The 144179-nt window shown below is 36.1% G+C and overlaps 5 protein-coding genes across 13 annotated transcripts in view; 2 read left to right on the top strand and 3 right to left on the bottom strand.

The window, feature by feature from the left end:
- The first annotated feature begins 27083 nt into the window (after positions 1-27083).
- Positions 27084-70218, top strand: LOC121418551 (SPARC-related modular calcium-binding protein 1-like). Of its 7 annotated transcripts, none has more exons than XM_041612474.1 (13): positions 27085-27687; positions 38491-38674; positions 42257-42466; positions 46966-47022; positions 47407-47754; positions 51011-51061; positions 51850-51948; positions 52745-52810; positions 56423-56689; positions 61917-62016; positions 63714-63955; positions 64531-64575; positions 66207-70218. In XM_041612474.1, exons 1-13 carry the CDS (start codon positions 27565-27567, stop codon positions 66221-66223), a joined length of 1809 nt encoding a protein of 602 aa, XP_041468408.1. In that variant the 5' UTR covers positions 27085-27564; the 3' UTR covers positions 66224-70218. The 7 variants fall into 7 exon arrangements, with proteins under 7 accessions (XP_041468409.1, XP_041468412.1, XP_041468408.1 ...); XM_041612476.1 differs by having other exon boundaries at positions 51850-51906; XM_041612477.1 differs by having other exon boundaries at positions 51850-51897.
- Positions 70219-109527: 39309 nt separating this feature from the next.
- LOC121418552 (dnaJ homolog subfamily C member 4-like) lies at positions 109528-121062 on the bottom strand. 2 transcript variants are annotated; one of them, XM_041612481.1, is made up of 7 exons: positions 120955-121062; positions 116780-116908; positions 116223-116325; positions 114904-115106; positions 113606-113764; positions 111529-111615; positions 109528-109710 (listed from the first exon to the last, which is right to left on the bottom strand). In XM_041612481.1, exons 2-7 carry the CDS (start codon positions 116875-116877, stop codon positions 109617-109619), a joined length of 744 nt encoding a protein of 247 aa, XP_041468415.1. In that variant the 5' UTR covers positions 116878-116908; positions 120955-121062; the 3' UTR covers positions 109528-109616. The 2 variants fall into 2 exon arrangements, with proteins under 2 accessions (XP_041468415.1, XP_041468416.1); XM_041612482.1 differs by having other exon boundaries at positions 116780-116910; positions 120950-121042.
- Positions 121063-124803: 3741 nt separating this feature from the next.
- Positions 124804-129465, bottom strand: LOC121418554 (cartilage acidic protein 1-like). Its single transcript, XM_041612483.1, has 7 exons — positions 129069-129465; positions 128275-128573; positions 127563-127760; positions 126928-127065; positions 126324-126469; positions 125656-125878; positions 124804-125385 (listed from the first exon to the last, which is right to left on the bottom strand). Exons 1-7 carry the CDS (start codon positions 129443-129445, stop codon positions 124952-124954), a joined length of 1815 nt encoding a protein of 604 aa, XP_041468417.1. The 5' UTR covers positions 129446-129465; the 3' UTR covers positions 124804-124951.
- Positions 129466-133420: 3955 nt separating this feature from the next.
- On the top strand, positions 133421-135817 carry LOC121417971. The gene has a single exon (XM_041611677.1). The coding sequence runs from the start codon at positions 133425-133427 to the stop codon at positions 135306-135308; it is 1884 nt and encodes a 627-aa protein (XP_041467611.1). The 5' UTR covers positions 133421-133424; the 3' UTR covers positions 135309-135817.
- A 2753-nt stretch (positions 135818-138570) lies between these two features.
- Positions 138571-144179, bottom strand: part of LOC121418555 (C-1-tetrahydrofolate synthase, cytoplasmic-like) — a 34646-nt gene continuing 29037 nt past the window's right edge. For both annotated transcript variants that reach the window (XM_041612486.1, XM_041612484.1), the window contains 7 exons: positions 143544-143830; positions 142959-143070; positions 141939-142078; positions 141095-141237; positions 140519-140696; positions 139805-140065; positions 138571-139284 (listed from right to left, as the gene is read on the bottom strand). In XM_041612486.1, the coding sequence (XP_041468420.1) occupies positions 139195-139284; positions 139805-140065; positions 140519-140696; positions 141095-141237; positions 141939-142078; positions 142959-143070; positions 143544-143830 (1211 nt within the window). In that variant the 3' untranslated portion in view covers positions 138571-139194. The remainder of the gene's footprint in view (positions 139285-139804; positions 140066-140518; positions 140697-141094; positions 141238-141938; positions 142079-142958; positions 143071-143543; positions 143831-144179) is intronic.

The following is a 144179-nucleotide window of genomic DNA, read 5'->3' on the forward strand; positions in this document are numbered from 1 at the left end:
GTTTTATATTCTCTATCTGTTATTTTTCCTCTATTGTTCTCTCCTATCCATCGAATGAGCCAGGACTTTTTGATGTAGGATTGGGGGGGGGGGGACTAACAAAAAGTGATGTAATTTTTTTTCTTAATATTAATAAGAGGGGGGGTGTAATATAGAGTATCACGGTCCATATCTCTCTTTCTGACATTCTTCTTTCTCCCTCTTTTCCTCCAATTTTCTCACTTTCCCACTTTGTTCAGGAAAGTCATAGGGACCGTCTTCCCTGTTCATCCCACAGTGTGTTTACAGTGTGCCCCTTGTTACGTCACATTTTGTTAATAAATTTCTGTTACCAAAATGTGCCGTAACACCCCCTCAGTGTGTTCACAGTCTCAGTGTGTCCCAAAGTGGGTTCACATTGTGCCCATCAGTGTCTTCAGAGTGTGTTTACACTGCGTCCATAGTGTGTTCACAGTGTTCCCCTTGTTGTGTTCACAGGGTGTTCAGAGTGTGTTTACAGTGTGTTCACAGTATATTCACAGTATATGCCCCTGGTTGTGTTCACGGTGTGTTCAGTGTCCCCTCCATTGTTCACGGTGTGTTCATGGTGTGTTTACGGGGTGTCTATAGTGTGTTCACAGTGTGCCCCTGGTTGTATTCACAGTGTGTTTAGTGTTCCCCTCAATGTGTTCACAGTGTGCCCATGTTGTATTCTCAGTGTGTTCTGTGTTCATAGTGTGATTACGGTGTGTCTATAGTGTGTTCACAGTGTGTCCCTGGTTGTGTTCACAGTGTTTTCGATGTTCAAAGTGTATTCAGTGTTCCCCTTAGTGTGTTCACAGTATGCCCCTGGTTGTATTCACAGTGTGTTCAGTGTTCAAAGTGTATTCATAGTGTGTTTACAATGTGTCCATGGTGTGTTCTAATTGTGCCCCTGGTTGTATTCACAGTGTGTTCATAGTGTGTATACAGTGTGTCCATAGTGTGTTCACAGTGTGCCCCTGGTTGTATTCACAGTGTATTCATAGTGTTTGTACAGTTTGTCTATAGTGTATTCTCAGAGTGTTCATTATGCCCCTCAGTGTGCAACAGTGTGAAATCATGTTCACACTGTTTAATTTTGTATTTTAACAGTGTGGATTACATCATCACATAATCCACTATGTGAGCACACTGTGCGACACTTCTTTGAAATTTTCAACTCTTGTTTTATTGACAAAAGATCAATAATTAAACAGATAAGGAATGTTTAAATAATTATCACCATAAAAAAATATAGCTGAAAAAATAATTTGTTGATCTGTTTCTGGTATGGTATTCTCCCGCAGGAACTCGACAGGGCAGCTTTCTGCTGCTTACTTTAAAAGGAAAAAAATCATATGGATTTCGTGAATGAAAAAGAAGTAACGGGAATTGATAGAACACCAGGTCTCCGTGCTAGACCCCCTCCCCTCCGACACATACCCTCTTTACTTTTTACTCGTGTCCGAGTCCTTTTCTTTCATGGTTAGGTTTAATTGATCACGCTTTAATGGTTCCGTACCATACACATGCATCCCAAACTAGGATGCTTTCGCTTGAGAAATAATGATGGATATCTCCCCATGATAGATGGTTTTCTTTTGTTTCCTTTCTTTTTTAGTCTCCCCTGGTGAAATCATGACGGACATGTTGGTGAAATAGAATATTATAACGACTCCCTTGGTGTATTGTCAGGGAATACAACCTTTATACTTACCTGCTTTTTACTTGAAATAGTCTCCGTCAATTCGGACTCGATTTTCACTGTTGTCCGTTAGAAATGATAGATGCTATGGTACAAAATTCTAAGTATGATCAAATGTGTGGGGAATTATAGTCTGGAGCCAAGGAAATCGAATCCGTTTAATAATAATGATAGAATTAGAAGTTATTGAACTTTTGGTTCAATGACTCTGAAATATTCAATGAAATGTATAATGAAAGGAAAATGAATGCGAACCACTTTCTCTCCATCTTGATTCCCTTCTATAGAATGCACTTCCTAATTTCATTTCTTAGTTCGTTACTTGTTTCTGTTGTTAATAGGGACATATGTGTTATACGCTGTAAAAGAACGGATTTCAAATGTTATTATTACTATCTTTATTAGTAATTATTATTACTATTATTATTATAATTATCATTATCATCATCATCATCATTATTGTTATTATCATTATTATTGTTAAGTTTGGGTTAAACCAAAACCGAATTCTCCAGGATAAATTCGTACCGATTCTGCCTGAATATGGCCTGATTATTATTATTATTATTTGTTTTGGCGTCACCTGTGCCTGGGAGGCGAAAAGCGAACTGAATCACTGTGACCCGCAAGTCGGAGGTTTCGGAACTTATTCGTCTCTGATTCGGGGAGCTTCCCGAAGAGAGACGAATGGGTCCCGAATAGGTCCCGATTAAGCACAGAATCGCCAAGAATCGACCCGAATCAATTTTGACCATCCCGAATAAAGCCGAACAGTGGCAAGAATCGAGCCGAATGTGGCCTGGTTGCTCCGATTACAGCCGAATGACAACCCAAAGGGCCAAAATGTTGACCCGAATCAGAAGATAGTGCCGAATGCACCGAGCTCGAACCATTACGCCCCGAATGATGCGAATAGGTCCGAATCTGCCCAGAATACTCCGAATGCTTCCCTGATCCGACCGAATGTCATCCGAATACATCCCAAATTCGGCCCTAATGAAATTTGTTGTAACCACATCTTGGAGTATTTTGGAGGGTATTCGGCTGGTTTTGAACATTTTAAAACCAGCCGAATTTCTCTACGAATGTTCCCAAATCCCTCCCGAATTTTCTCGCATTCGTGGAGGGAGAACAGAATACTCAAGAAACCAACGGATATACGTGTATTCGGATGGATTCGCAGCTGATTCGGTTCCAGTGTAATCATGGCTTTACCAGCATTACTATAATTATCATTATCATCATCGTCATTATCATCATTAAAACTAATATCATTTATGTTTTATTGCTATTATTCACCAACGGCAAAAGGAATATTCATCATGTTCATGACAGAGTAGTTATATCGTCTGCTAAAATGAATAAAATTAAACGATGATAATGATATAGAAACAAAAGCAATAGTTAAGTATGATGATGATGATTCAACTCGTACTGCATATTTTACATTGCTTACATCTGCGTACACGTCTTCATCTCTCCAAATGATTTTAAAAGACCTCTATATCAAATCTCATGTGAAATTGAATATATTTTAAAATAGATAGATTCTTGAAAATGGTCTGTAGATCTACTTAAATTGGCAACAAGTATATGAGGAGTATAGAAGTCCTTTACTTATATGAACATATATCATGTACATAGTATAGACTAAAAAAACTCAACGGTCATGGCAATTAATTTGTTGTGGATGATATTTTTCCTATAATTTTTTATTACTTAGATGTTTATTACAAACATAACTAATAATGTTGTTGGGAAAACACATTGCTATTAAAATGTCACTGGTTTACCATTCAATTGTATCATAATGTTAGTAAACAATAATTAATCAACGTCACCCCTGCGTTTGCGTTTGTTTTAATACAAAAGTGTATTTTTCCACCAAGGTAACCTATCTATAATTGAAGGCTGTGCTTTCTGAGGTGTAAAAATAACTCATAAAAAGATTAATTAAAATCCTTGACACTCTGTCGGCATACTCCAGAGTGCAGGATTATTTCACACTTGACTGGTTTCCAACAGTGGTGGCTGAATTGAATTAGATATGGTGACTAATAACGCAGTTCTATTTTTTCAGTTTTCATTCAGTAAATTGAAAATATTATGTCGTGGTTCTGGGTTAGACTCTATAATAAACGTGTGCGAATATGCATGATATACATCATACGTGATTCTTTCAGAATACAGTGAAATGATCTTGCCTTAACCCTAAAAAGACTGGGGGGCTGATTCAAAATTACTCAAAAACGTGAATTTGTGTACAAATCCAATGCAAATAGTGTTCTTAGTCAAAATTCATAAATGTATCATTATTTTTTCCTTTTACTGCTTAAAATCAATTACTTTTATATTTTTTATGGTCAAAATAAAGTCCCCGACAATTTCTATTGAAAAAACAATAAAAAACAAAAGTCGAAAAACAAGGAAATACATAAGAAATTCAAAAAACAAAACAATAGAATACATAAGAAAATAAATGTGATTTTGATTTTTTTTTTAAATCAATTTGATCAGATGCCTATCTAGAGTATGTGAAACAAAAATTAGCATTTCAGGGGCATTATTTTATTATTTAGAGCAAAATTATTATTTTACGCATAAATTAGCATAATTAATGAGACATGAGATTTTTTGCAGAATTTGATGTTATAGTTTTGTAGATAATGCCATGGGTAACGCGTTTGCCAATTTTCGTCGCGATCGACAGCCGAGATCATAAGGGGGGGCTGAATCAGCCCCCCCCCCCCTAGTCTTCTTAGGCGTCGAAATAGCCCAGTCTATTTAGGGTTAATGGCCTTTTTATTGTCTGCAATTTACAATAATCTACAAATGTCATTCAATTTACATCAATGCTATGTTATTTTGATAACATGCATTCATCTTCTGTATATAATTAGTCAAATATAGAAATTACATGTTTCTAAGAGCCCATTCATAGAAAAAACAAAGATGTCAATAGAAATTCAGAAACGGTATTACGAGTTTAATCTTAAAAATACAAATTTCATTATCAATATTTGAAAGTAGGACTGTTGCATTTCGTGTGACTCTTCAAGCTATCACATCTCTAGAATGTAATGCTAGGTGCTTATAGGATGTTAACTAGGTGCTTATGAATGTTATGTCATCAAAGTTGCGATATTAATTCATTGTTATGAGAATGAAATTTACGCTTTAAACTTTAAAGCCAATATTGTTATTTTGAACAAAATGTAAGAACGTTACTATACTTTTTTTTTTTACAAACAAAATGTTATATGGTGCCTTTAATTGTTTGATATCGAAAAAAAAATCATTCTGCTAACTTGATACGGCTGATATTTAGTATGCCCTGTTGCTATGATACCGTCTGTACCCACGCAAAAAGCTATTTGACTTCTAATTAAGTTGATCAATGCAGATTAAATGTACCAGGAATGTAATCGCCCAAAACTCACCAAACGTTGTTTCATCGGTTGCACATTTTGAAGCAATAGCTGGCGCTAACATGTATTTGAAAGCGTAATTTCGTTTAGTAAGCCGAAAGTATGGGATGGAAACGTAACGAACAGAATAATTTCCAATATTTTTATTTTTAATATTTAAATTGGAAAATGGTCATGTAATTCAAATGTTTGTTGGATAGAAATCCTACACAATGACATATAGGGATGGGGCAAGGGCATACAGCTCGCACTATACGTGTATAGTGCGCCTGCGCCTTCAAAAAAAGGCACTCCGTATTTGCACCCATTCGCAATATTTAGCTCACTCTGATCCCATTTTTCGGAAACTCAAAACGTTGAAATATAAACGATATCCATACTTTACAATCTGCCATTTTTATGTACAAATTCTCAATCAATGCTATACCTACATCCAGTCTTTCAAAACATTTTTACTTACAATAGGGACATTCATTCATATCCTACACGTCACTCATCAGACTTTCATTTGACAAACCCGAAAATAATTCTAGCACAGAAAACAATTAGACACAGCGGCCCAGATATATGGAACAACATACCTAATCATATTAAACTCACTGCATCTGTCTTTTCTTTTAAAGCTTCATTAAAAAAATACCTTTTATCCAGATATTCATAAATCTCCCAACTGCACTTGCACCCACTAGCACACACTTCATTTTTCAATTTCTACTTTTTTCCCGTTGTTTGGTGATTTGTGACATTATTTTTTTTCTTACAGACACAATTAATTTTTTAGGTTTCCATGTAGCCCTTCCCTTTTTTGGCTGCTATGCTTCAAGCATATATTTGCTTATATAGTTTGCCTCTGCATTTTACTCAATATATATATATTTTCAATGTATTCATGTCTTTCTACAGTCACTACATATAAGATTGTCACTTGGTTATGTACTTTATGCTATATTATGACTCAAGCATTGTTAATTTGTTTTGTATATTATTTCAATAAATGCAGAAAATCCTGCAAAAAAAATATATACTTTCAGCGGATGCGGAAGAAAAAAATGATAAGAGTAAACATAATACATACAAAGGAGAACTCACAATTTTTCGCTACATAATGCATGTAATTATGCATAAATAAGTAAAATGCATAAATAAAAAAAAATATATAATTAGAGTTAAAATAAGTATGTCAGTCTCAGTAGTGTCGCTGGTCAATTTTTGTTTGGTCTTGAGATTCGCCAACAAAACATGGCCTTGAGATAATCAAAATGTAGATATAGCCATTCGTATTATTCAGAGTAGTCCATGGATTGTGATTATAACACAATATAATGGCCATTGCGTTTTTATGGAACTTTTTAAAATAATCGAGTGGAGTTCTCACAGGGAGCGAATAAAATTTACGGGAGGAAGAGTGACTTTCACTTGATGTTGAGTGGATTTCACCCTGAGTGAATTTCAAATGAGATGCAAGTGAAAAGTTCGTTATTGCAAGATGTTCATTTCTAAGTTCACTCCAAATTACTCCAAATTGAGTTGATCCTTAAACTTCTTTGAAACGTCTCTTCCAAGGGGAGTAAGCCATCAGTGAACGTTGAGAGCAGTATTTATCCAACAACAATGAGACGATGATTCGCCTCGAATACAGGCGATGGTGGGTGTTCAAAAGAGTGAAATATCTCTATGGACATTACATATGCCGTGACATTCGCTCCGGTCACGATATCTCATGTGGCATGCGTTCTAATATATTTTTGTACAGAATAATATAAAGATAAGGATTGATTTAATTTCGTTTTAGAAGTTAGGTTTTATGTCTAGCTCCGGGGTCTGGCAGATTTTCAATCGGAGCAGTTGTCGCTGGAGCAAATGTCATGGGTCCGTTTTTTGTTAAAGAGGAAGCTTACCCCCAACACATAGCTGATTTGTGTGAGTAGATAGAATCATAACATTGACAATTTCATCGAAATCGGAGGTAAAATAAGAAAAATTATGACATTTTGAAATATTCATTCATTCGTTTATTTCCATTTTCAACAATTACAGTTTCTTCTGTACATGTTGACATATAAAAATAACAAAACATATTTCAAATATTCCTGTACAGAAAATTGTATTCAAGATTATTACAAATCAGGTTGGAAATGGAGGAGGCTGCTAAAAAGCGGAGCTTGTAGAGTGCAGCCTCCTAATAAATAATTGATAAGATTAGAAATATTGATAAAAGATAAATTGATGATGTCACATACTCAACTATTTTTTATTATAATTTTTATAATGATTTTGCAGATTTGACATTTGACAATAATACAGTGCGTATCAAAAAAAAGTTTACACTTAGAAAAAATCCTGTAAAATTATACATTTGGAATATCCTGAAGAATTTTCCACATTTTAACATTAGTACAGATCCATTTAATCAAATGACGATATAACTGTCGAAAAATATTTCCGCTTGACTGAGCACCACTTACTTTTGAAAAGCTGGTGAAAAATGATTTGCGCAGAACTTTGAAATAGTTATGCAAATAAAAGTAGACCTTAATCATGAAGAACACGTGGAATTTAGCTAGTAAAATTGATTTGAAGATCTCTTTAACCTTTTTAAACTTGTGTCCTTTCCCAAAACCCTCCAAAGAGTGCATTGCGCCCCACCCCACTCTCCACACACCGAGGACATCGTGACGATATTTGCTTTACACTGAGCTGTGAATTACATGAAATAACTTAGGCTTGATTTTCATGATTTTAAAGATTGGGAAAAGTGTGGAGAAACAAGTATTAAATGAAAAATGAAATGTAAACCCACTTTAAATAATAAAAACTTAGTAAAAAATGGTAGAGATGTCTGATTTTAACTTTTCTTCAGATTCAGTTATGTCCTCAGATCCAGCTGGCACAAAAATGGTAAAGGTTGTGCTTACTAAGTGTTGAAATTTCAATTTGGGTGGAAAATTGTTAGAAAATGGTTGACTGTATCCGTTTTATTTCAATTGACTGAAAGTGCAAGGGAATTGTATGAGAAATATTCCGCAAGGTAAGTTTGATTTCGCCCTTTCCCCTTGACACGGCGTGAAAACGAGCATTTCTGCGCAAACAGATTTCTGCCAGCTTTACAAAAATGGACAGTGCTCACTCCAGTGTAACATTCTGTCAAAAATTTTACTTTCATGTGATAGATGAGACCCTAACCCAAGATTATATGTCAAAAAATTACCCACATGTTTTATATTTTTTAATTCCCATAGCTTTTTCAAAGTGTAAACTTTTTTTTGATACGCACTGTAGAGCTCTTCATGGAATCACAATATGCTGCAACTATATATTCCACATGTTTTATAGGAATCAAAACTTATCTTTAAATCTTTACGAGGAAAAACAAAGATACATCTGAAACACAATACAATAGAGTGTGGGCGACGTAATTAGTTCCCTCATTTGACATATATATGTTAACACGGATCAGGGGGGGGGGGTAACACAAAGCTTAGCAATGATCGTAGGACATTTTTCTACTATTGATTGCATTGACTACAATGTACAATCAATCGTGAAAATCAAGCGTACTATATTGATCGCTAACCTTTGTGTTATTTACGTGTGTGTTTTTTTTTTTTGGGGGGGGGGGGTTGCGCGTGTGTGTATGGAATAGGAATACGAATATTTCTTAAAGTTGTTTTCCTTTAAAATTAATGTAATGCCTGACCTCGGGCTGTCTTCTATATCATGAGGTATTGGATATTGCATGTGCATGCGTGAACGTATCGGTTGCTTCTCTTTATTCTTCATCCCTATGCAATTATTTTACGAAAGCTCAATAAAATTCAATTAAAATGAAGTTCCTATTGTATTTAGAATAATGATCTTGTGTACATTTCCAATTTTCTCGCTTCTAACAGACTGCTATTGCGTTAATATCGTCACATGGCCATATATATGTTTTTAAAGTGAATAAACTTATGCATAGAAGTAAACCTGAAATTCTCTTTTTTTCATGATTACGTAAACGGTGAACGGCGAATGAAAATAAAAATTATTTACTAATTCATCAATAGCATATTTTGTTATAACATTTAAGTCAATGGGAGTATAAGGTTTATTTTAGAAAAAAAATTATGCAAATTTATCAAGCAATACTCGGAAAGAGTTATATTCTTGTTTCATTGCTATGGCAACCAGCAACTCAATGTTCAATTCTTAAAAAAAGTATAGAAACATGGTCACATGAATAAATAGTGTTTGGATACCACGCACAAACCTAATACCATAATCCGGCATGACGTGCAAGGGGAATTGACGTGAACTCATATATGACATTAAAGGCCATTGGTAGATTGCAGTTGTCATTATTTCCTTGGAATTTTCCACTTTTTATCTCTCATCAGAGTGTACAAGATGAGAAAGAACGATGTAGAAGAGTTGTCATATTTTCATTGAACTTTGCATGAGACGTGAATTTCTGTTAATATTCTGAAATTAATGAAATTATCGGAGTTTTATACAGTAACTGTATAGCCATGTATACACGTGTCCACCATTGATTTAAAATTAAGAATTAATGTGATTTGTAAAAGTAATAGTAGCCCAGGGATTCTCAAACATTACTATACGACTATATAATTTCTAATCAATATTCGATCTTTACATACAAAAACCATGAAAGGGGGGCGAACTGTGTGTGACCTGTCGTTGACTGTGTACATAAATAACCAGTCTTGTACCTTTCAGAAAACTATTGATAATTTAGAAAACAATTTAGCCTATAATTTCAATTGTATAAAACTAAAATGTGTGTATATATAGGGAGAGTAATTGTTTATGGCTACCTCGTAACATAATTATTGCGGTATGAATATAATGAGTAGTGAATTACTGCTGAGAGTGATGTATCATGGCGGGGGTTCGGAACCTGGCCAGAAATGAGTAGATGGTGACTCGAGGTGGCTCCTGGTTCGTATTTGCTTTAAAAGATCTTTCAGTCACACCTCAGTGTCTATGCCGACATACGCCATTGGCAAACCGTTGTCTCATGACTGTAATTCTATTATTTTCTTGATATCACGAGTTGCCTATTTCATCATAACACAAGCTCATCTCTTGATAGAAATAATTTATTTTCTTAAAATAAAAATTGACTGTTTGATATCAATAAAATATGATTTTTTATAAAATATTCACTGAATATGTAAACGAGAGAAGGGATTAGCATACCATACACCGGCATATATATATTATATATTATATATATATATATATATATATATATATATATATAATCGCCAAACCATGTCATTGTTTGACTATTTTGTTCGTTCATTTTATTTCCGAACAGATTACAGAGTAATAACATAATAAAACAAAAGATAGCCAAATTCAGCAATGCTTCCAATACTGCTGTTCTTCTTTGGCAGTCCCTTTAAGAGTGCAATTCGAGGTAACATCAATATGTTCCATACTGAATGTCTTTGGGCAGAAGATCATGTTTTCTTCCAAAATGAGAGATTTGAAGTTCACCCGGGTCACGTGGTAATATCCCATCTGCCTGACAACAGTCACGAAAACGAACCCCGCTGCAGTCATCTGGGGCCCGTAACTCAAATCTTAGCAATGATCGTAGAACATTTTTCTACGATTGATCCCATAGACTACAATGTACAATCAATCGTAAAAATCAAGCGTAATATTAGTCGCTAACCTTTGTGTAACGGGACATCTGATCTTCAGCTGAATGGATTGCTTGGGTGTGAGGCGGGGTGGGAATAGGGCAAAATTATACAGACAGCCAAAAGGTTGGCAGGTAAAAATGGCAGAGGTAATAATGGCAGAGGTAAAAATGGCAGAGGTAAAAATGGCAGAGGTAATAATGGCAGAGGTAAAAATGGCAGAGGTAAAAATGGCAGAGGTAATAATGGCAGAGGTAAAAATGGCAGAGGTAATAATGGCAGAGGTAAAAATGGCAGTGGTAAAAATGGCAGAGGTAATAATGGCACAGGTAAAAATGGCAGAGGTAATAATGGCAGAGGTAATAATGGCAGAGGTAAAAATGGCAGAGGTAAAAATGGCAGAGGTAATAATGGCAGAGGTAAAAATGAGGCAGAGTTATCATTCTATCGACCTGTTTTGAAGGAGAAGTTCACCCTTACAAATGGTTTACTATAAAAATAGCAGAAAAAGTATTTCGGTGAACATTTTAGGAAAACCCATCAAAGATTAAAAAAGTTATTATGAATCTTAGTTTTTTTTATTATCAGTGACGTCATATTCTAGCAGCTGCCCCGTATTTTATGCACCATAATGTATATTTTTTAATCAGTGGGTCAAGATTGCTAAAAATTCTTTCAGGAGCGGATGTGAAATGATTTGTATGTTGATACACTTGTACAATAAAAACCATTTTCATTTTTAAAATAACATTTCATTTGTATTTTTATTACACCATATATGGGGAAGAACTGTTCGCAAATGACGTCATCATTAAAATATAAAATTCGAATAGCTTTTTTTTTCTTTGATGGATTACCTAAAACCCTCACCAATATTGTTTTAATTTTTTTCTGTTATTTTTACAATAAACTTAAGGTTATGTCAGGGTGAATTTCCCAGTAATGAATTAATCATAATACTTGGGATCCATAGTGTGCTTCAAATGTGCTTCATTATTTTGATCCATTTTAGTCTTTTTTTTTCCTTGTCTACATATACCTTTGATATTTTCATCTACCACATATTTTTGAAACTCATTTTTATTGTAATCTACCCTCCTATTTTATTACGGTCACTCTATAACTTGTTTCTTCAAAATGACATGTAATCTTACAAATCACCTACAGCAGTATACATGTATGCAAGAAGCTATCTTTTGCTATGATAATGTCAGATAGATTACCTTTTGAATCTCCCTATGTAACCCCTAGTGAATTAAATGCTAGTAAACGTATGAATAAGGAAAACCTGTCGATAATTCACATGAATTGTCGGAGCCTTAAGAAACATTTTGATTCCCTAAATGTATATCTGGACTGTTTTGATAAGAAATTCTCATTGATAGGTTTGACTGAAACCTGGTTGAAAGATGATGATTGTTCTTTTTTAAATACATGTATGTATGATTATGCCTTTCTTGCCAAAAATCGCTTATGTAAACGCGGAGGTGGCGTTGGTATTTATATTAGAAATGACATTAGATTTATAAGACGTACTGATTTTGAGATAATGGATGATGCTTTAGAATACATCTGTATTGAAATCATTAATTATCATATGGATCAAAATGTGTTAATATGTGTCTTCTATAGACCTCCAGATAAATCACTTCCAACCTTCTTTGAAATATTAGAGAAAATATTACAAAATATTTTATCAGAAAAGAAGAAATGTTTTTTTCTTGGAGACTTTAATATCAATTTAATGAATAATTCAGTAACATCTGATACTTTTTTAGATTTATTATCGTCATTTTCATTTTGCCCTTTAATTTCAAAGCCTACCCGGGTTACTACTGAGAGTGCTACGCTAATAGATAATGTTTTTACCAATGTTTCTAACAATGTCTGTCTTTCAGGAGTACTTACCTGTGATTTTAGTGATCATTGTGCAATATTTTCTATTTCAAAATTCCAAGAGTGTAATATACCCAATTCTTCTTACCAGAAACGCAATATTAATTCTGATTCAATTTCGCACTTCTGTACAGAATTAGCCCAACAAGATTGGACATACATTGAGGAGTTAAGTGATGTAAATGACAGATTTAACCAATTTTATAATAAATATAAGGAATTGTACAATGAATGCTTCCCTCTTAAAGAAATTAAACGTAAGGAAAAAAAAGAATAAACCATGGTTTAATAGCGTACTGCGCAAAATGTGTAATAAGAAGCATAATCTATACCGGAAATATATTAAAAACCCAACGTTATATAAGAAAAAAAAAGGTACAAGGAGTGTCGAAACGCTTTTAATACTGAATTAAGAAAGTGTAAAAGGCAATATTATGTAAATAAATTTAATCAATTAAATGGTGACATGAAAAAACGTGGCAAACAATTAATGAAATCATAAACAAGTGTAAAACCAAGGTGCAATGTACAATGATTAAAGATAATAATGATGTAGAAATAGAAGATGCAGAAGAAATTGTAAACCGATTTAATAGTTATTTTAGTACAATAGGATCAAAGCTTAATAATGATATGCTTTCAAGTGACACAGATTTTTTATTTTATATGGAAAATAGAGTAAGCAATTCATTGTTCATGTCTCCAGTGAGTATTGCTGATATTATTGATGTTGTCAAAACTTTTAAAATCAACAAGAGCCCAGGGTTTGATGATATTAATATTGACGTTTTTAAAAAATCTATTTGTTTTATTTTACAACCACTGTGCAATATTTTTAATTATTCGCTTGATTCAGGAATATTTCCTGATCACTTGAAAGTAGCAAAGGTAATTCCGGTTTTCAAAAAGGGTGAAAAGGCAAGAATATCAAATTATAGACCAATATCTCTTTTATCTATTTTTGCTAAGACATTCGAAAAAGTTGTCTACAATAAATTGATTAATTATATAGAAAAAATAACATTTTGTATAAAAGACAATTTGGTTTCAGACAGGGTCATTCAACAAGTTCTGCTCTTTTAGAATTTACCACTAATCTTGCCAATTTTTTGAACAGAGAAAATTTTTAATGGGAATTTTTTTAGATCTGTCGAAGGCATTCGATTGTATTGATCATGCAATATTACTGAAAAAAATGGAATATTATGGCATAAGAGGAAGTGTTCACAAATGGTTTGAAAGCTATCTTTTTAATAGGAAACAATATAGGAAATGTATCATCTAATGAATTCATTTTAAACACTGGAGTTCCGCAAGGATCGATACTCGGCCCGCTGTTGTTTTTATTATATATTAATGATTTTAATTATGTAAGTGACCATTTCCACTCAATTATGTTTGCAGATGATACTAATTTATTTATTTCAGGTACAGATTTAAATGAAACAGTCAACATTGCAAATTCTGAACTACTAAAAGTTCATGGGTGGTTTTTAGCTAATCGTTTAACTATTAATTTGGAGAAAACATCCTTTATGGTCTTTAAGTAAAAAAATTCTACAATAAATGACTCAGTACTAAAAATTCATATTGGCAATTGTTTTGTTAAAAAGGTAGAGCAAACTAAATTCCTAGGAATAATAATAGATGAAAAACTCACCTGGAAAAATCATGTAAATAACATCTCATCAAAGATTGCCAAGGCTGTCGGTATGATCAACCGCTTAAAGTTCATTGTTCCTAGGAAAGTACTATTAATGTTATATAATACAATGATATTACCCCATCTATCGTACTGTAATATTGTATGGGGAAATTGCGGAATAACCATTTTAAATAGATTGTATATACTTCAAAAGCGTGCAATCAGGGTAATGTGCAATGTTCCACCTCTCAGCCATAGCTCTCCTCTTTTTAAAAAAATGAATGTTTTAACAGTTTTACAATTAAATCAAATGCAAGTTGCAATATTCATGTACTCTTATTTTAAAGGTTTATTACCGTCAATTTTTAACAATTTATTTACTAAGAATAGCACAATTCATTCATACAGTACTAGGGCCAAGGGGATATACGTTTACCCTTATTGAAATTGAATTTTTCAAGAACTACCATTATATTCATAGGTACTAAATGCTGGAATAGCATCCCATCTGAGTTGCAATCATGTTCTACATTGTCATCATTCAAAAGAAAATATAAATTTTACTTACTGCATAATGACCTGTAATATGCTGCATGTCTATCTATCTTTTCTCTTTCTCTCTTTCTAGCTTGTCTTTCACATCTTTCTTTTTCCCATACTTCCTATCTGTCCCTTTTTAAATTCTATATTTTGGGGAATACCCTCGATAAGCCCTTGTGGCTTTTGGTATTCCCTCCATATTCAATTTGTAATGTATTTTTTTGCATGTATTTTCCCCCCTTTTTTCTCTTAAATTTGTAACCATATTTATCTTTGTAATATTTTTATGTGAAATGTGTTCTTTTTTGTGATTTGCTGATTATGTATGTTTTTATATTTGAATATGGAAATAAATGAAATGAAATTTGAATATCAGAGGAGCGATTTGACGTTAGAAGGCCGTGCATGAAAGTCGATGAAAAAAATCAATCAATTTGGTGCAGAAGATATACAGTATGATTTTAAAATGTTACCCTTTCCATTAGTTCAACATTATAATTCAAATTTTCTTCTCAGAACATTTCTTATCTAATCTACTGTACATGGAGAGGGTTTTTGATTTTTTTGGCATTGGGGTTTGAGACTGGTCATTTAAACCTCTGTCATTTTACCGCTTTCATTTATACCTCTACAATTTTCACCTCTGCCATTTTTTCCTCCGCCATTTTTACCTCTGTCATTTTTACACCGAGCCTGTAAAAGTGAAGGCCCTGGAAGCCAGGGGTGCTACTCCTTCTAAAGACACCCTTACCTCCACCCCCCCCAAAAAAAGAGAAAAATCTGGTGGTGCACAGCAATATCTGGGGATTTGCTTGATATGATAAATGTATCTCATTATAGACTTGTTGCAAAAAACCACAAGTCACATTCCTTTTTGTGAGAGATTTGGGAAAATTCATCTTCATTCGGGAGTGAAAACTTTGTTCTTTTTTTTGGGGGGGGTTGTTATTCACATAGTACTAGTTCGGGATATTACGTGTTTTACGAGAAGTCTGAAATGCGGGCTGCGGTAGGCTGGGCAAGGCGACCAACATTTTGTCTCAATGGAGTAATATACAGGGGTGTTTACACGCCCAAAATCTCTTTTTGGAACACTCTCCCGTTTAGCTTTATTCCACCTTTCCAAATTATCCTTTTTCTATTTCATCTTTTCTCCCGTTTTCTTTCATAATTTGACAAATTTATTGACAGGGACGGTCGCCCCTATCCCTCTCCGGATCATCACCAGTGGGAATGACAGTACACTGACACTCGAAAAGTTTCTCTTGTGGATGGGCAAAGTTGCTTAACATTGGACACAACATGCACTCTAAATTCCACGGATTTAAAATAAATTCAGATCAGTTTTGAAGAGTGACCAGCCGAATTTTGAATTTATTTCAAATCTGAAGGATTAACTTTTAAATCTCAAAAGATTTAATTTCAAATCTTTTAGATTTGTATTTGAATCAACAAGGTTTAAATCTAAGTCTGATATTCGGCTGGTCACTATTCACAACCGATCTGGATTTATTTTAAAATCCTTCGAATGTAGAGTGTAGTTTTAATGTCAATGCCATTGTGTTCAAGTTACGTGGAATTCGCCGGTTGCTGCTTCTTACTACACTAATGAACAGCGCCATCTCAAACTTGGGTCACGTTTGTTAAGGCCCTAAACCGCAAATTGCACCTAAACCGCAAATCGCCGCCTAAGCTTGTAGAAAAAAATTATTTTTGAAACGAAGGACCTTGGATGAGTGGTTTCACTCCCCTGGTAACATTTAGTATTAAAGTTTGAAATTTTTTGAAAATAAGCTACTATTACTACTACAACTACTACTACTACTCCTATACTACTACTACTACTACTACTACTACTACTACTACTACTACTACTACTACTACTACTACTACTACTACTACTACTACTAAAACTACTACTACTACTACTCCTACTACTACTCCTACTACTACTACTACTACTACTACTCTTACTGCTACTACTACTTCTACTACTGCTACTCCTACTACTACTACTACTACTACTACTACTACTCCTACTCCTATACTCCTACTACTACTACTACTACTACTAAAACTACTACTCCTACTACTCTTACTGCTACTACTACTTCTACTACTGCTACTCCTACTACTACTACTACTACTAAAACTACTACTACTCTTACTGCTACTACTACTTCTACTACTGCTACTGCTACTCCTACTACTACTACTACTACTCCTACTCCTACTACTACTCCTACTACTACTACTACTACTACTACTACTACTACTACTACTACTACTCTTACTGCTACTACTACTACTACTACTACTAAAACTACTACTACTCTTACTGCTACTTCTACTTCTACTATACTGCTACTCCTACTACTACTACTACTACTACTACTACTACTACTCCTACTCCTACTATACTACTACTAAAACTACTACTACTACTACTACTACTACTACTACTACTACTACTACTACTACTACTACTACTCCTACTCCTACTCCTACTCCTACTCCTACTACTACTAAAACTACTACTACTACTACTACTCCTACTCCTACTCCTACTACTACTCCTCCTCCTACTACTACTACTACTACTCTTACTGCTACTACTACTTCTACTACTGCTACTCCTACTCCTACTACTACTCCTACTTCTACTACTGCTACTCCTCCTCCTACTACTACTACTACTATTTCGTACTGATTATGACTATAATAATATGAGTAAATGGCTTCATTACTCTCGTAACATTTTGTTTTAAAGTTTTAAAAAGATTATAATAAATATTTAAAAAATTATTTATAGCGATTCTTTCTTTATTTTCCGCCTTTCATTTCTTCCCTTTTCCTTTTCCTTTGCTTAAACCTACAGGCGTTAGATTATACTAGGGGAGAATTAGGGATACACAAAAAAAACACAAAAAAAAACACAAAAAAAACGGCACTATGTACAGCCCAAGTTGCCCAACTCCCGCCATAACCAAGAGTCCAAAACCAACAAACAAGAAGAACAATAATGATAGCCTTTTAGGGCCCCATGGGAGACCAACTTTATGTTGAATGAGCACCCTGGTAAAATATTTAAATAAATAAACAAATAATTATCATTATAGTCATAATCAGTACGAAATAGTAGTAGTAGTAGTAGTAGGAGTAGCAGTAGTAGAAGTAGTAGTAGCAGTAAGAGTAGTAGTAGTAGTAGTTTTAGTAGTAGTAGTAGTAGTAGTAGTAGTAGTAGTAGTAGTAGTAGTAGTAGTAGTAGTAGGAGTAGTAGTAGGAGTAGGAGTAGTAGTAGTAGTAGTAGTAGGAGTAGCAGTAGTAGTAGCAGTAATAGTAGTAGTAGTAGTAGTAGTAGTAGTAGTAGTAGTAGTAGTTTTAGTAGTAGTAGTAGTAGGAGTAGTATAGTAGGAGTAGGAGTAGTAGTAGGAGTAGCAGTAGTAGAAGTAGTAGTAGCAGTAAGAGTAGTAGTAGTTTTAGTAGTAGTAGTAGTAGTAGTAGTAGCAGTAAGAGTAGTAGTAGTAGTTTTAGTAGTAGTAGTAGTAGTAGTAGTAGCAGTAAGAGTAGTAGTAGTAGTAGTTTTAGTAGTAGTAGTAGTAGTAGTAGTAGTAGTAGGAGGAGGAGTAGTAGTAGGAGTAGGAGTAGTAGTAGTAGTAGTAGTAGTAGGAGTAGCAGTAGTAGAAGTAGTAGTAGCAGTAAGAGTAGTAGTAGTAGTAGTAGTTTTAGTAGTAGTAGTAGTAGGAGTAGTAGTAGGAGTAGTAGTAGGAGTAGGAGTAGTAGTAGTAGTAGGAGTAGCAGTAGTAGAAGTAGCAGTAAGAGTAGTAGTAGTTTTAGTAGTAGTAGTAGTAGTAGTAGTAGTAGTAGCAGTAATAGTAGTAGTAGTTTTAGTAGTAGTAGTAGTAGTAGTAGTAGTAGTAGTAGTAGTAGTAGGAGTAGTAGTAGGAGTAGGAGTAGTAGTAGTAGTAGTAGTAGTAGTAGTAGTAGTAGTAGTAGTAGTAGTAGTAGAGTAGCAGTAGTAGTAGTAGTAGTAGCAGTAAGAGTAGTAGTAGTAGTAGTTTTAGTAGTAGTAGTAGTAGTAGTAGTAGTAGGAGTAGTAGTAGGAGTAGGAGTAGTAGTAGTAGTAGTAGTAGTAGTAGGAGTAGCAGTAGTAGAAGTAGTAGTAGCAGTAAGAGTAGTAGTAGTAGTAGTTTTAGTAGTAGTAGTAGTAGTAGTAGTAGTTTTAGTAGAAGTAGTAGGAGTAGTAGTAGGAGTAGTAGTAGTAGTAGTAGTAGTAGTAGTAGTAGTAGTAGTAGTAGTAGTAGTAGTATAGGAGTAGGAGTAGTAGTAGCAGTGGTAGTAGTAGTAGTAATAGTAACTTATTTTCAAAAATTTTCAAACTTTAATACTAAATGTTACCAGGGGAGTGAAACCACTCATCCAAGGTCCTTCGTTTCAAAAATACTTTTTTTCTACAAGCTTAGGCGGCGATTTGCGGTTTAGGTGCAATTTGCGGTTTAGGGCCTTAACACACGTTTCTTACTCCTATGGTCAAATAGAGAGGGCTTGGTTCAATACTCACTGCACTGAAAATACATTATTTACTCAGATGCGGTTGCGTCCTAATCAAATGCGACTAGAAATCAATCAGAAATTACTAATATAGGTACAACTGATATGATAATGGTAATAACTGATTTCATAAGGTCATTTCAACTACAACGATTAAAAATTGTTGATCCTTTATTATCAGCTTCAGGCATTTTCGCTATTAAGACCCATGCATATTGTAAATGTCAATGTTGCTGCCGAAAATTGTTTGAGAAGGTTGTAAATTAGGGAGTCCACATCTTCGCACCTTATTCTAAAATCTTACTGTAAGGTGGCGCTGTTTATTTGTCTCAGGATGATTTTAGTGTACAATGTCATTATCGAATTATCTCAATTTTCATATGAATAGCAAGTTTAGCAACTATCATAATCCATTGTAAAAATGGGTCGAGCCCTCTTATTTATGTGGGTTTAGCCGTCTGGGAGTAATAAAGATATTCAACCTGCCCGTACACTCTTAAAGGGGAAGTTCACCCTGAAGAAAACTTTGTTGTAAAAATAGCAGAAAAAATAGTAAAAAATATTGGTGAAGGTTTGAGGAAAATCCGTTAAAGAGTAAGAAAGTTATTAGAGTTCAAAGTTTTGGATTTGTGACGTCATAAACGAGCAGCTGCCCCATTTGTTATGTAATATAAAATGCATGAATTTCAAATTTTGTATGGTTCCAGATGACTTAATTTTGTTTTCTATTCATGATTGGGTGTGAAATGATTTGTCTATTGGTATACAAAAGGTACAGTGAAATCCATTTTCAATTTTCTGAGAAAATGACATTTCCTTGATTTTTTACCATTCACTATGTAGGAATGCTGCTCGCATATGACGTCACAAATCAAATCATTGAAATTCTAATAACTTTTTAATTATTTGATGAATTTTTCTCAAACCTTCGGCAATATTTTTCATTATTTTTTCTGCTATTTTTACAATAAACTTTTTGTCAGGGTGAACTTCCCCTTTAAAACAAATCAGTCAGATAGACTCGACCAGTAGTCAGCTGGGTGCAATTGATATGACAATCACTGATAGTCACATTTCTGATATTGTAGTCAGAAATAACTTTGTTCTCGTAAAATACGTCTAGACAATAGTCAAATGTGACTAGATTAACCGTTGCACCCAGCTGACCCTACTAACTAGTCATTTTTAACCGCTTTGTTTTTAAATTGTAATGTCAAGTCTTCTTTCCTGCTCCTGCTATGCAACTCCAATCGCCGACTCAAGCCAGCCTTTTCTAATCCCTCAACTGAAGCCTCTCAACTATTCTGGTTCACAGTCCTTCACTAATTTTCAGAAACATAATAGACTACTTTTCAAGTTTCCACTTTCTTGCCTAGGATTCATCACATTATGTACCGTTAACCACTCCCGCCATTTTCCATGCCACTACGCAAACTTTCAACCATCGTCTGATGTTCGGATCAAGCTGGTTTGTGAACTTAAGTGGCGCAAACAGGGGGATACCACTAGTTCTTATTCCTTAAATGGCGTCAACCGTGAAAATCGACTAATTTTACATCCTTAATTCCTCATCTAAATTGTAAAAAATGTAATAAAACAAGACGCAACCAAAGAGCCGTTCACGGAAGACCCAAAATTGATATAAATTTTTTCTAATGAACAAACGCTAAAAATATTTATAATTCATTTAACCAAATTTCCAACCTTACATTGCGTGACAGTTGAAAAAATGCTACCCTAAGTTAGTGGCGATTACCACTGAATCATGGAATGGTGCTGGTGAGGCAACCATTTTCCCCCGAAAGACGACGACGACACCTTGGTGTCTGAAACAGAACCAGCTATATTTAATGTGATCTCAGAGAATCCTAACAACTTATAGAAACGAGGGCATCAACTATCAAACGGTTTCATATATGGGTTGCCGTGATTTATCAGGAATGGTGAAGGTTAATGTGAGAGTCAAAGTTGAATAAAAATAAAGAAAAATAGAATGAAAACAAAAACAAGAACGGACAAGATAGTTAGCCGAGGACACGCGAGTCGCATACCCCTGGCCATTGTGTCGGGGTTCAAGCGTTTAAAAAAAAAGAAGAGACAAGAAACGGGACACAAATGGGAAACAAAACAATTCAACCGCCGGAAAGTCACGTTCGCTCCTCATAAAACACGTTTTACAACCTGCTTTTTCAGCCTCCTCCAGCGTTCAAGCAGCGCTCATCATTCAAAAGTTTGATGGTTAGGAACTATCATCGTGGAGTGGTTTTGGAGTGGTTATAAAGGATGTCCGAAGTTTAGAGGATATGTCTCTAAGAAGAAACGAGTTCAAGTGAACAAAGTCTCTGATAGCCTAGCTGGACTTTGTGTATGTACGATATGTAGTATATTATCGAATGCATTCCTTACAATACATGGGCGGGGGGGGGGTGTTAACATAATTACACACGATACTACAAAAATTGCGGATTTTGACGACAGTTACGCAATAGATTGTACTTACAGGTATAGTGTTGAGCCAATCATTGCATGCTGCTCATGTATCAACCGTCTGTGACAACCACGAAATGTTTAATTTTGCGGCAAACCGTTATCAGAATGTAAAACTCCAAAGGTAAGAATGAGTTCTCCCCTGGATTTTGATGTCGATGGTAACCAACCAAATCTATCTCCACCATTTCTAATATCGTCACCATCATGGACCCTAGCACCATGATCATCACCACCAAGTACCACCTCCGCCGTCTTGATAATCATCAGAAGAATCAACAAAACATTATTGCCAGTATCAGCACCGCCAACACCACCAACCTCGACACCTCCACCTCTATCAGCAGCACCATCATCGCCACAAGTACCACCAACACCATAACTATCACCATCGTCATTACATTACCGACATCAACACAACACCAACAGCACTATAGCATCGCCTCAGCAGTCACCATCAGCACAACCAACAATAAAGTTATTATCATGGGCAACAGCATCGTCATCATCATCATCATCACCATCCTTTCCCTTCCACCACCATCGTTATCATTTCCATCATCATCATCATCAGTAGCAGCATCATAATTATCATCATTATCCTCATCATCATTATCATCGACATCATAATCAACAACATTATCATCATCATCATCATCATCATCATCATTATCCTCACCATCATCATCATCATAATCATCATCATCATCACAATCATCATCATCAACATCATCACCATCATCATCATCATCATCACCATCATCACCATCATTTCATCATCAACATCATCATCACCCTCATCATTTTCACCCTCACCATCGTCACCCGGATCACCACTACTGACATAAAGACTATACTACACCTTGCCATTACAAACATAACGATACTATCATCAGTATCATTGAACCGTATTTTTATTCAGCGTTTTCTTTGTGTTTGTGGAACAAAAATACATTCGTTTTCGATAAAACTTGCGAAGCCAGTTAATCTTTAGTGTAACCAGTATGTTTTCATAACACATGCAAGTCTTATACCTGTATGTAATTATTATTAACTGGTTTTAATAACTACCTACTTGACAAATTACCCATTTATGTCTAAGTATCTTTATTAGGCTATATTACCAGCGTTGGCAAATACTTCCACACTTCTGTATACTATCAACAGAGATGGTTTACTTTTGAGACGCTATCTTCGTATTATCTCTCTGTATGCAACAATTCACAATGTATTACAGACTAATTAATTGTTTTGAAGCTCTAAATATTCCTGAAATTCATTCATGCTAGCTGCCTGCCGATGCAGACTAGTTAACAGAGGGGTCAAAATACATTCCTTTGGGCATGGCAGATCGCATTAGGGTGCCATTTGTCACACCTGCAAATTCCCATCTCGCGTCGCACCTGCGGTCTCCGTTCGGTTCCTGTGAAGTGAGAGGTAGACTGAAAACGGGCGCGGAATTGTACTTGTTTTTTATGGCTCAGTGCCCCGCTCTCTACCTTACCTCACCTGACTGACTGGCTGGCTGGCTGGCCCGGTGACAGGTTCTTGTAATAATAGGAATTAAAGGAAATCGATCAACCCCTACGCTGTACCTGCCGTCGTAAAAGGACTGACTGAATACAGATGTAGAATCAACCAAAATTCGCTTAACATATCGCATATTGAAATCTATATATATATAGGAAACGAACTGTAAAATATGTAATAGAATTATTATTAGAATATATATGATATGATCGTAAAGCCAGAATCGGTGAATGATACACTATAACATCCAAACAACCAAAAACAGATAAGCTACTTTTTTGTAATTTTAAAGGGTAGACTTAAGAATATTCATGGTCGACTGATCATTATATTGTAAATAGACAATAATTCGTAATACAGATTTCAAATTGTGATCTGTAATTAAATATCGGGGGAAATGGGAGATCCACTAAAAATCATAGCTTATTATCACGTGAACCCCCTCCCGAAATGAGGTATTAGAACAAGAACAAAAAAGAAGAGAAAACAAAGACCACCCCCCCCCCAAAAAAAAAGATGGAAATAAAGCAAAACAGGACACAGGAATGCTGCTGCGTCAATGAAATTTTACTTTTAAAACTTTTTTTTTAATTTAAGTTTACTTTTAAAACTATGCAAATAGAACACACGAAAGTAATGCAGAGACACACAAATCATGATATGAACTAATTTTATGAACGCTTTTATTATTTCATATATTAGCTACCCCCCCCCATTCTTCACATAGATGGAAAATTAATTCACCATTCACTGATGCTCTTGTCTTCGGTACGACAGTGGTGTATGGACGAATGGAAGGGGGTCGGATCGGGTTTGATCTAAGAACCGCCTTTATCCGACGTGCATGCCAGCGTGCACATAGCTCATGAATGTTTAACGAGATCGTTATCCTCTCCAAATAAATCAATTTCAGAAGAATGTATTGAATGATGGACCTATAAGCATTGGGATTATGTTGGGAGTTGGACTGTGAAGAAAGAAGTTCCGTTCAACTGGATGAAAACCATACCTTGACTTCACGAGCAGCAACCCAATGTACATCCAATATCCTTCATTCTAAACCAAATCTGACTTTTTTATGTTCTGAGATTTGTTTTCAATATGCCTAATCGCAAATATAGTGGATTTGTGTTGTTTGTGATTTATATTTCATTAATTAATCACACACTTATCACCCTAAACAGCCACAGAGAGTTAATCTGGGATAATTTCGTGATGCACAACTTCATCTTTGCGATCGATATCTTTTCAATTTTTCAAAATTACTGCAACGTCTATTTGACATTTTCCTGGATGTTTTAAGGAACAAAACTGTTTATTTCCATTTTACACCCCTCTATAGTTCCCACATTCATTATACCTTGTGAAGTCAGGGGATGCAATATTTCATCACGTTGTGAGCCTCGGGCGATTATTGCACCTCCCAAAATCATATTATGAACGTTATTGTGAGCAATTAGTTTTGGATTTGATTGAAAGCCACCTATACAGTTACCACAAAACCACCGAATTGCATTGTCGACTGCGGTATTATTGCAATAGAATTTAATTGCATTGAGAGATAATAGTATTGTGGACTCCATCCTTAACCAGTCCTCTTGATTTGTTATGAAATTGTCTTTGTAAAGTTCATTTTTATTTGATATTAAAATAAATTGAATGTAATAATCTTTTATTTGGTTAGCTTGTTATATAATGTAGTCTGAAATTGCCTATGTCACCCACAGATGGGTGTATTGAACCCCACCCATACTTTAATTGTATCATAACATCCCTATCTGGCACCTGTCATCACCTTTGTCATCAACAACAACAACAAGACGCAAATGAGTTGAATGAAGATTTACTCATTCTTGAAATCATCATATCTGTTTAGATATATCTTCGGTATCTGGAGATTTGGGGATTGAGTTTGAAAGATATTAAGCAGATTCAATGCAAATTTCTTGAAAGTTTTTTCTTCTAAATCTAAATGAGTGAAAAGACACTCGAAAAGGAGTGGTATCCATGACTCTGCATGATTTAATCATGGAAGTAGTTATTTTATGATGAGGGACAATACTGCCTGGGTGAACAGGAGTGAGACATTTCGCTATAAATTTTAAACGACCTGGGGCCGGTTGAGTAAATGCTTTGATTGAGCAAATCTAACTCAATTAGGCAAAAATGATTATTACTTATAAATTCTTGTTGAATGTACTTATATTTTTCAATTAACGCCTTATTTAAACAGTGCATGAATATTCATTAGACATGCATGTTAGAGCAATTAAATCTTTGTTCTTTTTTTTAAATAACTGTCATATCTATTTGTGCCTGAATTTTTTTCGGATAAGGGTGTGCTAACTATTATATTCTTTTTGTTGAATCAAAGAAAGAGCAACATTAAATAGTCATTTAGTAGAAAATTTCAGATGTCTTTTTAGGTTTTCGGAAAATGCTTATATTATTCTCACTGATTTATTTGTAAGAATGAAACGATCGCGTATAAATATCAATGTAAGTACCTATATAGGTAACAGGTAAGTGAAAATGCACAAAGTCTATTATTTGGATAAAATAATAATGATAATAATAATATGATGTCTAAGATGAAAATGATGCCACTAAAAGTGGGACGATTGGGAGCAGGCTTTCGAATGACGAAAGTCCCCCAATTTGATTTTTTCAAACATTTTAGTGATTGTTTTATTAACTTGAATTAAGTTATTGTAACTTAATTTTCTTGAGTGAAATGGATGCAAAGAAACTAAGTAAATTTTACTTAAAACTGCCAAACTCATAAATACTTGAAAAAATTCAGGCAATTTGTTGAAACAATTTTATTGAGTAATTTCAATTATTTTTTTACAGTGTAGTAGTAGTAGTCGTCGTCGTCATCATCGTAGTAGTAAAAGTAGACGTGGTGGTAAAAGTCGTCGTCGTAGAACTAGTAGTAGTAGTAGCAGTAGAAGTAGTAGTAGTTATGTAGTAGTAGCAGTAGTGGTAGTAGTGTGGTAGTATATAGTAGTTTGGAGTGATGAGTTATTACTGAGGGGGAATCTATATAGATACAAGCATCAAAATAAGAGCTGACATCCAGAATAAGAGGATTGTAAGAATTCTACAGGCAGCGTGCCGAATGGCTCTCTAAATAATTTCAGTATAATATGACTCGAACTTGAACTTGAAATGGCCTGTATTTTCCATGTTTCTGGTTGTGGTTTTTCATGACACCAATTAAGTGCGTGAGAATGGGTCTGTTTATGTTTAAGCGAGTGAACGTCCAACTGAGAGAGGTTTCTCTGCCAGCGAAGAGAACATACATGTTATATGAACAAGGGGAATTAATGTTTGCATGAAAGTGGTACGTAATGGTGCTTGAATATATCATATAAAAGGGAAGAAATTGATTAGAGAGAAGGATATCACGGCCAAACTACCAAAAAGTGATTAACTTGTTCAACTCATATATCATTTATGTATTTGAAGGATTTTAAAGAAGAACAGTGTTTTGTACAATTTCATTTAAGACGAGTTCTCAGTTCTAAGGAAATGTGATTTCTAAAGACAAGTGTTTAGCCAATCAGCTAATAGCAGAAAGAAATCCGCAGTGCCTTTCGCCGCGTACGTACGTCAACACGCACGCATCAGAATGCTGCAGCTAGCTGCAGAGAACGAAGAAGAACATCAGCAGACGACAGCTCGTTCACGGTGAAACCACAGCGCCCTGCACGCTCTTCTTGATCATAAACACTCTCAAAAACCTACTCGATCAGATCAGAAGGCGAGACTAAACGTTAATGTTCTGGGATTTTCAGTTTGTCAACATGATCTTTTTGTGAGGAAATATACTCGGAAACATTCATTTAAGCGGGACGGAAAGAGTCGTCATCGCCCAAATTTCTGAACTCTTCGAAGGGCGAAAGTATTGGAACACTTGGAACAGGCATTAATGAAGCGGGCGAGCGAAAGAGCTCGACGGCCCCTGGTGCTCATCGGAGAACTCTGACGGAGGGAGCCCGGCATACCTTGATCGCTGCGGCCGCTGTATTTTCCTCTCATCACATATTTTTTGTGTTTCAACTTAAATATCAAGCGATTTTAAGGATACTTTTCGTTCCGCATTAAAAACAGCAAGAAACAGAGATGGCAGCAATAGATTCTTACTTCTTGGAACATAAACTGAGGCAAAATTCACGTGCCATTGCTGTCGCCCTTCTCGCCATATTATTAATGCTTTCAGATGCCAGTCTCTCATTAGCCACAAGGGTAAGTATACAATCGTCAGATAATCGTTTTATAATTTTTGTTAACATTTTTTTGTTGTTGTAAATATGTCTTTCGAAATTTGTTTCTTAGTTGCTGTCAATTAACCTTACCTATTTTATTTAATTCAGATTTTAAAAAATATCCATTTTAATAATTGACTCCTTGGATATTTAAGGATAACGAAAGAAAGATTAAAACTTTGACGACTTACACTTTGAAAAACACACACTATAAATTAGAGAATACTCTGCGTTGTTTGTTTATTCTTCCTTTTTTTCAATAATCGAAGTGAATGCTTAGGCAATGTACAGCTTGGTTCGGAGCTTCAAAAATTGAGACTCGTTAATTGGTGTGATTAAGCTCACCCTAATCAGTAAGCCTGAACAAAAGAGATGGTATTATCCTCATTATTAACTCTTCAAACACGGATCAATATAAGCCCATCACTTAGGTCGATATCCTCATCACAAACTATTGTCCATCAACAATGACTTCAAGCCTCTCTCTCCTTCATGGTTTCTTCTTTGAGAAAAGAACAAGGAATGGGAGTGAGGAAAAAGCTAGGATCTTCAGAAAGCGGGAATCCAGCTTGCTTATACTTTCAGCGAGTAGCCAAATAACAGGTGTGTTGTTGGAGAGAGGATAAGCTGAGATGTGCCAATACATTCGATAAACTGCATTTTGGTTTTATTTGAATTACCATTGAAAATAGAATGAATGGTCATTTCGCAGATCTCGGATGGTTGAGCAATGATATAGGACAATGGAAGGACACTCGAAGGAAGAATGCACTATGTCTTCTTTCTCATCGTCTACGTGTTATACATGTCTCCATTCAGAATTCAAACCGACTTCTTGAATCGTGTAATGCTTTCTTGTTTGTGGAAAATGTGAAGTTTTCCTGCCATACCAGCCTGAAGACTTTTCATACAATCCAAAATATGATGAAATTATCCACAGTCAGAAGCGTATACACATAGAGGATGAGAGTTCTACTGTATTTCGATTGCGTGCTAAAAACCAAGAATGTGGTTTGCGCAAATCAAAGCCATTTGATAGCCCGAGACAAAAGTCCCCTAAACCCCATTTTCTGAAAAAGAAAAAGTGATCACCCCGATAATTATAATCCTGTTAAAACTTGAAAAAGGTTTTCCAGGTTGAACTAATCATCGAATATAATGTAATCTGTTTTATCATAAAGGGCCTAACGAAGCAACAAAAGATATTTGAAGGCTGAGATTATCGCTAGTCTTCTATTTGGCGTTGATTACAGATTAATTTCTTTAGGCTTTGTCTAATGTTAATCTGCTGTAAACAGACCATTCTAATAGACTCCACACAACGTGAGTCATCTTCCATGAATCGAGGCTACTTGGTGTGAGATTAATGAGATGATGGATTAAATATTATGTGGGAGGGTGTAGTTAATTAGGAATTAACTTTCAAACATTGTCATTGATCAGCGAAATGTTTAGGTTTAATCTATCATTATGTCAGATACCATCCCTTCATACCTTTTTAACGCGACGCCGATTTGAACCATGCGGGATCCCTTGCATCATTCCTACCAGAAATACAATATTCAGTGATATTATCTTAATTTTATGCTTATATGATAGGAAAATTGCCATGAAGGTTCATTATGTCATTTTTAAATGTCGTTTTGATTGGATACCACATTATGATCCTAGTGTCGGGTAATTACATTCAATCTAGAACATTCTGCGTTAAATCTTTAATGGCCACATTTTGGCAAAAATTAGGTGGCTTCACATTAACTGAGGATTACTTTGTACCAGCGACCCACCTGTTAATAAAGGATACGTTAAGTATTGCTACTTAAAATGCTCCAAAGAAGAGATAAAGATAATATAGATGTTCTCAAATGTTAATCTGAAAATTGTTCAGCATTTGAAGGACACGGTATAGGAAGTACACTTCTTTCCTTGTTCCACCATGTGAGCAATAATCTGATGAAATGATGTAATGACGTAAGAAACGTTTCTTCTCAGATAACCAGTGGCAACCAAAAATACTTTCATTATTATCTTCTTCTTGACTATCAGGTGCGGGGACAATGGCTCGGCATTACTCTCAATTTCCATAAGCCTCTCATTCTTCTTTTTTTATAGACCGGTTCTTCATTTTCCCATCCTACCTCCTTTTCATTCATAAAGCATGGATATATCTCTTTTGCCGTGGTAAGGCTTCCTTATGTGTTAAAGAGGCGTGTTTTAACACTCACTTAACCTACAGTGTTAACTTAACACATGGATTGGATGGTAATCTGGCTTGAATGGCTTCGCTATGAAGCGAGTCTTTTCAGTAAATTCAAGGAGGTATTACACGCCAGTGTTCTCAAAGTGTAACAGTTGTTTCGGGGCTTTTTGTTAGCGCAGCCAACTGTTCTGAACGATTTAATATAAGTTATTTCAGTGGCGCTAATCACGCCCTCGGGCGTTTTAAGAGTATTTATCTGAATGTATCAAAAGAAAAGGTTAACAATTACGATTTAGGCTGGATCTGAGCAGCTAGAGAAATCAGTTTGTAGGTCTCCACGTCATACACCAGACCCGGCAGACCACTCCAATATCAAACCGCCAGACAGATAAGAAAGTATGAAGAGTTTTGTTGTTAGAAGATCACAATATTTTATCTGATTAAATTATCTGACCTATCCTTTAATTTACTGAGAACGATACGAAAAAAAAATTGTTAATTCTCTCTCTCTACTGAGACATCAGCTATAATTCCATAACGATGGTTGTTTTTAATCTTGTAAATCACGTTTCTATCGTTTATGATTTAGTCTAAATATTAATAATGTTATGAGTTTTTTATTCTGTACATTATGTTTCATTCAGTCACTATAACACGCCTTTAAATTGATGCCTGAAATAGGTTGGAAAATGGGTGTAAAATCATTCTTGTTTTTCAGAGAAAAATGATCTTTTATCTATACTAGAGATGAATTTGGCTTTCCAGCTTTTCCCTTCACTTGAATGGATATTTTGAAGTTAATATTCGTGATATTTTCTGAGGCTCAAGAAGTAAACAGTGATATTGGGTCTTAATCCCAGACTAATCTTTTGAGAACAGGTGAAATGTGAAAACTTTTGGGTTGATTTTTACGGGGGAACATACTTCAACCTGTAACTGCACTTTTTTATACCTTTTATTTCATATACTCTTATTTAGCGGCATGATCGGTGAACTGTGAAATTGAAAGGTATTGTTCAAAATGGTTTTGATTGTCCCCCTAATGACAGTTTAAGGTATGTTCCTGAGGGAAACTTGTCCATTCTAATCCCGTAGCATCTATGCCCCCAAGGTAAAAGCACTGGTAATGGAAATCATTAACACAATACCAATTCAGACTTGCGCATCAACTGGAAATGATGCACGCCTCCCAGAAAGATTACACTCATTTTTTGTTGAAAAGAATACAAAGTTATCTGAGATATCAGTAACGATTAGCATCTGATCATATCCAATCTTAGAGATGTTATCTCACAAGTATAATAAATCCACACACCCAGGTTTACATACAAATTGATAAAGAACCCCCAAAACGACACCAATTTGTATAAATCACTATGAACTTGAAGTGAACGGCGGCGAAGCAATGTTGCAAAAGAATACAAAAAATACAATTTTCTATGCAAATCATTTCAAGTAATAATAAAGGGGGTGACAGAGTAATTCCGAACAATGAAAACTGGTGTTAATATGTTAGAATGAGGATAAAAAACCTGTCCGCTTTCGAATTTCATGTCAGTTATAGGGGCCTACATGTGGCTTTAAAGGGACCTTCCAATCTATGAACGAAATAATATTTTGTGTTTGCATTACCAGTGCTTAATAATCATACTTGAAGCCCCCTAATTAAAATTAACATAGATAATAGTACCCAATCTACCCACGGATCTATAGGCTTACTTCTGGTTGGTTATGTGTACTCAAAGCTTCTCTATATTAGGTCGAATGAAGGCTGGATTGATGTCATTATTCGTAATTGGTAAATAATTGTGTGAGTTTCGATATTAATACCCCAAACAAACACCGCTATCGAACGTCTTAATTAATATGTCTAGATTTTCATCTATAGTTAAACGTTGTTTGATCAGAGGGTGATAATAACTTATTACAACGATACCCGACTTCTAGAGGGGAAAGAATAAGTACCAGACAACAATGGGTTTATCGTCGTCTCCAGAGGACCAGCGAGTGATGTCCTCTCGGAACCTGGTTCAAATTGCACCCATGGATCGACTTGGATTTGAACCTAGGCTAATCCGAAAGTGCGACTACTGATCTACTAATTGAGCCATTACGCATCTCAGCTGCTCGCATAATGGCGTCACAAATCAAAAACTTAAAATTCTGATAACTTTTTTTAAACTTTGATGGATTTTTCGCATCCTCATCTGGAATTTATACGATAAACCCTTTTGCCAAGGCGAACTTCCCAATAGGAACATGGATTTTTCTCTTTAGAGAGAAGACATATATGCTGTATGCAGTGGTTAGAACAATTTGGAGTTTCAACAGATCCTTAGTTGAACCTATATTCGCTGTTTAGCTCCTCCGCTGACTCTCCGAGGGAATCTCATGGTTCTGCCTCTCTCGCTCACCTGTGACCAAAGGTTGACATGGAAATCATTCATCACCACCACGAACATTATTAGAAAGGAATCATACGAGGAGCTGGGTGGAGTCAGACACGGGGACCGTCATAACCCATTCGAAGGGAGTCAGGGGTAACAAACCTCTAGAGAGGGGGAGAGGGGTGACGTAGAAAGAAGCGATGAGTCATATTCGGGAGTTAGACATATCTTTTACTAAACAGACAAATGACTTTAATAGTGGTTTTACACTTCTGTATACACATAATAACAGAATACGGAGATGGAGGAAGAGAAGAGAATCGAGAGAGAGCAGGGGACAATAAAATTGTGAGAGGCAGACACAGACAGGAGCAGACAGAAGGTGTGAGGGATAGGGAAGAGAGGTTGTGGGGGGGGGGGCACGAAATTCGAAGAGGGCGGTCTATGTGAAACAAAATACTGATCAACAATTTCTCTAGACAAAATACAGACTTGCGATTCTTCAGTGTACTGTTGAGCTCAAAACGCAGTTTAAAATTCCACGTAATTCCATGCCAGTCTAACTAATAAATGATTGAGGATACGGCATCTCGTTAGGAGCATGATCGTAAGGAAAATTGACGTTTGGTTATCTGAACTATCTCGCCAGCTTAATACCGGAAATATTCCATCGCATTTTTCTAGGTCAAAGACAAAGACGGATGCCCTTCATTTTACCCCTCTCCCGTCGCCACTTTGACAATGAAATGTAAATAATATAAATGCCTGGGATAGCCTTGTCTCGTAGTCTGTAAGATAATGACAACATTACATTCGAATGTCATCAATGAATATCACCATCGATTGGACTGTTGGTGAGATCTCGTAGCCGCAACGCAAGACTGCCGCATCCTGCCGGCATCCTGCTTGTTCACGTACAATGTATGCCCGGGATATGTGATGGACGAAAACATATTGATGATTTCAATTGATTGAACTTCGCTTGTTTTTAAAAAATACAGTTTAGACTGTTAGAAATGTTTTCTTTCTGGGAAAAACTTTATCTTATATCCATGAACCGCATTTGACTACAATTAGGCCAATTAATCATTAAGGTCATTCCACAAATATACTAATTGGGCATATTTGCTATCGAATCGATCGTACATTAAGTAATTGTTTGTAATTTAATAAGTTTGATATAATTAGGATGAGAATGAAAACGAAGACAGTCGCCAAATGACTGGCCTGAATAACAGTCTTACCATTCATATTTTATGAACGAGTTCTCGACGAGAGAGCTGTCTCCTCCTCTGTCGGACTCTCGGGCTCGTCGGAACAGACGTCCAGGCAAGGATGTTTGAAGAACAATTCGCAGAACACAAGGCCATATACATGCATACGATTCAACTTTGTAATGTATGCATTCAAACGTCTCATTATTTATGAGGGTGAATGTCGTTTTCAGATGGAATGGAATTAAATTTTGATACAGAACACTTTGATAGGTTGGGGGTGATCGAATAAAATATTAACTTTACCAACCTTAACAATATTTATTGCGAGCTTTCATCCACTCCTGTGGACTTCCTGAAGCTAAGTTACTAGTCCACATCAAGGACCTACTACAACATGGTCACACACAATGCTGCCTGAGGTCTGTAGCTATCTCAATTAAATTTCAATCGTCGAAAGTAATGACATTCAATTTTTAGGTTTTTCAAGAAGAGCGAACTGAACAAACCACAATCAAACCAGGAATAAACTTGTCAAATTTTGATTATCGTACTAACACCCGAAACTGTCAAAAACATTCTTACCCTGCCACCATGGAGCTAACACAGGAGCTTCATGCTGCCACGCAGAGAAATGAGTTACACCCCTTTCTCAGACAAACGTCAGGCAATGTGAAGGAAGCAGCTAGTGATGAACTTGAGCCTTCGTCATGGGTGGTATGTCTTCATAGAAACATTTCTGAGGCAAATTTCCGACTCCCATTCTCAATGTCGTCACGACATTTAATGAACTTTCGAAGCGCCGACACAAGCCCAAACCCGTATAACATTTGCGAAAATTCCACAGATTTCTTATTATACAGATTCGAAACGCGGTAGTTCCTTATGTTTTGCTTAACTAGCAAGAGCCGTCACATTTCGATGCCCCCAAAAGTTACCTCGCCCCTACCCCCCCCTTCCTATGCCAGATGACATTATGTTTACGCCATGTCATCTTTCTCTGCTACCCCATAAATTTTATGTGTTAGTAGACTAAATTTACGCCTTATAAGTTATCTGAAAAAATAAGCTTTCTAAAGAAGAAATTTTGAAGCATTTGAGTGTCCTTTTGCAGTGATACCAACCAAACCTATTTCTGTACATCTATCTGGGCTCCATCTTACAAAGAGTTATGATTGATCTCATCAACCCCAACTATGAGGAAATCCATCAAGTCATAGTTTTTCTACAGGAAGTTGGTACAATGTCCCTTGCGAACAAAAATAAGCTCACTGAATTAAAAAAAAATGGTAATGAATTTATGAATATACATCATACCTAGAAAATATTTAGAACAAAACATACATTTTAGATGTTGACGTTACTGGCTTTCCATAACTGTGGTTGATCTGATCATTCGCAACTCTTTGTAAGACGGGGCCCTGGGCTTGGTTAAGTTATGGGATACAATTGGTCATTTGACGTCTACACGGTCAATGTGACTCAACGAGACTCCATAATCATAATGATGTCATCTTGTGTTAGATCTAAATTTATATAGTATAATTTTTCTCGGAACCTACTGAGCCTATACCCCTCATGCATTACCATACCCCCTTCCCAACACATATAGTAACAACCGTTCCATCAATAATATTTTAACCATTCATGTCCTAGACAGGTCGGAACAATGTCACAATTTTCTGCCTGGCTGCTCAAGAAAGAGAGCCGCCTTGATTTGAGCGCAATAATGAACCATAAATGAAACGTCTCAATAGAGAGGGTGGGCGATAATGAGAAGGGCATAAAAACACAATAGAAGCCGTCATTTCAACTGCAATTGTCATAGTAAATTGCAATTATGATGTGCACGCGGGGAAAGGCGATGTCTAAAAATGTATATATTATTACTGACAGTGATGGAATGTCATCTCAGAACATGTCTTTGGAATATGAAAGACAATATACGAAAGCGTTATTTCTTTAACATTCAAGATTCTTCGATTGTTCGTGTCCCTGAGTGAAAGGGTTGTCAGCCTATCACATCCGTACGTATGGCAAGCCGTACATATATTTCTTGATTTGAAGATATCGAATTCTTTATATCAAGCAATATGATGAACTGTTGAAATGGCTCGCCATACCAAAATACGTCGGGCATAATTATGTTGGCTAAATCGTGAAAGAGGTTGTCACACCTATCCAATCGTTGTTTATTCTCTTTACTTGTATGCCTATATTTAGATGTGAATATTTACGCCTAAATTTATGCCACGAGTCTTTTTCTCAATCCCATTTCTTCGTATAATATCAATAATCGCCTTTTGTGAGTGAAACAAGATATTATTTTTATAGATTAAGAAGTTGAATTCTTCACGGTGAAGCAAAAAGTGTGAACTTGTATTTGACAGTATCCATGATATCGTTAGAAGCTGTAGGCCTATGCCACATGGCCTAAGGTAAGAAGCTAGAATGGTCTGCATCGTTGATCAGTTGACATCATAATATTTTTAATGATATTTTTTGTAAATGGCAATGATCATGGTCATTACATGAAACAGGCTTTTTAAATCATTTATAGGTTTGCCCAACAATTCCCCGTCGTTTCGTCAGGGTGGCCGCGTGTCCTACCATCTCGCTGATGCCGAGTGACATATATAGCACAATGAGGGCATTTTCTCAGTCCCATATGTAGAAAGCCACGTTGTGACCTTCGTGGTCTCACCACCAAGAATAACCGAATCGGTCAAAATACGTCCCGAAACATGAAATTAATGTAGTAGTGTTATCCACTATGAATTAATGGCTTGTACTTCTTGGTAAGATACACCAATCAATGTCGTTTTCCAGAGAAAGGCGACCCCTTTACCATCCAATACCCACCAGACCTTGGAAGCACTTGTTGTTGACATGCCATTTGTCTTTCGGCTACTGATTGCGGTTACACACGTGCGTTATGAGAAATAATGGTGATGAAAATATGGAATAAAAAGGAAGTAAACTTTGAATATGACCCAGTCCATTCCTTGCATTTTGGTGACGGAGTAGCATGAGATGGAAAAAATGGGAGAAAGTGTATGTTAACACCTTCAAAACTGGCAGTGGCATCACTGCTTGGTTATGTGGTATGTTGTCAACTTCCAGCATGACTGTGCATGGTCATAACTGAAAACGCATTGGTAATATAGGCCTACATTATATAAATACTACATAAATTTTCATTATGTGATGTGATTAATACTTCCTCACTCTTTTTGTGATAAGTTATCTTCATGGTTTGTCGATACATTTCGTTAGTCGACATAAGGAAGTGTTTGTTTTACAGACGATGGCACTTCTTTGCAAATCTTTCATGATGGTGTTTTTTCTATGTCTTAATTGTAAGGATATTTCCTGCGGTTGTATTGTTGATATGCATTTTAATTTTGGAATAAGATCATCCTGGATATCTTTATATGTCCACACCAGAGAAGTGTTAAACAACACCGATTTGGGTATTAGTCGAACAGCAGATAGGTGTTTATACAACACCAATTAGTTTTAAAACAGCATCGGTTTGATTCCAAAATGGTGTTGTTTCAATACTTCTCTGGTGTGGACATAAATATAGATTCCGGGCTGGTGTTAAATCAACACCAGAGTTTTTGCAGTGCATGGTCAATCATTCCAATGGATTCAACATTCTCCATAGACAATTCAGTGTGTTGACGAGTTGAGATAGTGCAGTATATGTTATTTTGAAACCTAACTTCTATGGTCTTGAGAGTGACTGCTAGCCCTTGAATGCCAAGTTCAAGAAAGTACAGTTACACTATATCAATTATCATATTCTAGCAGTAATTGGGTCCGGGTAGTGGGGATGGCCTGTGTCTGCCCCTGTGTCGAGCCGCTGCACTGCGGGGGCCCCCAATATCAGCCGACTGGCCTAGTCAGTCGCGAGTCTAGAAAAGAATGGGGACTGGAGCTCCGACCCCTTTCTTATTCTATCAAATGATTAATGTTCATATATATTTTATATAAAAACGACATTTTGGACGTACCTTGATGATACCTAATTCTCACTGTAACGATTTGCGCCACGATCCAAACGTCGTACTTGATCGTGGAGTAATCGTAGTGATCTTATCAGATCGTAGCATATCAGTCGTGGCAACCGTATTGATCGTAGAAAAATAATCGAATGGTTCGAGAACAAAAAATGCGATCAGATACGAAAGGCCAGTCGTGGCTTTGGGAACGAGTCGAGGTATTATCTTGTTCTAGTTTGAAAACCCGAATCAGCTCTTTCTAGCCCCTATGCTTTACTATGCCCATCCGTCCATTTCCTAACGACCATGCTTTCTACGCCTTGGTATATATCCCATGGCCACCGCGACGCAGATCTCTACTCATAATCAATGTTTGGTGACTTATTAAAATATTTTCCTATGAGGATGTATGTCAGGATTGATATGTACACACATTAATGTTTCTAGTGATTCGTCTGAAGATGTATGATTTGTTTATATTGCAAAAACAGTTTTCTTTCATTGGGGATTATAACTGCAATCTCAGATTATATGACCTTGGATAAATGAGAAAGGAAAAGCACTGAAGAGAGGCTAACCCGAATGCCAACATGAACCTTCATACTTCGTCGTCGTCATCCCTTACCAAAATATGGTTTGAAATTTGCAGATCACGACATAGTGTTGATTGAGTGGTACGTGGTGGAATTGTCGTCGAAACGGTCTTAACGTTCGTTAAAATGATGGATTAAAATATGATTATAGGGCTACCCCTTTCATGAAAGCTATTTTTTAAACCACGATATTCGTTATTTCTTGCAAAATCAATATCTACACCTTGTCTATATGATATAGCACTACATATTCATTAAGTTTAATAATATCCAACAAAATTGAGCACTGTGGTATGGGGGTGACGATTCATTCCAAACCCAATCGCGTGATGCCATTTTTAACTCAATTCTGTATCCCGGTTTGTCTCTCTTGGTCTTTCAGTTTCAACTCAACCCGGAAGCCACCCAAACGCAGAACCCAGAATGCAATGTGGATTGCTCGAATCAGAGACCGAAGCCGTTCTGTGGTACCGATGGGAGAACTTATTTATCAAAATGTGAAGTGAAAAAAGCGAGGTGTCAGGGCTGGAATGTGAGAAAAGAACATAACGGCCCATGTGCAGTAGGTAAGTGAATATTTGAACTGGATACTATATTGTAACAAGTTGCCATTCATCGACCGGTCGTTCCGCGACTCACGACGAATTCAAGAACATAGAAAATGTATTGTCAACTGCCTTCCATGACAATGAACAACCAAGAGGCTTTGTCGACGTATTATGTGACCTACCACCCCCAAACCACCAATAAGTCGCCAGGTAAGGCTCTCCGTCAATAGCCAAAATAGTAATTTAGTCTCCAAAATCCAAAACTTGAAAATATAGCTTACCTAAAAGAACAATTCTTCTTCATACTGTGAAAATGTGAAGTCATGAAGTTGAATAAAAGAAAAGATACAAGAATTTCTTGGACACTACTTTTTCAAACTGCTTGGAAGTTTCACTGAGATTACACAGTATGCACATCTCATGCTTGAGTGAAACCCAAACTTCAAACCTTGTTTTCTCGTTATTTTTTTTTAAAGCTCTTGCTGAATTTCCTCTGCATTCAATCAAGTACTTGTAATGGCGATTGTTGGTTAATTTCAACTTATCATATATCATTTTAAAGCTTAGGAAATGAATATTCAAGCTCAATAAAAATCTTCATATTCGTTTTGGTCGACTTATTGTTGGTTTGGGGGAGGCAGGTCACATTATGTGCATTTTCCGTCAACTGAGAACTTAGGACGTAACTGCTGTTTCGGTTCACCGATGATTTTCGACAAAGCCCTGGACTCAGCTGTTCATTGTCATTTGACCGTCATTTTCAATAGACTTACATTGTTCTTGAATCCGTCCTGCATCGCGAAGCGAAACTGGGTCTGATCAACAGAGTCACAAAGTTTCAACTTCTCGGTTTGATTGTCTGAGAAGTAATGTTACTCGATATGCGATTATTGTAACTCATTGAATGGCAACTTATACCATGGTCACATTTGTTCTACGGCGGCCGTACGGCGAGTCGAAAACAGTCGTTTTATTAATTTTTATTCAAACCACCTATATGTAGCTGGTACAAAAAGTGTTAAAACGGCTGTTTTCGACTCGCCGTACGGCCGCCGTAGAACAAATGTGACCATGGTATTAATGACGACTTACATTGAAAGGTGATTTTATGAAGTAAATCGATTATCAATGGTTGTTTAACTTCAGTACCAAGTGAGAAATAAACGTTTATGACGGCATTGTTGATGGACAGTTGTCTCCTGCGCAGACGGGGGGGGGGTACTTTAAAAGATCATTCAAGTGATCTAACTCTTTGGGGCCCTATATCAATAAACCATTTTCAATACGGCTGCACTTATATCACTCGTCATGGTCGTAAGTCGAAAGTTATTCCATTGAATACATTTTCAGCATGAAACGGCGCAAATGGTCCAATTATTCACAATACATGTATATATGGTTCTGATTTCCCTATAGGAATCACAGAGGTTAGCCTTGAGCAGGATTATTCCATTGACATTTTATTTTTATCCTTTTTTATGAATTTTTAGATTTTTTTTCACCTTTGGAGGAGCTACCCCTTCCCCGCTGTATACATGCTGGGCTGTTCTATGATTTTTGTGTCTAAATAAGGGTGCATAATAAAGTTAATCAAAAGAGGGGTCAGTGGATCGTCCTACAGAGGGGGGGGGGGGGGGTTCTTCAGCTGACACCAGTAGTATTGTGTCTCATTGGTTGTGTACTTTTAATAACAGCCTTTGCCTTCTTAACTCATGTGAAATAAACGATTGGTCAAACATTCGTGAGCAAGAAGAAAGGCGAAGGTCTATTTTTCTTTTCTTTTCATAACATCGGAATGCCAAACCGACAACCTTTGTATAAAAATGTAGACTTTCGGGTTGAAATGGGAAAATAAAAACAGTTTTTACTAAATTGTTGCATCCTCTGTGTCATTAACCTAAACTACCGCTTGATAGATATTTGAATTTCTATACTTTTCAATTATAGCTATTTCTACCCATCGAACAACGCCAACTTGTATCATATTTCATGTTCACACACCTCGAAAAGTTTAGTTTAGTTACATATATATATATATATATATATATATATATACATGTATATATATTTTATTGTTTGAAATAGAAATCTGATATAAGAATCGTCCGAAATTTCATCTTGCCCAATTGATTATGGGCCCGACAACCACTGTGCAGCGCCAGATCGACGTTACTCTATTAAATCGTTGAACGCCAAACAGGGTATCAGCAACATGAATAATCTTTTCATTTTTAGGGATCTACTTAGCAAAAAAAGAGTATCTGTTTCATTTATTTTTTATAGAAGAGAATGAATAGGTTGAGAAGATGTACGTATGTATACCAGGTGTGCAAATGATTCCAAAATACACCAGCCACCGCACAAATATCCTATGAAAATAATTATGGAGTAACAAAATAGACAGCTTGGCGACAAGTCATCGCAGAGCATATATCTATTTCACTATTTTCCACTCACATTGTTGGCTAATTTACAATGTGAAGAAATTGTAAGCAAACCAAATAAATGGTACTGCTAGCTCGAGACCAACATAAGCTTTTATTTGTGTGTTTACTTGAGTGATACCACCGTTCACATTCTCTTGGCAGTCTTTTGTCCAAAACACAATGTATTTGAAGAGATCTCAAGGTATTTTCTTCCTTGATACTTTGTTTGTCCCTTTGCAAACACAGCTGATCCCAAGTTTCCCCGTCATGTGTGCCATGCTCAGAATGTGAAAATATATTTCACATTTTTTTTTCTGCAAAGTAATGGACAGAATATCATCACGAATTGATTTATTTATAAAAAAATATCTTTTATGATATTTGCAAATTTATTCTTAGACTGCGTGTTCAAAATGAAGGTCACTTTGTTCTAGTTTCTACATTTTGAGTAGAGATATTCTTTTGCGAGACAAAACTTCCTGACGGACGCCGAACTTTGACTATGAATAAATAAATGAATAAAATGCATTTTTATTTTTTTTTAGTTTGATAATGGATTAGTATGATCCTTGCTGACATTCAATTATCTTATTAAATATGACTACAGGATGATATGACTAATCTAGTGGATGATTACCAATATAATTTCAATTATTGAGATAATATCATCTATTACACACGGTTTCATGTTCTCTAAAGTATACCACCAGTCTACACAACCCACATTATCAATCACGTCTTTATTTATTTTCGCTGCTTTAAATTTATTAGTTGTTTTTATCTTCCTATTCATGTTCTACCAATATTACAGACCAATTCTGGGTACATGTAGCTTGGTCGGGGAGGGAGACCCTCGGGTCACAGTTATCAAGTTAGCTTTTCCCATACCCAGGCAGCTTTACCCATCTACGGCTCTGCTTAATATTTATATTTTGTTGAAATTTATTGTATATTGTAATTGCCGAATTGATAATAAATAAATAAAATTCCTAATATCTTTCACATATTGAAATCTGGTATTGTGTCGTGTGAGGTATCTTTATCATGGCGCTTCCGTTTATTTCATCCTAAAACAAAAACCTTCGTTTGTGAGTAACATTATTGTTAATTATCTAAAATAGGGCATCGCCTAATAATTTTATTTTCATATCTTCTTCTTGGTTTTTCTTTTCAGAATTAACAAAATGTCAGTTAGAGCGGGCCCAGAATCTCCAGCAACCGGACAGTTCATCCGTGTTTGTACCACAATGTAACGACGATGGTAGTTATGCTATGATACAATGCCATAAGTCCTTTGGTTATTGTTGGTGTGTTACTGAAGAAGGAAAACCGATTGCCGGTTCCTCGGTTAGGGATGGAAACCCGACGTGTAACAGACAAGCCGGTGAGTCATATCTCTTTTACCATCAGGAATGTAGAATTAGAAAACTTTTAAAAAAAAAAAGTTGTCATATACTAAACGGACTTAGGGTTGATTAAAAAAATGTTAAGTTACAAACGAATTTACACATGATTTGACGATTCTTGGGGGCTTATTCATATTTCAGCTAAAGTTGAAATTAATTTTATTTAATTTAAATTCTTATTATTAAACAATATCTGTATACATATTTAACACTTGACGTTACACCACTTATCAAAATACCCCGATGCCGCCCCTGAATGAGAATAAATTGATATTTTAATATGTCAGATAATAAAGCAATGGATAAGAAGAGTTATAATATCCTTGATAATTACTTAGATGAAAAACATATGCAAATGGTTCAAACAATACCTTTAAGATATAAATAGAAACCATACTCACCATGCCCAGCATGCGAGGTACACATATTTTGTCTGGATGATAAGTTAGCATCTGCCGGGTGTCGTCACGTATTTTCATGAACATAAATTTTGAAATAATGGGGAGGAGTTTAGTAGGTCACTGTCAAATTCTAAAATAGAGTATCTGTAACGTCTACTTTACCAAACCGTAAATTTTGCATGTCGCCAGTGGTATGTGATGATGGGGAGCTGGTGTGCTGCGCCAGTAGGTCCGTGGTTAATGCAAGTTGATTTCCGAAAACAATGCCTATTTTTGCTGGAATGATACACTGCAACTCAATCGCAGTGTTTCATCCTTCCAAATGACAATTTTTTTTAGTAGTATGATTAATTGTCAAACATTCAATGCAGTGGCTGAATAGGCCAAAAACTTTGAGGGGGTTGATATGGCGTGTCGTGTAAAATTAATAAGACTTGACTTTGCGAGCGGGCGAAGCGACCGAACAAAAATTTCGATATATTTTTTTTACAAAAATCCAAGTTTGTGATAGATTTTGACATAATATTCATATTTCACCCATATCCCTTTCCTTTTCTCGTTTTTTCTTGGTCGTCAAAATTGCGGGGGGGGGGAGCAATTTTCAATTTAAACATGGTTTATTTATAAATTCTTAATGAGAGATTTACAAACAATGAAATGATCTTCTGGGTTTTCAACATTTTTTTTTACTTATTGAGAATTTATGGAACATATAATATATATAATTATAATAATTCGTTCCTCCTCATATAAACGGTGACCCTCCTCGACCTCTGTTTTATGTGTCAAGATGTTTTGGGGGAGAATCTTAAGGTTGGGGGATTTCATTTCAAGATTGATCATACTGCCGTTGTATAGGGTCATTTAAATATGATTGATGCAGTCCGAAGATGATAAATGGTCCACTTACGCGTGTCGCAATGTCAGTATACACAACTGTAATTCAAAAACCCTAGGAGATATCTGTTTCTTATCAACACACTTTCATCACCATCATTGTTATTTAAGTGTAACTTCTTGTTTCAAATCGGATCCAAACCCAAGTCTTTTCTTTTTCGATTCATCTGTGGTAATTCATGTATGGTTTTATGGAACGCGATGTGTTCCAAAATACCCCCAAACCCCTGACAAGGGGTTTATAACCCTTGATAATGGGTTATTTTGATGCTTGCGCGGAGTAAAAACCCCTCATCAGCGGATTGGGGGGGGGGATTTTGGAACACATCGTCTTCGTTACCATGGTTACGGTGTTGTCCCTCTTTCAGGTCAGCAATGGAGAAAAAAATCCCCAAACTGCGATTTTTAAAAAGTAATCGTAAGGATTTCATGACACATATTGAGCAATTGAGTTATATTTTTCGAAATTGAGGTAAGAAAATGTAGTTAAAATCAATAAAAGAAAGGAAGAAATGAGGAAGTAGAGTATATAAAAAGTAGAGGACTTGGACAATTAACTTATCATTCAATTAGATCGTCTTGCTCCCTCCGTTGGTAAAATATCCCGGCGCCGCCCCTGATTGTGATAAAAAAGAAGAATCATTAATATCTTAAAGATTCGTCTACGATTATGCAGTATCAGACATATAATCAAGAAGTTATGCTGTCCTTAAAAAGTAGACATTTTATCACTGCTATGCTACCTGAGTGGATTTTGTTCTCAATCTGGCTATCGGAGAACGTTCAGTTAGTTCGACCATGGACTTACTACATGCTTTGACATTAATCCTATACTCTTTAATTTTACACCGAATCCAATTGAGTTATCCAAAGTTAACGTGATTACATGGACCCCAACATTAAACCCGTTAGTTCCGACACCCATCGTTAAAGCAATACTTGAAAGTAAGCATTTATGCTATCTCAGTCATGCTGTTCAGATTTCTCTCCTTAAAATGAGTGATACATTTTCTCGCGATGGGATGCCGAGTGTCAGCTCTGAACATGCTGAAAATAATTTTGAATGTTCGGATGTCAAACATTCGACTTGTTCGCTGCTTGGCTTTTTCGTAAGCCTGCTATAGGCTTCATTTACATATTTGTGTACCATTCTATTGACACTCCTAATTTTTTTTTCGTTATGACGAAACTTATGTATTCATCTGTACAATATGCCAGCAGTCACCAAAATGCACTTTGCATTCCCAGTACAAAATCGAGCAAAGAAATCAATTTTTCTGAAAGTAAAGAAGTTGAAGCTATTTATTATGCACTCATATGTCATTTATAACTATATCATAGACTATTGTGGTGGGAGGGGGGGGGCCCAATGCATAAACACATATGCGAGCAAAAGTTGAGGTGAGCTTACATTGGTGTAATGGAAGGTCATTGGGCGCCATAACACCCCCCTCCCCCTCCCCCTCACTCTCGAATCAACCCTTGCTCTTATCTCATGAAAAATTGATTTTGAGGCATCCATGTCTACCCTTATTAAGTTCTCACTATAAACACTAGATCTTATTTTGCAAATCCCCTTTATTCATGACATTTACTCTCTGAGTTTATATCGAGAGGGAATCTTCAAGTCACTTAAAATGTCAATTATTTCCTCTTTATTTTTTCTTTAAGATAAGTTCCATAATGTATCAAGAAAATGCAACGAACTTTGGCTTCCGCAATCCAGAAGTTTTTTTGTTACGTTGTCAATTAAATCGTCAATTAATGTCACTGAGTTCAAACTTCATTGCAAGTTCCATACGGACTCACTTACATGACTTTTTTCGTCAAGGAACTCTAAAACTTCTTTCACTCATCTTCCAAGTGACTTTTAGATAACAGTCAATCTCTGACAGTTTCCGATGTGCAATATTGCCACGGTAATTAATGTCAACGAGATCATTATTCTCTCATTTTTTTTCTTCAATGGAATGAATTAAATAATGTATGCTCTTTAAGAACTTGAGAAAGGAGTGGGGGATCCATTGAATTTCGATGAGACTTTAGGCACTCAAGCAAATCTTTTGGGAATTTCTATTTTTTAATGACAATTGCTCATTTCGATCGGCGAATGCATATCTACAAACGCCATGAAGCAGTTGACTGTTTTCGAACTTCTAGTTTTATTTGGTTTGCAAGTAATTTACGGGGAAAGTGAAAAAGTGAAAACCGAATTATGATTCCCATTTTCCCTCGGTTTCTGACAATTTTACCCATTTCGCGATGTAATGGCAACGAATGTAAATGATGGTTGTTCAAGAATATATTGCTCCATGGGGAGCAATTACCGTTATAAAATTGCCCTATCTTGTTATAAAATATGAAAATGATGAACTTCATGTGATTTTCTCTTTTAATGTGATCTAATGTAGAGACAAACCACATGGATTCCACATTCTTGAAATGATTGGGTTATAAAAGAAATTGAAGGATTTATCCGGGCTTACAAATAATTATGTATCTGAATATTTGTCAATATGATAATCATAACTACATTCTTATTGTGATATTCAGGGTAGTCCAGGGGCCCGTTGCATAAAACTTTTTACCTGAGAAAACTCAGGTTGTTTTTACCGGAGTTTTTGCCCTGTGTTAAAGTCAATGGCAGATATCAGACTAACCTTAGTTTTCAGTTTTTACCAGAGTTTTCTCAGGTAAAAGTTTTATGCAACAGGCCCTGCTGCTGCAAATGATCATAATCATCATGATGGAGTTAGGAGTTTTAACTACATCATCTTCGTCATCATCATCACCATCATCATCATCATCATTATTATCATCATCATCATCATTATTATTATTACTATTATTACCATTAATATTATTATATACTATTTCTAATACTACTACTATTGCTACACTACTATTGCTACTATACTACTACTATTACTGCTGCTGCTACTACTACTACTACTTTATGTTCAAGGTAATCCCCATAAAAAAACAATACTTGATTTTTAAAGGCAGATTGAAATATATATGGATAATATATTTACAATTTATAACTTTCCCCTCAATGCTTCATGTTAATGTACATTCGAAAATGATATTGTATTATTGCTCTAGAAAATTCGAAGCGAGTTTAGGTTAATTTTCCCAAATAAATAATTTCATCTTGATTTTGTCTGACCCCCTTCCAGATGAACCGATTGTTGATAATCCACCAACCTTCAAAGGAACTTCATCATCGTCAGGAGGTAAAGATGGTTTTCAATTATCATCTCCTATATCATTCTGCTTATCCATTCATGCTTTTAATTTTTTATCTTAAAATTGAGCATATGAATTTTCATCCGATCAGAAGTATATTATGTCGACCAGACTTTTGAATTCACACAGTTTCAATGTATACTTCAAGTGGCACTGTGCAAGCTCAAGTTAACTTTGATATGATTATAGTTTACAATTGAATTGCACAGAATCGCAGGTCTTGATTGATTGATTGATTGATTGAGTTTGGTTACAGTGTTACTGTATTAAGTACGCATGTCAAGTATACACCTGCTGATAATTAAGACTTTTGAGACAGTGTTGCTTGCCCTTAGATGATACAGAAATCGAGATCTCTTAACTGTTTTCAGGTTCGAGGTGCAGAGAAGACAAACGCGAAGAATTCAACAAAAATCTGAAAAGGATATTCAAGGAAGAATACGCCAGGCTTCCTCGAGCGGACATCTCGCCGATCCCCTTCTCGTCGTCGAGAGCGACCCTGGAATGGGAGAAACAGGTTATCGAGTGGAAGTTCGGTTCCCTCGACGCCAACGAGGACGCCAACCTCGACAGCAAGGAGCTCAAGCCATTGCTCCGACTCATGAAGAAGATCATCAAGCCGAAGGTCTGTGCCAAAGACTTTGTTAAGATTTGCGATCTTGATGCTGATGATCGGTTGACCGAGATGGAGTGGTCGCTGTGTTTAGGGGTCGACAATAGTGAGTATACCACATCGTGAGGTGATCTTGTACTTGACCGGCACAGTCGTGATTTTTTGTTTTTTGCCTTTTGTTCACTTTCCACTCTCACACACAAACACATGAACCCACCCCACTCATTTTTTTTACGAGACACGCGTTTTCATCTTAATTTGCATATTATGATTTGGGGTTTTCTTATTTGAATGTCAGGTCGAAAACCGATTTAGTTTGACTGAGATTTAAGAGTCGAGAGGAAAAAAATAATACGTGAACATAATCACCTGAGAAAATTGAGATTGTAAATTTAGATTCGAATTCGCTTGTCGGTTTTGTCTGAAACGGAACATTCAATCTGAAATACATCCGGCTACCAAGAGAAAATTGAAAAAGAAATTTTATTTCATCAATGGAAAGTGAATGTCTCCACACAGCTGTGTTGAAACAGGCCTGTACCTTTGCTTTTTCCTGGCATTCCCCCACCCCCTCTTATTTTCAAACCATTCCATCGCACCTGCATTACCTTAATTTTCTTTTAATTGCACTTTACCTCTTGCTTCTCTTTATGGCCCTCCATTTCATTGGTTAACATCTGTTTTATGTTTGTCATTGGTGATTATGTGCTTAGTTGGTTTGATTGTCTGTGGGCTCGTAAAATGAATAACTAATGCTATTATGCCAAGTGGATGTTGTTTGAGATTGTGCGAAAAGTATTACGGTTCGGTTCGGTTTATATGCTTGATGGTAAAAGATGGTGCATAATTCATGTGTGTTCTTGTTTAAATGGTTAATGTTTGATACGCTACCATGAAATATTAGTGTAATAAACTCGCCAAGAGCTGGTAGTAAGAATCTACTATTAATTTAGACAACAATATTTCTCCCAATGATTTACCCCAATAAAATGATTACGACAGTCCAATAAACTCCGTGGGATTGTTTCTTGTGATGCCATATACTATTTGGATTTGGGCGTGTCGGGGTGGAGAGACCGTGGACGTATTGGAGAGACGTGCAGTTCCAACACTCACGTCTTTCATGTCAACTTCCACCACATTGAAGAGGGATCATAAATGAAAACAACCCCTGCCACATGCATAGAATACTGGGTTTCATTTTCATGTTCTCACGCGTTGTAATGGTTGAATTATGATCAAACGCCATCTTGTGTGGTAAAAATAAAAATATTTTACACCTCTGTGATAATGCGAAGGATGAAAATAATGTCATGTAAAAAAACGACCCCACGGTACTGTAATAATTTATTGCGGAAATGATATGTTTATCACATACCTCACCTTTTCCTCCCTCTTGCACCTTCGTAAGCTTAGAGTATGATATATCTAGTGGAATAGAAGTTTAGATTATATATATTGATCAAATTATATTTTTTTTGAAGATACACGTACATTTTATCAAATACTATTTTCATTTCTAAGCAAAGAACAACCAAAAATAGCTATTAAGCATTCTGAAATGAAAAGTGGTTGATAGATGTTCCATGTTTGACGATGTTGGGGAAAGGTGGTCTGGTATAAGAAGATCAGAGCTACACAAAGAGGTTGGTCTAATATTTCTGGCTAGACGTGCTGACATGTTTTTGAGTGGTTTTACAGAGAGGATAACGATACGTCCATCTGTCATCGGAGGGTTTGCTGTTGTACGAACAGGCAATATAAGAACGATTATGACACCTTTTTGATGCCCTTAAGGGTAATCCAGAGTCATAAAAGGGGATGGGCAAACAGTTGAGATCCCATCAGTGTAGATTACACAGGTGTCACCTGCAGGGAGAACGAGGGACGGAGGGTGCTACTCAAACACCTCTACATTGACACAACAAGCTCCTAACAATAACGCCACCTCCAGATTGGGGCGCGCACGCAGCCGTCTTAATTGGAAAATTGCCTTTATATCTTTGATACCGGTGATGTATGGGAATGTTTGAAAGATGGAAGGAATGCCCCTTGTTTATATTGAACGTGACCATAGTTGTAGCATTATATCTACATCGAAAGAGAGAGAGAGAGGGGGGGGTTGGAGTGATCATATGATATGATTCATCATAATTTGCAAAGATCAAAACTGCAAAATTGTACCAGAATGTTTTGTTGTTAGGGCAAGACTGCCCTGTCGCCTTGTTGATGTTGATAACAACAGACAATGAAATGTTCAATGTTATTAATTTTGGGGTGGACATGGCATGCCAGCAGCTCCACCATATAAATTTCACAAAGTGCCTTTTCTGAGACAGATTAAACTTATTTCATATTTGCTTCCAATATATCATCAGACATATTTTTTTACACCTTTCTGTTAACAAAAAATATGTATGCAGCCTTTAAGAACATTGGAAAATGGAATTTTATTCTTGTGAATATGACATTCACAGAGAGCTGCTGGTAAGTGATGTAAAAAAGTAAAAATTCCAAACTTTATAACTCGAATAAATGTTGGATTTTCTTTTACAAAAAAACCTACTTTACTCCAGTTAAATCAGTATTTATTCATCTCTCAGAAGAAGAGATCCTTCAATCAAACGAGTTCTTATTCCCATCTTCCAAAAGCACGAAGTGTATAGTTATAACATAAAGTAAACTTCTATTTCCATGGTTATAAGTAAATGTGATGGTCGTCTTGTCAAAAATGATAGCACGTAACATTCGAAACTAATTCATTCTGATCATGAACTTAACATTTCTTGCTTTATTTTCATTGTAACGTTTTCACAATACTAATAATCTAACTGTCGTTTCTTTCAGTGCATTTTATTTACTAACATGTATTAACATTTTCTTTACCTTAGTGAAATATTTGCGTAATGTTTACAAAAAAGGTGCAAAATAATCTCCAATGTTGCTTGCTGATGTAGATTGTATAAACTACGAACCTATTTGAAAATTGCAATGCTTTTTTCTTCAAAATGGCAGTATATATGTTTGCATGTCGAATTGCTTTTAAAATTGTAATAAGACTCATAACTGATTAACACAATGACTGAGGGAACTATAATTTATTGAGAAGTTAACAATAAAAGAAAATTTATATGAAATGATGAGAAGTCCCAAACTTGTAGTGTCGAATAATTGATATTTAATGCACTAAATTAAAATCGGTTACCAATAAATATTTTCAATCCATGATGCTTAACTAATGGATTTATTTTTTTGTCCATGATTTAAGATAAATTTTAATCTGCAAGCATGGGTTTGTAGATATTTTTTTAAATTTTAATCTCTTAAAATGTACGATGATTAAATTCTGCTTCTATCACCAGTCCTATTCCCAGTTCGCGATGGACTTTGGTCTGACTCATCAGATAATGAAAGTAAGTTTTCAAGAAAATCAAATTTAGGTATTTTTTTTATTCTTCCTTTCTTATTCTCCTGTTTCCTTTCCCCCTAAAGTTTCTTGCTTTTTCACGAGAATGTTTTTGATAACACAATATTTTCATATTTCACTTATGTAAATCGAAATTAAATTATACCCTATACCTTAAATCAATTTCTTTTCTATTTTCCAATGCTGCCTTTATTATCATTGTTGATTGGAAGAACATTTATTTATCCTCTAGCATTGATTCTTGTGTCACAATGGTACTTTCCTTGCCTGATCACATAGTCTGTCTGCTTGCCCGCTAATTTACACCCCTCTGCTTCTCTTAATGATTGCTGGCTGTTTTTTTCCGTCGGGACTTTTATACCATACTACTCAACTAGTTTACCCACAAATATATCGCTCCTTCTTTTCAATTCACATCTTTTCCAAACAAACACCTGTTCTTTTCATGTCTTCTTCAATATACGCTCAAAATGATGTCTTATTCCCCAAAGCCAAAAAAAAGCACCCTAAATTTCAGACCAGTATGCACTGGTCCACTACAGCTTGTTACGCTAAGAGTACACACCTGTATGGAGGGAGTGAACGGTTACCCTCTTCCTCTGGAAGTTTTTACCCCTAACTTCCTCTTATCGGGCCACGGCTGTGTGGTAGACAGGCGATGATGTGTCGGGCAAGTGCAAGACGCGTAGGGATATCTCGTCTTAGGTTCCAACCTCCAAGGCTGTAGTACTTCTGTAATAGTTTCCTTTAAACTCTTTCTCTCACTCAATTCAGACGAGCAACCAGAAGAACCGACGGTTGACAGTGGGGGTCCGCAAGACGGTAGGTCAAGTACGAACCAACATCTTTTCTTATCTTTCTTGATTTCATCAGGTTTGTATCGCATATATGCACTCTAAGATTTTTCCCTCAAATATCGACATCACCATCAAGTCTCAAAGTACAATGTATATGAGACATTAAGTAATGAGTAAAAAAAAAAAATTGGCACATTATATGAATATACATCTCAATAAAGATGAACGGATAATAAGTAACAGTGTGTATTGCTAAATATTTGTGAATGAAAAGTTTTCAAAATTCAGTCAGTCCGTAGTTTGCGTTGTTAAGACAAACGATGGCGTCTTGTATTTAAAAAAATTTAAAAGCTCACGGAATGAGAATTTATGATCGAGATCGGTTCATCTGATCAGTTTCTTAAGCTTATTCCATAAATGACTTGAAACAAGGCTTTGATATCATAACGTATTTAGTACCGAAGGTTAAGACCAATACATCGATCAATATCATAGAGTAAGTGATATCAGATGATTTCATTTGAAGACTCGAGAAATTCAAGATTCCAATTCTGATTCTTGTGAGAACAACATCCCGAAATTCTCGAGACCAAAAAATATATTCAGTAATAGCGACTTAACAGGGCCCCAAAGAAAAACAGTGCTTAGTCCACCGACGGGGTTACCCTAGATAGACAAAAACAAATAAATAAATAGATAGATAAATAAAACATAAAATATATTGTTTTCTCCAAACGAACCAGCACAAGTTCACGTTTGTTACGTTACCGTAATTACTTATTTTTTCTACGTTGTCCAGAGGTATTGAAGATAATTTTTAAAGAATACGCAAATATTTATTGAATAATATTTATTTTCTCTTAAATCTTCAGCGAGTCCTCCGTTGTTAGTGACCAGACAGATCCCGCATGGTGACAATACCGATTCAGATACTCAAAGTAAGTTTGTCTTTTTTTAATATGATTATCGTTGTCGGGGATTTATTTGAATATAATTTAATTTTCTATTTCTCTTAAAAGTGTATCAGATTTAATTCTTTCTATTCAAATACTTCGCAGACAACACCTCATTAGAAAATGATAATCGTTATATATACGTTAACCATTATTTTGTATCCGTAAAGTATATTATATATCCGTAAACCATATTCTATACGGGCGTTGTGGCGTGCGCCTGTAATCCAAGCTGTGGGGAAGTTACAAATTGATGCAGATCGATGTTCGAGGTTTGAGCCCTGGTTACGTCTTTCGGATGGTGACGTTAAAGGTCGGTCCCAGACGTAAATAATCATATCTGATTGATACACGTCTGACCAAACTCAAATACACACACTATATTTAAACAAGTATAAATTATTTAGGTATTTCAGTCATTTAGATTTACTTCACAGGATAATTTGATGTATTATAGACGCTGTTTGGTGAAAATGTCACTTCGTAGATTCCGTTGTGTTAAATACAATTGAACCAAAATTCGCTTCTTTATCATTTCGTAAACTGTGTTTGAACATAAATAAAAAGGGAATGTGGTAAGATGGTCGCATACGCAGACTATAGTTTGTGACTCAGTCGTCAACTTTTTCAAACGTATGGTTTGAATGATGAAATGATAGACTCGACAGTCTTGACTATAAATTATGATGCAGTAAGTCGTGACTCTGATCATATTTCCGATTACTTCGAAATCATATTTGAAAAGGGATTATCATATTATATGCAGCATTCTATATAAACGCATGCGTTTTTTCGGACTAAGGGAAGGGGTTAATATCCAGTGATGGATTGCAATTTTCAGATATTTTTGTTTTCCCGCCGTCAACCTGGGAGTTCGGAGAGTGTGAATCTTATATTTCCTACATATTTCCGTCTATAAGTCCCCGGTGGCCAGGATGTGATGCCAATTTGCGATCAGTCATGACACGAAACTGGTCGTATGGGGATAAAGACTTTACTGGGATCCACAATCGAATTGGCCAGGAAATTGATGAATGCTGGTTCAAATTTGCGACTATCGTCCTAACTGTCTAATGGAACAAGGCGTGTTGGGTGAAGGCTACGAAAAGAAATTGAATTAACACCATCGCAACTTGTCGACTGGGAGTAATTGGTCTTTACTCAATTTGCGGCATAATTACTCACTTGTCATTGTTGCTATCCCATGTTGGTGGGCTAAATACTGATTTGACAGCCCTCCTGATTTTATTTCTCGACAAAATTCCCTTAAAGACTTTCAGATGAGGAAAAATGGTATGCTAGCTTCACTTTTGTTATTGTTATGATCACTTAATGTGGTCGTGTATGACGGAACAAAGAAAACCCACCGTGAATGGAGCAACCGGCTCTATAACATAAATACCATTACCGGTATTTTGAATTTGAGAATGGTTTGCTTTGGAACATGTTCCCGTTGCTTATTTTGGTTGAGAGGCAAACTTGCCATGTTGAGCAAACGTTGTGATCATATAAAATAAACTCCTGAAACCACGCATTACGTTTGAGTATTCCAAGCGTACGCCGAGGAATGAAGATCGAAAGTCTTCTTCGCGCCGTGAAACCTTAACCCCCCGATCCCCTCGGGATGCGGGCCGTGTAATTTGTCAGCTGGGAATCGAGAGGCGTGGTAGGAGAAGAGTTAAATCCTTCCAAACAAACCCAGGTTGATTCCTTCTATCAGCGAGATCCACTAGAAGGATCAGACTGTAAATCCTCTCACCAGTTTTTGGTCTTTAGTCGACAGGATAAGAGGGCATATCCAGAGTAGTTTCGATCTAGGGGTACTACCGAAATGATCACACCATCACACCTCTCAACTTCAAATGCCCCTTCTCAATAAAACTTCGAGAAATGTCAGTCCTTTTCCTTTGAATACCTGCGGTTATCATATATCTCCATGAATATGATAAGGCCTTGTTGTTTTGATTATCATTTATGGGGGTATCCATCGAAAGTCATCCGTTTTGGAACTGCCATTTTGCCCACAACTTAGTCAAAATTTCCAGAGATCTCTTCAAATGTGCACTTTGGATTGCATGCCAAAAATCAAATGTTCTTTTTTGTAAGTCGCTCTTTTCTCCATGCAAAAATAATATTCTCAACACATGATGCCAGGGAGGTTTGTTAACTGTTTGCTTGCTTTGTTTGCTTTTCAATACTATTTTGAAACGTTATTGTGAATAAGAAAAAGGTTTCTTCATGGATAAAATGAAATACTTGTGGTAGTTTAATCAGTTGTCATCACACATGTACAGTTGGTTTAATCGAGGAATGTAGCGTTATTGGTGGGGTGATGATAATGATTTTCCTTGAAACAACAAAAGTTAGAGATATGATTTGTTGTAATTTTTCGCATATAATGATTGCCACCACTCATTAATAAATGAATACTGCTTCGCTCCGTGATGATGATGACGTATATCGAGAGTGCTAATTTTGATAATGTAACCTGGACGTACTGGACGGATCTCTGTGATTCTTTGGTTTCGTTACGACTTCCAAATATAGACGAAGTTGTGTCAAAATAACGTGTCAATTGTCGACGCGTCGAAGGGAAAATGGTTTGGGTGCTTAAAATCTTGTATATTTCCATCTCTCATGCATGGTTGTGTGCTCGGCTCTCCTTAACTCATCAATCATAGCTGGCAAGGTTTTCACAATTCACTTGGTGATGTTTTCATACCCATACCTCGGGCAATCCAGCAATGAAAAACACCTTCCAACTTGTTATGATTTCATGAAAAGGTGAATATTTATTTTATAAACAGTTTCAGATTAGAAATGCGAATTAGCAACGGCTTGACCTTTATTTATATTGACCTTTATTCTAGAGTTTCAAACCACATGCGAATGTCGACCATAAATGTAGAGGGGAGAACAGACGTTCCCTCTAGCCATTCTCAAAAGTCGCAAGATTTTTTAGAATTTGGGTTTAAGATTGACATGATTAAAGTGCGTTCACTTAATATAGGCGACGGTATGTATATCTTCTCATGAGAAAGTGTTGCATTTTGGTTCTTGAATGAAGGTCAAATAAAGGTGGAAACACTCAAGTTCACTTAATACTCGATTCATACTTTACATACCTTCCTTGAAAAGGCTAGGTGATATTATATTTTTGTGTCAACGATCAACTATGTTCACAGACTTATCACTCGGTATATCATTACTACTTACCAGATCACAATAACTGTCCTCTGTAACGGTTTCAGTTTTAATAAAATATTTTTAATTTCTATAAAACATCTTACACTGTCAGGAAATTAATCAAACTACTTGTACACGAAAATACGCCTCGTGTCATTTACGAAAAGAGAGAGCGAAGATAGCACAAATCTCTTCAGTCGTAATCAAACGTCACCTTCGATATTATTAAGAATTTTTGCAACAGCATCGAGATGTGGATTTGAAATGAAACAAACAATTTGCGTCTTTGAGACTTGTTAATTGTTGCTTGAAAAAACGCGGTATGTTCTGTTGAGAACATTTTTACCTACGAGTTAACTTTTTGCATCTTTATATTGACATGTTTCTTTTTTTTTCTTCATACAATTCTAGATGTACCGGTCTTATCGTGCGAAACGGAGAGACAACGTGCCCTTGAGGAACAGGAGAGAACATCGGCATCCGTGGTGTTCGTACCTCAGTGTACCGTCACTGGTGACTACATGGCTGTCCAGTGCCATGAACAGATGCAGTACTGCTGGTGTGTCTATGTGGATACCGGGAAACCTATCCCAGGGACATCTGTCAGAGATTCCACCAAGGAAGACTGCAGTCCTTTGGCTACTTCAAGAGGTCCAATCACACCAAGGGTCTTTGTCGGTAAGTGATTGACTTCTTTATATTGCTATGAAGGGCAAGGCCATTCCGTAAAGCCAGAAGTCTAGCTGTAAGAAGGGGAAGAGCAATCACAACTTCTTGAATTGTATTGTATGACAGATATCAGGAACATCCAACGCAAACAGTTCTTACACTTTCTTTCTCTAATCAGAATCTCTCTTGTTGGTTGTAGGGGGGTAAATTGAGAATAGGAATGAGAGATAGAGGAAGAGAGAGAGAGATGCAGCATTGGTAAAGACCCTAGAGGTTGGACTGTTATTTGGATTCGACTAAGAAGTGTGGCTATATGATAGTTCAAACTATCGACCCTTTGCTTGCACGCGCAGACTGGTTTTTAATATCCAGGCATACCCCTTTCTCTTTAAATTACACTTCGTGACGAGTGGAAAAGCCTGCGTCGAACCAGCAATGAAGATGAGGGTAGTAATTCGGTGCGGTCCAGGGATGCAGCAATGTATTGCCGAAAAGCCCCCCGGATCGGCAGGGGCTCGACCGTCGGGTGCTGTGGGGTGTCAAATCGCAGGTGCAAAACACCTGTACAGTCACCGAGAAGGGGTCTATCAAGTTGCAGGATTCTCCTTACCCCTTCAGGAATTCAGTGGCAAAGCAAAATTGGAGCATGGGCTTTTGTGAGGCTGGCCTACTTATTCCAGTGAAAACATCCTTATTGTGCCAAAGGAGTGTCATGTTCTAGATCCCCTTACAGCTCCCAACAAAGTGTGGGTTGGTGGGGAGAGAATCGTTTCAAGGGTTTGGGAGTGTGAGAATTGGGTCTTTACCTCTGCAATTAGTCAAAGGATGATTGCCGACGTGAAACGTTTATTGTTGTGGCCAAAGAATAGGCTCCTGAAAAATCTAGACTGGAGTTTAAGACTTACCTTACTGGTGCTCATTGTGCCACAATCGGCCGTGCGGTAGAATAAAATGGAAATCAGAAAGTTTGTAGAGCATGGTGTGATTAGGGTTAAATCATGAGGGAAAGATACAATTTTGAAGTTTGGAAGAGAAAGTGACAAGCTCGCTTGTGCCTGTTCCATTTTTCAGCGCTGTGAGATTCTTAGACTGAAGAATGACCAGGACGACCTTGAAAAATCTGTTCGACGAGAAGTTGGGAGCGCATAGTATGACTATTATCATTATGACTTTGTTACATACTTCCCTTAAAGAAGGCAAAATTATAGAAAGAAATGTTGTTTTGCAGTTATCGAAATGTTCGGTTACATCAGCGATATTAGCGGTGACTAATCTAAGTTAGATATTGACCTCTTCTGCGATCGACCTATTTATTTTTAGATTTGTTCATATCTGCTTTTGATACAAAAAAAGGAATGAAATAAACCCTTTATCGCATTAAAATAGATGTAAATTATCTTCAATTAAGAAGAAAGTGCTGGTTTGTTGCGGAGAAGGGGAAAAGAGACGCAATTACGGATATCCAAACAATTCCCGTGGAGAGCAATAGAGAGCTCGCTTTGGGCTAGTATTACTGAACATGTGTCAGCATTTAACTTGTGGTTACACCCTCCTGCTTTGTGAATGAGAGAGAAGTGAAGATATTTGAAAGATGTGAATAGAGAGTGTTTGGAGAGGGGAAGATAGAGAAATAAAGAAAAGGGAGAAGAAAGAGAGAGGGAGGGCAATAAATAGAAATATTCGTGATGACGGTATAAATATTTTCATACAAGCTTTATCCATATTAGTATACAGGTCGTTTCGGAAGTAAATAAGTAGGCTTATGACTTCCTTAAAACCATGTATCTAAAAACGTGGTATTTTCACGCAACATGCACCATAACCATCTCACTCATATGTCATGCAAACCATATTCAGAAGAAAATAAATCACTGATAAACATTCCGTATTCCGAAGGCGTGCCGGTGTAGACCATGCTCAAACATGGTGTGTAAATTGATTTTCTTTTTCAAATTATATTACAGCACAGTGCAGCTGACCTTAGCTTCGCAGACATGGTGCATGGAAGTTTGCTTTGCACCGAATAAAAAAGAAATCTGTTTAATATATCAAGAAAAAAAGGTTTCTCAATGAGTTCGTCACGGCCGCGCACTTTAATACAAGCATTGGAAGGTTTGACCTTGAAGTTGAACTTTATTTATTGGGAAAATGCATCCGTGACCAATTATCGTTTAATAACAGTCAATCTTCATGTAATAATGTAGTTCGTCCTGATAGTGTGAAGAGCTTCTTTATCAATGTAATGAGTTTAGCGGTAAACCTTACCATCAAGCATGAGCAAATGACACATGTTACACAGTTACATAAATTTCCAAGAGGGAAAATTATTTTTCGTTCGGAGATATGTTCATGTTTGATGACTATAATTATTGATAATTGAAAGATTCTTTAGAGATGAGGGTCACTTTCTGTTGAAAAATAAATAATAAAAAATGGTGGGGGGCGGAAATTGTCATCAACGGCGATCTTGAGTGACAAATCACATTGTTATTGACTATAATGTGTGTTACAGAATGGAAATTCATATTTTTCACATACTGTAGGGAGAAAAATAACTTCGAATCTCTCGTATTTTTAAGGTCACAGTTTGTTAGGAGGATCTCGTCCAAAGTAGCCACTTGTCACCTCCAGATCGGAAGAAGGGTTTTTAGACCGAATGTAGTAAAAACAAAAGCAACCTCAATCTGGGTGTATCATTATCTTCTCAGTGCTTCTCTGTGCGATTCGCTCCATGTCCACTTTCGATATGCGATCCAAGTAAAAACAGCACCTCCTCTCCTCCCCTTTTCTCCATCTAAAACCAAGTCCACCGCAGACTTAGCTCACGGAGGCCAAGAGGGCAGTCACCCCTATTGTGGTATCCACAAAAAACTACATGAGCAATGACAAAGAAGCAAAAAACGGGACCGCATGTTGTCTGACAAATTACAAATTGTTGTCTGTCCACAGAATAAAACCGTCCAAGGTCAGACGGTCTTTGTATGTCGAAACGCAGGTGTGAAAGAGTAAACTGTCAGGGACTGTCCGTCTCATCTACTCGACATTGTCCATTTATTTGGAAAGAAGAAGAAAAAGAGGGGGAGAAAAGATCAATATCTTCAGCTAAATTTCGTATTTTCTCAAACATCGAGGGTTGCACAAGACGGGTGCGTCCGTACACAACCACACCCACTCTTATCTCCTGTTGCGATTCTTGAAAGCGTTCATAAAACTTGGATTGACTCAGGTGCGGCCATGCCAGGCAGTGCGATATCAAAATAAAATTTTGTCAATCGGTTATACACAATTGCAGTTTGCTGAAGGTAGGTCGATCGGGTAGCAATTGAATTGATGAATATTCATTAGGCTTAGGTCAATGTTGACGAGTATCTTAGAACCACTTACATGCAGACCTTGGTTTAGTAGCGGCGGAACGGTCAATCGGGTACGGTAATATTTTTTGGAATCTGATGTGCGTCTTTTTCATGGTTACGGTGACCATATCTATTCAAATATCAGTTAGGTTCCCCTGTTTTCTCACAGTAGAGTCCGAGTCAGCTTTGGTGTGGGCGCGTCCCTTCCTTGAAGTAAAAACTTTTTTCTACTTGCCAAGGTATCGGATTACGTCTCTGGCAAATCTTATTTATTTCTAATCTAACAACATCCATATTAGGCGGATTAAGAAATCCAACAAGATAGAAGCACGGGGGATGGTCTAGGTTGGGTGATAAATCAAGCTTTCTGCAAGGCGTGTAATTAAGTGGGACATGTTTCTTACATGCAGATGGGTAGTAGTATAGAAGAAAATGGCAAGCGTGGGCTAACAGATATAAGTGTTCCTGTCTAGCACGTACGAAAGAATGGCTCCCGAGAGAGAGGAAGAGAGAGAGAATACTAAATGGGAAACCAAGTACGAAGCGAAGAAAAATGAATTAATGTCAAGGAGGTTCCAACTGAAATGGATTTTTATTTGATAAAGCTTTATGAAGTAATGGTATAATCTGATATTGTTAAGAGTGTTTTGGAAGCATTTCTGCTTTGGGGAAAATCGTTAGTGCAACGGAATAAAGGGGAAAGAGAAAAGAACATCATGGAAGCAGGGGGTGGGAACCCCGATGGAAACCCAAGGAGGGGGCTCTAGAATATAATGTCAAGAAAAGATTCACTAAAATTAAGGATGGAGGGTCGTCATAGAATTTCAGTGTAAAGTTTATATTCTTTAAAGAGAGAAATTTACCCAAAACTTATAGTTGACCATACAACATACTGTGAAAGGTTACATTCACAAATTGAATTTGAAGCAATATGAAATTGACAAATTTCGTTTCTTCTACCCAATTTGCTCTGAACACGACATGGATTATTTCCGAATGCTACATTCCATGCTCCCATCCTTTGAGAAGGAGTGAACAATTCGATTATGGTTTTATTTCATGGGGTGTATTTATAAAACTTGGGTCACCTTTGAACCCGGCGGTACAAAGTGATCTGTATGTATAATGTATGAATTTATGGAATTTTATAGGTACACTTGTAACAGAAATCCCCAAGTAAGCGGTTTGTGATCGACCAGGTCATACTATCACGCGGTTACGTTTACCCAAAGCCTAGCATGTGGTCATATTATCTTTGACGTTTTTCTTCCCTTTTGCTCCGGGCAATGTTTGGATAATTTTGGTTTCATACATGTATGATAACATGACGCAGGAAACAGTTTCCAGAGTGTCAGCTGCCAGAAAATTTGCTCTTTTTCCCCTAGTTTATCCTCATCGTTTTTCTCGTTTATTTCTCGTTCTTTTGTTTATATTGTTGAGATGTTCCAACTGTTCTTTGGAAGGATATTTGTACATCCGTTCCTTTACCTTTTCAACGATTTACATGAACCATTGGCTTTATTATTCCTTTTTTAAAGTTATTTTGCCTTTACAATATGACATTCATAATATTCCATTTTTTTCAAATCTGATTCAATTTTGATGAAAAACACGTTTTGATATTAAAAATAATGTTGTCTTATAACGGACACTAACTCTTAAATGTTTGTCTTTAATCATATATTTGAATGTTTTCTGGTCATTGATTTTAATTGATTCATCCTTTGAGTATTAATTTTCTTCTGTATTGTGGTATCTATTTTATTTTAATGATTTTATATCACATGTTTATTTCTTTATGAAATATATCACATTAGTTGTTAACTACTTCATGCCTCCTACTTGAACATATTTACCAGTTCACTTTTTTGTCTTCATTTCAGATTGTCCAGATGATAAAAAGAAGAGATTTCTTATTAAACTTATAGATAACATATACGCAGAAATGACGGTTACAGACGCACTTTTACTAGAAACAACTACGTAAGTTTGCATTTCGCCATTTTATATTATTTATTTTAGTCGAAATAAACAATGTGTTTTTAATCCGTGTTTCTGACCAAACAGAATTATGTCATAATTAGCTAAATCATAGGTTAGAATCTACAATAATTTTGGCAGATTTCTATCAATATTTTTACATAATCCGGGCATATGTTCGGGCAAAATTTCTAAAAAGTTGCGAGCGAAGCGATTCAGCAAAAATTTTGAATTTTATTTCAAAAATACAATTTTGTGGTAGATTTTGACATAATATTCAGAAATAATATCATACTTACCCTTCTCTCTCTCTCTTTCCTTTTTCTCATTTTTTTCTTGGTCGTGAAACGTTTGCGGGGGGGGGGGGAATGCCCCCAAGCCCCCCCCCGTACGCCACTAGTTTTGATCAATCATTTTTGAAATTGTACCAATAGATATGAAGAAAATAGTAAAAAACATGATGATGTTTATGGTGGTATTTGTTGTCTGATTCTCTAAATTCAGGAAGAGCATGAATTAATCTGAGAGATGTAAGGCTTATTATGTTGCTTCAAACAACTAACATAAATTATAACTAACAACATACAAAGCAAGATACGAAGACTTGTACACGTACTATGTAAATTTCACAATTGAAAACACATGATAATTGTGAATCGCTCGTATGCGTAACATAATCAGATTTTCTGAAGAATTTTCTCTGACTTTCAGGGTAATGTAGGGTCACGGTTAATCCTAACTTTGCCAAGTATATTACAAGATTTCGGTAGTGATCAGAATGGTTGGTAGAATATAATTTTGGAAAGATTTCCCCATACAACCAGTTACTGGCGTATAGATGGAAGGCTTGGGGATATGGACCTCCCCCCCCCCCGCGAAAAAGATCGAGACTAAGATGGAAAGAGAGAGAGAGAGAAAAAGAAAATAAAAGGGAAAGGGGTGAAATTCGATATTATTCTCGGAATAATTTGTAAAAAAATTCATGACAAATTACATTTTGGTATAAAAAAAAAACCACATTTTTACTAGCTTGATCGCTTTGCTTGCTTCTTATCCTGTGCGTCATGTCTGTCCCTCAAAATTTGGGGATTATTACGCCATTACAGTCAGTAATGGGTTTCCTCTTTCTTACATGAAATCATTTTTTGGCAAAACACTAATCTTAAATGCTGCATCATTTTGATAGAGAAGTTTCGGGGTATGAATCAACAAAATAGCATAGGTCCATGATTGTAGTGATCATGGCCATACGCGCAGATTTTTTTTTTTGGGGGGAGGGCAAGTTTTGAGTCTCAATTTTTTAAGGGGCAAGACATGGCGTTTTGGGGCAAACGTACTAAAAAGTCGTGAGTGGGCAAAGAGAGCAAAGTTTTCTACTTTTTTTTTATTAAAAAAAATACTTTTGTTTTAGATTTTGACATAATCAGAAATTTATATCATATTTTTTTCATTTCCTTTTCTTCATCTTTTCTCCTTTCCTTTTCTTTCCTTTTCTTCTTTCTTGTTCTTGGTTGTGATAGAGAAGACTTTAGATGATCATATAAAAAACATTTGTATTTGGAAAATTATTTTGATAGTTTTTCCAAAAATAGAACGTTTCTAATGGTCCACACTTTAAACACTCCAATAACATATCTTTGCTGTAAAGGAATTAAGGCTATATCTTAAATGTCTTCTTTTTTTTTCTTGTGAATTACCAGGCAAGCAATAGAAGATCTCAATCCAAACCATAGAGACGAATCGATAGTTTGGAAGTTCGGGCAACTGGATAGAAATGGTAATAATTACCTGGAAGAGAAAGAAACCGCACCGTTTGTACCTGAAATCGACCAGGTAAAGTCGAGTAAGAAATGTCGGAATAATTTCTTAGACTATTGTGATGGAAATCAAGATTCCAGACTATCTCTTAAGGAATGGCTCCACTGTTTTGACATCACACCAGGTGAGTGGATTTCAAATGTATTTAAAAAAAAAATTTACTGTAGAGGCAACGGAACAAAACGAAAATAAAACTGTTTGTGAATTATCTGTCATCCACTTCAATGTAGTAATTTTTACTCCATTTTTTCCTTATTACATTATTGAACGTTTCAATATGAGCTGAAATTTGGCCATTCTAAAATTCTCTCCTTTTTTGAGGGGAGGGGCACAATTATGTAAAGGTTGTTATGAATCACTGAAATAGTTAATTCATTGAAAATAACATAAACAGTGTTGAGTATGTCTGCAAATGTATTATTTTAGCATAATCTATAACTCATTAGCATAAGAATATTGCCGCAAGGGCCAACCCGACGAGTATTGTCATATAAGGTTATGCACGCTTAAAAAAATCCGGTGATTGGGTACTATATGATAATGAATAGTCTGTCAACTCAACTCATAGTCTGTAAAAGCAATCAAGGATAAAAATGAGAAAAAAAATTCTGAGAATTGAAAAAAAAATGAAATATTTTGGTGGAAATGAAAAGGTTGATTTGTTTTTCATTATTTTGTTTCATTTTTCCCCTCTTTTAGCCGTTGTAACGGAAGCTCCACCCAGAAGAGGGCGAAATCCATTTAGTAAGTAATCTCAAGTTTTATCTTGGAATTTAAAACATCCTTCTCAACTCTTAAACCTTGGAGGATTTGATAAGACATCTTTCGTACTAAATACAGTCATATTTTAGATTTTTAGGTTTGAGAAATTGAAGTACATTTAATTGTGTATTTGATTAACCAATAATGGTGCGTCAAAATTTATTCTCCAAAAGTTCCACAGCTTTCATTTGAAAGAGATGAAAGGAAAAAAAATCGATATGAATATCTATAGGGATCATTCTTGAACTAATGAATATATACAAGAACATTTGGTCACCCTTTTTAATAGAAAAGAAGAATTTATCACATCGGCGATTTCGATTATGACGAAAAAAGTGTGGGCCTCTTGAACTATCTTTGTCCTAAATATCATTTTACCACCATAAACCAGTGTCCATTGTGCATTCAGCATTGCATTGAACATTCTTTCTGTCATTATCTGTATGATGATACAGAATATTCCGTTCCCACAAGCGCCTGAACTATTCCTTATACCAGCTATGGAACATTTTTAGAATACATGACCGTCGGTTCAAGGGCAAGTCAATGAACTCCAAAACTATAATGAGAAGGAGAGGGGAGAGGAAAGGGGGTTGGAATCAGGCGCGGATCCAGGGGGGGGGAGGGCAAGTGCCCTTTTGAGAAGCAAAATTAAGATTTGTACTCTAAAAATGCCATTAAAACCGAGGTGTGCTCCCTCTTTTGAAATTGAAGATTTGCTTGTCAAATTTTATCGGGTACGAAATATCCTTAATTGGTGGTTGAAAACCTTTTTTTTTGGGGGGGGGCTTGTCAAAATTTTCCTTTGAAAAATGTGCCCCCCCCTTTTAGAAAATCCTGGATCCGCCCCTATTTGGGATAAGAGATAGGGGGTATAACGGAGGACATGGGTAGAGAAGGATGGGTATAGAGGGGAATGAGGGGGGGTGCAGAGAAGAGTGTCAGAGAAATGGGAGAACCTTCATAGATAAATTGATAAAGACATTATGGCGGGGAAAAGATAATTATAATGATCCAAATTCTACTATGATGAAGGTCCTACTACCGTATAGTGCTGTCATACCACTTTGGATAGTTGCTAGTTGATAATGGTTAGATTCGTAAGTCACTTGCTGCTGTTAAGTCATTCTCACTTTAGGAGGCGCGATAGCTCAGTCGGTAGAGCGGGGATTCGTATTCCGGTGACCCGGGTTCGATTCCCACTTGGTGCGCTAGTGCCCTTTGGTAAGGCATTAATCCTCAGTACCAGGTCCTTCGGAGGGGACTTTAAGCCGTTGGTCCTCTGGTTGCTTACTTACAAGCATTCATGCTTTCTTAGCAATCAGGTAAAAAAAAAAATCACCAATCACCAATCACTTTAAGATTGGCCGCCTGAATGGTCTTCTCCTCCATTGATAGTAGCTCCATGGTAGAAGTATTGGAAGTCCTATTGGAACCATTTGAAAACTGAACTACTCCTAAGTTTTACCAAGCCATACATTAATGTTATATAATTTTATATTCATGTAGCTGTGTATAATGCAATGTTTTCACAACCTTATCATGGATGTATGCCAACATTCTTAAAATGCTTTCATGATATATTTTTTTTTATTTACTTCATCTCCCCCCAGTTGACAGACTAACTTGATGGGCGAATGCTAGCCGACTCCAGTCCCTACAGTGTACGTCATCATTCACCGAATGAAATGCTCGGCATGTCAAACAGCTCTGCCCAATGTTTCTTATTAAAGACAATATTATACTGAATTAAAAGTAAAACAAACTCCATGCTATGATGTCATATCGGAGAATAGACAAGAGAATTCCACTTATGAATTCAATATTATGGCATGTGCAGCTTGGTGCATGGATGTGGAAACTTCAAGATTGAGATGCAGGATTTGCATTAAAGACCGACCTGCTCTTGTGCAAGTGATCCATTTTGGAGTACGATCTTCTGATTCTCCTTTGGAAATGCAACTATTCAGCTGTTTATGTGTGTATCTTTTTTTTGTCATAAATCAGATGAAATGGAAGGAGGTGATCAGTTGTTGATCGGAGAATGAACTCCCAGTTTTAGAAGACAACTGATTCATCATCATTAGCCTTGACAAGGAAAGTCGATGAACTGAAATTTCCTTCCGTCAGTCAATCGCTTCATAGCAATATTATCGCGATGGAAACGTATGATCGCGAAAAAAAATGCGCAGGAAAAAGTCGCGATGAAAACTATTTGGCAGCGATGATTCCTCGACTCTATGGAATGGAAAGAAACTTCAGAGGATAACCATTCATCTTATAGAAAAGTGGATCATTGTCAGATGTTTACGAGAGTTAATTGGTTTCGAACAAAGCATGTACCGCATCGTCTGCCACGGGGATGGTCTACAAAAACTAATTTGGTGATACCGCTGCTTATGTTACCGCCTACTTCGGTAGATTCTGAGGTTTATTTTAATGACATCAACATACTCATGAAACTTTTCTCCACTGCTCCTATGTGACTCATCATCTTGAAGAGGCTGGCTTGGGCATCAATCATCTCGGAAATGGGGTTGTCTCAATGCCACTGACATTTTAACATCAATAATAGGCGGGAGGGGGAGGGGAGTTCTGTCACAAAATGGTTTCTTAATCTAGGGATTATATTGGATCATTGTAGATTTTAAAACACTGCGCTTAATTTGTTTTCAATGTTGACAAATTAATTATTATTTAAAGTCTATAATTTTTATATTATGTAATGCGCCATTTTTTTTTACTTCCAACCGCCCTGCTTTTATTTCGATATGAAATATCAAACCTTCTTTCTATCCTCCGAAACCCATTCACTTTCGTTCCATTATTCCTTCTTCACCCCCCTCTCTCTCTATCTTCCTTTTTACATAATATGATACTGTGAATCACTTGGCTCCGAGTCACCTCTGTTACTTTTCTTTTATCTTTCATTTGTAGCGTAATGTGCCCCCCCCCCCAAAAAAAAAAACAAATTGAGGCTACAGAATGGTGGGTGGAACAAAATTAATGAATAGATGCAAAGTCGGCAAATCGAGCGAGCAAAATTTTTGATTTTTTTTTAAATACAAACGTCAATTTTAAAAATAGATTTGGACATGATATTCAGAATATCATATAGGCGTAATATTCTACTATTTCCCTTCCCTCTCCTATCTTTCTTTTTTTTCTTGGTCGTGAAAGCTTCCCCCAAGCCCCCCCCCCCTCCTTTCCCAGCTGTACGCTAGTGATTCTACCATGATATATGGAGATGTCTTGTAGTCTTGACGTGAGAGTCCTGTGTGCTGCCCCTCAACCCTCGGTGACCAAAAGAAAATTCTATCATTCCAGCGAACCACACTGGCGAGGGTCAAAATTTATGTAGCATGAATTTCCTGTGCTCTTAGGGGGGAAACCCGCTCTCATTTTAAGAGGTTTTATTCCCTGCCCGACAAATGAAATCTATTTTTAGAATTGGATTATTTTAAGATGTATCTTAATGAAATCATTCACTGACTTGCATTCTTTTTATTTGTTCCGTTCTCTTCGCCCCCACCCCCTCCACTCATCAATCTGTTCCTCTCATTTTTGTACGCCCTCTCTTCATTTTTATGATCAAAGAGTTGTTAGCGAAGCGTTCGAATTGGCTTGAACAATAACACTTATGAACTTCATTTTATAATTTATGCGGGGAAAAGGTTCAAAGAAAATATTTATATTTGTTAAAGGTCATGTATGTCCTTTATCAAACAAGCATTGAATCAATGTGTTATATTACTCTTGTGGTAAATTCGTCTAACTTCAATTGAGAACCGTCTTTTAAATGTTTTTCAACTGCCATCTAAGAATGAAGATGATATCGTTTTAAACAATTATGTTTAAAGTGAAGCAAATTTTTAAAGCAAATGAAAAAAAATGAGGTCATGACCCCATCCAGAATCATGCCTTGCTTTTTTGAATGAAAAGGAAATGTTTCATTTATATTATGATGTACAAATTGTAACCCAAAGAATGTACGTTTGTAACTTAATGTCATTAGCAGTATCACTTGGAGGGCGATGGCCTTCGCAGACATTAAATGAGCGCGGTAGATTCGCTTTAATCTTTTCACCCTAATTGATTTTGACGAAGACTTACGCATCATGTTTTAAACTAGTGCACAGGATTTCTGTTTTCCTAACTTTATTTGGGGACATATATGTTCTTCGTTGTACACACAAGATAATGTTTGGGTGTACTTTTTTCGGATATGAGAACCCCTTATATTTTTTTAATTTAATGACGGATGGAATATTTAGTGGGATTTGTTTTTTTGTAGAATTTACGCTATTTCGATCAAAATGATTGAGCGAGATAGTCCCACTTATTCCCCGCGAATTTGTAAGTGTTATGAACACTAAACTTACAATATGGTTGTACGTCATTGTTCAGCGTTTATATTTGTTCATAAAATTTATTTAAAGAGTGGTTTGGGGAGAATGAACAAGAATTGACGCGCAACAATATTAATGTTTTTATATGGTGAAATCTTACAACAGCAATATATTATTCGTGTAAATAGTGCCCATTAAACTTCGACTGTATTATTCATGTTATTGTGGATATATTGTGCTTGGAAATTTGTATTCATGTTCAGAAAATGTTTCAAAAAAATCTTGTGAATTAAATGCAGCGATGTGTTTGGTAGCCAGCTGTATGGAATAGGTGCATTACAAAATAGTTTGCATTCCCATGGAGACCACTATTTCCACAATCTCTGCCGTTTGAATAACTAATGTATCTGATCTTTAATAACGATTGACCGTTTGCAATTTCGATTAGTATTGTAAGAAGTATCGAAAAAGTATTTTGACAAGGTCATTAAGTTGGAAGTGTACATATTGCTTGTCATTTCTCCTCGTTACGTAGACAAACAACATTTTCTTTATAATTTCTAGACCAAAAAGCATCGTAGAACAAATGTGTTGTCAGAGGGTCAAATATATCACAATGATAACCTTTAAAAAAAATAATACAGGTATTTTAGAATTAAGGAAAGGGAGAGATTAGAATAATTACGAGAATTGCTTGAAAACAACAACTGGAGTAGTGAATATATAATTCTCCTCTTGTTTTTTTATTTTAAGTTTATATATTTTTATATTTATTTCACAATATGTGATTCATTTTGGCAATACAGTTTGAAGTAATTTATCAGGAGAGTAAAATTTTGATTACATGGATGCATCCATCACTAACAGTTTTCAATCCTGTCCCGAGAATACTATGTTATTTTCCAAGTTTCGAAGTGGGCAAATGATAGATGAAATAATTTGATATTTTCTTTCATTGTTTTATGTTGATTATGTTAGTTATTTGACTGCTATTAATGTTTCAAGCCAATACGTTTCAGTTTAATCATAATTTAAGGGTCATAAATTTCAACATTAATGGTCTCTTATATAAACATTGAATTATCAATAAAAGTCATATTCATCAATACAAATATTTGTAATTGGGATTGGACATTTGTTTTTCAATCTTGAAAGTGTACATATACTAGTATTATATTAAAAAAGTATTTGAATATGTCCAGAAACCATATGCAACAGAATAGAAGTGTGAATTAATTTTGCCAAGAGTTTTAATAAATTGTTTGTTACCACTGCAGATTGCAAAGATGTGATGGTTGACTTTTGTTTTGCTGTATTTGTGTATTTAGCTTTGGTAAAGGGTCAATAATGCGAATTACTCTCGAATATTATCTATCATTCCAATCTGAAAACTCGTAGTCACCGTTTGATATTTTTAAAGCCACAAAGTCCCAGTGAACAATAAATTGAATATTCAAATCAAACATATATAACGCCCTCTCTATATGCAATATTGAAATTATACTTTAAAGGGGCTCTTTGGATATCTATCTCACCAATTTAGCTACAGGCAAAGATTACGTCATAAAAATTGTAGTCCAGTCCATGCCGCAGTTCATACTTTGGAATACGTTTGATATCAAATGGAACACACGCAGATATTCTTTTGTGATTGGGCATGCAAAAACGTTTATCCTGTATATCAATTTTTTTCATTTCATATCCTCCAAATTATAACGGTTTTAGGGTTTACACATTCAAATGATTTGGAAATGGATTGGAATGGTGATAGTCATCTTTGGGTACTCACGTCCCGGGTCCTATACCGACATCTATACAGACGGACTTGAAGGAGAAATGTTGCGGGGTTACTAATATGATTTATTTTTCATAGTTTATCTAATGATATTGAAAAGAAAACGCAACAACTCGACTTAACCATCATGAGAGTGAGGTGTTGATTCAGCCCCATCGACATTTGAGGCCAACATAGAAGGGATTAAGATATGAAAGATATGAAGACAACATTTAATCATTTAAATCTTTCACGTTTTTTAATCCTACCAACTAAATTCCTTTTTCATAGCAATGTGTAGTCAGATTTTACAGGTTCTTGTATCATAATGTCTATTAATTAACTGGGGGATGCATCCATTGGTTTGACTGCTCCTTGGTCCCGGGGTGATCGCTCCAAGAAATTGGAAGGGTTACCGTCGGAGTCTCAGCTGCGGTCATGCATGCCCTTCAGGTGCAGAAACTTGATGACAGCTCGATACTCTGGTAAGGTTTGTCCATTTTTTCATGAGACACCTGATACAGACATTCTAGGAACCCTTATATATTGCTATATGGCAAAGAAATTTTTGTGGGTATGATAAAGAAATATCAAAGGTTTCATGGCCCAGATTTGGTCTTCATATCTTGATTTTTTTATGTTAGGCTCAAAACTTTTCAGTCCCTCCTCGTAGCTGGCGCAACTTTTGAGACCAAATTTGCAAATTTGTGGAGGTGCCGTGACCGAAAAAAAAACCGGTTCTGATATTGTGCATCATTTCGCAAATTCATGTCAGACCCTTAATTTCAGTTTGATTTATTAAGTTATCGTAGGCACTATTCCTAAAATTCAAAGTTATTACTCTAATATTTATCTAACCCCACATTCATGACATAAAATCCTACTTTGACGCAAGATTATTCTATTTTTTACTGAGTATAAACTGTCCTCATATCTTCAATATACGTTTTCATTCTAAAATAACTAAGTATTTGTTTCATTTATCAGATTTTTCTAAGGCTATTATTATCTATCTTACCTGAAGCAAATCAATAAATAGTAAATAAAGTAGTGTTATCAAACAAAACGTTTTAGTATGAAGTCAATTATATCTGGTTCGTGCTCATTTCGCACACCAATAGGCCTTACACAGTAAAAAAATATACAACGCTGTTTACTATAATAAACCTTACAGTAATTGTTTAAACAGTTTAAGCACGTGTTTAAATCTTAAGCAACAAAGTTTAATTTTCAATATCTAATCTTCGATAAATTAAACATGATTGTTTAAACGGTTAAACAAATACTGTAAGGTTCACGTAGTCAACAGCGTTGTATAAAATCTTAAACAGTGTTTTTACTGTGTATAAACTGATATACCTATATAGACCCTATACATGACATTAGAAAATCATGATTATGAGACATAAGCGTTCAAACTCAAGAATGTTGCAAGGAAGCGGGGTTTTTTTCGAAATAGAGCGTTCTCGCAATACCAGCCTATTTTTATAAAGGATTTAATGGGACTAAACATGCATAATTGTTACTGCACTCCAATCTTTCGTGATTTTGATTTTATTTCAATTCTATTCTTTATTTTTATAATAATAATAATGTTTTTTTTTGGGGGGGTCTTCTATTCATGAACATTGATCAAGCTAAAAGAAACATGAAGCGTTGAATTTTATTGAAAAGACATTCAGTAAAATGAACTTCTTTCATTTTATTGAAAAGAAGTTCATTAAAAAAAGACGCATCCCTACAGGACCACTGTCGTGCACTGGAGCGAAACACGAGCACACAATGGGCGGGAAAGTTTGAATATATAGCTGAGTGGAGCAGGCGAGAGTGAATGGATATTTCAAACAGAAATACACAGCAAGCCAAAACAACAACAACCTCGGCGTAGAGGCTGTGAGAAGTAAATGACAGTCATGTGCTCTCAAATAACAAGACATCCGACAGATTTTCTTTTCCTGATATTACTGCATGTGAGACAGGGGAAAGAGTAGAAACTTTAGGAAGTGATTTGAGGGAAACATAGTTTGGTGGTGACCAGGTAAGTGAAATAATGATCTTAATGTTCAGTGTTAAAACATAAGGAACCTTTCAAAAATGTTTCGAACAAAACCACGGACGCCGACGCATGTTAAAGTTAAAGCATACATAAAGTAGGCATTGACGTTTTCCTATTTTTTCAAGTGTGCAGGGCCTATGCCGGTTGTTATTGAAAGGGGGAAAAATGCTTTTCACTGAATTAGTTTGTGAGTGGCTCAGCTATTCAGGAGCAGGGCGGTGGCGCTAACCCCCCCCCCCCCATAACTCTGACTATCAGTAAATCTGCGCTCCCGTCGGGAAAATTAAGAAAATGACGAGAAGGAAAAACGAAGGGTAAAAGAGGAAAAAAGAAGGGGGAAGGAAGGAGAGAGAAGGAGAAAGGGAAAGAGACAGAGAAATATCGCATCTTTAATATAAGAAGATTCCCGTCAATTTTACAGTGTTAGATAGAATGTGTTTTAGGTCTAAATTTAACGATAAAGAAAATCATTTCGCGCTTCGCGCTCTCAAAATTGCTTATTTAGATACATATCACGTTCTCATCGAACATCCATATAATTTCCACTTTGTCGGTTCAGAATATATAGAAAAAAATTGACCTATCCTGTTCATGTTAACAAAAATTGCTTTGAATGTCCATGCATGCACATGGCCACGGATGATTATCTAGTGTTACTGGGGGTGCTGTGACCCAGTAACAATATAATCTCCATGGACAGGGCCTTGTGTCCATTTAATCAATATATGAAAATGAATAGTTCGCATTTTACGATCGTGTATTTTGTTATTCATCAAAAACATATCCAGTTGTCAGGTCGATCGGAATATCTAAAATTTCGTCTTCAGTTGATACCTATCCTGTCCATGATTTTAAAAATAGTGCTTAGAATGTCCCTTTTTAGGTCTATATCCCGCCAAAATTAAGCTCGTGCTTCGCGCTCACTAGTGAGATCAGTATCCTCTTTACAATTTTCCTTTATAATTTTACATGTTCTTTCGAGTCAGTATAAAATCTCGCGCTTCGCGCTCACATTGTTTATTAAGATCCACGGCTTTTCGTTAAGATAAAAACGTCCTTAAAATGTGATTTTTTTTGGGGGGGGGGATCGGAAAAGAAAAAAACCTGGCAACTCGTGCTTCGCGCTCCCATCATTCTCGTGATTACAAACAAATGGTGCACAGAATATCCAATCTTTAATAGGTCTAAATCTAAAAAAAAAAAAAAGAAAAAGAAACAAATCAGCTTGCGGTTTGCGCTCGATTTTTTTTTTTTTGTGCGCTAATGTTGCAATTTTGCAATTTGGTACAATTAAATTCAACAATCGTAATAATTAGCTTCTCCCGTAACTTCAAATTAGATAAGCTAAAAAGGCAATAGTTCTTGAATAACATCTACATGTATATAATAATAATAAGTATCAATGGTGCAATATGGAAATCTTGAATTAAAGAAAATACCATGGAAACAATTGTCATTATTATCCCTCCAAAATTAATTCAGCGTGCAAAAATTTAAATACATATTTTGCTCTTTATCGAAAACGTGTTCCAGCTGTTCAATTTTCAGCTCGCGCTTTGCGCTCGCATCAATTATTGTTCAAATTGATACCAGTCTTATTCTGTGGTTACAAAATCTGCTGAAAATGTCTAGTTTTCAGGTCAGAATATCAAAATTTTAAGCTTGCGTTTCATGTTCGCATCGGTCGATTGGTGAGATATGTTTCCTCTTCATGAGTCACTGAAAGCAGCCCTAATTAGGTCCCTCTTAAATTTACACGCTTACATTGATTGTTTATTTTTATACGCATAAGAATGAAGAGAAATATTGCTCGGAATTTTTTTATTTTCTGAGCCTTCTACTGTAATATCCAAAAAATTGTGCCCGCGCTTCATCTCGCATTATTTATTTGAGCCTTACGAAATACCTTATATCATTTAATTGTAAGACTAATGTATAAGGCTAAGGTAAGGACTGGGTAAAGGGAGGTGCTGGGGAGGTGCACATTTTGAGGAGTTGGAATTAAAGAAGTGGAAATTAGGACATTCTATCACACCATAAGGAAACTATTCTTTCAATGTGGAGGTTAAGTAGGTGTTTTGCGGCCGCACACCTTACGATTGGTCTGCGACCCGATTTCAGAATAAAATGTTGTAGAATTTGATTCTAATATTGAGACTTGGAATATCTTAGTGCGTAATGTTTGAAATCCTCGTACGAATACCTATGTTCAAATCTGTGACTATGCTGTCATCCTTCTTAGAATAAAAGCGAATTTAATATCTAGTGTTACGATACTGCAACAAATAAGAAGTAAAATTAGGTTTAGATTTTCCTCTTTTTATTACAGGAAATAATTAAGCATAGTACACAAACAAATCATAAATGATAATGGTCTTACGTCTCTTGAAATCAGTTCTGGCAATTACGGTATTCCAAATGATAGTATCCAAATAAAGGTCCAAGTTGGCTGGCGAAAAGTTCACAATGATGACGATGATGAAACTGATGTTGAAGCACGATGAATAACAAGAGTCACTGTAACGAGTTGAAATGTCCGTGAAGACGATGTTGATGATGATTAACAGTCAATTTCAGCAATCCATGGGTTGAAGAGTGTTCATTAAAACAGGTTGATGATCTCGATGAGAACTGAGAATCCCTCTCTCAAAATAACTGCAAACGGTTCATTGATGGCGGGCAAATAATTCCACAGAAGATAAATATTCCAGGTGGAAATAAAGTCTGCTCTGACATAAAGTCTGACGTGAAACTCTTAATTAGCTCTGATCTGATATGATGAAGTGATCTGGTATGATATGATGATGTCCTCGAAGAAACCGTCAGTTATATACAAATTACAACTATTCTGGAGACTTCTAGTATTGTCTTTGAAAAGGATGTTCTCCTTCTTTCTGGAGCAATCACACTCTGGAAGACTCTTGAATGACCTCATTGAAATCAACAGTGTCAACAAAATAGCTAAGCCTATTGTTTATTTCCACTACCAATACAAGACTATTGTAAAGCAATCTCTATTGTATAGCAGTCTCTCTTGGGACATTCAAGGGATAACAAAGATTATTCAAAGATTACTCATTTCCAACAAAGCTGTAATGGAACATTCTTGATCATTCTATAAATATCCTTAAAGAGAAGATCACTGAATAAATGAATGTAATTGCTCTTACAATTCTTCTTATATATATAACACTAGTCTTAATGACGTCATAGCAGTCGTACGATTGGCTACGATTTAAGACTAATTTGGCCTTTACTTCAAAATAAAATTAAAATCTTTCAAATGGTTATATTGGTATTTTTTAAATTTATTAAAAAAAATTTTTTTTAATAATTTTTTTAACCTCAAATAAAATGATATGTTCCATTCACATTGTCAGAAAATGAGCAGAATGCGATTTGTTTTAAAATCGGATCGCGAACAGTCGTATAAGGTGTGCGGTGGCCTTTAATTTAGTATACCTACTAGCCTGGAAATAGCATTGATGAGATAAACTTATATCAGTATGAATACGTTAGCGTAGCACACAGTGATATATTGAAAGAAAGCTGATGAAAATTGTATACAAAGGATCATTATTTAAAGAAAGAGGCCTACATTATATACCCATAACTGGAAGAACAAATTATTCAAGTTATTGAAACAAGGCCTATAAATTAATTTTAAACTCATTATTTTTTTTACCAATTCTATACAAACACACACACAAAAAAATCCTTGAAAATATAATCAAAGGGGACAACCTTAATCTACACAGCTGCACAAAACCACCATTAGGGGGAATTATTATATCACTATGTAGCTTTGCACATAAAATGTTACATTGCAATATAGTACCTATTCCTGGGAATCAGAGCCGGTGTGTATCATATCAATTATCATGTTCTTTATTCTGCAGAATGTTATTTTATACTTATGTTTATAAACTATAAGCAGGCCTGTATGTATTCCATTGAACCTTAATTATCAAATTAAAAATATATAATGTATCTCACTGAGTTCATAATGTTGTAATAAATATCAATAATTGAACGTCTTTGCAATACAGGCTGAATGAACTTTAACAATGTGACAAAGAAGTCTCGTTTCTCTGGGTATATAATAGCCGATCTGTCTTATATGCAATTTTGCTATCTTTTGAAAATATTTCATTAACATTTGCCATGAGAGTTGGGATGGTATAGGGTCAACAATCTTTGGAATCGCATCATTTTTGCTATTAAAAATCAGTCCAGCCCTGGCAGTGCCTGACCTTCTGCTATAGATTGTTACATTGTGCAGGAATGACCAAGTAAAGATGATGGCGGCGGCACAGTTTCAACTTTCTGCCAATCAGAACAGGCATAGGGACAGATTCTTATATAGTGATTAATATAAAGAAAATAATATCTCGTTTCTTTTGTGTTTTCGTTTTGTGGGTTCTTTAAATTTCTTTTTTTTTCTTCTTTTTGGGGGGCTATTAGGATGGAACTATTATGACTCTGTATAGGGAGAGCACGTGCACCCTCATGCAGCCTGCGCCCATGGGGTGTTATTTTGTTGAATAGAAGGGAAACGGTACGTGTATGCATATGTCTGTTTCATTCATTTTATTTTCTATTGTTCTTCATCAGCGAACAATTAACCTGCCGATCAGGACTTCTACCAAATCCTGAGCCAACTCTCAAGTATACACATCACCATGAATTGGCCTGACTAGCGAGGAATGGAGCAGACTTTCTTCAGGAGATGATAGCGGGTCAGATGGATAGCAGAATGTTGCTTGTAAGGCATCTCGGGTTATCTTGTGGTGAGATGTAGTCAGATGTCGTGGTTGTACCCGCAGTTTTACCACGAGAAGAAATGTGTATGGACGATACTGTACTTCGGCCGATAATAAGACCAGGGAATTCTCACAAAAATGACCTGATGAGACCATGCCATGCATTGGTTTGGTTCATAGTTCACCCAATGCAGTTTGGTGAGGGTTGATCAAGGATCCAGGTGGACTTCTGCCTGCCTGAGTCAGATGAACTTGACATTACATGACGGGAATATTCTCGAGAATGTCTCGAGGCTATTTTATAATCAGGGTATGTTTTTAAAAAGAAAAGGCCTTAATTGAATCCTATAAAGAACAAGTGGAATGCCTCTGGCCGTCTCACCTGCATCACGCGGTTCAATATAGCAGCAGTGCTGACTTTGAATACTACTCTAACTCGCACAAGATGTTCAGTGATACATGGTTACTCTTATGTCCACTTTTTATGAACTAGACCAATAAACTTACAGAGATATGATGGTTATTCAACAAAAAACCCCAACATGGCCAAAGTTCATTGACCTTACATGACCTTTGACCTTGATCATGTCACCTGAAACTCGAACAGGATGTTCAGTGATACTTGATTACTCTTATGTACAAGTTTCATGAATCAGATCCAAAAACTTTCAAAGTTATGATGGTAATTCAACAGATACACCCAATTCGGCCAAAGTTCATTGACCTTTGACCTTGGTCATGTGACCTGAAACGCGCACAGGATGTTCAGTGATACTTGATTACTCTAATGTCCAAGTTTAATGAACTAGACCAATAAACTTTCAAAGTTATGATGGTAATTCAACAGATATCCCCGATTCGGCCAAAGTTCATTGACCCTAAATGACCTTTGACCTTAATCATGAGACCTGAAACTTGCACAAAATTTTCAGTGATGCTTGATTACTATTATGTCCAAGTTTCATGAATCAGATCCATAAACTTTCAAAGTTATGATGGGAATTCAACAGATATCCCCAATTCGGCCAAAGTTCATTGACCCTAAATGACCTTTGACCTTGGTCATGTGACGTGAAACTCATGCAGGATGTTCAGTGATACTTGATTAACCTTATGTCCAAGTTTCATGAACTAGGTCCATATATTTTCTAAGTTATGATGACATTTCAAAAACTTAACCTCAGGTTAAGATTTCGATGTTGAATCCTCCAACATGGTCTAAGTTCATTGACCCTAAATGACCTTTGACCTTGGTCATGTGACATGAAACTCTAATAGGATGTTCAGTAATACTTGATTAACCTTATGGCCAAGATTTATTAACTAGGTCCATATACTTTCTAAGTTATGACGTCATTTCAAAAACTTAACCTCAGGTTAAGATTTGATGTTGACGCCGCCGCCGCCGCCGCCGTCGGAAAAGCGGCGCCTATAGTCTCACTTTGCTTCGCAGGTGAGACAAAAATGATGACAAGATGTTCGGCACTGTTAGAACCATCTGGAAGAGAGAAAAGTAAAAAACGTTTCCTCCTCTAACTTGACCACATCTGACATTTTAGGGCAAAAATTACTGTAACACCCGCCCCCCCCCCCCCCATTTAAGCTCGCGCTCTTTACAGCAAAAAAAGTGAGGAAAAGCAAACAATTTTGAAAGTGAAATGAGACAGCTAGGTATACTCTGATTGTAAAACAAAGAATCGATTGAACGAAACTCGTCTACCAAATCAGTCCACCTTTCTGTCATGAATGTGGCAACGTTATATTTTTCTTCGTGATCAGGCGATCTGATTTTGTCTGTCTTGCGCGCGGAAAAATTTGCATTTTCTATATTACCTGTACGTGGATGTGGCTGAATTCTACGTCAGTGAAATTCCCATGTTGTAACTCATCTATAGGCTATAATGGAGAATGTGGTATTCGATAATAATTTCTTTGCGCTCCTCCATTGTCTAGCTTTTAAGTGACTTAATGTTTTGTAAGGCTGGGGTATGTGCTCGATACTCCTTTTAATATAGGCAAAATTGGGATCGGTGTTTCCAGTATTATAAAAGCTTAACATTAAATCAAAATATACACATATAATCTCCTATACGGTATACCCAGTGGCGTACGCATGATTTTTTAAGCGGGGGGGGGGGGGTTCAAACTGAATGATATGTTGCCCCCTCCAAAAAAAGGTCTTCAACCAAGATTTAGGGAGGGGGTATACAAAAAAATGAAGGGGTGGGGGTGAAAACCTGTAACCACTGAGCCTACCCGATAGTAGCAATTTTGGGCGCACAGAACGCAGAAGAGATCTTCTGCCAATACCAATGGTGAAGGTACAAGTTTGAATCGATATTTAAGGATTTGAAATTCAACAATTTTTAGATCGGGTACTTTGATCCATCCATGATGTTTTTATTTATTTATTCATAAGATTTTACAGCACCTTTATAGGTTTAAAATGTTACCATTGCTAAAAGATTAGGCCTTTATTTCCCAATTATGTATACTCCAAATCTATAGACCTAGAAATTGAAGAAAGATATAGAAAATGTTCCCTAATTTTGGTTTTCAACCATTTAGTTTCAGAGTATTTTTTGTTTTGTTTTCATGGGCAAAAAAACCCCTCAAGAAATTGCGTTTATGCTTAAGATTAAGTACAGAAGTACAGGACAGGACATTTGTTTATGCTTAACCCTCTCGAATGTAAATTCATTGAATAAAATAGGCAAACGATCCACGAGACTCGTATTTAAATGGGTTACATTTTTTTTAATATTCTTCCGGGGAAGTATAAGAGACAATGTCGTTCTGAATTTGTCATTTGTGAACTAAGAATAATAACACTGAATATCCAGTTTGCTTAATTTCCTGGTTCATGTGTGTGTGTGGGGGGGGGGGGGCATCGTCTGAAAGGGAAAATGCATTTTAATACATATATAGAGAAAATTCAAACAAGTATAATGCTCATAATAAGAAAGTTATTAATTTATACATTTTCGCTTTTTACAAGAACACTTATTGATACAAAACGGATATATGCAGATGAGAGAGTCGATGTCACACACTCACGATTTCTTTTGTATTTTATTATATGAAACGGGCTACTAGTATTTCAATTTCCGCAGATCTTACATTAACAATACATGTATATTGCAACAGTAGCATCCCATGTATTCAAGGATGATCCATTCCTTGTTCAACATTATAATGAGGAAAATATATGAAGATATTTCGGAATTGATATGATAATGAAATACATCAGTTCCCTCTTTTGCATACCGACCAGAATTATGCTAAACTTTGAAATGCCATAACGTTCTTATTTTACATCCCATTATGATGTAATGTTTACCTTGGTTAAGAATGAATTATGGTACATGTAGGCCTATTTCTGAAATGCACTTGGAAAATTTGAAATGTAAGGTCATCTGCGAATGACATTGGGCTATATTTTTGAATTATTTTGCCAAGTGGGTGTTTCATAAAGCTGTTCGTAAGTTAAGACTTTTCGCAAGACTTGTGACCATTTCTTGCGCCACATTGTATATCCAAGTGTAGCTGACTTAGCAGCTAAGAACATGCTCATAGTCATGCATAAAGTTGGGCGTAACTTTGCATATAGCTTTATGGAACACCCGACTGGAAGTAAATGATCATGTTACACGTTTTTGGCTACTTGTATTTATTCTCGTACTCGGTTCAATATAAAACATGTCCCCCACCACCCCTTTTCGCCTGCCCTGTCTCCCCCTGTCCCTCTTTCGATCTCTATCTCACTTTCTCTCTTACCCCATCCCTCTTTTATTCCGTCTTTCCCTCTCTCTGAATGTATTTCACATTCGGCTGTGCGACTATTTTGTTACAATATATTTCCCCCAAAAAAATACAATGCTCTCAACAGTCGCGCGACCAAAATTGGAAGCCGCTTTTTATATTTTATACAGAGTGTCCCGCGAAAAAAGGAAACCGGGAATCTCGGGTTTTTTCTTTTTATGGGGGGTGGTAGTTTTTGCAACATTGGCAAACCATTTATGGTCTTTCAATAACATTATTTTTTTACGTCACTTGTTTACACGTAGATGTAACAAAATCTGAATTTATGGTCAAAATATGTGTAATGAATGTGATATCTACCACTACAACGGGTTTCATTTTTATGTGACACTCTGTACACACACCCCTTGGAAATAGAGTGAACTTCATCAAATGCATGTTGATGTTTACATTATTAACATTATACTCACTTCAGCAAAAGATTGAAACCAACTTCCAATTATTCTCAATTTGAAACCTTTTATGATAGATGTACGACTAATTTAAAAATTAAAAACATATATGAATACAATTGCCATGATGCACTTTAATGTATTACGTTTGGTTAATGCATTGATAAATGTCATTTAAGCATACAAATCAAATATGTGACAATATAGGACACATTGTTAAAAAAATATTGTTCGAACAAGTCTTTGATATCTTACAAAAATCAAATCTATTCAACAAAATTGTTTTCATTTTGTGAAGTTCACTCTTGAAAATATTATGATAAAACGCCCCCTTTTTACGTGAATTATAAGTAATGTGTTGCAAAGTGCATTGTTATTGAGTTTCATTCACAATAAATAAAACTATACTTCTGATTTTTCTTTTGGATTATGGAAAACTTTGAGATTAACCATGCGTATTTTTATTTAGGTCAATCAATATTGAAATAACATCTTTAAAAAATAAAAATGCATTAGTTATATTATTAACAAACATGCTTTTGAAAGGAGCGAAACTTTACCATCAATATCAGTCCATTTTGCAACATTTTACTGACAACAAAAGAAATGGGGAGTTGGCTAATTGAGGGTTGTACATCTGCAAAGACTATAATAATCACCAACTCGGACATTATACATGATTTTTGTGGATAATGTACAAGCCTCAAAGGGGAGGCAATTAAACTTGACCTGCTGCAAGCCAAAGAATGACATAATTAACCTGAAAGCTTTCTATAAGATGACAATATAATGGTTTTGCATTTCACCAATTGTGCAATTCGGATCATTCTCAAACTTGCCACTACCTTGAAAATGTGTGAAAAAAAATTTCAGCTTAAACCAAAAGGTAATCCAAATCATGAGACTTGAACAGAAAAATAAAAACAAGATCCTTGACTTTTTGTCCATGAAGATACTGTACTTAATTTAGAAATTTCTAAATAATTTCTAAAGTAAATATGAAGGTCATTTAAAGACAAGTCAATCATTTAAGGTATAAAAAGTTTTATCATTGCTTTGCGTTTCAAAAAAATTAAAATTGTAAAATGATAAACATCCGCCTTCTAAATTTGGATTACCTTCTACACATTAAAGAGAAACCTAAAACATTGAGCTTTCAGGAGCAATGTCACTTTGGCTTGCAAAAAAGGTTTTGGGACATTTCTGCCGTCCAATGACAAAAGGAAAATGTTTCATTTTATGGGAAAATGTACAATACTCCAATTCCTTTAGAGAAAATCTTCCAAATCAAGAAAAAAGGTTGATTAAAAAAAGGCTTCCTTCTGTCATTGGACCGTAGATTTACTCCTGCGACAACTGCTCCTACAATGGAGCTGGAGCTACTGTGGAGTAGCTCCATGCTCCTACCGAAAATGATTATACAAACCTCGCGCTCTGAAACCATATCAAGTTCAGAGGTTTTGGAGCGGTGTAGGAGCAATTGTTGCAGGAGTAAATGTCTCCGGGGGGGGGGAGATCATCATGGATTAAAAAAGGGGCAGGGTAATGAGGGTATTCAATACACAGGTGCAAAAATGAGAACTACTGAAAAAGAATTTTCACTTTCTCAGGAATTTATTTTGTTAAAAATGCATGATTACATAAAAAACTAAAGCATATAAAAAAAATGACCAGCAGCCAAGAAGATTCATTCAAGTATGAAGGATACCATTGCAGTCAACCTCTTGATTCGATTGGGCGAACCCCATCCCTCACAAAATGACAAGCAGTCTAGTCTGAGCTGGGTTCTTCTTGACAAAATCACACAATATGTGACGTCACTACCTCGAGACCTATTTTTCAGTGTACAGAGAAGGGCACTGGATCCTGTTATGCATGGTATACAACTTGCCACATTGAGAGTGCTTTATTAATATTTTGTGTAGCCAATAGTATGCCAGACAATGCATCAAATTTCTTACTGATTACGCTAAAGAGGGTTATATTTACTCCTTTGTTGTTTTTTTTTTGGGGGGGAGGAGGGGAACTGCTTACATTCATCTAAATTTTGCCTTTAAAAAATCCTTTACCACCATCCCAATTACTCCCTTTCCCCTCTTCCTTGCAATTAAAATTTATCTCCTTTGTAGTCTTTCATTTAGCCTTGATCAAAACCACCAACTCATTTCCTTTAATCTGCTCCCTTCTTTACAACCATCTCCCCTCTCCCCCTTCTACATGAATAGCAGTTAAACCACCGATTGCGCTCTCTTCGTTTACCTCCCTGTACTATCCATCCAGGGCAGCATTTCATTAAGATTTTTGTTAGCGATTTTCACCGACAAATCCTTGCATCTGATTGGCTTAGAGCAAATTAGTGATCATCACTAATAAAAACTTGTCATGAAATGTTCCCTGTATCTGCCCATTTTCCATCATTTAGCATCCTTCCAGCATGAACTTTCCATGACTGACACTGCATTGTTCCAATTTTCAAATTAATATTTTGAGTATTATTACAAATCATTTTCACATTTTATATATTTTTTTTGGGGGGAGGGGCTTTTCGTTTTAAAGAGCAAATGGAAAATATTACGATTTTGCAAATAAATATACCTTTATCTGTACATGATGCAATTGCATTTCTATGAATTTCAATGAACACTGCATTTTGATCAAAACCAGCAAAATGTATATTTTTCCTGTCAAGCTAATTTAGTCATTCACCATCATACAAGAACCAAATGTTTGCTTTCATATTGTATCCATCATGCAACCATGAACTCTGAGTGATCAGGCGAGGCACCGACAATGAAAGATAGATCTAATAAGTTAGGACCTCAACATAGGCTTGTCTTGAGGGAGTACACTTAATATCCCACAATGGTTTATAATACCCCAACAATCACTGCAATACAATGCATGAACCCTAGTAAAGAAGCATAATGTCAAATTTCAGAAACGACACCCAATGAAATTTCAAAAAATCTTTCCATGGATATAAGAAACCATTTCTTCAGCCGAATAGTCATCAAGAACCAATGACAGCTCTCACAGACAACACCCAATAAAATTGCCCAAACTTGTTCAACACTGGATGGAGGAAACTTCTTCTTTAGCCAAAGGGGCATGGAGTGTTGGAACAATCTACCAAAGCATGCAATGTCAAATCTGAGAGACAGCACCCAACAAAATTTCCCAAAGTTCTTCCACGCTGGATACAGGAAACAATTTCTTTAGCAAAAGGGACACTAGGAAATATCTACCAATCACTGCCCTACCACGGGCTGGAAGATGGATGAACTGTACAGCTTAGCATCATTTCAAGTGAAGCATTGTGTGATTATGGCAAAGACAGTGAAAGACTCACAAGTTCCCATGAAAGATCTGTAGTGGCAGCAGATCATAAGCAAATTGAATCTTAAGTGGAGGTCTTTCTCCAAATATAAGTGGCAATGTAAGTAGGAACCCCCTTGACATTTTTCACAACAAATCTGTAAAGATCAAGCCAACTTAAAGGGGAATGAAACCTTTGGAACAAGTAGGCTTATATCAAAACAGATAAATCAAAGAATAGGAACAAAGAAAGTTTGAGAAAAATCAGACAAATAATGAGAAAGTTTATTTGCATTTGAATATTGCAATCACTAATGTTATGGAGATCCTCCTATTGGCAATGCGACAAGGATGTGTGATGTCACATGTGAACAACTTTCCTTTTGATGGACCATAAAATACCCCAAAAATGTCTCTTTGCTTTTTATTACAGTGATACAAACTCTTTATCCATGATGTATTCTTTGAAAATCTGTATTACATGCCCTCCTATAGAAAGAACACATGATCTACGGATAGATGTGATGAGAGGCATTTTAACTGAAATATAAACTAAAGTAATGGGGAGAGTTGTTCACAAGTGACACACATCTTTATCGCTTTGCCAATGGCAGGATCTCCGTAGCATTAGTGCTCGCAATATTCAAATGCTCATAACTTTCTCATTATTTGTACGATTTTTCTCAAACTTTTGTTGATCTGTTTCTTTGATTTTTCTATTTTCACACAAGTTATCTTGTTCCTAGGGTTTTATTCTCCTTTAATTTTAAGACCGATTCGAACGCGATGGTATGCTGTTAAGAAGTAAGGTAATGTTTGTAAGTGCATGTCGGATCCAAAATTGCTCAAATTAACAAATCCAATGAAAATTCTCTAAGTAGCCCAAATTTAAAAAGGCTAAAAAAAGCCCCCCCCCCCCCCCGTCTGTAATTTAAAAATCACCTGGGCTTCTGGGGTTAAACACAATGGCCTGTATTCTGAACTCGGGTTTAAATTAAATCATGGCTTAAAGTTGTAGTTTAACTATGGAGAGCCAATTGGAACACAAATCTCTATTAGTACATGTTAAATTTATTAACTCTTATGACGCTAAAATGATTTATAACTGTTTCAGAATGATTGCTGAAATATTTTCTTCATTATATAAGCAAATATAAAACAAAATAGTAAATATAAAAAATTTACAATAAAGGCAGAATTTTTGAGTTGTTGGCTTCCCATAATTTTAGCACAGAGTTAGACCATGGTCTAAGTTAAGCCTGACTTCAGAATATGGGCCAATAACTTCCCCTCACTTTAACCCTAACTTGGCCGGGTTTTGGGGGATGTTATTTGACCAGGCGGGGGGCTTGAATCAACCCTCCTTGAGATCTCAACTGCCGATGGAGCAAACGGCGTGACAATTGGCATGATAATAGTGTGGGATGTGATCTACCAGGCTGTATGAATAATTTTTCCAAAATAAGATTTTTTTTTAATATGAACTAATTATTCTAATTTATGCGTAAATCATATTTTGCTCTAATTCACTAAAAAAGCTCCTAGAATGCTAATATTTGTTATACCATTGCTAACAATAATACAAATAGAAAAATATTCTGGTTTGAAAATGAATTTCTTATGTGTTTTATTGTTTTATGAATTTCTTACGTACTTCTTTGTGTTTTGACCATTGGCTTTCTTTATTTTTTCACCAAATTTATAGCAGAACCTTTTTGAAGCATAATCATGCTAAAATCAATTTCTATTGATGACAGTAAAAATAGTCACATGTTTTGAATAAGATGAGAAAACCCAATTTACATTGAGCAATTTCTGACATGCACTTTAGTAATGTTGCATAATTTTGCAACCGCATAACCAGGCATCATAAATTTGGTCTCAAAATATGCGCAAGACTTCAAAGTAAAAATTAAGTGAGTGACATGGTCGGAAATGTCAAGAGGGGGGGGGGGGGTGATTCTACCACCACCCCAGTTGTTTTAGGGGTTAAGGGATAACATTTCTGAATACCTGAACGTGATGAAGTTTCCTCTGAACAAGAAATATATTCAAAATTCATTCCAAAGATAGAGCGTTTCCTCCTGGACACATGTTTACGAAGACTTCAAGAATCTGCCTTACAAGAATTCAAACAAGTGCATTGTGGTCTGATAAGTATAGTTACAGATTAAGCCTGAAAATTCATCAGATGTATCTCCCCTTTTGGTGACAATATCGGCATGCAGGAGGAGCAAAAATTGTCATTATTGATTCTAACTCTGTAATACCAAGACATCATATTGCCTCTTATTTCATCAGCATCAAATAAATCAAGGAAAATCCAATAACCACAGGAAAATATCAAATGGCTGGAAGACAAAAATGAAAATCTGGAAATACATCTACTGAGAAGGCCAACACTTTCAAAAGATATCAGCATGTGTGAGTCCAAGAAGTGTGTGACTTGCACAAGGTTTTGAAGAGCTCAGGATTCCTTGTGGTCTGACAGTACTTGAAGATTATCGCAACATTTCCAGATTCCAAACAAAAATATAAAGATATCACATACAACTGAAACTAATTTCAGGAGCACTCTCTTCAAACATAAGTCGCCAGTTCCCCTCTCTTCTCGGTGTGCAGAACAAATGGTTACCTACGTTGATTAGGAGTGCAAACCAGATTTTTATCAATCTTGATCAATGCTACCAAGCTCCAAAGCCATATTGGCTAAACCACTCCATCAACATTTCAAATATCAATATGGGTCAACTTGAAACACTACACTGGCAGGGCTCTAGAAATGAAAATTTGACATTGCACTTTTGAAACAAGATTCTAGACTTACATATATTGCTCTGATTGAAGGAGCTTTTTTTACACATTGTGAAAAAAAACCCATTGAAGTGCACAACCCTCATAGAAAAATTTATATCCGAAGTTGAAAATTTGGGCAGACAAACCTATATTGCGATTCTACCTTGATCATCACATATCTTAACATTCGTGCAGTCCACATTATCTCTTCTCATTCTGTGATTTCATGATAGATACAAACTCTGCACTCACAAACCTTATATTTCTGGTGGTGCAATTGGCATTAGCACAAACATGAGGTTCAAGTAGGTTCATGGTGAAATTAGTCTGATAAAAAATACACATACAGAAAAGGAGAATATATATATTGCAAAATAATTCACATTGCTCTACAATTAACAAAATAACATCAAGTCAGTCATGGCAAATATCATGTTGCAAAAATGTGAAACAAACATAGAGCAACAGCTAGAATAGTACTGGGAGGTATATCAAGAAAGACTATTATCAATATAACAGTGAAGGAATTACAGACATTGAAAGAAAATCCTTTAGGGAAAATTACCACCCAATATTTTCACAAAGGTTATTGCCCTTCATACATAATTACTGAAAACCGATTGCATTGTGTCACTTACTTTAGGCTACACAAAACATCATTCTTAAAGCACTTACATTGTGGTAAGTTGTATACCATGCACAATTGCATCCAATGCCCTTCTCTGCTCACTGAAAAATAGATCTCTTGGTAGTGATGTCACTAATTGTGTGATTCTGGCAGGAAGATCTCAGCTCAAACCAGACAGGAAGCCATGTTTGTAAGGTTTAGGGCCTACCACCATCGATGAGATCAACTGCTATGGTCCTCCAACTTGAATGAATATTCTCGGCTGCTGGTCTTACATTCTTTTTCAAGAAATAAAAACAAATCATGAATACAAAGTAAATATACAGTACAAACATGAACTACATGTATAGGGCAGGTCCAAGCTATCTGACATGATATTAGGGACAGTGATTTTCACTTTTAAAAAATGGTCTTGTGTTTCTGAAAAAATGTAACTCCATTTCGAGCTTGATCTAAAATGAAAATTCTGTTTTGTCATAGAAAATGTAAACAGCAAACAAACACAAATTCTGTTTTTCTGAGGGAAATTCAACAATTACATGTAAAAGTAAAGAACCAAAATATGTAACTGTTTTGATTTACCAGTAAGCAGAATATCACTGTCCATAGAACATGTGATGTAAGAAACAAATCAAAGAAGTGTTTCACAATGATTTATGTGTTACTAAATATTTCTCTTAACTTTTTCCACTTTTGTGTAGAAAATAAACAGATCACCAATATTGGATCAGAATCAGAGGAAATGTTCTACAGCATACATGCATTAATCAAGACTGCAAGTTAAACATGTGATAAATTCATTAGTACTAGAGCAGACTGTTAGTCAATTTTAACTATTTGTGAAACACTTCCCAGTATTTTGTTAATTTCATAAATGTTTTACAAATTTTAAATGGCATGATATTTATAAGAGCACTTTCAAACACTGGCCTAAAAAAATTCTCATGTTGCCCTCATCTGACCTACTGTAAAATGCAAGAAACATGGTTGCTATTGTTTTGTTAGCAGGCCAAAATATACAAATGCAAAGTGTTTGTGAGAAACACATTTTTATTCAATGGCTTCAAAAAGCATTCCAAAATGCGTTTGGACTGTATGAATGTTTGACTTCATAAACATATTATATCATCTCATGCAAGATTTCTTTGTGCAGTGCAGCAGTGAAGGTATTGAAAATGTTCTTTTTTAAAAGACCCAATTTTACGATTTTAGGCTTCATGAGGCCAACATAACAATTTTTTAGGATCTACGTACTATTGAACTTTGACCCCTGGCAATGTGACCCTAAAGATTTATTAAGATCATCCTCTCATATATGTATACATGAGCCAAGATTGCAAATGTTCTCTCATACAATTCTTAGGAATGGGAGAACAAGATATTTAAATGTATAAAATGATGAACTTTGCCATCACAAATTTAAGTATCACAGGAAAAGATATTACTGTATGAAATGACCTGTGTGACCTTCCAACTCATGACCCTAAATATCTATTCAGGTCATTGTCACTCCCATACGCATACATGTAGAGGAGTAAAGTTTGAAATCGACTTCTCAAACAGTTCTTTAGTTATGGTGAAAAAATATAAATTTTCAAGTATGATCTGACCTCTGTGAACTTGGACCTCCAGATCCACATATCTTGATCATTCCCACTAAAAAAAATTGTTTGTCAGGCACTGTACAATCACTGACTTCATAATTCTGATATAAATTAATTTAACCAATATGCGACTCAATAACAAAAATGAATTGCTTACCTACAAGAAACAAATCTTGATTCACCCAACAAAGGTTATGCTACTTACAAGCTTTGGAATTACAGCATTATGTGTGTTGAATATGAATGGTTTGAAAACTGGCTCTTTGATCCCAAACAGTGTACCTTTTTTATTATTAACATTATTTCTGATATTATGCTCATAACTTGCAGTGTCCAACCTAAAAGGAAGTCTAATGTAATTGTGTATGCCAAGGATACTAACAATGTTTTGTCACATGAAAATTAACAGGAATTGATTGAATTAGCTAATAATGAACTTTGCTTGTAGCTGATAGGCGTTAATAAATAGGTTGAAGATTAATAATGCCAAATATAGGACTTTCTGTGTAGGGGTATTTGAAATACCTTTTTTTTCTAATTGACAATTAAAATGGGTAATACTGATATTGAAAATATTCATATTATGAACTTTCTTGCTGTAAATAATTGATGAATCAAAACAGAACATGTTACAATATTAATAGAAAAGTAGGTATCATGTGCGAAATTCAGGGGGCAAAATTTTTGTATTCAATAATCCTAAATGGTATTTCATGAAGCTAGAAGGCCCCCCCCCACAATTTCTGCAGTCAACGGTGCAATCGTGCCCATCTACCAAATTGTGTAATTAATTTTTTTGAAAATGATATGACTCCCTTGATTAGGCTTATTTAGGCATGACATATGCATGAAATCAAACCTCTGCTCCAAATCATGAAATATTGGTCAAAATATAATTTGGGGTCAAGACATTCTTTCTGCATTCTATGTAGTGGTGTGAAGAAAAAATGCAATATCAAAATAAATTCCTATGTATTCATTGTTTTATAAATTGTCTATGCATTTTTGTTTCCAACTTTTTGTTTTGTTTTTTTAAATAAAATCAATCAATTTCAATGAGAAGAGGTAAAATTAATAACAAATTTATGACATTTGGCAAGAAACAGATCGCATTTGTACATGAAATTATGCTTTTTACTTTTGAGCAGCTTGGGTCTGACATGCCCTTACAAAATGCCCAAAATCTTTGGAACCGAATACCCCGGCATTGCAAATTTGGTCTCAAAAGATGTGTGAGACTTTTAGAATATATATCTGGCAGTGTCGCTGCAATTTGGACCTCGTGTTATGACCCCCCCCCCCCCCCCCCCGACTAGTTCTACGACAAGTAGATCCAGGGTAAAAAAGCAGAGATAAAACTCAATAGGGAAAGACTCTGGAAAACCTTTGGATCCACTTTTGCAAATAGTCAGCTCAATATAAATACAAATGCAAACTTCATTAAGGCAAAGTCATATGCTCTAAACTCCTCAAAATCTCATTAAACTATCAGCAAAGAAATAATAGCTTGGACCTGCTCCTTGAAGCTACACAAGAGTCATAAAATACCTAACAAAATGGGTTCATGAGTAGTGAATACATATATGCACATCACATATATGATACTAAAAATGTTTACATAAAATTTGAACTGACATTCAGTCTGATGTACCCCCCCCCCCCCTTAACTACAGAGCTAACCAATTCTAGACATTCATGTGAGTAAAAATCCACATAGCTGAACACTTAGCACCAAAAATCATCTACACTCTATGTCAGTAACAACTTGATCTGAAAAAAACACACTTAAAATAGGGCCAACACCAAAGATTAGAGTGTAGACAATGACTGGTGTCAAGAGCAAATCACTGTTAACTATTTCTATCATGAATACATTACTATCACAAGATGTACATGTAGAGTGTATATGAAGAGTTTGGTGTCAAATCCATTCCTGTGTTGATTACACTAAACGCAAAGACTGATAAGTGTTTGCCCAAGACATTCCACGTAGATGAAGATTTCAAGATTGGTGTCATGCCCAGTATGGTAGACTATCTCTTTCATTTACGCTTGGAAGATGGTAAACACCAACTAGGGAATGCATCCACGTTTACACTGAGTTGACATGACTGCAGGTGTAAAGTGAAAGAACAAAATATCATTGTAACAACATTCCTATCAAAAAAAATATCCATCAGACTAAGACATATGTACATAGGAATTGGGACAATGTAATATATGCTTTTCTTTTGCTTTGTTACAAATTGTTATATTTACAGTATTTTACACATGCAGCCTTGATGCACGTCAGAAAACTCTTTTTCAAACATGTCATTTATTCTTCTTTCACATCAGTTTGGAAGTACATATGGTTTCTGTTATCCATAGTAAGGGTGGTTAATAGTGATTTGATTTGGCTACAAATGACCCTCCTTCTTCTTTATTGTACATAAATAAATAAGTTCTACTTGTTTGACCAAAGGCAGGAAGTTTTATATTATGTGAAAGTTTTAATATATATGGTAACGCTGCTATTCTATATATTAAACGTTTATTTTCATCTTTCCACCAGTTTCCACAGAAATATGACAAGGGAGCACCAGTAATAAATTGTTATGACTCAGGCCTAGTTCTATATCAGATTTTGATTTAATTCAAACTCACCTTTATATGCAGACTTTCACTGTTAACATGCACGATGATCTGATCCCCTTCATGGAGACTTCCTGTCCAAAACAATATAACAAAACATTGTATAAGATTACAACTATGTCTTCATTGCATGAATAAGGTTAAACAACCTAAATGTCCTAATTTTGGCGTAGAATCTCCTTGTCATGTTCTTAGCAAATGTAAATGGAAAAATTGCGATATCAGATAAATTTCTCATGAATTTTATTGTTTTCGGGATTTCTTATATATTTCTGTTTTTTCAAACTTTCGTTTTTCATTGTTTTTAAGAACATTATTGGAAACTCATTTGCGATCAGATCATCAGAAAGAGCATAAATAATCCATTTGAACCAGTAAAAGTGAAAATAATCATACAACAATGATTTTTGGTTGAAATCACAATTTGCATTGACTTTGTACACAAAATCAAATGTCTGAGGGATATGTGGTCTGACATGCACTTGAGTATTTTCAGAACCGCATACCCAGGCATCGCAAATGAGGTCTTAAAAGATGCGGGAGACATGAAGGACAAAGGTCACAAAACATTGCAGCAGAGAGGTTTTCCATTTTACAAAATATTGTGCCAAATGTCATGGGGGAGGGAAGCCTCTGAGGCCCAAGCCATGATGAGATATACAAGTACAGTGTGCTCAGAAGTTAGTGAACCCCATTATAAAATGTACTCCGTCATGCTGAGTGTTGAATGTAACCAACACTTCAATAATCAGCAAGCCCAGAAATTCAAACTTAAAAGAAAATAGTATTTTATCACCTGACTTCACAATTAAATATCTAAAACATGGCAGAACTTGAACACTTTAAATGTGTTCATTTTGAAAATGAGGTAACTGGCTGCACAATACCACATTAAAAATAATTTCTTCATTTGCAATTGAAATACATAATCCACCTGACAAAGTTTATCATATTCACAGCAAATTTACTTGATCTGATTTTTCACATTAATTGACTGTGCACTGGAAGGCCTACATATGAGATTTTCAAAAATGTAGACAAATTAGATATAGGATATTATATCAGATGCCAACATGACACCCTACTCTGACCACAAACCTGTTTTTAAGATTTTTGAGGACTGGTAGGAATTTTAATAGTTGTAGTTAGAGCTAGACTGGTGTGATGCGTTCTTTAGAAAAAAAAATTGTAGTTTACTTTGGCCCAATGAGTTTTGATTCAGTGCCGCAAAAATAACATTAGACAAGGCAAGACACATATATGTATTGTGTCCATTTAAATGCATGATTGGAATGTTTTATTCTATTTTCTAAAAGGGATTAAAATAACTATAAATATAATCCCTAAATTTGCAATGCAATGGAAACCCAAAATCACTTCTTTGTTTTTGAAATGCCAATTTGCATTGAATTTCAAAGTTTCTATTGACATTCTCTGTCAATCTCTATTTATAATTGAAAAGGAGAACAAGTGGAATGCCTCTGGCCGTCTCACCTGCATCACGCGGTTCAATATAGCAGCAGTGCTGACTTTGAATACTACTCTAACTCGCACAAGATGTTCAGTGATACATGGTTACTCTTATGTCCACTTTTTATGAACTGGACCAATAAACTTACAGAGATATGGTTATTCAACAAAAAACCCCAACATGGCCAAAGTTCATTGACCTTACATGACCTTTGACCTTGATCATGTGACCTGAAACTCGAACAGGATGTTCAGTGATACTTGATTACTCTAATGTCCAAGTTTAATGAACTAGACCAATAAACTTTCAAAGTTATGATGGTAATTCAACAGATACCCCCGATTCGGCCAAAGTTCATTGACCCTAAATGACCTTTGACCTTAATCATGAGACCTGAAACTTGCACAAAATGTTCAGTGATGCTTGATTACTATTATGTCCAAGTTTCTTATGATGGGAATTCAACAGATATCCCCAATTTGGCCTAAGTTCACTGACCCTAAATGACCTTTGACCTTGGTCATGTGACATGAAACTCTAATAGGATGTTCAGTAATACTTGATTAACCTTATGGCCAAGTTTTATTAACTAGGTCCATATACTTTCTAAGTTATGACCTCAGGTTAAGATTTGATGTTGACGCCGCCGCCATCGCCGCCGGAAAAGCGGCGCCTATAGTCTCACTTTGCTTCGCAGGTGAGACAAAAAGGAAAAATACTAAGATTGCCAATTTGCAGAATTAAAGATGATCACATAGGGCTTCAAATGATTCATTGTTTGTGAATGGAGAGGAGGTGGAGTTCATGACTTACCACTCTCTGAAGCTAATCCGCCAGGGACCATCCTCTTCACAAAGATCCTGGAGTCGTTCTCTGCTACATCCTAGCTGTTTCACCACCAGTTGATCCCTGGCAGATAGTAACCAGAATTTTATTACCATTATTAATATCAAAATATAGGCCTATGATTTAACATTCTTATGATTGCCTAGACGATCAAAACATGTGCAGTTCAAATACTTCACACTAAAGCCAAGGCCTAGAAAAGTATTTATTTTCATTCGGAATCATTGTCAAAGTACAGAAATTATGAAAATGTATTATTTCTTACAAGAATGTAGAATAATCAAATGAATAAAACATGGTGCTGAGCTTAAATACAACAATTAAACTCAATTCCTAAACAGATTGGTGCCCAGGTTGCTTTAACGTAACATTGACAACAGATGTGATATTTTTATAATATTTTTATAATTATATTTGCTTACCTTGACTTGCTCTGAACGATCTGCTTCGTGTCCAAGCTTTGCAGGTGAGCTGAGCTGATTTATGATCTGGGGCACGATTCATAAAGACCAACAAATATTGCAACTTTACCATTATCACAACTTCCATGGAAACTTTGATTGCGATTGGCTGCTGAGCCTTATCATCATGGTAGTTGCCATAATGGCAATGTTACTTGTAACTCTTTATGAACTAGGCCCCTGATCTGATGTCCAGAGCTGCCGTGGTCTAGTCGTTGGGGCGATGGGCTGATGTAATTGGTACTGGTGGTAGGGGCTTCACAGCGATTCAAATCTGAGGGCATCATGCTGGATTGTGCAAAATAAATTCATAAAGTAATTACGATATGAATACATTTCCATTCTGCTTCAATTTAAGATGACATAAAAAGTATGAATTCTTATCAATATAGAAATAAGCTCTTTTACTATAGGCCGACTCTCAAACTGAATATGAATTTCTTTGCTTATCAGAAAATATTTTCTTTAAAAATTGATACATTTTCCATCTTTTTTTGCTTACCTTGTCCTGATCTGTCCAACATTGAGACCAGCTTGAATTCTTTAATGTATTGGGACGTGGATGAGCTGAACTAATTGAACAGAGTCATCTGGCAGAGAGCAAATTAAATCTGGTGTAAGGCCTGAATAAAGAAAAGAATGAATTTATGAATAAAAAGGAAAATAAATTATTCATCATCTATTACATTTTCATTTGTGCATCAATACAGATATGGAATAAAGCATGAAATTTTGTTTTAAATGAACAAGTTCTTAAGCTGACATAATAATGAACTCATGAATGTATAGCTGTTATGGTTAAGAAGAACAGATTTCATTATGATTTTTTTTTTTTTTTTGGGGGGGGTGCTTCCTTTTACTCAATAATTTGCTTACCTTGTTCTGATCTGGTTGACATTTAACTTGTCAGTTAGGCCCTAGGTGAGCTGAACTAATCCAACGAGTTACCACAATCGCAGTTAGGGGATTTCACTGTAGCATAGGCCTACATGAAGCAAAAAAAACAAAAAAACTAGATACGACTGATTTTAAATTGTAAAATTCTTATTTTGCTCAACATGAAGATGAAATAGATAAATCAAAACTACTTTGTTTTTCTTAATCTAATGATATCCTAACAGGAATGCATATGTGTATGTGTGGTCGCATTTTCTTTGCATAACATAAACTTGGATATACTTATTTTGCTGTCTTTGGTTCGAGAGCCAGGGGAAATGAATTCTCTATTACCTTTTGCTCACCTGTTTGTGATCTGGTTGAAATTTAGACATGCTAAAGATTTCTTATCGATGTCAAGTTTAAGCTGGGCAGGTGTGATGCAGGTGCCACTTTCACTGAAGCCAAGGGGCAGGCAGCAAGGCATATTGGAATTCCAGGCTGGACCTGTAGGGCTAGATGAAACAAGAAACAAATGTTTAATCAAAGATGTGGTGCAAACTAATTCCAATCGTACGTATTATGAAGATATTAATAAATAGACTAGAATTATTCATGCTCAAAATACAATTGTCTTGCAAATACTCAAATGCAATGATTTCCCAACATGTATTAATTTTCTGGCTTACAGTATTAGTTCACTAATCAGGGTTGTAATAATTTTTTTTTTATTATAAACAAGTGAGGCGCCTCTGGCAGTCTCACCTGCATTATGTGATTCCATATAGCAGACCTGCCAACCGTCTACATCAACAACAAAATATTCTTTAAAGGACAAGTCCACCCCAACAAAAACTTGATTTGAATAAAAAGAGAAAAATTCAACAAGCATAACACTGAAAATTTCATCAAAATCGGATGTAAAATAAGAAAGTTATGGCATTTTAAAGTTTCGCTTATTTTCAACAAAATAGTTATATGAATGAGCCAGTTACATCCAAATGAGAGAGTTGATGACATCACTCACTCACTATTTCTTTTGTATTTTATTATATAAAATATGAAATATATTTATTTTATCGTCATTGTCATGTGAAATGAAGTTTCATTCCTCCCTGAACATGTGGAATTCCATTATTTTAACATTTTGTGCTTCAGGCAATGAGGTCCTAATCATCAAATTCGTAAAAATTGAAATATTGTATAATTCAAACAATAAAAAACAAAAGAAATAGTGAGTGACGTCATTGTTACGATATCAGTATGGATATCTAAGCACTCCATACACCTCCCGCAACATGGATACCATGCCTGTTGATTGACCTGCCTAGCTGGCCTGTATAATAAACCTGTATATACGTTCATACCAAAGTCTCCACCAGAGTCCTTTGTATTGGATCATGGTGGCAGCTGAAACCAGTGATCGCCTTTGAAATGACAGGGATCAAGTAACCAGATACTGTATTGTTGGGAAGTAAACTGCATGTCTTTTTACCGAAATTCGCATGCTTCATAACCTACTTACTAACCCAACGGGTGCCCGCTCGCCCCGGCTATCGCATCGCTACTGTACCGTACCGTACTGTGCATACCCAATGCACTGTCACAGCAAATCACAGTGTTGTGAGAAGGAGCGAGATGCTAACGGTAACTGTAAACAATTAAATATAGCCTGAATAAGTTATAACTGTGTTCAATCACTGGCACAGAGGTCTGCATCATAAGATCAACATACACTAAAAGTTGATAAAACCTAAATTACTTAATTTTCTGGACTGGAGTGTGAACAATGAATTAATATTTTCCTAATATTAATTGTAAATCTGGAGTGTGAGAAGTGAGTGGGAGTGACCAGCATTTTCACTGCATGAAACACCTAATGACATTCACACAGGGCTGTGAGTGCGTTACAGGTATCATCACCAGTCGACCTGTGACTGTAAGGAGCGTTCACACGTGGATATAATCAGACATTAATATCTACACTCATTCATTTAAATACCTAATACGTACAGCGAACATACACAATGAGTAGTGGAAAATATCCAGAAATGAACTGGGAGGCAACAGACCTACCAGAAGAGTTCCAGCTTTTCAGACAAAGAATGGAGCTGATTCTAGCAGACCAAGACATAACTGATCAGAGAAAAGTGGCTATAAAAATCAAGATTGCTGTAGGCAATGAAGGCTTGCGTCGAATCAATGCATCGGGGCTATCAGAGACCGATAAAGAAAAACCGCAAGAGCTATGGAGACTATTAGAGGCACAGTTAAAGGTCAATATCAATTTTCGCATACACCGCTTAGAGCTAATGCGGTACAGGCAGAAACCAGATGAAACGATCGATGAATTCGTTACCAGGTGTAGGGACAAAGCCAAAAATTGCGATTTCGAGGAAGCTGAGTTAAATGAGCGAATCATGGAGCTAGTGATTGCGTCAACTCCAAGTCTCGAATTCCAAAAGTCATTGCTAGATCAACCGAAAGGTTACAAGGTCGAACAAATTTTGGTAGAAGGTCGTAAATATGAGGCAGTTGCTGCAAGCCGACAATGTCTTGAGACACTAGACCCTAAACAGAATATCGATTCGTTCAAGCGTAACCAGGGACGAAAAGCATGTGGTAACTGCGGACGTTTCCACAAACCTCGTCAGTGCCCTGCGTATGACGATGAGTGCCGTGCCTGTGGCACCAAGGGCCATTGGGCCAAATTCTGTCGTAAATCGAAAAATGATCGTAGTCGTAAACAGAATCGTAGATCAGATGACCGAAGATCCGACACGGTATCTGATGATCAGAAACCAAAACAAAACAAATCACGATCAAAGTCGAAAAGTCGAAAGAGTAAACCAATAAGCGAAATGGACATAACACATGATACTACCACAGATCATGATCATTATCAATCTACAGATAGTCCATTCAACGTAGCACAATTTGACACCATACACACTAATGGACCACACACAGTTGTAAATCCAGAAGGTACTGTAGCATTTGCTAACATTGACGTAATATGCCCACAGAGAGTAGGTCAACATAAGCTTTACCTAAAAGTGGACTCGGGGGCAAGTGCTAACACTATCACAGTACGTACCGCCAAAGCAATTTACGGTCCAAAGTGGGAATCAGTAGTGAAACAAACAACAATAAAACTTATAGCTTACGGAGAGACACAAATTCCATGTAAGGGTACACTAGACATAAAGTGTAGATACAAGAGTACAAAATGGTCAACACATACATTCTATGTAGCAGACGTCAAGGGTCCAGCGATCCTAGGGTTGTTAGGTTGCACTGACCTTGGAATTATCACAATTCACTCAATGGACAACAAAACACCTACAACCAATCCTAAGCCTCAAACACCTATCACAAGTGTAAGGGATCTCAAACAAGCATATCCAAATCAGTTTGACGCTATTGGTAGTTTCCGAGGGAAGGCAATGCTTCATGTCAAGGATGATGCTAAACCTACCATAGACGCACCCCGCAAGTGCAGCGTACACTTGAAAGACAAAATCAAGGCAGAACTGGACAATATGGAGCAGCAAGGAGTCATCAGAAAAATTGAGTACCACACTGATTGGTGCAGCTCCATGACCACTGTTGTGAAGAAAGATGGATCCATCAGGATTTGTCTTGACCCCAGGAGGTTAAATGATGCCTTGAAGAGATGCCCGCACAAGGTACCAACCTTGGAAGAGGTCCAACCTGTCTTCGCAGGAGCTCAGTACTTCTCTAAGTTAGACGCGAAGGCTGGTTACTGGTCGGTTCACCTATCAGAGGAGTGCCAGGATCTCACCACATTCCGTACACCATTTGGAAGGTACTGCTTCCAAAGACTACCATTTGGGTTATGTACTAGTCAGGATATCTTCCAGCAGCATATGGATAGGATTGTCCAAAATGTGCCAGGCTGCATATGCATCGCAGATGACATAGCGATCGTAGGAAGAACGGAGGAGGAACACGATAGGAATCTCTACTTACTCATGGAGACGGCAAAGCAAGAAGGCTTAGTGTTCAACAGCTCCAAATGTACTATCAAGAAGGAAGCCATCAACTTCTTCGGTTCCAAGTACACTAGATCAGGTATCTACCCAGATCCGAGCAAGGTAGAAGCTATCACATCAATGCCATCACCCAAGGACAAAGAAGATGTTCAGAGATGCCTAGGATTATTCACATACCTAGCAGCATACATTCCTAACTTCTCAGAGAAGTCAGCGCCACTTCGAGAACTTCTACACAAGGAAGTACCATTCATCTGGGACGATGATCATGAACATTCCTTGAACAGCCTGAAAAGTGCAGTATCATCAGGTGCATGTCTACAATTCTATGACCCAAAGAAAGAGACAACTCTTGAGGTAGATGCATCGATGAAAGGGCTAGGAGCATGCCTGCTCCAGCAAGGCAAACCAGTTGCATTTGCATCCAAAAGTCTTTCCACTGCACAGTCCAACTATTCCAACATAGAGAGGGAAACCTTAGCCCTAGTGTTTGGTATCAACCGCTTCCATACATATCTGTTCGGGAAGGAATTCACCGTCATAACAGATCACAGACCATTGGAGATGATATGGAAGAAACCTCTTAGAAGTGCACCACCACGTCTACAGAGATTGCTTATCAAAGTCCAAGGATACCGATGTCAAGTCAAGTATCGACCAGGAAAAGACATGATTCTTTCCGATACCTTGAGCCGACTTCCTAATCCCAAGGAAGCACGCGATGTTCCGCTAGATGTCAGAGTGGAATCCATCTGCTCTGAAGCCGAAGATTCGCACCAGATTGACTTGATATACTTCGGACAACACAAGAGAACAGAGCTTCAGAGAGAAACAGCTAATGATCCTGTTCTCAGATCACTATGGCAAATAGTCACTCAGGGATGGCCTGAGACCATCCAAGAATTGCCGACATCCCTTCGTCAATTTTGGTCTTACAGAGATGAAATCGGAGTATCACACGGAGTACTCTTCAAGGGAAGTCAAGTCATCATACCGAAGACACTAAGGAATGACATCCTTAGACAGCTTCATCTAGGACACATGGGAATCGAAAGCACGAGACGACTTGCTCGTGAGACAGTGTTCTGGCCAAACATCAACAAGGACATTGATCAGTTGATAAAGCAGTGTGAAACATGCCAGAAACACCAAGCAAGACAGCAGAAAGAGCCACTGCATCCCCATGATGTACCACCAGCACCATGGACCAGACTGGGAACCGACTTGTTCATGCTCAATAGACAAGAGTATCTACTTGTTACTGATTACTATTCCAAGTATCCGATCATTGCTAAGCTAACCGATACATCCAGTGCAGCTATAGCAAGACAGATGACGGGAATCTTCAGTCTGTTCGGTCCACCAGAAGAGATTGTGTCCGACAACGGTCCACAATTTGTCGGGAAACCATTCCAAGACATGTGCAAGAAGTGGAATATCAAGCACATCACTTCTTCACCGCACTATCCAAGATCCAACGGATTAGCTGAGAGAATGGTTCGTACAATCAAGAATCTGTTGACAAAGTGTTCTCAAACTAGCCAAGACAGTCAACTAGCCATGATGCACCTGAGAGCAACACCAGTTGACAATAACTTGAGATCACCAGCAGAGATGTTGTTTGGAAGACCCATCCGAACCACATTGCCAAGTCACTATCTTTCGAGAGATTCTACTGCCACCGAGTTTCTCTTGAATAGGCAAGACAAAATGAAGGAAGTGCATGATCGACATGCAAGTTCTGATCTGCCACCACTGCATGTAGGACAGCCAGTGAGAGTTCTGCATCCAAGAGACAACACTTGGATACCAGCCAAAGTATCCAAAGTCTATGACGAACCTCGGTCCTATGAAGTTTCAACGCCGAACGGAGGAATCTTGAGGAGAAATAGATCTCACTTGAGGGAAATTCCATCCACCAACCCAACTCCAAAGCGTGTGAGGTTCGAAGACCACTCCACAGAAACTCAACCAGAGGAAGACAACGTCCAACGAACACCAATGTCCAACTCTAATCAATCTCAACAGACATACTCACAAACTACGAGGTCTGGACGCACTATTCGCAAACCAGAGAGATTCATGTTTGAAGATTGAACATTATGAACACTCTAAACTCTCAAACAAAGAAGAGAAAGAGAAGAAAGAAGAACAACACTGAAGACATTAGTGTAGTTTAAAAGTTTATTATATGCATGTATAATCATTGTACATTATTTTTGGTATGTCAAGATAGTGTTCACGAAATTATCAAAAGACACTATAACCAAAAATTATTGTTTGGAAATATTGATTTCAGGATCAATCCGGTTATCCAAATTATTTTCAGTTTTGCACAAGATTGAAGTTATGTAAAATTGAAGATGCATACAGTTTATCACAAATTGGTATTATTCTCACAAACCAAACAATTGCTATATTATTATATGATAAATCACAACTAAGCCAAATTACCAAAATTTGCAGACTACCAAAAGTATTGTTTGAAAACAATATCATTGAAATTTGAAATTCTCAATCTTATCAGAAGAAGGGGGATGTTACGATATCAGTATGGATATCTAAGCACTCCATACACCTCCCGCAACATGGATACCATGCCTGTTGATTGACCTGCCTAGCTGGCCTGTATAATAAACCTGTATATACGTTCATACCAAAGTCTCCACCAGAGTCCTTTGTATTGGATCAGTCATCTACTCTCTCATTTGGATGTAACTGGCTCGTTCATATAACTATTTTGTTGAAAATAAGCGAAACTTTAAAATGCCAGAACTTTCTTATTTTACATCCGATTTTGATGAAATTTTCAGCATTGTGCTTGTCTGATTTTTCTCTATTGATTTAAATCAACATTTTTCTGAGGTGGACTTGACCTTTAAGAAAAAAAAAAGTATTTTTGACGAAAAAGAGTATTTTCTGAAATTTGTCTCAACGGAACAATTGCCAGCCTGTTGTGTAAGATCGGTGAAAAAACATAAGAAATGACTCTTCTTGAAAACTTGATAATTCACCATTTGAAACATGTGCTCATAGGAAGGAATTTACTTGTTCTTTTCATGCGACAAGTTAATGGCCTGACAGTGATTTTTACCGGCCTGGGACCGTCTTGTTCACATTTTTCGCTAAGCTACAAGACGCATATCGCCGATTAGACCAAATGCTTCGGTAGCAGTGTAGGATGAGTGGTATATTGGTTGTTCCACTGAACCCCGTTGGCTCCACTCACCAATTACAGAGACCGAAGTTCTAACTCTATCTGTACAGGGACTGAATGGCCATATGTTTATGTATTAAATTAGGATAAACCAGGGAAGTGGGAGTTGCATGACAGCCGAAGTAAGTCACTGTTTTTTGTCCTTTTACGTTTATTTCTTCCTGTGCTGGTGCATTTCAGGCCAAAACGGAATAACAATCTTTATTTTGGTCCAGTCCTTTTCATATATTTTTATAAAATAAAGACAAAAATTGATGAGCCCTGTCAGGGGGATTTTGCATTGTTAATCCCCTAATGGTGGCTGCATGATCGCGAGCCGACTTGTGTACGAGAAGAAATAAAAAACATTTTTAAATGTTTAAAAACTCCTCGAAACAGACGGCTGCCAGCTGTCTAATCGAGGATGTGCGTCTTGTACATGTAGCTTGGCGAAAAACAAAGAGAACAAGATGGCGACGTAATCACGCGTGTAGATTCTAGAGCTGCCATCTTAGATTTTAAAAAATACTTGAATCGGCCGATACATATCATGAATCGTAAAATACTTTTTTTGGTCAAAAAATATCATAATACATGGTAAATGATATTTTTTGACTGAAACAAATATTTTACGATTCGTAATATTTATTAGCCGATGCAAGTATTTTTTAAATCTTAGACTGCAGCTCTACACGTGTGTCTTGGTATCGATAACAAAAGATTCTAAAATGGCGACGTAAACAGAAAGTTACGCTCGTGCTCTTGTTTTTTTTTTAATTTAGTACTAGGGCCTATTTATTTAATAAATAATAAAATATAATTAGATTTAGCGCTAACGGGGGTTAATATTGTTTGGGCCCATTTACGTGAATTTGGGCTCCAAACCTAACGGACGTCTGTTGTTGATTCAGCCTAGTCTTGAGGACGCAATGATCTAAAAAATCATCATTGCGTCCTCAAGACTAGATTTATCATTTAGCCTAACTTCAACTTGGATCGTGGGAATCTCATCCCTTCACAGTCCATAGAGTCTTATGGGATCCAATTCCAGGCGTCATTGGGGAGTAAGCCCAGTGCAGTGCCACGAAGTAAATGTTTTTTACTCCTCAGACGCCTCCAGGCTACCATGACCCCATCATACACGTCTGATAAAATAGGCCTACGCTACGGTACACACACGCCCGCAATTCATGAGTTGTGTACAAAGTGAATGGAGGTGGAAAAGGCCGCCATTCAATTTCAAATAGGAACAAGGAATGTCTAAAAAAAATAGGGAAGCAATTTTCAGCGCAGTAAACAGTGAACAGCGGTTTCCAATTTCACAAAAGTACCACAATCTATTTACATTGATAAGTCTGGTACACTTACCTCTAATTTACACTCGTATTACAAGAAAGAAAACAACTTTTTACAAGAAAATGCAAGACACAGAGATTCACTCTTTCTTGGCTTGAATCTGGCGCCGCTCTTTTTCTATGGTATCGGCAATCGGTCTGACTATTGCTCTGTCATTCGCGCGCTGCCAATTACTTCAAACGATGATCCCCGGGGAAAATCCACGTTTTTTTTTAAATATCTCTCTTTGTCTTTCTCTCTCTCTCTTTCGGTTCACATTTTAATATCTAGTTTATTTTAAATCTAATTTCAGATCGGTAAAAGAAAACAATAAAACACAAGAGCTTTAGCCTTTAACAAGGATTTTTTTGCGGAGGATGGGGGCACTTAATATATATTTTTTTTACATTTATCTAATTTGTAAAGCAATTTTTTCAAAACTGAACAGGCCACGCCTGCAGTATTAAATAACTCAAACAAAATACCGGTAGATAAAGTTTTCATCTGGGTGAACTTCCCCTGCAATTGGCCTTTCTGGCTGTCAATGTGGGCACAAAACAAGAGTATAAGAGTTCGGGTATCTTCTTCAAGGTGTAGAGACTTTCACATTTGCTGTTTCATACAAGGTTGGAAGCATTTTCAAACATGGCCTGAAATCTTTTACAACACTGACTTAAAAAGGTGACATTTTAAGTATCCTCTGTAATCACAAAGAGGATAATTTTCTCACTGAACAAGTAGCGTGAATGTATGTGCTTGTATTTATTAATTTGAATTGATCTTATCAACTTATGCTCAAGGGCGACTAAGGCTGTACTTTTTCAAACTTTTGTTTTCTCTAGTTTTTGTTTATTCTCCCTCTCTCTATCCCTTCTTTTTTAGTCTCTCTCCTTCCTCTCCCTTCTCATTCCTTTTCTTCCCCTCTGCCTTTACTCCCCCTTCACTTTCTCCCTCTGTTTTCCCTTCTTTTTATTTGTCGCTCTCTCTCTTGTTTCCAGTTTTTCTCCCCCCCCCCCCCCCCCGGTTTCTCCATCTATTTTTATTTCACTTTATTTGTCCCCTCCCTATCCCTTTGTTTATTTCTGTTCCCCTTCCTTTTCTTTTCATTTCCCCTTCTTTTCTTTCACCTCTCAACACCCCCCCCCCCCTTCCCTTCCCTCCTGTTCTCCTTCACTCTCCTTCCCCATCCTTGTCGTTGTCACTTCTTTTTTTCTGCACAGGAGGGGGACAAAGGCCTACTTAGACCTGTGGATCCACACCTGCTGATGGTTCACTACAATACATACCGGTAATGCCACCAGAGGTTCATAGTATACTGTAGGTGGAGGCATATCAACACAAAGAATTTATGACATTTTGCAAATAATACAGAAAGTGGACAGTGTTTCATATTTGGTTATCTTTAATACTCTTATATACATGTATGTTACACAATGATGTCAAGCACAAAATTACAGTCTCATTTTTAACACTTTTCCCCCCTCCCCCTCACCAGGACATTTTTAACCCAAGATGTTTTAAGACACTTGAAGGCAGTAACGCGAAGACAGTCAGGATTTGTTTTTATTTTTGTAACTTTGCTCCTGTCTTAATTTCACAAATGATGAGGGATTGTGAAATTTTCAGGTTTTTTTCATTTTAATTTTGAACTATGTATCACTGTAGGATAATAAGGGTTGGAATTCAGTTTAAGTCAGGTTTTAAGTTCGGCTGAAATGCACAGAATTTCGATGAGAGCAACTGTCACCAGAAAGTAACGGTTGCTGGCTTACATTATAATGGATTCATCCTTCAAAAACTACACTTAACAATGGGTACAGTTTCATAAAAGTTTCAGCAAAGAACTGACTGAACTTTCAGCCCTGACAATTTTGATAAAATCCTTGCTCTCGATGGACCAAGAAGTCTAGTTTCTACCCAGTCACAAAAACTCTTCATGAATCTGTGCCCAGATACATGGGTTATTATATATGTATATCCCCAATTTGATGATCCAACATTCATTACAATTCATTTCATAATGACCCAAGGGTCTGTCTTGCACTGAGGTATAAGAATTTTATATTTTGACCATTCAGAAGTACAAATTTAAAGTTAACATAAACTTCATAGTCTTGTGAACAGTCAGTGTGATTATCTACATCTAAAAAATAATATCACTTACACCCTGCTTGTTCACTTAATATGGGAGATATCTACGTTCTAGTTCCATATTCCATGAGGCCATAGGCCGATTGGGACATGGACCAGAATGTAGATATTTCCTGTATTTTGTAAGAACAAGCAGGGTTAACGATTTTATCTCGTTAAGTGTATCCTTATATTGTTGCAGAATAGGGGAAATCAACGGAATAGAACTAAAGAAAATGCAAAACCCTGCATTTTGAGAGTGATTTTGGAAAGAACGTCATTCATGACATCACAATGATCACAGTAAAAAGAATGCACATAGTTTTTAGCAAATAGTAGTGCACAGCACAATTATGTGCCTAAATACGCACGTAATGCGGTCTCATATTACGTGGTTGAAATCAGTACTGGGCATGCGTGTAACAATGAAAACAAAAGTAAAACGGCACAGCCTCACACCAAACAGGTAATACAGGCTCATATTACCTGTTTGATCTTTGTGACCAAGTAAAATAGGTAAATACGGGTTTGTCTCACAAACAAATCGATCAATCAGATTACAGAATTCATGAGAAATATGGCCCACAAAGAGATATGAATGGTAACACGCTAGTAAAGGTATCAAGATTAATAATTCCAAAGGGATGCCACTTAGGCTTGATAAAAAGTCTGAAAATCATCTAAAATGACCCTCTCCTATATGAAAAAGGTGTTCTCTATGGCTGAAAGTAGGCTGAAAATTCTGAATTCAGACTTAATTCTGGAAACAAAGGGCTTCCCTGAATCCTAACATGTTGTTCTTAATCAATAGTCTCATGATCACATTCAAGAACACACACTGACTCCCATTGTTATTGATTGTTGCTTGAATGGTTTCTTACCATGGAGTTCATGTCAGTTCATGGCTGCTAACAGTGACGGGGGGGGGGGATGCCCACTGCCCCATCTTTTTATTTAAAATCATTCTTTTCTTAATTGCAATTTTTCAACAACAAAAATTCATACAAAAAGGCACTAAATCATTGCCTTTTCAACCTTAAAATAATAGAAAAAAATATGCTTGGTAATTTCAACTTTGCTCACCTTTGGTGTGGAAGATGTTATGCCCCCCCCCCCTCCAGAAATACAGTACACCTTTGTGTACATTCCTATTAATTAAAACAAGTATTCTCTAGAATAGATTGAATATCATTATCATCTTGGCTTTCATTGGCCCTCTGTATGTGAAGTCCCCCCTCCCCCCATATCTACTTCTTCACACATGAAAACTTAAATATGTAATCTTCCCCTAATATTAAAAAAAATCTGGAAAAGAGACTATAATTATCATTTACTATGTTTCATAGTATTCACATTGCATATCCATTAGCTGAGCATTTTGTATTGCAACAGGAAGAAATAAGATATTCTTATGTGCAGTTTATAAAAAGTAAGAACCAAGTGGCTAAAAAAGGAAGATTGGTTTGCAAATTATCCACTCTTCAATAAGCATTACTTACAGCTACTTCAATGAATAATATTGGGTTAAAAATAATCTCAATTTTTTAACATTATGTTTTAAAATAATTAAGAGGGGAGGGGTTTCAATTTTTTTCAAAGTTTTTCAAAGTTTTTGAGTATCTAAAATCATGATTGTAAAATACCAAAGTATTTTAACAGGTTTTCACTTGAATATGGCTCATGATTAAAATCCATTTACCTAATCAGTAGGTAAATTAAGACAGATTTGATACATTACTGAAACAACTGTATCTTAAAGTAGGGTAAGGTCACCTAAGTCTGCGCAGAACCCCTTGTCTGCGCTTACGCGCATCTGCGCAATTCTAAAAAATGAGGACACACAATGTGTGAAGTCAGGTTTAACTTAGACCGCGGTCTAACTCTGTGCTAAAATTATGGCAAGCTCAAATGTCAAAATTTTACTAGCATTGCATATTTCTTATGATTATTGTGCTCTTTCTGAACTCGTGTAGCTGAAGAAAGCTATCTTATTCATCCTCCCGAAACAGTTGAGAATGATTTGAGAGAAAGTGAGCTGATACATTAAATTTACACTGTTATAGATTTATGCCACTATTGGCTATCCATAGTTAAACCTCAACTTTAAACCTGAGTTTAAATCAAACCTGACTTCAGAATACGGACCAATGACGACAAGCTTCACACCTGCAATACATCTAACTGAAATGATGGAAAAATATTGAATTTCAGGCATTTCATGTGAAAGCCACAAAATGTAGCCTTTTCTCATATAAATATCTGAATCATGTGTAAAGTGAATGGTGCACAGACATTTTTTTGTTCAATTGGAAAATGACTGGCCAAGTTTGTTTCATTTGAAAATAATACATTTCTTTCAAATTTTTATAATATTTTTGGCACACATACTCACAAGAATATAAAGAATATTATCAGGTGATACTTTTTTTTGTAAAATAAAATCAAATTCATGTTTAATCTTAAGTGAAATTTTAAGATGTTTAGAAACGGGGCCCTCCTTTACACTAATGAATAAATACGACCAAAAATAAAACCCATACTACAATCTTGTGATATGCATCATGTGTCTCCTTCAAGTTGTTTGGCAAGCTTCATTTGGTTTGCATTGTGTCTTTCTCTTAATAACTCCATCTGTTTCTTGGGTCCATTTTTCCTGCAAAGGCAATACATTAATGATTAATACCAAATTACAATTACATCCCTAAATATATTCACATCTCTGAATGCATCAAACTGTAATCAAAATGTCATATTATCCATAATTGGTATTCCATAAATATGAAAAATATGAGCAAGGATTACAATCTTTCAGGGATGTATCAAGGCCGGCCTCAAGGACAAATGTTGCCGGCCTTGGTATCGAACTCAGTCCGAGACATGTGTACAAAGTGAATGGGTGGTTTTCTCCAATGGCCTCGTGATTCGGAAGTACCAGACTTAAAAGAAAAGTTCACCCCAACAATAAAATGAAATGAACAAAAAGAGAAAAATCCAATAAGCATAACACTAGAAATTTCATTAAAATCGAATGTGAAATAAGAAAGTTATGACATTTAAAAGATTTGTTTAATTTCACAAAACTGTTACATGCACATCCTGGTAGGGATGCAAATGAGGAGACTGATGTCATCCACTCACTATTTCTTTTGTATTTTATTATATGAAATATTCTAATTTTGTCCTCATTGTCAAATGTCAAGTTAAACAAAGATTAATTCCTCCCTGAAAATGTGGAATTAGCACTGTTTTAATACATTTAATTCAGTCAAGTTGATCCTTTTTGTCATATCTGGAAAAAATGAAATATTGTACAATTCAAACAATAAAAAAAACACAAAAGAAATAGTGAGTGAGGGACATCATCAACTGTCTCATTCGCATGTCTCTGAGTTGCGAATATAACTGTTAAGTGAAAATAAGCGAAACTTTAGAATGTCATAACTTTCTTACTTTATTTCCGATTTTGATGAAATTTTTAGCAAAATGTTAGTTTGATGTTTCTCTATTGATTCAAATCAACATTTTTCTGGGGTGGACTTTACCTTTAACTACATCCCTGCAATTTTCAATGAAAAATTACATTGATTTTGCTTGAATCATGTCCCTGTTGAATATACAAACAAAATTCAATATTATTAATAGATTGATGAAAAATAATCATCTCATATTTTTGGCTATCAAACAGTAAATATTTGATTAGTATAAAAAGGGGAAGTTCACAACAATGCAAGTTGGTTTTAATAAAAAGTGGGGAAAAGAAATATTAGATTTGGCAAGAGTCCATCCATGATTTATCACGGGTAAAGGAATCATCAACATCAGCATCATTGCATTGTTGCCATTATCCTAAATATTTCAGGGTTAATCTAGGCTGAAAATAATAATATTTCATTAAACAGAGTAAAATTCACTGAGCAAAATACTGAAAAATTTCATCAAATCTGATAACACACTAACAGATAATGAAGTTTAAATTGAATTTTAAACTTACGCTATAGTTTATGAAAACAGGAATACTGTCATGAATACGTAATAGGTGGGCTGATGATGTCATGTCCCCACTTTGCTGTTTATGTCATTACAGGAATTCATAATTATTTCATTTTTTGAAATATATAATGTATAACAAGTATCCCTTGTAATGAAATATGTTGCAGCAATCCAATATCATTCTTGAAGAACAAAATTTGAACAAATATAATACAAAAGTAGGGATATTACATTATCATTTTCAGCTTGCTTGCTTATTGAATATTCATGAAGATTTGCAAAGAAATGTTTCATCAAAATAATGAAAAAGTTTACATTGTCTTAACTTTCTTATTCCTTATCTGGTTTACACATTTAAAAAAAAAATTTATACATTTGATTTTAATCTATCTGTACAAATCATATTCTTTTCAGTCTAGAATACCCCTTTAAGAACAAAAAATAAATAAAAAAAACCAGAAAAATAGGACTCTGTTTTTACCTTGCTCTTTCTTTGGCTTGGTTATACAGTTCTGCAATCTTTTTATCCTTAGCATCTAGTCTTTGTGTTGCATACTGGCTGCTTTGTCTGGGAAAATGAAAAAAAAAAATCACAAAAAACACAACATGAAGGCATCATTTAAAATCTCATTTTATATACTGAATTGAGGAAAAATAACAACTACCAACTCCTTTTAATAACAAGTGTATAGCATAATAAGAGGAATTTTGAAATTTCTTTAAATCATGAAGTTTGCCTCCACACAACCATACAAAACCAACTGCAAAAATTAGGAATAGAAACTAGGCAGTGAGTGAAAGATGTGCTACCCTTGTTAAATGACTCACTAAGAATCTATGACTCGGACAGACAGAAAATAAACAAACTGTCATCTGTCGGACAGTGATTTATCAATCAACTACCGGGATTAAGGGACTCACATTATTACTGCCCAGGAATTCAGAGTGGGACTCCTTTTGATAATAAATATTCCCAAACGGCAGGAGAGATAATCAAAGTGGATGCCCTACATCTTAACTTTCAACCTGCATCTCCTTGCAATGTGCCTTGATGGAGAGCCTTCTTTGTATGTTTTGAAGGCAACATGAATGACCGCTTAGAAGAACCAGCATCCATTAAAAGCTTCTTTTTTTTTTTAGTTTTCTTTTTTTTTATCACCAATCATTACCAGATGATGTGGAGCTCATCCAGCATCTTGCCACAAAATTTAACACAATTTTAATTTCAGCCCAGTTGACACTGTAGTGAATTATATTGGTGACATAAATTGAGGATATAGAATTGAAATTGATGAAGAAATGACATAGAAGCATTTTTTTGTGATCTATGAATAAATTTCATATGAATTAAGTGTTAATGATTATCTAGTCAAAGTTTCTTAACTCTGTGTCGAACCTTGATGAACCTAATGTAGCTCTCAGATGGAACAAAAATAACCAAAGTCAATCAACAAATAAATAAGTAATTTTTGTGAGTTTTGAAAATATATGAATAAATTAGCATATTTAATGAGTTAAAAATTCTATGTTGAAATTTTGTATCACCACCTCGAGCTATCATATAAAGCAAACAAAATTGAAATTGATCAACAAATGAAGAAGAAAATTTCTTTGTAATTCTGTGTAGAAGTTTGGTGAACCTCATAAAGTTCTACAAAATGGAAGAAGAAAAAAAGTAAAAATCGTTCCACAAATAAAGTAAAAGAAGCATTCTATGTGAATTTTTAAAAATATGCATAAATTAATTTTGCATAAATTAGCATAAAAATTGTTCTGGTCAAAATTTCAAAATTCTGTGTATAAGTTTGGTGAACCTCATGAAGCTCTACCAGATGGAAGCAAAAAAATTCAAAATTGGTCAACAAATAAAGAAGAGCATTTTTTGTGAATTTTGAAAAATGCACATAAATTAGCATATTAAATGAATTTCAAAAATTCTGTGTAGAAGTTTTGAATCCCCCACCTATTGCTATCATATAAAGCAAACAGAATTGAAATCGGACTTGAAATGGCGAAGTAGTAGCATTTTGAAATTGTGGACGGACGACGGACGCCATGCCACGGCATAAGCTCATCTTGCCCTTCGGGCCGGATGAGCTGAAAATACCTGAGTTTTTCAGGTAAAAAGTTTTATGCAACAGGCCCCTAATCTGTTTAGTACATAATGTTTCAGATTTTCACCTTTAATTTACATATTTCTGATGATCTCCTGATCTTGATATATGTGGTGCGAATTTTATTTTCCAATGACATATGTGGTTCTCTAGAGGCAAGATGGGATTTTGAAGACAATAAGGAAAGTCAGGAAATTTGAGTACAAAATAAATGGAGAGCTGTCAAAAAAAAGAAGCCATTTTTGCCCATTTGAGGATCCATATAAAAAGTGTTGCAAGACCTATCAAACTTTCTGATTTTGATAAAACATTTATATTGATCCTCTCATCTTACTCTTCTTAGATTAAATCTCTCCTTGATGTTTGGTTTCCTTTTATACAAAAATCATTTGTCACAGGAGCAAAGGTTGGGTCACGGATGACCTTACACCAAACAGAACTTACTTGAAAACAAAGAAATGGAAGACGGCACCAGTAAAGATGAATGCTATACACCCGTACACCACATATGAGTTTCTAACTCTCCTGAGTCCTTTGATTCCATAGTAGTTCTCATTGACCTTCTCATCACCACCTTCTCTGAAGATGTGAGTTCTTGGAAACCTGATCAAACAAAAGAAATTAAATTTGATTTTAAAGCACGATACCAATGACACCATCATCAATCTTGTCAGGGAAGGACTCCAAAAAGATATCCAACCACTTACACACAATCATTATTACAATTTCTTTAAATGAAGGAGTTTAAATTCAATATTCACAGGTTCATTTTTTACACTACTGTATATCAATATGAATACATGAGCAGCATATTGTAAAAAAACAGAAAGTGCTTTCAAACCAATTATTAAAGACCATGTTGCTCACATTTAACAAAGTCAAAACTTCCGGATTTGGGCAACTTGCAATATGGAAAATTATTGATACTATCCACATTATCAGCAATATTACCATATGTCATACCCTGACCCCACCTTTTACTGTGTGAGGGCTGTATACGATTGGGTGCAAAATAGGATAAGTTAGCAGCACAAATACTTTCATCAGAATGGTGAAAATTTGCTGTGGTAATGTTATTGTATCAAAGCTTAACATTATACAAATAGTGAATAGGCATGAGTGCGATGGGGCAAGATTTCGCGTGAGGTGAAAGAAAGATGCTCTATTCAACGAGGCGTTAGCTGAGTTGAATAGAGCGTTTCTTTCTTTCACTGAATGCGAAAAAGAATATTCACTATTTGTGTTGTACAACGCCTCAGAATCTAGCGAAAATATAAAAAACAAGAGTTTTTCCCTGCAGTAATCTATGAAAAGGGAGCAAAATTATTTAAAGCGAAAAGCAATATCCCACAAGCAGGGCCCACAAGCGCACATGATCTTGGACAGCATTGCGCCTTTAGCCAGCGGGCAGTACGCGCATTGCCACCTTATTTACTGTAATCAATGAAATCGCATTGTGACGTCACCTCCTAAAGCCATGCAACGGTACATTTTGGATGGTACGTCTTGTGTGCAACGGTACGAATGTGTGACATTTAGCATCCCATTTGCTCGCGTACAACAAGCTAAGTAGGCGTTGTACAATAACAGAGAATGTGCTCAACCATAATTTGTGATGAATGCTATGTACCAGTAATCTAGCTTGATGGCATGTAAAGCGGATCGCACAAAATCGGTAACAGATTCTCAGTCTTCATGGGAATAAAGTTAGTCTGAAACCTGAAAGAAACTGACTATCTTACCAATCTGCTTCCCTGTGTCCACCGAATGGGTTGTCCGGTGAGACATCCATATTGTGTACTCTGATCTCCTTTACATGAGGCCTGGTGAGACTCAGATCATACTCTCTCCTAGAGGTTGATTTACTTAAGATTCCATACGCCTCACTCAGCTGCACAAAGCGATCGTGTTGATCAGGGTTCTGGGGATTGGCATCGGGATGGAGCTGGATGGGTAACAATTAGGAAAGATATGATCAAGATATGATTCATTGCGATCCGAGTTTCAAATTAATTGTGAAAACATTTGATATGGATATTCCAACTAATAACATATTCAGAGTTTAGAATAGTGGTAGGACTATACTGAAATCGAAATTCAGTCTAATTCGAGCTTCCCTGGAGGAATAAAAACAAATTCAATTCCAAATCGTAATGATGTCATCATCAGCTGCTACTTGAAGCCGATATGGACTTTACTCCGACCATAGGGCTTGCCGCAAAGTAAAAACATGATATAAGTTTTCTTAACAATATGCCAAACTTTGAATGAAATAATTTTACTTCTTACTTAAAACTTTCATTTTTTAAGGCAAAATGTGATTTCTTGAAAAATTGCGTCGCACCAGATCGCATAGTGTGAGACAAGCTTAAGAGATATAAATGTCAGTGTGTGTCACTGTAGATATCTAACTACATTTGATCTATCAGGGGCCTGTTGCATAAAACTTTTTACCTGAGAAATCTCTGGTAAAAACTGAAAACTAAGGTTAGTCTGATTTCTGCCATTGACTTTAACACAGGGCAAAAACTTCGGTAAAAACAACCTGAGTTTTCTCAGGTAAAAAGTTTTATGCAACGGGCCCCCTGTGTGCATTCACCTGGCCTAGGCTTAAAAAAAAACATAAGAATGGAGGCTTCAGTTGAATCCTCCAAGAAAGCACTCAACTATCATACCTTCACCTTAAAATTATCAGCTAATGAGCAGTTCATATTCATATAGGAGTGAGGATTAGAATCGTGTTTTATGTTTGATTTATATGTTCTCCATGATTTCATATGATTATTGTAGAAGGTTTAAGTAATGGGTTGCACATTAACTATTACTATTTAGAGAATTTTCTATAAATTTAATTACTTAATAAACTGTTTATTATGCAGATAAGCTATTATTTTTTGGAGAGCCTGTTAATGCATATGCATATCAACTGTTTCTAAATATTTGTCATACAGATCAACTGTTGAGCAAGAGAGAACAAGTAGAACAAAAATAGGGAGAGAAAGAGAGAAAAGGTGGTGGAAGAGTATACCTGAAACTTCCAATGACAGGCATACACACTTACCATTTTAGATAATTCGAAGTATGCTGCTTTAATTTCTAAACTAGTTGCATCTTTCGGCACACCTAAAGTCTCATAATGGTTTGATTGTGTCTGGCTCCTCAGCCTGTAAATGAACAGAGAAATAAATAATCCTTTGAGACTTTCGAATAAATGTCACAACTATCATTCACACAAGAATTTATCACTGATATAATTACTTGAAAAGAACTTGATTAATTTATCACTGACAAAAATGTACTACATGTAGTATAAGTAAAAGCGTGAACAGACTCGCCGTCATCAAACATGGCAAATTAAGCAATCCACACAATGCAAATAATGGGTAATGAAAAATTGCAACAATGTGACAACATGACAATACAGTACAGACTTACTTTTTAATTTTGTGGGAGATTAGTGTCCCTAAGAAGCACTATCCTAGTACAGAATAATACTTTTAACATAAGAATTCTTCTTACATTATAGCCTAAAAAAAACCTTTTCTAACAGAAATGTACACTCTCTGAACAACATGCAAAGATTAATATGAAAAGATGAAGCTTCAAGCCATGACAAACCTTATTCCTGTTGTTATTCCTCTAACATGGTGCAGACTTTGAAGTATAAGTTTGTGCTGACATCTGGTGCATAGCGTGAATGCATTGGTAAATGGCATCTTGCTTCTCTCATTACACTTGTAAAGATTCCTTTAAGAAAAAAACAAACCAAAACAAAGTAGAAATTAAACTCAAGTTTATTAAAGGGAAATTTACCCGAGGTGAATCATACTTTAGTAATGTCATGTATCTGATGTCAAAACAGTTTGAAACTTCGAATAAAACTAAGTCAAAAATTAGGGAACCGCTTACTGTACATGATTTTGATGAAAATCCTTTATTGAAAATGTGGTGATCACATCTCTGTGTGCGTTAAAATGGCAAATCAATTAGTGGTAATGTTCTTCCTCATGCACACCAGCTATTTATATCATTTGGACTCATTAAATACCATATTCAAACCTAGATCACATGAAAATCTTCTCATTTTTGTGGTGGATCTTAAAGGGGAAGTTCACCCTGAAGAAAAGTTTGTTGTAAAAATAGCAGAAAAAATAATGAAAAATATTGCCGAAGGTTTGAGGAAAATTTGTTAAAGATTAAGAAAGTTATTAGAATTCAAAGTTTTGTGACGTCATAAACGAGCAGATGCCCCATTTGTTATGTAATATAAAATGCATGAATTTCAGTATTTATATGGTTCCTGATGACTTAATTTTGTTTCTATTCTTGATCGGGTGTGAAATGATTTGTATATATCGGAAAGGTACAGTTAAAACCATTTTCAATTTTCTGAGAAATAACATTTCATTAATATTTTACCCTTCGCTATGTAGGAATGCTGCTTGCATATAATGTCACAAATATAATAATTATAATTCTAATAACTTTTTAATTTTTTGATTAATTTTTCTCAAACCTTCAGCAATATTTTTAAATATTTTTTTCTGCTATTTTAACCACAAACTTTTTGTCAGGGTGAACTTCCCCTTTAATGACAAAGAACTGGAGTTTATGCCTACATGTTCTAAGTAATTCTAAGTTTCATTTGACTTCAGTTCAAACACAGACAAGATGCCCCAACAAACAACATTCTTCAAAAGTAACATAGTCATTTATAACAAAGAGTGCCCGATGAGTCTGGTGTTTATTTCAGTGCACTTCACTGTGGCAAATCGCACTGATACACAGACTGTTTTTAACCTTGGGTAGCTCTGAAGCTGCTGATACCAGTTTTCTCCGAAGCTTAGAGGTCGAGTCCACCCCAGAAAATTGTTGATTTGCATCGACTGAGAAAACTCACACAAGCAAGCATAATGCTAAAAAACTTCATTAAAATCAGATGTAAAATAAGAAAGTTATGACATTTTACAGTTTTTTTTATTGGTTGAATTAAACACTTTTTCACAGTAACCCCCCCCCCCTGTCGGTCACTCAGCCAGCTCCCAGACCCATGTCACACTAGAACTCAGACACTTATCACCCCCAAATCATCACAAGAAAATTTTGTATACATCTCGTTGTGATCTCCTGTTCTCTGAGATTAAATAGCGCATTTTCTCGACATAACATCATCATTGGAAAGGAAAATAAAAATGAATAGAAGTCACGGAGCTGAGAACTCAGATTAATTACATAATCTATGGCAGTGTATCCTATTGCCGGACACCTTTATTTCAGTGCTTTAAAAATGACAACTAGAAGAAATACAATAAAGAAAAATTATAACTTGCTATTCCAAATATTCTGAAAATTATGAATATGATGAAATTATTTTATATTTTCCAACCGTTTTCTTTGCACCGCACTTGCCGCATACCCCTTCATGAAAAACAATTATTTTCGTGCGTGACAAATTACATCATAATTCCGGACGCGCACCGGATGGGTAAAAATATTCTTGATAATAATGATGTAAGAAAGAATTGGTGTGATTTTTTCATGATATATCTTGTCATGAGTAAATTCTAAGTTTTTATTTGCTTTCTTATATCGATTCTGAGCAGATCTTTGTAATAAATTTGTGTTTGCTAACTAATTTCATTTTTTTAATTGTGCGTTTGGTTCATATCGTGACCCTCAGCTCATCAAGTTCTATCGGTGCGCTGTCGATCATCAACGGCTCTCTATGCACGGTAAACCTCGCGCACGTTCGGGGTATCGGGTACCTTGAGAACTAGACCAAAAGCTTCAGTCTCTGTATTTTGGTTGTTCCGCTGAACTGCGTTGGCTCCACTCACCATACATAGACTGAAGTGGTTGGGGGTCCGTGGCTACAGACAACGTATAGTGAACTAGCGTTTTATAGATCGCGATTTAAAACTGTTTTTTGAGAGAAATTTAATGATATAAATTCAGGGAAATACAAATAATTTAAGTAATTGCATACCTTGGACCGGATTTATTGATAAAAATCCACTGGATGATTGAGAAATCTGTCATCTAAGCCATTTTCTCCTGACCTGACGGTTTATCTTGCAAGTTGCCATCTTGAATGACGTCATTATCGTTAATTCTCGATATATCGCGATTATAACTAATATCGTTTGTCTTCGTGAGTGTATCGTATCGTATTATTGCCTTGTAGGTGTGCTGGTGGAATGCAATATCGATATCACATTCGTACATTGTTGACGCCCTCTCCGTTCGTTTGTAAATATTTCATAGTTTGGCTGCCATTTTGACCTGTTTTCCTGTGTCGTACCCAACTAAACATCGGTAAAGTATAATTTTCATGCATTTTCATCTATATCGTTGAAAGAATGTTAAAACAGAATAATTAACTATTTTGAATGTTTAGTTTTTATATCCTTAGATTGTAACCTCGATGAGTTATAGAACCTCAAACTTTGGACTCTGGTCGGACAAAGGTGCTGATGTTATAACGAATGGGAGCCCACACGGACACTTTACCGTCGGTGAATGGGGATTACAGTAAAATGTCAGAAATTGTTGAATAAATCCCCAGAAACGACGGTTATTCCTGTCTACTTGAGAACTAGCCGTCGACGATCTGATCGATGGAGCGGACGAAATTGAAATTGAAATTCGGCAAATCAGGTCCGTATTTCCATCAGAAAATGGATCAATTGGGATTATTGTCAATGCAAAACTATGCTGTATGATATTTCAAGCATTTTCTGTCATTTTAGAAAAAAATAATTTCCCCCTTTTCCGCCTTGTTTTTGCAATCTTGTTCTTTGCATTGATCTGTGAAATTGAACGGAGGAAGTCTTACGGTACGCAGTAATATGCGCGTCCGGAAATATGATAGTCATGATAGTGTCCGGTAATACAATAGTTGACTATATATTCTATCACTCACTGATCAGCATGCAAATTGCTTTCCTTTTCAGCTTTGAGTTTGACTTTGAAACTTTAATTGTGCCTTTTCAAAAATTTAAATGGCCACCGATCACATACATGTAGATCAAAAGCTTCGGTCTCTGTTATGTTGGTTGTTCAGCTGAACTCCGTTGGCTTCACTCACCAAATACAGAGACCGAAGTTCTAGCGCGATCTGTACAGGGGACTCAATGGCCATATGTTTATGTACTTAAGATCGGACAAAACGGGGAAGTGAATTTGCGTGACAGCCGAGGTAAGTCACTGTTTTTGTTTCTTTTAACTTTATTTTTCTCGTTTTTTTGGCAATTAATGCCAAGAGGGAATATTAATTTGCATTTTGGTCGCAATAATTTTCAATTTTTTTATTCATTAAAGACAAAAATTGAAGAGCCCCGACGGGGGGATTTTGCATTGCAAGTCCCCTAGTGGTGCGTGCACGATAGCGAGCCGTCTGTGTACGAGGAAAAATTGAAAAAATAAATGTTAAAAACTCCTCGAAACAGACGGCTGCCAGCTGTCTACCGATCACACTGACATACTTTGTATGATTGGTGATCAGTGTGAAACAGCCAGTCAGCCGTGATTAGATTGTTATATCGGCTGCCGATCTGACGTTTCGGTTACAAGGTTAATTTCAACTTCAGTTCAAGCACAAAACTAACTTTAGATCTACGGTCATAACGGTACACAATTTAACACATGTCGGACCACACACACACACAAGCTTGATTTGTAATCACAACGTTAGATTTAACATTAATAATCGATGGTGGGCAAGATGTTAAGATGTCAAAATATATCCATATAATCAACCATCGCGTGGATTCACAGCGGTTGTCATACCTTACCTATAGATTGACGTTCCTCTCCATTAAAAGGGAAGAAGGCGGTGGCTTTTCACCCGGCTTTTCACAAATTTGTCTGAATTTTGTTGTTGTATAACATAATATCTCGCCGTAGATGGGGTTAGTACATTTTCTGCTCTTTGTCGTCTGCTAGTACTAGTAACAAAAAAGTAACAAAAAAGAAAAAGGCATGGGCCCCCGCATGGGTCACAGAGATAAAAATCAGGGTAGGCCTACAATTATTGGCTTCATCCCCATCTCCACCAACAAAAACAGCTACAAGTATTCATTCATCCCAAGACCCATCCCAGGGTCCCAGACTAGAACTCTCTCACTGACCCCCAACCCCCGCCCCAACCATTGAAATCAAGAGCACTGAAACATTCAGGCGAAACGTACTTCAAATATACTGATACAAAGCATAGCAAATACTAAAATGAATCTTTTCTCTTCGCGCCATCAACATCAGCGCACTTCCTGCCCGATTGGCTCTCAGTGTGGAGCGTTGGGCAGTATACCCAAAGCCAGACTCAAAGAAGAAGAAGAAGGAGAAGATACATAGTTCTATACCGATAATCATTGTCTCATTTTACTAAATTTACTATAATATCTGATATCAGAATTAAAATTTAGTATTCAAATTATGATCTCAATATCAATATCATAAACACAGGATGAAAGTATAAAAACTGAAGATTTTTCTTAAACACAGGATGAAAGTATAAAAACTGAAGATTTTTCTTTATTTTCCTGTCAATGACAAAAACAATCATTTCTTAATCAAATCAATTTTAGCTCAAATCTCTAAGTTATCTCTATCTATAAGGTTTCATTAATCAAAATTATATTTCGATCATAAACATTCTTTTTAGTAGTAACTATGTTAAAAGAATTATGTAAGCAGAATAGTTTTATACCATTCAAGAAACATGTAAAGTCTTGATTAAAGTAAGTAACCTCAAATCCATTATCTAGTCAACATTTCAAGATTTGGGGGAATGTCGAGGGTATATGACTAAAATTTGTACAATTTATATACCGAACCACTATCTCAATCTTAATTTTGAGTAATACGGCAGGTATTTTTCTATATTTTTCATTCATATGTAATTGTGATATAAAGAAGGCTTTTTACATAAATAAGGCTACCATTTACACTTTAAAGGTCAAGTCCACCTCAGAATAATGTCAATTTGAATTAATAAAGAAAAATCAGACAAGCACAATGCTGAAAATTTCATCAAAAACGGATGTAAAATAAGAAAGTTATGACATTTCAAAGTTTCGCTTATTTTTAACAAAAAATTTATATGAACGAGTCAGTTTTACATCCAAAATGAGAGAGTCGATGATGTCACTCACTCACTATTTCTTTTGTTTTTTTATTGTTTGAATTATACAATATTTCAATTTTTACGAATTTTATGATTAGGACCTCCTTGCCTGAAGCAAAAAATGTTAGAATAATGAATTCCACGTGTTCGGGGAGGAATGAAACTTCACTTTACATGACAATGACAAGAAAATCAAAATATTTCATATTTCATATAATAAAATACAAAAGAAATTGTGAGTGAGTGATGTCATCAGTTCCCTCATTTGCATACCGACCGAGATGTGCATATAACTGTTTTGTGAAATGAAGCGAAACTTTAAAATGTCATAACTTTCTTATTTTACATCCGATTTTGATGAAATTTTCAGTGTTATGATTGTTGAATTTTTCTCTTTTTATTCAAATCAAGGTTTTGTTGGGGTGGACTTGTCCTTTAAGTATTAATTTTTAGTTGTTATTGTTTTAAGTACATATTGTATATTGCATAGTCAGAAAGATTTAGGGTTTTTTTTTTTATTAATTTGTTTGGATAATTTAGTGCAGAATTTCAGAAGTGTAAGTACAAAATAATTACCACCACATTCATGTATGTCTGTGATTGGATGTTGAAATGCTTAATTTCAGCGTTTTCCCTTTTTTATTGTTAGTAAAACTCTCTCACTCCTTCCTTTTATCTACATGTGTATATATATAATGTTTTCTGTTATATGCATTTATCTGTTTTTTGCCAATAATGGCATTTAACAGTAACTGGAGATTCCCCTTCGCTCCATCACGTACGTCCTGGCATGGGCGGCCTCGGGGGAGGGGGCGGTGTCGTATTTCTTTGTAAGCATTTATTCACCTAATTTTGCTCCTATGATTGTTAGTTTTCTTCAGAACACTTTTTGAAAACATTTGTTGAATATCTTCTACTAGATGTTTAATAATATTATTTTGGTATATGAAATATAGGGGGTAGGGGTCATGCCCCCCAAAAAAAAATCATAATAAGTAAATAATAAATAAAATAAAAATTAAAAATATGACCAAGAAAAAAGGGTAAAAAAAGAAAGAAAAGGAAGGAAAAGTGGTTGATCAAAAGGGTTATCGTATATTGTGTCAAAATCTATCATGAAATTAACTTTTTGTCTAGAAGATAAATATATAAATTTTTGGCTGATTACGCTGACATGTGCGACTAAAGCATTGGTAAGGAAAACTGTGACTGAAATAGTAATTTGTGAAACCACATTATACGGACATACTTACAAAGCCATGTATACCCAAATAAAGAAGATGACTTTTCGTTCGTAATATAACCGTCTCACCCCGGAGCGTTTCATCAAATACTATAGTCGGATATTTCTTCCGACAAAGTTTTGGTCCTTTTAAAATATAGGAAATGTGAAAATAGAAAATGAATAGCCAGTCAATATCAATGAAAGTTTTTAGATGTAGCAACTCATCGAATAATATACGTTGATGAAACGCTCCTCTGATCATTTGCGATCGGTGAGATAACGATATACAATTAAGGAAGTCGGGCTACGTACTATACCGTATATGACCTGGCCCCATGGTCAGAGTTTTAATACATTGATTATCTGGCTAACAAATCACTCTATTCTTATAAGTTTCAAAAAGAGTATATGCATGCATTTACCCGTTTTCTATTTCATGACCTTCTTCGCCACCCCCCCCCCCTCCCCCCCCCTCTCCCTCTCGTTTTCACCCCCATCTCTTAATCCCGCCTCTCCTACCTTCTATAACAAATCACAATTCATTATTTCCTTCTATATCTCTACCATATCCATGAATCGATAAACCTCCCTCACCCCTTCTACTCACTTTTCAACACTTCTTTCCACTCCTCCTCTCACTGACACTGTGAACTTCCTTTTGTTTATCAGTCCCCTTCTCTCTCTTTATAAGCTCATATTCCAGTCATCGTGTACCGGGTCGTGTACTTCACTGATAGTGAAAATAGGTGCCCGTATGCAAACATGTCTGGCAATCTGAATTAATGTTCAAGCTGTTAACAGTGTGTGATTAAATAATTACACTGAGAGCTTTATGTCATGCAAATATTCATTTATAAATATATTCACAGTAGAAGACATTGAATCACATTAACAGTGAAGTATGGAAGACATATTTAAGTCTCTGCTCCCTCATCACAAAGTAACATGTAATAAATTCATACATCAGAATTCACGATATAAGTAGACCTATATTGTGTCATAAAACATGCTTAGTATACATACATTATTTTGATAAACTAAACGTGCGTATTAAATCTATTTTACGCACAAAATTGAAAAAAAAATCAACAATAACACGACTTTGAATACGGGGGAGCGTTTCATCAATATATTCATCCGACAAGTTGCCAGATCTGACATCTTTCCATGATTTTGATTGGCTTAGAGGCACTGTTCCTTTGGTAACTGTCGGATAAAATGGAACTTGTCCGACAAGTCCTTTCATGAAACGCCCCCCTTGTGACTGCATTTCACATTTCTTTTTTTCATCAATTCATGCTTATCAAGTATAAACAACATACAAAAACGGAATGATGATAAAATCATCTTAAATACATTTCAGAAAAACGTAGTAGCACACTAACAGAAAAGGACAAACATAGAGGAGTAAAGTCATTGCAAATATTATCTGGGTTGTTTCTCATTCTGGTCTGTCATTTCGATTGGATCCTGAGGTATCACTCTGAGAATTCACAGGGTGTTGAATTTTGATAAACGAGTTGATTTCATCTTCGGTTATTTCCCGCGTGATGGTTGAGGTATCCGGCCATTTGACTTCAATGGTCACCGGAACATCCGAAGGGCCAAAGCCAAAGTGCGCAACCGGTTCCATCTCGCAGAGGTATCCGGACCCGCCGTCGATGACCCGTAGATGGGAGTTGCCATTCCGCGTCACGACGTTGACGACGGCACCGCGAGCAGGGGCGTTGTTCTGCGTCAAGGGCATGACGCGCAACCACCGATGGTTGGTGGCACGTCTGGAGCGGTATAGAGTTAGAGGTTGACTGGCTGATTCACCATGGGATAGGATGAGCTCCAGCTGACCGTCACCATCGAGATCAGTCACTGCTCCACCTGCGAAGGAATATTCAAAGGGTCATTCTAAAAGAGAATGTCACAAGTCATGAAAATAATGTATCAGTTATCTTTCGGTTAACAGTTCTTGTGCAGATACTCAAGAAATGGACAATGAAAGATAATAACGAACGTCGGATGGTACACAGAGTAATTAAAGCGAAACATGATGTCTTTAGCTATAATGTCTTGGGAGTGTTTGAACTGTTCCAAAGGAACCTGTGCAATTATTACTATTGCCCTCGATCATGTTTGTATACTTTCATTTACCTGTTCCATATCCATTGACCTCTGCAGCATCACCTAGATTGGTCTGTTCTTCAATGTTGACACTCCAATCTCCCGTAGGTCTGATCTTGTAGAGCCTGTTAGGGGCGGGGCCATGGTAGGCAATGTTGTTGAAGTATACTTCGAGGATACCGTCATTATCAAAGTCAGCTGCAATGACCGTCCTGATAGGCGAAGCTTCCTCAAACGAAGCATCGGCAACATTCTGGAAAAAAATGAAAATTATATTACAAAGACGATGAATGTTAAAATAATTCTCAATGACCTAATTGAAACATGCATACATCATTGATAGACGAATGACAACGTTTTACGGTTTCACCATTTAAGATAGTCCTGACGAACAACAGAGTTCAATTGCTCAAAACGTCGAGGCTACCAGTTCCTCTAAGAACTATTCTCCAAAAGATCCTCCCAACAGTCCCTTTCAGGACAATCTCACAAGGTAAAACCGAAAACCTTGTCATCTAGACTCACATCATGCAAACCTTCAAAACTCATCACTGGTAAATGATACCTGGATACTAATAGTGAGGTATACTCGGCATCAAGAGAGACATTATCCCTAAAAATGGCTATTATGCCATGAGTATCAGAAAGAGAAATGATCCCCATGACCCGATTGAGTAGGGGGGGGGGGTAAGACTCACCTGAAACCATCGTCTGTCACCTCTAGTTTTCTGTAAGTAGAGACGGTGATGACCATTCCAGCTCCCGTAGACAATATCTAACTTGCCGTCTCCGTTGAAGTCGGCAAGAGCAACACCTCTCCCGTTCTCTCTTGCATCAGAGATCCCTGCAATATTGTTTGTATAATAAAGATTTTTCGGAGAGTTAAAAATTGGCGTTTGTGATCGCAAGTCATCGGTAAGTGACCAAAACAAAAGTATTACAAATATTTTTACGATGTAACAGCTACATTTTTCTCTTGAAATAAAGTTCTGATTGCATTTCTATCATTCTATAACAGTCATGTGCGGCACCTGTGCTGTTTATCTGGTCACTCATTTTTTAGTTTCTTAATTCGATAGGCATTACATTTCATTATCAAACTGTCTGGCTGTGTTTACTCCAATATTATTCTTAGCAATACTTATAAGTGTTTTTTTAATCTATTTTTTTATTGGGGGATATGCTTGTTTCTTTATTATTTTCATGATTACCAGTTAATAATTTTTTTTTAAATATTCTGTTTATATCTGGTTTTTGTTGACCTAATAAAACATGAATAAAATATAGAGAAATTTAACGTACTTGACGAGGCTGCAACCTCTTCAAAATTTCCGCGTCCATCGTTCTTGTAGAGAAAGTTTGGCCCACCTTCGTTGTCACAAAATATATCTGACCTCCCTTCGTCGTTCAGAATGGGACCAACTGCAACACCTCGGCCACCTGCCAGAAAAGATATACGAATAGGATGATCTCTTCGTTTTATTTGTGACGGTATTAATGAAAACAAAATCTATACTCGACGACGCGACATTTCGTAAGAAAAAAAAAATATAGATAAGAAAACGTTCCTCCTGAGGAGTTTAAGGCATAAAATTCCTCTGTAATATTCCATTCCGGGTTCAAACCCCAACGATCAATAGAGTATAATAGGGAAGGGGAATTACTTTACCCCAATTCATTCCTCGTTTTACGTAGTGGCAGAAACTGTGAGAAGTTCCTTTTTCGCCAATTTTGTTTATGTCACTGTGCATTTGTGGACATATTGAAAAGGGCGTGAAACTAACAAACTAAGTTTCTAAACCGATAAGCTAAATAATATTCCTCCGAAGTAGTCACAAGTATACAAACAAGATTATTTTCACATTTCTGATTGTGCAGAACATCGAAAAGGGCTCCATACATGTGTGAATAAAAGTAATTCTTATACAAGAACTTACCAGTATATCCTTCAACGCCTACTTCAGATGCGACGTTTCGGATCTTGATGATACCAGCGCTGACGTCACTTTGAGTCTCATCCATTTCTACCATAGCACAGGGACCAATGGGTGGGGATACCCATCTGTTAGCATAGTTTGATAGATAGATGGAGTAGCGACCGGTTCCTTTACGATCAATACACGCCACAGAACGACCTGTTTAGAAAAATTCAGTATAAATTCAAATAAATTCATAAAAGAAGAAAAAAATATTGCAACCTTGCTCCAACCTTATTATACGAAATATTACTTCACTTGACCTTAGTAGTTGAAAACACAAAATGTCATCATTATCCATTAAAGTTCCTTCAAATTTGTGTTGTCATTATTATCATTATCACTATTATTGTCATAACCATTTTTTTCAAAACATATAGCGAAATCAGTACGTCGATTTATAATGAAAGCACAATGCATATATCATCTCTTCAGAATTGATTGATCTTAACAAAATTCTGGTTACATAAAACGGCGGATATTATTTTAAAGATCTTAGTAGGTACTTCTTAAAAAAAAAATTATAGGCCTAAAATGTTGATAATTTCATCTTGGAAGAACATCCAATGATTTCAGCGAGGAAGATTTCAACATAATTATCAACCTTTATTCATATTTTGTTTCAGAAGCGAATTTTATTGCATCATGAGATTATAGTGATTGCGTTCCTCACCAGCATACTGATTAATGACGTTTGAATTGATCGTATCCGACAGTACATCTTCATATCGGTCATTCCTCCATTTAAAGAGCTTGTCCATGTACTGCTTCCGGCCACTGTAAGCATTGTTCGTGTTCAAGAAATAAATTTCTTCCCGCCCATCACCGTCGACGTCACATGCGCAGACGCCTATTGCGCTTCCTCTTTGATCACGGAGTTGGTAGTATGGCGAAGTGGGGTCATCGATGGCGAGGTTTTCGAGTCGTCTTGTTTCGTGGTTATATTTAAGGACTAAGTTAGGACCGTCGAACCTACGAAGGAAGATTGTTTGAAATAGATTTTATGATAGAATGATCGGATAATTGTCAAGATGTTTCAGCAAACAAGTCTGGTCATGCTAAGAGGCGAAAAGTGACAGTATCTGCATCACTTTACTGCAATGATAAACAAAATTAAAGAAAGCGAATAACCAAAGAAATCGACGCATTTATAAGCATCATTATAATTTTCGTATGAAATGCTGAAATTATTTGAAACAGGAGCTACTGTTTCTGTAATAAACATGAATGGTGGACAGCATTCGGAATCCTTTGTTAGAATAAGAATGACCAAAGTCTATTGATTATTATGTATTTTATATAAGCAAATATACATTTATATACTGTACATCATTATTCTCAGCATGCCAGGGAAATCGCAGCTAAATATTGTGCTGCCTATTGACGATTTTGGCATGCTTAGGATTTTTTTATCAGATTAATGGTTTAACGTACACAATCAAACACAGTTATCATCGATCAACGTACCCAGCAACGATGATTTCGAGTTCTCCGTCGTTGTCAACATCTGTTACAGCGACGCCGTAATTCTTCTGGACTGGATTGGAATCATCAGAGAATCCTTCCCTCATCGACTCAAACCACGGCCCCGACGACGACGACGAAACACCAGCATAGCCTGGCTCATGATATTCAGGATGATGATGATATCGATGATGATGACCGGCGTAGTAATGATTATTAACTCCTCGATGGGGCATTGTTGAAGGGTTTGATGGGTTGGTTGCCATGGCTACAGATGATGGTGATGAGTGGATGGTAGACTTGAGGAGGACTACAGAGACCAAGCCTGCCATATAGCGAAGGGATGGACGAATTAGGTTAGCCAACATGATGGCAGTCATAGGGTTGGCCAATTCAAACAATCTGCAATATTGAGGAAGACCGAATGGTGTAATGAATAAACCGTGTACAAAAATGGGTAATATGACAAGTCGAGCGGTAAAGTAAGATAATCATAAAATTTAGAGTGACGTAAATTGTTATCCATAAGATGCGATCAAGAAAAAGTGCATATAATACAAGAAAAAAAAACCTATAGCTCGCAAGTACAATATAGTCATGAGTTTAATTTACTCAAGATATTATTCATTTGTTTCTCTTTTTTAAAGTGCAATATCAAATGCGTTAATTGTATTTTATTCTATCTTCAGTGAACATTATTATAAACCGAATTATGCAGCCGCTTTTGAGCAGCGAATATCCAGGCTGAAAATATTTATATCTTAATACTTAGAGTAGAAACTGAGCAAAATGCCGAAAAAATTATCAAAATCGGATAACAAAAAGTTATTGAATTTTAAAGTTTAGCAATATTTAGTGAAGACAGTCGTCATGAATATTCATTAGGTGGGCTGATGATGTCACATCTCCACTTGTTCTTTTGTATTTTATTATATGAAATAAGGTTTATTCATTTTTTTCCTCCAAGAACTAGAAAAAGGATTGACAACTGATTTAGTGCATTATATATTTATTGCTGCAACTTATTTCATTATAAGGGAGACATATTATTCACACAAGTATGAAATACTGAAAAAAATATGATTTTATGTAATAAAGTAAGAAAACGGAAAGTGGAGATGTGACATCATCAGCCCACCTAATGAATATTCACGACGACTGTTTTCACAAAATATTGCTTAACTTTACACTTCAAGAACTTTATTATTTGTTATCTGAGAAATTTTCGGCATTTTGCTCAGTTTCTATAAGATATTTCAGCCCGGCCGGACCATGCATCCCTTTAAAAGAAGAAAAAAAGGGTTTCTGCTTAAATAACTTCTATTATTGCTACTATAATTATTTCAAAAGCCATTATAAAGGCATATAGTTCATAACAATTTTTAGTTGGCGTGCTTTATTCCTTTCCAAAATATTCATAATCCAAATGTTAGTTCGATCATGATAAAGAAAGAATATTACGAGAAATTTATGAAAAACAATGTATAGTTTTCCGTGATATCAGTTGACAGAGAGAATATAGTTCCATGCAAACATATGGGAGGGTATATTCTGCTCTTTAATATTCTCGGATAAATAAAAATCATAAATTGCAACATCACATCCCGGATCACCTCATTTATAAGAATAAAAATCATAAAAGAAAAAATATTAAGTGAAGAAACCGAACATGAAATAGCAACATTTACAACACTTACCTCTGGCTTTGGGAAGGAATCCAACGGAGCAGAACTGCCGTTCGTACGCATTTACTTCACACGTCTGCAATATATCTGCTCTGGTCAGTTTGGTTTGGTCAAGCATTTGCAGTCAAGCTGCTGGTCAATTCTCCTTCGGACAATAGCACGTTATAAAAGCGAAGTTTCATAATGATGAAGACTGGTATAGCCTCTGCCTCTATACGCAATGAAGCATCCGGTGATCAAACGCTTGAGATTTTGTACCAGTCTCTCAGCTGGAGATACACGTGCCAAATGAGCCATTCATAACATGTGTGTTGCGTAAGTTTATTTATGTATAGCCCGACATAATATCGTCTGCTACGCTTCTTTGCCTTTGACACCCTACTTTGTTTGTTATTGTGCATTTGTTGCTGGAATTGACTTTCATCAGTCCTACCGAAATAAGTTATGCAAACCTGCATAACTTGAATAAAACCTAGATCCTCCAGTAACTTCCATAAACTTTGTGTGGCATGCGTTTTTTTATTATAAATTAATAACCCTATTTTGTTCAAATAAAATGGCCTTTTCAGCCTAAATGTCCAAGTTAATTCATGAAACGCTCTCCTGGCTTGCCTCTCACTTTCAAAAAGACGGAAATAAAGTTCATCGAATTGAAATCATAAATATTATCTGCATAAAAATACCGGTTACACTTCGTAATTCCGAAAGTTCTTATTCCGAAGTTTCGTAATTCCGAAACACGTAAATTGCCTATACCTCGATGTTCGTTAATCCAAAAACGTTAAAGGGTTCGTTAGGTTCGATGTTCCGAGGTTCGTTAATCCGAAAACGAAATAATGTTTATTGTTCCGAAGGATCGCTAGTCCTGCAGGACTGTTTGTCCCAGAAAATACCATTTCCAAAGATATCAATCGCAATTATCAAACGTGTTTTGATTTCATATTTGACAGAGTTTTATTTGAGACCAAATAGTTATTTTTTTTTCAGCGGTATGCTTAATTGTCTGATTTTCATCTTTTCATTCAAATCAACCTGTTTCGGGGTGAACTTAAACAAAAAAGGAAACTGATAAATCGACTTTCGAACACCGGACATGTTCAATGAATTTTTATTTTATTTTTTTTTTTTGGGGGGGAATAGAACTATAAAGGGTAAACCCTCTCCCTCCGTGCGATATGCCCCCTTTCCCCCTCTCTCCCTAAAGAGAGGCTTCCTACCTGTATTTTCCTTTCTTCCTTCAACCCTTCACCCGGCCCTTCCCTCTTCATTTTGCATCAGCATCTCTAAAAAATAAACTTTTCCATTTTCTGAAATGGTTTGCTAATAATCCTCTGTTTCGCTTATTTCTTTCGTCTTGTTTGTCTAACTGTATTTTATGTCATTTCCTTTTTTTTATTTCACCAGGCGAGTTTTTTTCCTAATAAATGACATTTTGTAGAAAAAAAAAAGCTGAGGTGTATCGGGAACAATTGCGCAGAATAACGTGTGGAGCTGCCTTTAATTTTATTTACAGACTTTGTCTTTGAAACAAAACAAAAATATATTATTGTAATGAGCCATAACTTTCATTTTGGAAACAAAATACATTTTTTCGTCTTAATTAAGAAACAAACCAAACAGCAGTGGCGTCCAGATGATGGAGATCTTGCCCCCCCCCCAAAAAAAAAAGGGAAGGGTGAAAAAATACATTATTTTCTGAATATCATGACAATATTATTACAAAATTGGATTTTTGTAATAAGATGTCGAAATTTGTTAAGGTCTGTAGTATAGAGAGACACGAAATAATAGAGGCCTACATTACTAAGCTGCATTACTAAACTCAGTGTTCTAGCAATATCACACAATAGAGACGTTTTCTAATTAGGCATTACTAGTATTAGATATATCTATTTCTCTGTGGATCACACTTGGTAACTAAAACGGCCTATATTCTCCTCACAATAAAAAAAATCAATAATAGAATCGATAGTGGTAAAGACAAAGAACGGAAAGAGTATTTCATATTTCAACTGAACGCTTACCGAGGACACTGTTCATCATTGTTTTAATTTTCAATAAATCTCTATGCAGCTGTTAAGATTTTTCCATTGTAATTGTAAAACATAAGTTTGATTAAACTCAATTTTCTGTTTGATGATGTATCAGTCAGAATTTATCAACCAACGGGAACGAATGGTCGTGTATTTATTCGAGCCTTGTTCGCTCATTGCAGGGACTGGATGAACAATGATTTGAATGATATTGTTCACTTCAATTTTATTTTCATTCACTATCTAAAAACTCTGTGATTAATGAAAGGACTTTTGTAGATGAAGTCAAAGTTGGAAATTTGGAACGTTAGATGAAACTTGGAGAAATAATTGAAATTTGCAAGTTACAGGTGAGATCTACGCTTCAATTGATAAAAAAAAATGTTGTGCATTAACTATTAGAATATTAATAACAATATTTTAGTATAGCCTTATCTCTCAAAAGAAAAAGAAATGCAGAATACAGTGTGTTTATTGGGCTTTTCATGAACTCATGGATACATTGGTAAAAATTAATGATTGATATTTGATATGTTTTAATATAAATGAAGAGATATGTCTATGTAGATGACGTACTTGTTTTACTTTCGTAAATATATACATTTTTTCTATTTTCACATCTATCTTCTCTAGACACCGAGATGGCAAGCCAAGACCAAGAAGAATCCAAGAAATTGGATTGCTCCATATGTCATGATCTGCCAGAAGATCCAAAACTTCTTTCGTGTGGACATACATTTTGTAAGAATTGCTTGTCCCTTGTATTAAAGTCTCAAATGAAAGACGCGGAGCTGTCTTGCCCAGATTGTTTGAAGATTAGTACCATCAATGACAGCGACGTTTCTACATTAGAAATCAACACCGAACTTGAGGCAAAATTGGAAGCTATGAAGAGCGCAGAGAAGCTCTGTTCTGTATGCGAAGAGGGGGAGGAATCTACGGCTGTGGCGTACTGCCAAACCTGTCAGGATCATCTGTGTGAAGATTGTCTGGATGTCCACAGGAAATGGAAGAAAAACGCAAAACACGAAGTGGTGAACGTTGATGACATCAAGACCGGTGGAGTTAAGGTCAAAGAGACTTGTCCTAAGCATCCATCAAATGAACGAGAATGCATCTGCACTTCCTGTAAAGTAGCAATCTGCCTAAGATGCCGTATGGAGAACCACTCTGGGCCTGACCATGCTGTCGAGGAAGTGCCCGAGTTCTTGATGAGAATTAAATCTGACATCGGATCTCTTCTGGAGAAAACCCAACAGAAGATAGCAATAGTCGAGAACCACGTGAAGGTTGTGGATGAAGAATCAACAAAGGTTGATGAAATCATTGATGAAAGGATAGTGAGCATCAACGAAATGTTTGAGGAGAGTCTAACAGCGCTGTTGGAGAAAAAGACAAAGCTGATAGACATGTGCAAGGGACATAGAGAAGTTCTCATGGCTGAACTGCAACACGCAAGAGACAGCGATGTCCAGTTGATAGATGGCTATAAGAGCGCTTCTGAGTTAGTCAACAATGGAGCCAAGGTTCTGCTCGAGGGCCAGGCTCTGAGTGTTCACAATAACATCACAGCTGATTTGCAGAAACTGTTGAAACATCGTGAACCGAGCGACGAACAAGCGACGAACATCACAAAGAGGGCAGCGAATGTTGAATTGAGGCTCTATCGAGATAAGCTGGGTCTAGGTGAAGTAATCTTGAACAACTGGACTTTGGAGAAGATAAACCATTTTCCTCTATCTGGATCAGATGTGTATGACCTTGTACCTGTACTTGATGGCAAAATGGCAGTTGGGTATCTGGGTGGTGGTGTTGAGCTCTTCACGGTAGACGGACCACAGGAAATGGTGCGAACACCAACCAAGCTCATGTACAGGCCTTCCACGCAAGGTGTTAGAAGGTCCTCAAAGACAGTACTCCACGATGAAAATGTTGGGCATGTGGCTGTCCTGTCCGATGGTCGCTACGTGGTGCAAAACGAGAAGCATGTCATATCCCTCTACACACGAGAATGGAAGAAGGAAGATGTAGAATTCGAGACACTCCGTGAGGACGGTTTTGGAGGCCTGGGTGTGGACGTGGAGGATCACATCTACGTTGGTTACTGGTCAGCTAAGAAGATCCTGGTGTTCAATCCAGAGGGCGGGGCACCTATCAATGAGCTTGCTTGTCACGACTATGAACCAGTTGAGATATGTCCTATGCGTCACAGCAAGATGCTGGTGGTTCGTGATCTTCTCACAGTCAGAGTGGTCGATGATAAGGGCAGGGTGAAACACGAGGTCGACAGACGTTTCATCTCGGGTCGGATGGCCGTTCTACGGGATGACAATATTCTCATAGGTTGGGTGAAGGATGAAGGTGTGCTCTGTGTTGAGATGTACAGTCACCATCTCAAGTATGTGAACACCGTCCTTTCCGACTTCCCATTCAATGGGGAGTTTCGTATGATGAGAGAATTTTCCAGCGGTGAGATCGCCATTTGTGACAACACAAGCTTCTACGTGTTTCTCAAGAAAAAATGAGTTTTACCACTTTCATTCCGAAAATCATTTCTTCTTCCATGCTGCTAGTTAAGAATAAGATAATTAATTTTGTTAATTTGTTTGTGTCTATTTGTGTTCATTTGGTTGGTAACGATTTAAAACTGGCAGGTCTAATATTCAGTGAAAAGTTCATTCATAAGAAAACTCTCTCCATTTGTTTTCCATGAAATTATCAGTCATCACTTTTGTTTACATGAAAGAGAAATTTGTAATAATAGTTGTAGTATATTTCAACAGTGAAATACAAAGTATACAGTAGCTCCTTAATTAGATCGGTATAATCAATAGAAAGACATTCCGCTTTACTCTTTCAAATTCATAATTAACCAATATAGATAAGTAGAAATAGATTTGAGCTATAGATGAAACGACAGAAAAAGTATATCATGATATGTACCTTATCAAACTACTTATTAGTTGCATACTGTCCCGAGAGTGAAAAGTTGACCTTGCTACCATTTCAGGGGCCCGTTGCAGAAAGAGTTGCGTTTAAACGCAAGTCAAAAAATCAATTGCAAGTCAGAAATGCGCGCTGTTAATTGGTTGAAAATCAAGTTGCGCGTGATTTTTAGAGTTGCGTTTGATTGCAACTCTTTCTGCAACAGGCCCCAGATGGCAGTTATCAACATGCAGGTTACATTATTTTGTAGGTAGGCCTATTTATGGTAGCAAGTGAGCTTACCTTATTTAGTCCAATTCAAAAAAATCAAAAGAAAATTTGTTTCAAATAGAAAAGGCAAGTACATTAGATTACATTAGCCAGTTACATTATTGTTCTTTGACAGAGCACATCTATCATTACATCACATCCAATCATGTAAGCCAAGGAATAGAATTAAATTACTAAGAAATTTCTGAAAACTGGCGTACTCCTGAATTTCCTATTCAATGCTGCAAAAAAATATCACAGAAATAGGAACACACGAGTTAAAATGGCAGATTTCTTGTCCCCCCAAATTAGTAGTCTTATCTATCATTGGCAGTTATATGCCATCATCACCACCATCATACACAGACACCATTACCACAACCAAATCAACACCACCATCATCATCGTCACTGTCACCATCATCATTACCATCATTATCATCATCACCACCATGTGTCGCCATCATCATCATCATCATCACAATCAACTGCGTCTGTATGACAGGTTCAATGACCCTGAAAGATTCAACATCGTTGAGTCATCTGTTTGTGCATTTCATATTGTTCCGCATTATGTGATTAAATCAAAGCATTTACGAAGTCTAATTCTCCTCATCTTCTTTCCAAGTGACAAGCCTTTTATGGCAGCCTATCATATATCCATGCTTCTGAATTTTCCCTTTTTACTGTTCTATGGGATGGACAGTCATTTTGACTATTGTTTTGAGTAAGATGAACAGTAATAGTTAGTCAATAGTATTTAGTCATTTTTTCTTGACTGCATTGTGTACCAGTAAATGGCTTATTGAAATGTATTATAATAGACGTTCATTCAGTTTTGCAAAAGTAAGATGACACAAGAAAACTGTCCATAAGCTGTACAGCTATGTATGGTTTTTATACAGACTCAACAACTATGAATCATTGTGTCTGAATATTTCCAACACAATTTTAGAAAATAAAATGGCTGTTTTACCCACAATACCTATCAAATTGTGACAACTAAAACAACCAAATCCATTTTATATAATGTAAAGATCAACTGTGAAGATACATGTATTAATAGGCCTACTTAATATCACTTCTGCTTAAACTGGTGAGTTTTAAAAGGTGACTGTTGTGATAACTAGCATTTACTCAAAATGATTGTATTTTCTTCTTTCTAAAGAAAAAAATACCTTAAACAATGGAAAAGATCTCATTAAAAAGTCAAGTCAGACGAGAATTAAATAATGTTAACATTTAATTTCAAACAAAATACTTTTTTTTTCATACAACAGTATTCACTGAGTGAATCATATCCCAGATTATTACACAAAGAGAAAACAAAAGAGAGAAAAAAAATAATACAAACAAAAATCACAAAAATACATTGTAATTTGCATTGTGCTAATTGAAAAATAGTGCTTGAATAAACAAAATACATCATACCTAACTAACCACACCAATGAATTTTAACATCAGTGTAAGATAGTTATTAATTGCCAATGGTGATCTGTACACACAAAATATACCAGATAAACGTGCATTAGTTGATACAATGATATTGATAATGTGAAATAACCAAATAATATGTAGAATTTGTCTGCATTATGTCATCATCACAGTTTAAAGGGGCTCATCCTCTTTCTATTTAGATATAAACTCTGGACTCTTGTATTGAGTTAATATGAATATTCATGGATGCTTCATTTATTAGGAATAAAAAAAAAGCCCCATTACAGGCCTTAAAACCACAGAAATATTTATATTTGAAACATACTTGTGTCAATTTCATATAAACAATCACCACGATAAATATACAAGATCAGATAAGAACATCCACAGTGTTGGCATTAACTCCATTGCCATGTAGATACACATATCAACATTCCATCGTAAACACACTTCAATAATGCTAAAGATAACCATTTACCTTTGGCAGAAATTTTGTTGCCAATATATACTGTCCTATATTCAAGATTTATCAAAGGCACATCTTACAAATAAATTTCATAATATCCTTCTCAGTCCTCACGTTTAACCTAATGTGGTCTAAGACAATCGCAACTCGTGATAACAGACAATGTTTTTTTTCCTTAAAATTTTTATTTATATAGTTTTGAGGAAACAACCAGTCTGCCTCGAACCTCAGCCCACCATTATTGAGGAGATAAGAATATTTTCATAGTAAGACAGGAAACATCATCAGAATTTCAGTTAGATTTATATAGAACTAGAAAAACACTAAATAATCTTATAATTATATACAAATGTAATTACATTATTGAAGACAAACAGCCTATAAATCTCTAAAACATGTACAAATTTCTTACTTCATTAATACAATTTTTTTCACGAAGTAAATGAAACATAATTTGATGGAACTCCAAGACAATATCCTATAAAAAAAACATAATTTTCATACAAAAATCATTGTCCAAGCCAAGACATAATGCAAGATTGCTGCAAGCATATCTACGCTTGATAGATGTCTAATATCTACGCTTGATAGAAGTCTAATTCACACACTGAGTAATGTACATTTGTGCGCTATTGGACATCATTTTACATTTCTTATCAGTCTGGCTGACAGATCTTTTTCTCACAAATCAAGAGCGCATCTGAATGATCTACTCCAACATTAAAATGACGACTTCTTTTCAACTCTGACTATTTGTCAAAGGAATGTATAATGGTTGGATATCAAGTTGCCAGCACTTTATCAAATAAAAATGTTCAAATTTACCAATAATTTTTCAACATTCCAAACATCCATTTTAGTTAACTAAATTTAATATCTGCATATGTATCACAAATATTTTGGGGGAAAAAATGTAAAAAAATATTTGAAATATTGAATGCAATGGTAATACTATCTGTGTACATCAATTCAGAGCCAATAGAATTTCAAAATGGTGCACATTATAAAGCTGAAGCATGTTTGCTTTTATTGTGTGTAGAGTCAGTGTGTGGCACTGTAATGATGTATTTACTATTTATACCCAACAAAGGGACAATTTTATTGATGAAATAATTGAGCACACCTGTAAACTTGTAAAACATGAAGAATAAATGTGCACATCACACAGATTCCATACAGTACAACACAATGAATTAACATATCAGTCCTGTTCAAATTGTAATTATTAATAAGAATACATGCCATATCAACAGCCAATGTCCATGGTTGAAATAATTCCTTGGTTGCCAAAAGAACAAGGATGAGATCATTCATTTAGAAGAGACCAAAGATGGTTTCATTATCGGTGTCAATGTCGATGTCGTAGAAACATGGTCTGGTCGGCAAGCCAGGCATGGTGCTCATCTGTAGGTGAAAATGAATCAACCACTCATTAGCTTCAAACTTTTGTCTCAAATATAAACAAACATACTTTAAAGGACTTTTAACATGGTTTGCAGAAGATTTACAAAGACCAAGTTTGAAAAGTTTTTAAAATTCCGAATCCATGGTGATGATGCATAAGAAACTTATTATAATTATGATAACCTTTAATGAAAAAAAATATTCTTAATTGGGTATTGAGCAATGTTACCATGACAATTACACTTGTGGCAGAGTTAAAAGAAATCATGAACTTAATGCTCTAGCGTACATATTCACTTTTGAATAACATTCAAATCAGAATGAAAATAATGACATATTTTACAATTTCATCACAAGTAAAAGTCAACTTGGTTGAAAGGGTATTCACAAGAAAAATATGTTGAGCTGACCTATTTCTATGGAAACTATTTGCACAATCATTTTTATGTTTCAAGCAGATTTTTAATTTCATCCATCTTTTGGAATTGATAAGGCGATGAATATTGGAAATGGTACTTACGGTTCCCACAAGAGGGTAGAGGAAACCTGCCCCTACGCTGGCTCGTACATCCCTGATTGGTAGAGTGAATCCAGAGGGCGTGCCCTTCCTAGATGGGTCATGTGATAAGGAGAGATGAGTCTTGGCCATACAGATGGGTAGATCGTTGAATCCCTGGCTTCGATAAAGATTGATCTTCTTCTGTGCCTCCTCAGAGAGTTCAATGCCATCGGCTCCATAGATCTTCTGGGCGATGGTTGATATCTTATCTTCAACGGGACTCTAAAGAAGTGAAACATTGATAAGATTATTACCCTTAAGATTCATGTGATTTTTTTTTTAGAAACAACAGCAGTAAAATATAAAACTGGATTATCATGAGAGGGAACAATAAAATTATTGGATGAGCTGGAAAAATATATTAGACAGATCGCCAAACAAATCCAAAATTTATTTTCAGGTGGACATAATTGTACATATTCCACACAAGATTTGGTCTTCTTGTATAAAATCTAATCATTCAAATAATCAAAAAATAAAGGCAAATTGCAATGAGTGAAGATTTACTGGTGACCTTGCAGGAATCTCCTGTGAGATCAAAAGAGTCAGTCATACCCAATCTACCATTACTACCAAAAATCACCACCACTGCTGCCAAATTTACCACCACTCCCACCAAAAAATACCATATCTCCTTCGACACCCACCACCACCAAGACATAGTTGCAGGCTCACCTCAAGGTCATAGAGGAACTTGAAGTCGCTTGGCTGGTAGCAGGCCCTCTCTACAGACTTAGCTAGATCAACAGCACCCTGTCCTCCTTGAGCCCAATGGTTTGATACTACAGCATCAAAGGCACCGCATTCCTTAGATAGCTGCTGGAGAAGGGCTAATTCGTTGGGGGTGTCAGTTCTGAAAAACCCAAAGAAAATAAATCTGAGTACAAACTAACAAGCAAGAAGTTAAATTTTATTTTTAAAGTTCATTTTTTATTTGGCAGAACAAAATATCAACGTATGAACATTATTCGTCTAAATTTGAAGTAATAAAGTATTCAAATTAAGGGTATACGTGATGATGAGATATTCTTTGACTTTGTAATCCATTTCCATTTTAAATTTTAATCAATTATCCACTATTGCGAACAAGAAAATCTATAGTTGTTCGTTTGATATTGTGAAAGGCCCTCACTGTGAGAGCTGAGATTATTTCAGTAAAAAATTAATAAGAAATTCATAAAATTACTCCGTGAATCTATAACTAAAAAGAATGGTGAAAGGATTTTAGAAGCTAGGTAAAACAGAACTTACGCAAATTGGTTGATAGCAACGACACATGGCACTCCAAAATGTGTTGTATTCTCAATCTGTTTCCTAAGGTTACAGAATCCTTTCTCTAGTAATTCAAGGTTCTCTTCATTGTATTCAGAGGCAAGAGGCTTTCCAGCTGTCACCTAAACACACAATGGAAAATATCACACATGTTGTATTTATGGTCTACACAAACTCTGCTGAAGGTGGTATTCCTGGCTGTAATTGATTACAAATCCCTTTTTTATTCTTGCAAAGCTTTCACCCTATTTTAATAGGACAATTTCACACCAGGATACAATGGGGGGGCACAAGCTTTCACATGGCAAAACTATTGCATGAAATGTTAAGGCCTAGCAAGTGTTAACTTAGTACCTGGTATGATGTGAACATCAATGCCATTGGCTTAGAAATGGGAGTGTCATGACTGCTCATTACTGGAATACTCCCCAGGGAGTGGATGTTGTGCATATGCAGGCAAGCCAGGATCCAATGACCAGGATATTCATTATGTGTCTGTAAAGTGCTAAGATACTGTAAGTTACAAGCGACTTACACATGATCTGTGATACCTTGTGTTACATGTAAATGAATAAGAAACAGACCCAAGAAGGTATTAACAGTCATTCGTAACTTACAAATAGGTATATGAAAAACCCAACCAATGTGATAAGCGCTACGGACAAGTGAAATGCTACTATGTTGGACTTACATTGGGTCCACCACCATGCATCTTGAGTGCTCTGTATTAACAGTCATTCATAACTTACAAATAGGTATATGAAAAACCCAACCAATGTGATAAGTGCTACGGACAAGTGAAATGCTACTATGTTGGACTTACATTGGGTCCACCACCATGCATCTTGAGTGCTCTGACTGTAGCAACAATCACACAGGCATTGGGTGTTAGACCAGAGTAACGGGTCTTGATGTCAAAGAACTTCTCCATTCCAATGTCAGACCCAAATCCAGCCTCAGTGACTAAAGAAATAAGAAAAAAACAAAAGAAATAGAAAAGATTATACTAGTTGCTCCCTTTTTGAAACATCTCGGCAAGTTCCCTTTCATTCAATTACAATCATATCAAACAAAGCGTGGCACAATGGTGAAAATATGCAGTGGCATCAATTTTAGTGCAGAGATATCATCTCTCTATACATATGCAGTATTCTGGCTATTCTTGTAAATAATTCAAGTCCTTTCCCAGAACATCAAAGTCGAACTTCTAGATAATCTCATTATAAAGTTAAGGAAAGAACACATGTTTCAAAGGAATATTTCAAGAACTGAAGAGTTGTGGCAGGTTTGAAGATTAAACAAACCTTCAAGTGTGACCAAAAGCATGTGTAAGAGCCAATGCCCACGATATTCATAACACACAATCTCCATTAAGTAAATTTCAAGTCAAGCCAAAATTACATCCTTGCTAACAAATCAGCCCCCAGTAAATCCTATTTCTGTTGGAAGGGAAGCTACTTTCAATCAAATGACTTGTGAAGTCAAAAGAGTAGTTCTTCAGAGCCTCTCAGACAAATGCCTCGAATCTAGCATCACTGAAGAACAGCTATCATATCACTAGGCAAACAGGAAGATATAAAACATGTCTAGCCTGCTGTTACCATGGTAACATGAAGCTGCCATCAGCCTCGTCATCGAATCATCACAGAGGTTTGTTATACTCTTACTTATATGGTCAGTGACTATACCAGATTAACTTAGACGTAAAACGTTTCTTAGTAATAAGTTATATATCAGCAAAAAGCTCTCCTGTTGAGTTACTACAGGAGTTACAACACGAACTTTCTGAATAATTTAACAATGAGTGTTCAGAATTTTTTTTTTTAAATTGGGAAATACATACTGACAAATCCATGTTCTCCAACAAGCTTCAGAGCGATCTTATCAGCCAGGATAGAAGAGTTGCCATGAGCAATGTTAGCGAATGGACCAGCATGAACAAATACTGGATTCCCCTGCAGAAGAAGAAGTATATCAATCATATCAATTAGTTAATGCTCACATAATACATACATGCATTGCCACAGATATTCTGATGTTAATATCCATATTTTTTCCACTATCTTCAGTCAGATTAATTCAAACAAAAGAAATCCATAAATTCAATAGTTTTACTATTATCTGGAGGAATACATGAAGATAAATGCATGGTATATATCCTCATTTAGTCATTCTTTTGAGACAATTACAAAAAAGGGCCTCATCACATTGTATACAAAAAAAAAGCCCAGGGCATGTTTCACAAATTAATCAATCATTATATAATGCATACCTGCATTGGTCAGATCATGGGCACAAGTCACACACTACAGCATATCAATCAGATTATGCATTCAATAACATGTGTGTGTTGCCATTTAAGCATGACTCCAAGTCACAGGTAACTCTTTGTGAAGCACCTATCTGGACCGTATGGATAGACCCTTACCTCAAGTGTCTGCATTAGGTTTGGCTTGATAGCATCCTTCATAAGAACAGCCAAAGCACCTCCGACACCGACATCATCAGCCGTCACAGGTTCTCCTTGTTTGTTGCTAGCGACAACGATCTTACCAAGACGGGTCCTCATGTCCCCTAGGTCTGTGGTCAGGGCTAGGATAGCCATGATCTCGCTAGCCACAGTGATATCGAACTGTGTCTCACGGGTGTAGCCCTTCTCGGTGGGAGACTGACCGATGGTGATCTTACGAAGGTAACGGTCATTGGTATCCATGACTGGAAGAAAAGTAATTAATCTACTATTTTATTTTCAATCAAATGTGTCAGAAATTAAACTGATCACTACACTGGAGGTATTTTGTCAACAAGTGGAATGTCCCTCATTTGATTTGAACCCAAATATCCAATCATGAAGAAAAATTTTTGGATGGCACTGGCACTTCCATTATTACCATAATGTACTGTACAGTACAATAACAATATACGATCTTTGATGGTTTGCATGCCAGTAAAGACCAGTAACAAGGTTTGAGGTTGCACCAAGTATAAGTGAAGTAGTCCTGAAAACAACTGTTGGTCTTTTCACTCCTGACAAAGAGCGAAGTTTGAGTCCTTTTCAAGACTA

Source organism: Lytechinus variegatus, chromosome 7, assembly GCF_018143015.1.
Source record: "Lytechinus variegatus isolate NC3 chromosome 7, Lvar_3.0, whole genome shotgun sequence".
NCBI lineage: Eukaryota > Metazoa > Echinodermata > Echinoidea > Temnopleuroida > Toxopneustidae > Lytechinus > Lytechinus variegatus.

What these genes read in the sequence shown, in the direction of transcription:
- LOC121418551 (XM_041612474.1), top strand. Translation starts at nt 27,565, where the DNA reads ATGGCAGCAATAGATTCTTACTTCTTGGAACATAAACTGAGGCAAAAT. An exon ending in GTGTTTAGGGGTCGACAATA is followed by an intron (nt 47,755 to 51,010) that starts GTGAGTATACCA and finishes TTCTATCACCAG; the next exon opens with TCCTATTCCCAGTTCGCGAT. An exon ending in CTGTTTTGACATCACACCAG is followed by an intron (nt 63,956 to 64,530) that starts GTGAGTGGATTT and finishes CCCCTCTTTTAG; the next exon opens with CCGTTGTAACGGAAGCTCCA.
- LOC121418552 (XM_041612481.1), bottom strand. Translation starts at nt 116,877, where the DNA reads ATGCCATTTACCAATGCATTCACGCTATGCACCAGATGTCAGCACAAA. An exon ending in ACTTCGAATTATCTAAAATG is followed by an intron (nt 115,107 to 116,222) that starts GTAAGTGTGTAT and finishes TTACCCATCCAG; the next exon opens with CTCCATCCCGATGCCAATCC. An exon ending in GGACACAGGGAAGCAGATTG is followed by an intron (nt 113,765 to 114,903) that starts GTAAGATAGTCA and finishes TTGTTTGATCAG; the next exon opens with GTTTCCAAGAACTCACATCT.
- LOC121418554 (XM_041612483.1), bottom strand. Translation starts at nt 129,445, where the DNA reads ATGACTGCCATCATGTTGGCTAACCTAATTCGTCCATCCCTTCGCTAT. An exon ending in CTCGAAATCATCGTTGCTGG is followed by an intron (nt 128,574 to 129,068) that starts GTACGTTGATCG and finishes CTTCCTTCGTAG; the next exon opens with GTTCGACGGTCCTAACTTAG. An exon ending in GTGACAGACGATGGTTTCAG is followed by an intron (nt 125,879 to 126,323) that starts GTGAGTCTTACC and finishes ATTTTTTTCCAG; the next exon opens with AATGTTGCCGATGCTTCGTT.
- LOC121417971 (XM_041611677.1), top strand. Translation starts at nt 133,425, where the DNA reads ATGGCAAGCCAAGACCAAGAAGAATCCAAGAAATTGGATTGCTCCATA.